The sequence below is a fragment of the Anomalospiza imberbis genome, chromosome 3 (genome assembly GCF_031753505.1).
Source record: "Anomalospiza imberbis isolate Cuckoo-Finch-1a 21T00152 chromosome 3, ASM3175350v1, whole genome shotgun sequence".
Lineage (NCBI taxonomy): Eukaryota > Metazoa > Chordata > Aves > Passeriformes > Viduidae > Anomalospiza > Anomalospiza imberbis.
Window position 1 is genome coordinate 80404736 of NC_089683.1, and position 124535 is coordinate 80529270.

General features: G+C 38.1%; 1 long non-coding RNA gene across 1 annotated transcript; it reads right to left on the reverse strand.

Annotated features, from left to right (window-relative positions):
- Positions 1-8013: 8013 nt before the first annotated feature.
- Positions 8014-82181, reverse strand: LOC137471215 (uncharacterized). The gene is made up of 3 exons (XR_010997468.1): positions 82102-82181; positions 19993-20042; positions 8014-8128 (listed from the first exon to the last, which is right to left on the reverse strand). It is a non-coding gene; the product is annotated as an uncharacterized lncRNA (long non-coding RNA).
- Positions 82182-124535: the final 42354 nt, after the last annotated feature.

The following is a 124535-nucleotide window of genomic DNA, read 5'->3' on the forward strand; positions in this document are numbered from 1 at the left end:
ATTTCAAAATAAAGGTTTCCAAGGCAGAAATCATCACAGCTAGCCTGTCTGCCATCACAGTTCCAAGGAATAGCAGCTAAAATCTGACCTCAAGCTATGGTTCACATGTATTTTCAATCCAAATATGCAACTGTTTTCAAATCTGCAAAATCACAATGTACCCCAGCTCTATACAGGCCAATGCTCAGGCTTCCAAACCTGTGCTCCATCTCCCACAAGTTTCATACTTTTAGCAATAACTCTTAAAAATTACTCTGATTTGAAATCTAGTATCTTACACTACTCATAGTTTTTGTAGTCACCTCAAGCTCAAATTCTACTTTATGTCTGCATGGATTGCATAATTTCAGCTGCTAGCAAGAGGGTCCATGTTATAGAAGATAATTGTAGTTGAAACTATTTACAAGTCCTGATGGGAGCTCAGCCCTTGAGGATGAAGCCAGACAAGTAAACTTCAGGTGTCTGAAGACACCGCACCCCAACATCCATGCTAATATTCTTTAGTGTTGCAATATTTCCACCTTGTGTTGCTTTAAAATATATATATATGTATTTAAAAAGGTGTTTCTAAAAACAGCAATGACTTTTCATGCAAAAAAATACAGAAAAAAAAAAATTTACCTGGAAAACTATTTGTTCATGGAGAGAAACAATTTGGATAAAAATACTGAGCAGCCTTGCCTCGTGTCCTGCTGCAGGAGAACCCAAGGGACCAAGAAAATGGCCAACTATTACACAAGAGTGAATCAGCTTTGTGTGTCTCTCTGACCACAGCTTTCGCTCTTCTCCCTGCTCAGTCCTCTTTCCTGCACTCACTCATCTGCAGGAAGGGAGCATTGACTTTCAGGATGGAGCCAGCTGGGCACCACAGAAAAGGGAAAACAGCACAGGGATATTTAGGCTGCCCTGAGCAGGATATCTCCTTTGTTTTGCACCAGGCAAGGCAGCCTTTAGTGCTGTTTATACCACAAGTGGTGGCACAGAGCCCAGATACTCATTTCCACTGCAGTTGCTCCTTAAGAGATTTCCTTGCTTCAAAAATAGGTTTATACAATTCATTCAATAATTTCTGCTATCAAATACTCATTTATTAGGAAATCCTAAGCTAAATAAACAAGAAAGTCATCCCATGTGCTGAAAAATAAGCTCTTTCACAAAACTGACACCTCTTAATACTGCTCTTCAGCATTAACCTTTTTCCCTATCCCATTTTTGTGTTAGGGCTTCAGTCCATTCTCGTATGCCACTGAGGCTTCATGCACTCCACTGGAGGTAAATGAGGTCCATGAAGGCTTATCACACTGTGAAACATGGCCTTGAACTGCGTGGCTGTGATGTTGGGAAAGAGCACTGGGGATGTATTTTAGTGTCTTCTGTGTTCTGCGCCACCTGTGACAGAGCTGGAAACCAAGCAGAGATACTCTCCATGGAACATTATAGTACTTAAGGTAAATACACCAAGGCAGATAGCTGAATCCTGACCTCCTTTTGTACCAGGTTCTCCACTCTTCATTTTAACTCATTAAGATATTTTTACAATTACATGTCTTGATAAAGGGAAAACTTTTCACACAATATTATTCTGAAAACTCACCTTTTTCCTATTACTATATAGTTGCCATAACAACTTGATGCAACAACTTAATAATCATTCTCTGCATCCTTTTTAGCATTGTAGTTGTCATGACAACAACATGGATTTTATTTCAGACCTACCTCCCAACATTCTCAGATGTGTTTTTGTTGCTTTGAATGAAATTAGACTCAATCTCCACTAAACAGACCAAAAGAAAATCTGATGAAGTGCCTATGAAAGAAAGCATCTTTATGGAAAAATGTTCTAAAGTTGTTGTATAAAACACTTAACTATATATTTTCCTGACACAGTTTCATGTTTACTTTGACAAATAGCTCAATGCAAATACTACGTTTGAGAATTGAATGCACTGAATAGAGCTTATAAATGTCCAACATTCTGTCTAGAAATAAGCAATAGTTATTGATTTTTTTAAAAGACATTAGAATTTTTTTAAACTAATGTAGGCATAAATAGCTAACTAATCTAGAACAATTCTAAGTTTCAGTGGGAAAAAAAAAAAGAAAACCAAACCAAACAATGTTGTGGCAATCTGATATTGCTCTATATTTTATGCAGTAGTGGAGACTGACACTATTTTTTTTTTGTTATGAGATAGTTGTCATGAAATAGGGAGCTAATGTAAGAAAAGCTTCCCAGTCAGCACCCCATTTGTTGCTGAATGTCAGAAGAGAATTTAAAATTATAAACTGAGATTTGTAATTTACAGTATCACGAGTAGTAAATTCTGAATGTCAGAAGAGAATTTAAAATTATAAACTGAGATTTGTAATTTACAGTATCACGAGTAGTAAATTCACATTGCTGATATAGAATAGACAAACCATGAAGCAGATCTTCAACAGAGATGTCAGGCCAAAGACTGAACAAGTTCTTCTCTCTTTTCCATTGACAGCAATACAATCTCGGTTGCCTGCAACCTACCCTCCTCCTGGAAGGAGTGTTACTACCTTGTCCCTTGAAGTGTTCAACTTGCTGTAGCTGTCTGAATTGTTAAATTCAGAGCAATATTTATGTAATAATTACAAGCTGTGAAAATTTAAGATCAGCCCAAGAAGATTTCCAAGCACTTCCATTTACCCATCAGAATATGCTTTATGCATTTGCAGCCCATACAAATGTTTTCTTAGCCATAGGTAATGTTTTAGCTTTTCCTTAATATTTCAAGCTTCTTTTCCCACAATGTGAAATTCAGAGTCATCCAAAGTGCTACATGTGTTTTCTAGGCTGCAGTAGCTATAATGGTGGTAACGGTGGAGCACATGATTAGGGAGATAGAGATTAGGAATTTTGGAGATATTAATATTAATTTCCATTTTATTGTGTCTGTGAATTGGTATCTTGTGTGCTGTATGCACATTCAGCTTGAGTTTTTCTATTACCTTCAGTTCTAATAAATCCTATTATCTGGGCACCCTACTCTGGAACTGCTGCTTCTCCCTAAACATCCAGCTTCAAAAGTACACAGCAGAAGCAAAAACATGGGAAAAAAAGTGGATTGTCTGATTTTTAGAAATATGAAGAAATAATTTATTTGCAAAAAAATGCAGAAAAGACTAAAACACAGAGTAAAAGAAGAAGGCGTGAAAAGTAATGAACAGACCAAATATCTTAATGTTTTTCTTAGCACAAGAGCTAAGCAAAAGCCACCAAAAATTAAAACACAGAATGTTTTCACACTTATTATTGGTGACCTTCATAGACTAAAATTTATCAATTAGGACAAAGAAACAGCAACATTTACCTAAACAAGAGGCAATAAAAATTATAAGCCCTCCTTCTCAATTGTTAACTACAAAACACGCGAGATTGGAAATTTCCAGCTGATAGAAATTCCCATAGATATTTACCAGCTTATAGACAGAGAGGCACATAAAAAGCATGGCAATAGACAACTATGGAAAACGTTGTGCTCTGTACAACTGCACAGCAGGCATTTGAGAGACAATCTAAAGAGAAACTAAGTTAACACTTAATTGCTTGGAATGCAGCGAGGTAAAGGGAATATGAAAGTGAGTTAATTAGAAATCTCTCTTTCTACAGAAGAGAAATCTGGCTTTTTACATCTTGCTGCTTGCAATTATAAAGCTACTACATGCTAAATCTGTGCTGATTTATTTATCTCCAACTTACTCTTGACTCTAAAAATGTTCTTAACTTTTACCATTTGTGTCAAAACACTAAAAAACAGCTTGTTTTTATGTATTTTGTGTGAATTAAGAATTTACTTAGGAAAGAGATCAACATGAATGCTTCTTACTAAGAAATACAGTTTCTCTAATTTTCTCTTACAGGAAACATAAATGTTCAAATTCTTCTGAGCCTTATGTTGGGTTAAAAGGCAAGTGATAAGAACCCATACCAATAAAAATACACTGCAATTCTACTCTAACACATTTTTCTGATCTTATTCTTCATATATCAGGACTTTTACCAATGAAATTCCAGTTTCTATGTGTTACCATTTTTGTGAGATTATAATGTTTCCTAAAGTCAGTTTGTATTCAAATAATCTGTATCTGCTCAGACTTCCATTTAGTATTTCAAATGGGAATTACTACCTTTTCAATTTATAAAGGTACAGATCTTCTTCAATCACGTCTGCAAATGAATTCAAGTCATAGAATAATGGAGAACATATCTCTCACATTTTGTATATTTAAATTTCAAATATGAGATTTTTGCATGAATAATTTTTATCCATTGCCATACTAAATCAGGTTAACTGTTTAAATCAGTCAAAAAACACCACCACCAAAAAAAAAGGAGAAAAAAAACAGAAGAAAGAAAAGCCTTTCCTAGTTTGTAAGTGCTAGCCTTTCTTCACACAACTTCCTTATGAAATAAAGCTGAAATACAAGTTGCAGCTGCCAATCTTAAATACTTTGGGAGCATTTAGAAATTAGAATAAAATCTGGAATATCTCCTACTATTTTCCACACAGAGTTATTAGAAACTTATTTCAAACAGGTTTGCAGAACCTAGCCTCTTAGAGTAGCCAGCTCTGGAAATGACTTTTGAAAGTACCTGCCAATAGCTGACTCTAAGCTCAAGACTTTATACTCTTCCATACCACTCTAGAATCTTCCTCTCAAATTTCCATCTTTGGACATAAAGAACAGCACAGATTAGGTAGGAAGGGGAGAAGAAAAAAGGGAAGTAAAAAAAAAAAAAGGCAAGAAAAGAGGCTCTATAAGGAGAGGCACTAACTAGAAGTTACCTGCTTAGACAATCTCAATGGCAGCTTTTTGCTGCTGTAGCAGCATACAATGAATCCAGGAGGTGACAGAGACTCACTTAAGGTAGTTCCTAGGTAACCCTGCTTGATAAATGCTCAGCAAAACTGCTGGAGATGTGAAAGCACATAGTTCTATTTCCTCCCACTCAACCAGAACAAAACCAAACCAGTGATCTCAAAGGCCCCTAGGTTCCAGTGATGGCTTTTGATAAATGGAGGAAGGCATTAGTATGTGCTGAGGATAAGGGAAAGAAGAGGGCCACTTTATGCCTGAGGAATACCTCTGAAGAAAAGGTGGCACATGTGGGACAGAGCTCATGTTGTTAGTCCCTGTAAATGACTCCCAAAAATGAGAACAGAAACTAGAAATACAGAAAAGGGGTAATAAAGGACCATTTTTCTGAGTCCTGACACGGCAGTCCTGAGTAATGGAGTCTAGGGAGCCCTGCTTGAGCAGGAAGCTTGGACTACCCAACCTCCCAAAGTCCCTTCCAACCTCAGCCATTCTGTGATCTGCTTCTGTGTGTTATGCAGCAAAGCCCTGTCATTTCCAGGCAATGTCCACAGCAGTGTTTCTGTCAATCATAATGAATCTGGAAACACAGCTCCTGGTCACATCTTTTCCCAGACAGCTGGGAAGATAAATAGCTTTCTTAGATTGACAGAAGTCTTTCTGGGGCAATTTGCTTGCATTATTTGTAATACTGCAGAACACCACTGCATCCCGTTACCCCTATTTCCATTGAAAACAATGGCTTTTGCTCACAGTGAGCAGAGCCAACTTTATTATTATCATTCAGAATCACATTCTGTGTCATGGAAACTGGGAACTTAATACCACAGTGCCGCTTTTTTTTTCCCCAATGAACCAATTGACTGCTTTGATAGCAGCGTTAATTATATCATTGGCAGAACTACAATTAAATTAACATGATCGCAATTTACCATTGACCAATATCAAGCAATTTACTACAGACAACTGCCAATTAGTTACTTATCAAAAAAATGCCCTCCAGAGACATCATTTGCAAGTTCAGCTGTTAATCTAATTGAAGAGCAAACAGTACTGCGATTATTTATCAAAACATATGGTCCAGCAGGCTACTGATGCCCTTTTGGGTACCTTGGAGCCTTCTCTGTCTACCTCTGAGCAGATAAGAGGGGAAAGGCTAGAGAGTAACATCAGTAACATCTCCTTTGGAGAAGCAAAACCTTCCCCAGTTATACAAGCCCCTGGCATGTTTTACTGTAAAATATTGCCTGAGTTATGAGGAAATGAATATAACCTAGCTGATCAAAGGCCATAGAGCAATTCACAGGAAGCATTTTGTTCAGTATTTATTTTAACCATAAGTCAAATTGAAAGGATGCTGAAATTTTATCCAACTTACATACTTATTGGTGTACAGAATTTTTTCAAAAGGTGGGGGGGAAATCTATCTCAGAATAATGTGTTTTACTGATTTCTCCTGGGAATTTAGTTCTTTGGGTCTTATTTTTTTATTTTTTGGAATTTTGTTCATTATAAGATCTTTGGGGAAATTCCAGCTCTATCCTTTTTGTACCTAGAAGCAATCAATATGTGGATGTACACTTTCTGTTTAGAAAGGGGTTTTTTCCATACTTACCTAAGCCCTTTATATTTCAACCTGTATAAACAATCATTACTGTTTTCTTTTTATAAACCCAAAACAAATAAACTTGAAGTACAAAACCAGAAAAATATTTGTTCCTTACAGTGAACTGACATGATCTTAGCAGCAGCAAAAGTTTGCCAAGTGAGAGAGCACCTCAGTGTCCTGGGTCAGGCAGATAGATCCCTGTAAGAACATGTCCATACCACAGACAAAAACTGTCTTGCATTTACTTGAACATACAAGGCAACACTGCAAGCAGAGTAAAATACTTGTACCTAACCCATAAGGACTGGAAGAATTAAGACCTGATTTGTGATCTCTGTGGAAAAGAGGACGTTAAGAAATGGAAGAATTTTTTTCCCCAAAAAATATTTGCAGGTAAGTAAGCTGGTTCAGAGCTAGTGAACACAAAGACCTAATCCACAGCCCAGCCCTTTAATATTTTTTTCTGTGCAATTTTCAAATATTTACCAAACTCCTCCAATCTCTTTCTCCTATTGATTAATACCACAGCACAGTAAGGCACATTGTAGAAATAAATACAGAATCATATCTGTGGTAGATGGTCACATTATACAAGTATTAGTCTAAAATTTAGCACAGAGAGTAGAACTGGTTCTAATACAGGGTAAGAATTGTTTGGAGAACCTAGTTATAGTCCTGTTTTCATTCTTCTTTGAAAGTTTGTGGAACAAAACAAAAACCACCTACAATAACAAAAAAAAACAAGTAGAAGACAGAGTGGCAAGATGCCTTGCATGTTTACTAAATACATTGCTACTCTTTAATTTAAAAAATCTATTTTGAATGGTACATTTTAGATGTGAAGCAAATAATATGACACTGCTAGGTTGACCTAGGCAACAAAAGGAAGCATAAGCATCAAGGTCTAATTATTCATCCCAAGGGATTTCTGTTTACAAGACCAGTTGAGCTTTTGCTCACCTAGAAGAAGGTGACTCACTCTAGAAGAAAGACAAGCCAAATGTGTTCAATAATGTTCTTCATCTATTTATTATTGTCAGTCTGAGAGCACAGACTCTTCTGCCTCAGGTGAACAATTTAAAGACTCCAGTATAAGCTCTGGAGAAATAATGGACAGTCCATAAACTGCTCATTTCTTGCTTACTATCTTTTACTATCAAATATTAATGACAGAATAAAAACATTATTATACCAGTTCACAGGAATTGTCAAGCTTCATTGAGAAGAGGAGGACAAAACATTTTACTATTTGAATGTGATGGATACTATTCAGTCATGGCTAGTAAGTGATGCTGTTACTTGACATTAGTACTGACAGCACTTAGGTAGTAAAAATTAATTTCAAAAGAAGTTGGCTATTTTTCCATCACCAAAAATTTTGTTTAGGACATTGTACAAAAGTTGCATCCACAGTGAAAGCCTTGGGACTATGGTCAGACTAACCATAAAGACAGGTACAACAAAACCCCTACTCCATGATCCACAGGAATCTATTTAGTATCTCCAGCATTCATAATGCTATCAAAGTACTGACTGCACTTTGAGCAACTTTACAGCTGACCTTTGGATGAAAAAGACCAAAAGGAATTACTCACTTGAAAACTGGATGCTCAAGCAGCTGATACATCAAAGTATAACTTGGTGGGAAGTCCTCTTCAGGCCCTGTGTCTGCTGAAACAAAGAGAACAGACCAATTTAGTCTTGGGTACTGGCAGACATGAACTGAGAGCTTGTTCCGCTAAGTAGTGCCACTGAAGTGAACTCTGAAAAGTAAAAGGTTGATAAAAAACCTTTTGGGTCTTCCCTGGAATTCTTTCCACTGGTAATAAGAGACATCAGTTCAGGCTGCAGATCCATGCTATTACATGAATATGGATACAATGGCTCAGGGCCAAACTAGGATCCAAAACATGTCAGTACAGGCAGAAACAACTGTTGCCGCAACAATATTTAGTTGTCATTTTTATTTTCTTTCAGCATTAACCAGTGTGCCACTTATCTTTCCTTGAGCACATTGGCATGAAAAATAAATAAACACATGTCCAAGGCTCCAAAAAAAAATCTTAATTTTCCTTTTAAACAGATTCCTGCTTACAAGTGTTTATTTTCGTCACTGCCACCTAAGCTAGGACTGGTAAAATTATTGTCCCAAATAAATCAGCACTCTGTGATGGATAATAGGGGGTTTGTTGGGTTTTTTTTTTCCTGTTTGCCTTCTTCAGCTCTCATAACCTGTTTATTCGTTGCATCTGTTCTTCGGCTATGTGTGACTGTCAAGTTACTTGTTAGCAAAATATGTTGCACTCTTCCTTGGCTTTGTCTGGTCACACAGGGGTAACATAGTATCTTTTTGCTCTATCATATAGATACTTTTATGACAAGGAAAACCTGCAGTGGCTAACAAATGACACGTGTTTGTAATTCCCCAATTACCACTGTAAAGACAAAGCAGTTTCCAAAAACATTCATGAATAGCCTGGCTACTTGATCAGCTCTTTAGAAAATGAGTGTTCAAAAACACTTCTTATAGCTATCTATGATCTTGGACTTCAAAAAGCACAGGAAAAAAAAAGGCAGAGGCCTCAGCTGAAAACACAGGTGTACTGTAACAGAGACTTATAATGACCTCTTCTGCTCTGTACATGTTATACTGCAAAATGCTTAGAAGTACAGAAAAAAGGGAGTAAGTAATCTGAAAGCTCATTAAGGTTCTATCAAAGGATGCTGACTCACAGTCTCATCCATTCTTTTGATCGCCACAAAGGATAATAGTGTAAGAAAAGAAAGAATCAGGAGGAAGAGGGGGGGTCTGTATTTTTCTGTCCATAATTATCATCTCCTCCAGCTCTTCACTCTGCCCAGCACAGATTTGCATGTTCCCCAAGGAGCTTGTCGTTTATCTAATAAAAGGTGAGATTCTTGCAATGGCAATGGAGCTGACTGGGGCAGTGCTCCATAAGTAGGCTCCCTGAACTCTGTTTGTACAGAAGGCTGTTTGTACAGCAAGAAAGTGCCCACCAAGAGTTGAGGCAGATAATATTGAGGCATTGCCTTTGGTCCAAAACTTCCTCAGTCAACTCAGCTCACTGATGTGAGTGTGTTCTTGGTCTGAAAGTTTTCTTCCAAAGAACTGGGAGTTGGCAGGTTGCTGTGGGTTGGGTTTTTTTGGTTGTTTTTAAATCCCTTGAAATGGGCAAGTTTTCTAAGATTTGGTGGGTTTAGCTGAAGTGCATACAATCATTCAAGTATGCATTCTGCTCAAAGGTGAAATCACCCACAGTGATTTCACTGTGGTATATGATGACTAGGGGGCTCATTTGACAATAGTAATGCATTATGTTGGTCAGTAAAATCCATCTTTTCAATTAACATTTTATCTACTGGAGGTTTATTTAAGTTACAATAAACAATTTAAAAATCTAAAGCTCAGTTATGTGTCAGATATTAAACACTGTTATTTGCAAACTAGCAATTAAAAATCACTGGTTCCCTTCCATTTTTGCCATAAATGCGAAGCAAAGTCACTGCAGCCAGGGGAATCAGGCCCCTTCTGCAGTGCTGAAATTGGGATGAGGATTCCACTCATTTTTTGACATTAGCAAAGAGGTACAGGAGGACCCATGCTTCTTCAAAATAATAAACAGTGATGAGCATGGTGTTTCATAACACATCTATTTTTATTTTAAATGGTTTAGCCACAGCTGAAGAGCTTGAAGGAAATTAAGCTAGATCAAAAATCCTATTCGTGCTTTCCAAAGTGGAATGGATAGTCTGTCATTTTACTTATGCAGCTCTTTCAATTCCGCGCTTATGGAACAGTGGTTTTGTAATTTGTTTCTTCCACTGTGGGCTACTCATTGTGCACAGTACTTAAAAAAACCTCTTCAATTTGAAGAAAATTTATTACTAATACATTGTGGGATGCCAGAGCTACTGTTGAGTGCCCAGTAACTTTAGAAGTTCATTAGACTGAAACTAGGAACACGCAGCGGGTGGGACATCTGCATGGAAAACTACAATAGCATCAAAGACATGCACACAAATTATACTAGTGACTCATTATAAACTCTTTGTGCCTCTAGAACACACATATCACAGCTTCCCATCTTGTTATCATTAGGAATGTGAAAATGCTGCTTGAAAGTGGGTGCAACATATATTCATGTAAATATCCATATTTATAGGAAAGGAAGAAAGGGATAGTTAAACTATATCAAAGTAAAGCACAACACTGATGAAAGCAAAAAACCTCTTTTAACTGTCCACACAGATCTTTGAAAAAAGAAAAAAAAATCCAAAAGTAGCTCTATTTTTAAAGCAAATATGTGAACATATAAATTCATTTATTATTAAGGGATATTAGTTAGACAATATTTGGGGTCTGTAGGAAAACTAAGTAGTTTTTTAGACTATACACATTTTCTTTTTATATTATTAGAATTGTGGATCCCTGGAAGAGTTTGAGGCTAGAATGGATATGGCTCCAAGCAACCTGGTCAAGTGTAAGATGTCCTTGCCCAAGGCTGGAGGGTTGGAACTTGGTGACATTTAAGGTCCCTTCCCAAACCATTCTCTGATTCTTTGATTTTTGCTTTCTCTAGATCATCATGTCTGTTGTTCAGGATCCTCCTAATGTTATATTAAGGTATAGATTTAGGTCCATGTAACCTGTTTACATTCACAGGGGTTTTGTCTTTGCCACATTTGGAAGTACATTATACCATGGTGTAAGGGTGTGCAAAAGTGAGGTGAGCCCGAGCCCACAACTACCAGCACAGGATTTAGGTCAAGTGTATTAGAGAATGGATTAATGGTGAAATAACAATTGTGAGTAACATTTAAATGGTAGGAGGTTTAATACCTAATAAAAAGTGGTAAGGAGGTCAGAGATAAAATTCTGCCTTACACATCCCTAGTATTCTACTCCCACACTGAAATAAATCCCAAAATACAAGACAATGGAGTAAAAAACATTTCAGAAAGAATTGGCAAATATGTACCCCATCTTTTGCCAAGTCCTTCCACTCTAAAGATGGAGTTAAATTCTGTGAGAACACTTTCTAGAGGTTTATCCAATATGTATACTTTGCTGAGGACTGCAGCTTTTCAAGGGATTGATTTCTCAAACATACTGAACAAAATAAAATGCTGAAAGCAAAAAAAAATTATTAAACTAAAATTTTCTTCTTTGAAGAAGCTTATACAAAGCACCCAGGTTTGGAAGTGAATTCCTAGCCTTCAAGGCACCATTTACAAAACAAAGTTCTAGCAGCAGTCTATCATCTCTGACTGTCCCACATCCATCAAAGTGTCTCCATGTCTGCTGCTGCTGGTATTGTGTTAGCAGCTGACACATTTACAGGAGTAGAGCAGCATCACCAACTGGTAGTGAAGACAACCCACTCTCAAAGTAATCCTTGCACAACATGTTGTGGTACTTCCTTGAAAAAGAGCCAAAACATCCAGTTACAAATTTAAACAGATGAATAGTGACATGAGCCAGGATCTCCCAAAAGCCACATCAAGTTCTCCAGAACAGAGTGAACATGAAGATGTTGAAATTGCTGCCAGCTGCACTGGTGTGTATGAATGCCCTGGGACAGAGGTAGTCACAGGATATTACAGGAGTGAAATAGCATAAATGCCTTTTTTTTTTTTTTTAATAGATGGAGGCTAGTGACTACTGGGCTTGCCCACAGCTAGCATCATGGAAACATTATTCCACATCTTAGTTGAGGCTGTATGCCAGCGTTCAATATGAACCACTGCTTATCACTTCCACAGCTACTTTGTGCTGGTCAAGTGCCTCTCCCCAGTTGTCGTCATGCTATCATGAACACGGCACAGCAAAATCACAGTGCACTCAATGGTGAGCCCACCATCACCTCAAGGGCAACTTTTGGCAAACATTCCCTTTTATATCAATCCAACTTTTCCTTCAAAGACAGTTGTGATCTGTTTGTTCACTGTCTTTTCCCATCTAAATTCCTCTGAATAAACTGTGCACCTAATAAGAACTGACAACGAGCAGACATCAAAAGGGATTTAGGTCTCTAGACCACTTAACTTCTGAGGGACAGGCACAGAAAAGGACATGCATGGATTCCCTGTACAGAAAGGTTTGAGGTTTATAAGAAAGTGTCTCATGCCAGTGAACTTCACAAAATTTTAAAAGATTTTTTAAAAGAGAGAGGCAGAGAGAAGGGCAAAGGGCAAGCCCTGGTGCTTTCTTAGGAGGGGAAGAGAGCATACAGAAAGAGCAGGAATGAATACTTTAATACCACACAACAAAGAGGTACCAAAAAATGAAACCAAACAAAAAAATAAAGGCATAAATCTGGAGATGGCTGGACCCTGAAAAGAAAGCATGCAAACCAGAAGAAGAGTAAGCAGTAAACGATTTACCAGGTATATTTCTTCATCAAATTGGTGAAGGAGGCTAACAGCTCCAAGGACCACCTACCGACCACCAGTCTCCAGACACCACTGAGACCTCCTCTTCTCATTCTGGAGTGGCACTACGGAGCCTGCTATCTCCCCAGGGCCACAGTGCTACAAGATAGGACTTGCCTTCACTCTACCAGCAAAAAGTGGGACAACCAGGGAGCACCAGGGCACCCCCAGGACCAGACATCAGGCAGGTCATCTCGCATGACCTGGTAGCTTCACCTGGGTCCACCTTGCAGTGCCCCGAGGCCATGTTCTGCCTTCAGAGCTGCGTGATAAACCTCTCCTACCACGTATCCTGGTCAGGCTCCAGGATCCCCTGGGGCCCACATGCCAACTGGTGCCCACAGGAACTGTCCTGGCACACAGCTTAAAGCCAAGCTGCCTGCAGAGGCACCCCACGTGTTCAGTGCCTGCCAACGTGAGCGCAACACCAAGGCAGCACAAGCAGGGCTGTTAGGAGGCTCACTGCTCTCAATCCACACTCAGATATAGCTACAGCCCGCAAAAGCAACATGATTCGAGCTTGCAGAATTCACTAGAAACTGTGGGCACCAAGGAGCATTGAATCCAGGCCTTGGACAGGAGGCATATAAAACTCCTTTCAGGCATTACCCCATCACAGTGACATCCACCCCTTCTCCGTAACTCTGAGGTAGTTGAAAATCTTGTCTCCTTTCTGTTCATTTCTTTCTCTGGAAGTCAGAGTAAAACCCAGGCACACAGAAGAAAATTATATTTTTATTTATGGAAACTCTTTTCTCTCTTCCAAAAAGCACCTGGCATTTTAACCCAGAACTCCAGTATATCCACACATATGGAGGATCTAATTCAGACAGAATAAATTGATTTTTCACCTTAATCTCACTGCACTTAAAAGAAGAAGATAGTGGGGGTTCTTATTGGCAGCTTGACTGAACACTGCTGCAAGCAAGACTGACCAATGGGATCCTGAGGTTACAAAACTAGCAGTAACTCATCACAGGCTGCTTATAACCTGAGCTGCGGTATTTTTCTTATCAATCTTGCTGCTATCAGGGGGCCTAATGCTCTGCTACAGGGAATAATTACTGTTACTCAAAGTAATACTGTTTCTTGGGGGAAATACAAACTGAACTGAAACCTAAACAATATGCTTTATTATTAAGCAAAGAAGTCTGTTAAAAAGATAAGGAAAGGGAACAAAAATAATGGTAAAAAATTGGCAAAATTACAACAGTTTGAGATGTTCTCCATGACACATCTGTTGTTCTTTAAATGTGATAATCTGTTCATTGCAGGAGCTGCTTCCTGAAATCCAAGATTTCTAATACCAAGCACTTTCAGCATTACTAAAACCTCATTTGTTTCCTTTTTTCTGGCCCTTCTTGTTCTGTTTTACAGGCATTTTTATAGCCTAGAACAAAAAAAGCACTTAAAGTTTGAAAAGTTCAGTGTCAGTTTCTATAAAGTATTAAAATAAACTTCTGTGGTATCAGTAATAGTCAGTGTAGTAACAATCAAAATGATATTCAGTAAAGAGTATAATTTCACAGCTCTGTAAAACCAGATACAAATGTGAACTCCCCTCAAGTGAGACTTATTCTTCACATTCTTTTTTCTTACCTTTTATTGTGTTTCCAGCTATCATACTTCCTGTTGGCCTCCAGCAGCTCTCAACAATAATGTAAAATTACTGTGATGTTGCCATGCATTAATAAAGCCAGTCCAAGTCACCTTATCCTGAGAAGCTGAGCACAGAAGTATTCCCCTGTGTGACAGTAAAGTCTTCATTGTTACTGTCCCAAAGAGTCAGTTAACCAGGCTCCTTATGGATAGAAAAGAACGTCTAGAGAAAAGGCAAACAGTTTTATGGGGACATCACCTGCATACTTTCATATAACCTACACAGGCTATTCCTGAATTCTCATAATTTTATTTCCTTGTGGGAACATTTTATTTTTTCCAATAGAAAATTATGCGTTTTCATATCTTTACTTTTTGTCATTAGCAGGAGAACAGTTCTAGTTTGAGGATGTTTTCAAAAATGCAGTCTTTAAATAATAATGAGGAAAAAAATTTAAATGGATCAAGATATTAGAAATACATGTCTTGGGCTAGGTAATCCTTTTCTCTCTTATTAGTTCAGTCTCATCATTCAAGTTTCTTTCAATTAACAGTGTTATTACAGGGATTCCTCTCACCTCTAAAGTCAATATGAGAAGTTCAGGGGAGTAGTAATACATTTCATTAACCTAACAGTTTTTACAATTAAATAAATATGTATCATCTTTTTTTACTTAATTTCCAAGTAGAATTTTCAAGCATTTATTTCATTCATTATCTTCTGTAGCAAAATTTAGACTCTCTTCTAGGAACAAAAAGCTCAGCCTTCCAGAAGAGCAGAAATATCTCAGATGCATATGCAATACCTCCTCCTCTTAGAGGAGGAACTTGGATGTACAGCACACTGCACAAACAGGAACCCTACCTGGAGCAGAGAGTTGCTCTATTCCCCATTTTTCATTAAGTATATTACACAGTGCTAAGCAGCTCCCAACAGTAAATCCTCAAGATAAATCCATTCTGTTTGTATCAGGCAGACTTGAAAGACAAGAGAATTCATATAAATTATTATCTAACTGCTATTGCTCTCATTTTAATTTTAGTACTTCATACTTGAGAGTCACAGAGAGTGGGCAGTAAGAATGGCTGTTTCTTTATGGTTAGGACATTTGCATAATAGGAAAGCACATCAGCATGCAAATTTTCAGCAAATACTTGTCTAAACAAAGCAGAAAACTCAATAGGAGAAACAAGAAAACAGATCACCCCAAAACATACTCTGACATTCTTCTTAATATGGTCTTTTTGAAGACAAGTTTAGGTGCAATCCAGAACAGAAAATATTTTGTCTTGACATTGACATCCTGAATGCTTTCATGTATAATTACTGGATCTTCTAGCAGCCTTCCAGGTCACAGGGTGTACCTAGTTTCATTAAAAAGTGGTTTTGAAGGAGATCTTCCAAGTATATCCCTACTGTGCTGTGCTTCACATTTTACAGGGATTTCAGCACACATAAGCAGGAAAGCTCTGGGGGAAAAGAAATGAAACACCAAGCCACTCAAAGACATTCTCCAGGACCTCACCTGATGCCTTCTAGTGACCATTCAATCCATGTATCAGCCTGGGACTAGACCAAAGAAAAACCTGCTGAAACATCCAGTGCAGATGTCAAGTCCTCACGATCAGTCTACTTTTCAGTTCTGCTTCTACTGTATCACTTTTTTTTCTAGTATAGATGTAAGATGAATTTATTCTTCTGGGCAAATTTAAACCAATTTCCAATGTTATAAATAACTTTGGAAGAATAAAGCCTGCACATTTGCATTAATCTTCATTGCTTGCCTAAGAAGGTTCAATTTTCTAGACCAACTCAGTGGAATTACCAGAGCTAACTGCACAAATAAATACCAACACAAAACCAGCACCCAGTAAACTTGCAGTAGTCACATAAGATTTACAGTGACCTAAAATAGCTAGATCAGTTTGGAGCAGCTTTGTAAAAGTTTTAAGAGCCCAGCAACTTAACAGGCTTGGTAGCTTAGCTAACATGAAGAGAGATGGAAAAAGGCAAGTTAGTCTAAAACAAAAATTTGTTGATCATGGTACATACCAGTTGGCAAACACATCACTAAATACAACTAGAGGAAGCAAGATTTAGTGCTGCAAGGAAAACAGAACACCATATCTACTGAATTTTACTCCTACACAGTTTTCCTGTTTAGTGAGTAAAAAGACCTTCCAGCTGTAAATCTACTGTCCCAGCAGAGCTGCTTATGTCTCAAGCAGTAATAGTGAAAAGCAGTTGAAAGTGCGGTAGAGAACGTCGTTGCTTCAGGTGGTAACCAAGGAATCAAAAATACATGTTTTTCTCAGTGGATTTCGGGACAGCACAAAGATTGCAAGGTCTTTCTTTGTGTTTGCTTAACCCATGCGTGTTACAATCTGACTAGTGAGAGCCGCTTCTGCCCAAATTTGATGCAAACAATACCATATGCCAAAGGTAATAATACAGAAAATGTGAGGTAGAGAGATAGATGGAAACAGAAAAGCAGGGGAAAGGGGAAGAGAGAGAAAGGTTATGCAGAAGGTAGTCACCACCCATGGATCCAGTGACATCCCACTGGTCCTTCTTCAACTGACCCTCAAAGGCTTAAGTGAAGTGGCACATCCATTTTCTAGTGAAGATCTTCATTATATCATGTACAGCTTCAAATAACTGTATTTAACTATCACCTTTTCCCTCCTTCAAAACATGCAAGTTGTCTAGGATTTGGGAAAAAAACATCCCATAATCATGTATCACTTATGCAAAAATGTTGGGGTTTCTTTTTTATCATTATTTTCCACAGCCAAATACAGAGCATGTTCTGTTTAATATTACCGGTAAAAATACTTGCTAGTTTGTTGCATCCCAGGTTTAGGTTCACATGGGTTTTTCCTTTGTTAGTTTTCCAGTTCTCTGCACCCTCGTGCATCCCCCGGGTTTTCCCCTACTCCTGCGATTTCCGTGCCTGTGTTCCCGGTCTCGTGGTGCCACTCACCCCAAAGTCTCGTGTCCGCCCCTGCCGTGTTCCCATCGGTCGCTGTAGTACACGTCATCACCGCGATGTCTGTACCCATTGGGCGGGAGGGCTCCCCGTCCGCCCTGTCCCTTCCCTATTTGATCCCACTCCTCGGCATGCTCGAGGCCATTTGCGTCTGTGCGAAGCTGGGGTCGGCTACAGCCTTTCCATCGCAGCTCTCGCAGCCAATAAAGCATCCAGCCGCCACGCGGACGGATTTGGACGAATTCCCTGCCTCTTTGTTTCTTCCCTCGCGCCGACGGCAAAGCGCGGCCAACAGCCCACCCGGAGTGCGACAGCAAAAGCGCCCGGGAACTGCGGCGAGCCCCGGCCCCGACGAAAAGCTGAGAAGCCCAAGCCGGGCATTCGGGAGCTGACCGGGGCAGACAAAGTAAAGAGCAGCCGCGCTAGTTAATATTATACCATATTCTTTTAAAATAATTGTCTTGAGAATAAGAGCTTCTGAGTCATTTTTAATGGTTGGTTTTACATTATTCTCATATAATTTTGTCTCTCTCACAGAATATATTCTTCCCCATTTTGCATGGTGTTCTTTTCATTTAAGTCTAGTAGTTAGATGCAAGTAGATGCCTAAAAGTCAGCCTTCCTTTATAGGCTTTGGGGAAAAAAATACAAAAGACCCCTAAGATTGATTCACCATATCTGGAGCACCCACTTAATGCAGAGGGTGATTCATGTCTTCTATACCTCTGCTCCTGACTAGCAGAGCTACTTTCAAGAAGCTGGTCAGACAAGATGAGACCTATTGCTAATGCCTTACAGATATATCTGCATCACCAACTAGCACCGTGCAGCAGAAGTGCATCTGTAGAGCACTCCTTGGTGCTGAGCACACTTCCATACTAGGTACACTTCAGGGAGAGAGGGAAAGCACTGTTTCAAGCTTGCTGTAGTCTGTCCCCACTGGCTGAAAGCCCACCAGCAGCTGGAGCACACTTAGGAGTGCTCCTGCACACAGGAGCTTAGGCCTAACAGTTTAGTTTTATCACCAGCCTCCACAGCCCAGGACTGTCCCACAGTGCAAACCCAAAGCAGTAAGTGGGAAAACTCAGGAGGTTCAAGTTAAAAGCATGTCCTTTGTCCAACCTAAACTGCTAATATAGTTGTATCACAAGTCACTATTTGTGCCCTTTGAAATGCACTTTGGGCTTTTTTTTGGCACGTTCAGTCAGTGCCCTGCATCCAGGCAATTACAATCCCATTTGAAAACTGCCCACTCTCAGTATCAATGCTGCATTTTGACCTTCATTACTTATACTGGTGTGCCTTTCATTAACAGAAACATTTTGAATTAATACCCAGTACTAGCTACACCACCAGCTCTGCTACCCCTGTTGATAATATCTTAGCAGGCACCTCTGTGGTTGCATCTGAAACCTTAATGGTTTTATATAGAAATACGTCTAACCTCCCTCTCTTGTGCCACAGATGATTGATTTAAGAGAAGAACAGCAAAGGGAGAACAATATTGTTGACAGTGAAATGGAAAGCTGTTAGCAGGAGCTGAAGAGTGAAAAATTCCAATGCTTCCATTTTTTCAAAAACTTTCTTTTTGCCTTTGACCTTAATGAGGTTTTTTTCCTCACTATTCTGGTTTTAAAAGCCTCTGATGAATCTAAGGGCAAGATATTTTCGTTTTCAATAAGAAATCAAGCTAAACACAGTACGAGGCAAACTAAATTGAAAAGTACTCCCTGGGAAGGAAGTAAAGGCTAATAATGGACACAATGAATCACCTGATGGTGAGTCTCACTACAAATGTCACTGCTAAATCAGGCATCCCTTGTTACCATAGGGAAGTGATTGCATGGAAAATTTAAATCTCACAAAGGGAATCATTGATTTTAGAAGATAAAGATCTACTAATAATGAACCCAGCAACAATATAACTTCACAGATATTTAGTAGTATAAGCTGCATGTCTTGTATGCTTTGGGAATCCACAGCCAGCCAAAGGTCATTCTGTTTTGTTATTCATATCAGCATATTTCACTTAAGAGGCTCTTCTACCACTCTCCAGAAATAAATGTATTTGTAGAAATCAGTATTTTGCACACAAAGCTCAGTCACCAATGTGTGCCTTCATTTCAGGAATGCTATACATTTAAAATTTCCAACCCAATTTCAGTTGGAAGCAGTTGAGTGATTCAGGAGAGATAAAGCAGTAATTCACAATATCTTCTATCAGGAGCTAAGACAGAATTGGTATTTATCTCTCTACCTGTTCCCATATCACAAAAGTCTAATCTTCTCATCTCCAGCAATAAAGGTTTATCTGTTCCCATAACCCAAGCCTGCACTGTCACTTCCTTTATGGCTCTTTCAGAGCCTCCCTCTGACCACCTCCACAGATTAGGAGAGCATAGTTAGAAAACATTCCTGGCCCCTGAACTATCTGAAGTGAATTCACCATGCCCAGAAAGCACATGGAGAAGGCCAGCCACTGAGTGTCCTTACCTACAAATCCCAGCAGGTCCCTCCTCCTCTTTCTAGATCATCCCTTGCATCTGCAAGTCAGAAGGGATAAAGAAGTCTAAGGTAGAACTATCCTCCTCTTTACATAAAAATACGTGTGTTTCCCTGACAGCTCTTTGCCTTGTAGGGGCTCCTCAGTATGGGTTACATCAGCCCTCAGAAGCAGCAGATCAGACACAGAGATAACAAAATACCAGGTAAATTATATGCTTGCATCTATGTGATGCTCAAACAACCTCTGCAGTACAGTCAATGCCGTGAACTTAGGTCAGGTTAGACTGAGCTAACTCCAGGAGCAAGCCCAGCCCAAGGCTGAAACACCTTTCCTGAAAGCTTAGGAAATTCTTGGTGAGTACCTCACACTCCTGCGCTCTTGTCCAAGTCAGCTAATTTAAAGTTAACTTTGGGTACACCCCAAAGCACAGTCACAGCAGCAGCTGTGCAAGAGTAGAAAAACTTGATATAATTTGTCTTTTCTAGTCCAATACCCTACTGCTTTGTATTTTGTTACTACAGAATTGATGAAAAATTATTACAAAATATTCCGGTACTACCTGAAAGTATTTAATATATAATACACATCTACACACAATTCATGTGAAACAAAGCTTTAAGTACCTATTATAAAGATTGAAAGGAGGCAGGAATTAAATGCAAAAGTTCCAATACAGATCTCTGAGAGGCTTTATACCAGTTTTCCATTGCTATAATGTATTACTCCCAATTTACATCAGTGTAAGGAAGAACACACTCAAAGACTATAAAAACACCAAGCCCACAAAGCAGGAAAAGAAAGAGCAAATTATAATAACAGAGGAATCCATTAAGCTGCATATATAATTCCTGAATTTGCAGCATCCCACATCATAAAATGCTGCACCTATTTTTATTACAAAACACTTCTTAACCAACAAAAATTTGCCTTATTAAACTAAACTAGAAGTTTGAAGACTTAAATCTGTCAGACTACTCCTGTGAGAAAGTTCTTCAGAGTTCACATTTCACAAGTGATTTGAGATTTGCCCTTCATAATCTTTAGTATTGAGGCTTTTACTGAAATGTACCCTAAACTCTAAACTCAGCACTTTATAAATTTTACAGAACGTGTTTAGTCTAGTGTTGTTGTCAGCTCTGTTGGACTATAACAGTCCTGACTTCACATCCAAAACAGAAAAGCTAGCAGTTGTCTCACATACAATGAAATGCAATGAATTACTACAGAAAAAAAGTATATTGAAAAAAGAACAGCATGATTCATTTCAATTTTGTCTGAAATTGCACAATAAGACATTTTCCATCAGCATTAGAACATCATTCTAAAGTTTTTGGATCCTTAGTGCTCTTTCTACTGACTATCATAATGTGTCCCACAACCCTTTTTTGCCTCATACCAAAGCATAAATGAAACAGAGAAAGTGACATGTTCAATGCTGTCATCCCATTCCATGCTTTCCACAAACACACAAAATTGGCTTCACTGAGTGGTAGAAGTTTCAGTCAATAACTCAACTGGGCATTCTAATTTATCTGGACTAAAAGTAAAAAGATATTATGCCTTTGTACTTGGTGAATTTTTAATCAATTTCCTGCAGCTGTTATTTCCAGCATCTTTGGTTTTGCTTACTAAGAACACTAATTGAGGTTCTATACAACAAATGTTTTCACAGAGTAAACATTTGTCTCAACATTTTAAATATGGTGAACTAGTTTCAAATAACAAATATGTATATGACAAGAACAAAAACTGTTCACAAGCATTCTTCCAATTGTAGGCAAGAGCAGTTGTCTCACACTATGTACTATGAATTATTTTCATGTAATGCATATAGAGATATTGCTGAAAGTTTGTCCCAGCTGGCAGCCCAGGCCTGAATTTGCAGTGCAAGCTTCATCTCTCAACAGACTGAAGCTGAATAGCAAATATAGATCTTAAACTCAAAGAAAAAAAATATATCTCCAGGCTCTAGTCTGGAACACACATCTTATTACAGAAACACAAAAAATATGCTGAAACCAAGATTTTAATTTGAAATTCAATATGGCCTGAGAAGACATACTTCACATTTGGGGGCTCAAATTAAATTTTAGATAAGAGAAAACCTTTAACAGATACCCTCCTACAATCAAAGGGCTGAATCATCTACCTGTGAACCATGTCAAGTGGCAGTAACAACAGGATATATTCTGTGAGCTTTGTTTCTGGTTGCTATACGTTCATACTTTGCATCCAAATCAGACATTGCTTGAAGAAGTATTTTGATACTGAAACTTGATGCCAATGCACACTAGTTAGTAATGCTTCACCTCTTCTCAAAAGCTTCCAGCCTTTTGTCAATTTTGATATATGTAATGAATAATTAGATTTATACAATCTCAGCATTTCACTGTGTATATGATGTGTGTCATCCTAGTTATCCTACCCGATAGCTTCATTTTGTAGGTATTCCTTGTATTGTCAGATACTTCTGAAAGTAATAATGCTGCCAAAACATATGGGATTACTTACCTAAGAAATGCAGTGCTTGAAAGCAGAGTAGTGAGATACATTAGGCTCAGAGGGATGAACACTGCATACATAAAACATACTAAAATAATGTGAACAGGCTTTGCAAAGGTGAAGTAAAGAACAGATGCAGCACACTGTGCCAGGAGACACAGCTCCTACACTCACAGAAGGGGGAAGGGGGGGCACCTTGGCCTCTGTATCACCCTCTATTCCCAAACTCTCCCCAGCCTCCTGAGCTGACACCATGCAGTGCAACATGTTCCTCTGCACTCCCACAGAGGGATTAGCAATATCATCCCCTAGACTAGAAATTGTTCAGCTAAATACCTAGCACACAAGGTAAACAAAATATTTGCTTTCACATTTGCTTCCATATAACAGCTTCCACTTTTCCAAGCTGTTAAATATCTCCCAGGGGACATTCACATCACAAAACCTTGAGAGCAAAACAGAAGGTATGCTTAGCTCTAAAGCTCGGTCTATCTGTGCAGCAGATCATTACCACCCCATGCAGTTTCTCTTATAGAGCATTTGCTCTTAGGAAAAAAAAAATGACCCTGTAGTCCTTGTTCTCACCTTGCAGTAATCTTGTTAACAGTCTTATGCCCTGCATTTCTGGATCACAAAGAGCCATCTGGACTTGCGTCTTCCTCTGAGCTCAGTCCCTGTCCTGGGCCACCTCACAGTTGTTAATTAGTGGCACTGTCTACATGCAAAGTACTCTGCCCATCATCATTTGTATTATAAATGCCTTTTCCCCCCTGACTCTCTGCTATGTTCCTGCTGCTAAATGTCCTTCATTTCAAATTCTTTATGATAGGCTTTGCCTTTAATAATACTTGAATGAAAATCCATGTTAAAGCAATCCATACTGCCAGTGGTCCCCTCAAGCAAATGTGATTTCTCTTAGCTTTGCTTTCATGTCTAGGTTAAGAAGTTTAAGTAATTAAAAAAAATAAAAAAGAAAAAGGAAAAAAAAAAAAAAAAAGAAAGAAAAACAATATATGTTTAAGGTCAATCGTGGAACAACCCACAGTTTTTAAACATTTCCCCAATAGTTGCCCATATGCTTGTGAGTTCTTGCAGACCATCACCTTTCACTCCAGCCTATGTCAATTATTACAACCTTTAACTTGTAAGAAAAACTAATGTAACATTACAAAGGGGAAGTTTTAGCAATGGGAAACCAACTGAAGTGAGTTAACAATGAAAGCAACAGCTGACTGTCAACACCTACTGCTCTGAGAATATTATATCAGCCTGGTGGCATCAAGGTAAACCAGTCTTTTTGAACTGAGGCAACCTTGAGAAATCAGCCAAATAAATCAAAAGTTCTTGCAGACATAATCAAGAAAAATATTGAGATGCATATTCTTACAGACAAGATCCAAGACTTGGATCCAGAAAAGCAAGTGTTGGCATTTCTGAAGTTTTTAAGTATCTATGGTATACTCCTCAACTCAGTTTCTTTGGTAATGACAGGTTCTTCTGATCCATATTATCATCACCTCTTTCCTGTTTAATGGTGGATCAATTTTAAAGGGCCTTCTGGATTCCAGTGGTTCTGTAAAGCTCACTGGCTGGGCTGGCACTACAACGTGCAGAACACAGAGGGTTCCTGGTGTCTCCAGAAGGATGCCAACTTCTCCTCCTGAAATTTTTGGAAGTACTACTGGTTGCCACTGGAAGGCATATGGGGACAGTAGCAGCTCCTGTGCAGAGGATGAGGAACAGCCTTTCCTAAAGCAAAGTTCACTTATTCCCTCATATCCCTGACGCAAAGAAGTGAGTTCAACAACTCTCATTCTAGAGGCCTTTCATTTTTAGTGCCCACACAAACAGTGGCCTTTCCCACTACCTCTTTCCCTCCTATAGCATGTGCAGCCTGGGTACCTCCCGCTGGGGCTAACAAGTTCAGTGCCAGCACCAACAGAGAGAAAACTGGAATGTGTTTCACAACATGTCCCAGCCCTGCCTCCAGACCTAGGAATTTGCTCCACAGATGGTGCTCCTCAGGCAGAAGCAGGATGTGCTCCTATGTTCTTGAGCTTAGTGTTGCATGTGTCAGAGCCCTGGAGTAGTATCTCTGCCGCCACAGCTGGGACCTGACCTCACCTTCCTGTCAGACACGAGACTGCTTTCCTGGGGAAGATTAGAAATCCTGGAGTTTTTTTGAAAGAAATTTTGGCTTCCCTCTGGAGACATAAGAAACATCCATATTCTCTGCATGGTGTAATGACAGCCCAATAGGTAAGCATTACAGAAACACTGGAAACCAAAATGCCCTTTGATATTGGTCCACCATTAACCAGGAAAGAGATGATAATAAGGATAGGAAAGGCTAAGTTCTGAATGCTTTCAGAAGAAATTTATAATTTTATTTCTCATGGGGTCACAAGGCAAAAAAGCCAAGCATCGCCACCACACTACCCCCCAGGGAAGTCCCCCACATATCCTGAGTCAGGGGAAAAAAGTGTGGCCACATTAACTCTTACAGCAAAATAATTCATGAAGATATGCAAGAAAAGAGCTCTGCTGAAGTTTAAATTCCTTTATCTTGGGCACAGACAAGTGTAATGATACAGCACTGCAAATTAAATATTCTAATGCAAATCAGGCCCATTTCTGAATGTCACAGTGACCTGAGAAGCCACTCAGAATAAAATATTGCCAAAGTTCTCTAAACCAAAGGAGAAGTCTAATGGCGCTCACAGCACATAGAACTGTAGAAATATATTTCTCCATCTCATATACAAATGCACAACTCTTGAAATTAATTCCTCTGAAGGAAATGAGATGGTTAGCAGTTATACAAGAAAGTAATGGGAATTTAACAAGTTACCAAAAAAACTTGCGATGGACACAGGTATTTGATATCTCTTAGACATCATTCTGAGTTTTAAGTAATTATTTTTTAAAAACCAAACAAACAATAATTGGGTTTTAATAATTGAGAGAACACCAGATAAGGAAACAATATCCAATAAAGAGAAAAGGAAATTAAGAAGTAATGGAAATAATCTTAGAAGATCCAGATAACTTGAAATCATAGTTCAATGTATTTCTTTTTTTTTTTTTTTTCTCCTGGGACTTCCTACACCCTCATGTTCTTGCTTAGTTTCTTTTTATGTAGGGCTTCAAGATTTTTGTGTACTGCAGCAATACTATAGCAAGTTCCATGATTTTCAGTAATTAACACTGCAATAGGATGAGTTTGTACTTATTAAGAAGCAGCTCTGCAAGATGTACAGGGAAATTCAAAAACACACTCCTGCAGATTGTACCTATGACAGCTCTTTAAACAGCAAGTCGCTTACCACTGCCAACTAAGCTTTTAATGGGAAGAAGAGAGTACCTGTATAACAAGCAGGTATAGGCAAGTGGCTTGTCAGCATTGCTTCTCTGTTATACAACTGCACTTGACATGCATGGACACTGATCAGTGCAATGATCACTGATGTACAAGAATTAGCTTGCCTTTGTCTTGCAAGCTATTTAAGGATTTATGTTGCTTTATATGTAAGAACCACAAGATAAAAGTCAGTCTGTCAGCTTTTTCATCACATCTGAGGTCTGAAAGGGTCTGAGGTCTGTGAATTTTCAAAATTTGAAAGCTTGAGTATTTGTAAATACATAAATTTCACAAGAGCCTTGTATGGAGAACTCACAAAAGACCTCAAGCAATGTCTGGATTCTCTTAGAAAGAAAAAAGAAATACCTCATCTTATGCCAAAGTCTTTAAAAAAAACAATGCAGCATTTTTTTTTCTATCCCTCCCTGTCCTATACATTTGTTTATTTAGACAAGTCTAATGTGAGATTCTCAGCTATGTGGTATGTCTCTGATATGACTAAGCCAAGGGCAACTGATTTAACACAGAAATCCGTATGAGTGTATCTGAAGCTCCATCTGGGCTATAAGCCCATTGATGGAGCTGCTCCCTGGGAAGGATTCTTCTCCAGAAGGGTCCCAGGGATGACCAAAAGGGTGACACGGTTGAAAGTTTCCCAACTCTGTCTACAGCGCAATTCAAACTCTAAAAATTTACTCATGCTTAGCAAAGCTTTAAAAAATTACAGCCATATTTTGTTTCTGCTTTATTATAAAGCAAAGTTAACCAAGAGCACTCCTCTCAGTCATGGGCGAATGCATGGACTGCTGTGCTGAAAGCCAGCAGGATTATTGTGACTGTTGGACTAAGCCAAGAAGCACATACAGGGATTCCGGTGCCATAGAATGAACAGGAGCAGATATCCAGATATACCTTATCTCCTATAAACCACTGCATAATTTTTATTCTTAGAGTAGCTGTACCTCACAAAGTGGAGTACATCTTATCTCAAGATACAGCTACAGCTCTGAGCGTCAGTAGTTAAGAGACCTGTCAGGAGGCAAATGAGAGTCAAGTCAGTAATTAAACTGCTTAACCAGCTTCACCCGCTGACCCTTGTTCTTTTCTCATGCCAATGAAAATCAATTCACTGAGATTATTTCTGATTTTTTACTGCTGTATTTGAGAAAATAATCTGTGTTGTTCTTCTCAGGGGATGCCCTAAGCTAGATTCTAGCTTGCACAGCACATCTCCATAACCCAGAAAGAGTCCTCCACTGTGCACAGGGACTTAATTTCCTTTTCTCCTACCAAAAGAGGTGTGAATTCTACTATTTCCTACTACCATACACTGCAGTGAATAATCTAAAGTTGTGTAGTATTGAAAAAGCTAAAAAACTCAAACTCACTTATGTCTTCAACAGCCCATACCGTTGAATATTTACAAAGATCTTTCCCCTGTGATTTATCTCCTTAAATAAAATTTTCAGGTTGTTAGTATAATGCTTATCACTGGTCACCTAACACCTGGCTATCCCAGGCAGTGTTATCTAAGAAGTTAAGCAATGAAACTTTTAAGAAACTGAGTCTCAACTGTCTCAACTGTCCTGTGACCTTTGCTGAGACTCACTCTTCCCCTTTAATGAGTGCTATTTTTGAAAGATCAATCAAGAGAAAAAGTAAATGTCAGCCTACTCCTCTCCTACAAAGTTGGAGATACTGCTCCCCACTGCACTACAAGAGTAGCACAATCATCCAGCTGTCACAGAGAGAAGCCACTCAACCTCTGCAGGAGGCTGAAGGGCTGTTTCACTCTCCTACCTCATGTTCTGGTCAGAACAGAGTCAGCAAGCAGAGTTATTGACATCAGCATTGGCAGCTCTCCTTTTCTGCGTTTACTTGTGTGGGTCTCAGGCAGCCAGGGAGATCACCAAAAGCAGAAGCCATGAGACCTAAATACTTGGAAGACCTTTTCATGCATGCTTAGGAAGACCTGGCAGCCATCCTGCTTCCTTCACCACTGCTGCCAAGTCCATGCTGGCTGTCAGATTAACACCCTATTAAAACAAGATTGCAGGAGGAAAAACGTTACCCACAAGCACTTTGCAAGCTGTTTAGAGCCCTGCAGTGATGCGGGATCATCACCCTCGAAGAGGATCTCTACTGCTCTTCACTCTACACGGATGATGCTTCAAAACCCTCCCTGAACTGCCCTTTTCAAGTTCTTATCCTGCCAACACAGCCATCAGGAGCCCTAAGGAATACACTCACAACCCCAGCAAGGCCCAGGGTTTATTCTCATTTCTGAGCATGGGTCTCCTAGGTCCCTCTTGTTTTGCTTCAACCCTATTGGCATTTTCTACCCAGAAAACACATTATAAAGCACACAGATACAAAAAAGACAAGTTATAATTCTGCTTTCTTGACAAGATCTGCCTCTTAAAGTCTCTCCTGGTAATAAGCAGAAACAGCTACTGCTGGGAAGCGCTTAGAGAAATAACATCAGCAGCACAATGTAAATAATTAACAAAACCACTCTTTTAGATTGCATTATGCAAAGAAGAATAAATCATCACACAAGCATTAAATATTTCATGGAATTTATTGTAAAGTTGAAGAACCAAGTGTCCTTCTCTATCATTTTGGAGCATGGAAAAGTCATCAATACATTTAAGAACTGCCTCTTATCCCCTCTGCAGCATTGAAGGAAATGGATTCCCTTGAATTCTGTATGCACTGTTTTCTACATCCAGGTTTCTAGAAGGCTTCTAGTAAGATTTTCTTTGGTGGGGGAAGGAAAAAAAAACAATAAGCAAAAAAACACCATCACAAAAAACATTACAAACAAAGAAAACAAAACCACAAGCCACCCCCTACAGAGGCCTCTCAAATTGGGTAGTCAGAGATCGAGGCACACAAAATTGTTAGTAATTTCTGAAAACACTGATTCAGTGAGCTATTAATGAGTAGTTGCATTGCTGAGTGACTATTGAAACAAAAGACATAATTCACCTCCCTCAGTGATAGTTATTAGCAATAAATCTATCCTCTATAGAAAGAAACAAGGCAAAACAAAACCCAACTTCCTATTTATAGTCTTGCCAAATGAATATTTAATGTGGTATAATCAGAATTAATAAACAGAAACTCATGGAGCTCATCCAGACATATAACTTGCTCTCCAAATCAGTAGTTTTTCAGGAACAATGGATGTAGTATGTATCTTGTGATTTTTGCTATATTTTCCCTTAACGTGCTGATAAATTCTCAGTACTACCATTAACTTTCCAAAACAGAAAAGAATTCTTGCAAGAGAGATCATCTAGAACTCAAGAAGTATGAGAATTTCACTATCTATCCAGTTTACATTTATCTATTTTAAAATGCATCTTTTTCATGTTTCCTTTTGTCACTCATGCTCACTATCAATAGCAAGCCTGCTAGAGCTCCAGAATTTCCTTTGAAGTTTTTTTCTCCTTGTCAACCTTTAGCTGCTGCTTGTCATCCTACACTGAAATTCCTCAGGCCTGATGAAACTAAGGCAGTGCAGTGTCTGGAGAACACAGCAATATGGATTAGAGCACCATGACTGTCTGCTTTGCAGCAGTAGGTGTAGGAAGCCTAAAGTAACTACTAATTTGAATTGAGATCACTGTTTGCACAGGGCCTGGACAACTTCAGATCTAATATCTAGCCTGAACAAAGTCAGGGGAAAAAAGAGAGTTCTGAAAATAAAAGTTGTGGGGTTTTTTTTTGGGTTTGGTTTTTTGTTGTTGTTGTTGTTTTCTGGCAGAATATCCACACAAAAACAAGATGTGACCAGCACATTGTATTTCTAAGATTCTGGCATTGTTTTAACTGATATAACACATGTTAAAGCCATTATTACGGTATTTTTACTTCTTTAGTAGATCAAAATAAAGCAAGTTGTGAAAGTTCTCACAGGTTTAAAAATTATTTTAAAACAGCAAGAGAAAATTCTGACCCCAAAGTAAATGCTTTACCTTCACATATTTATAGAGAATTTTTGATGGCGGGAGAACTTGTGAAATTGTGCAATATGCAGAATAATAAACTCGACAAAAGTACATGTGTGAAGCAGAGATTGTTGAGGAAAATTAGTTTAAAATACAATGGCAGTATGTATGCTTTCATATAATAACCATAGAGATCCACAGTCTAAAGTCTAGCACACAGACAAAGCCTTATTGATGCAAGTCCTTCTTAAAATCATGAAAAGGGGATATGCCACAGTTTCTCAAAAACTTCTGCAGCTGCGTGGAATCAGAGCACTTCAGAGGTGGCATCAAACTATAGGCTCCAAGTCCAGAACCAAGAAGAAATAAATATACAGCAAATATTCCTTTAAGTCCAGGTGTCACAAAAAAAAAATGAAAATAATTGCAGTCTCCTCTTCCTAATAACTGAGTGAACACTTGAGCATAAACTCTGTTTATTCAGCAGTTACTACCCCAGAAGACATCTTCATGGCTGGATTGGGCAGATCATGGGTTCTGAGAGAGCAAGTGCTACTGATTCACCCTCATTCTAGAAAGATGTTTGACTGCACCATGTTTCCAGTTTTTCCTCAGATTCATCAATTTCCAAAGCAAGACACTGATACCAAGAATAGTTTTTACATACAAAATCACTCACAATAACATCATGATAAATGAGCAAAGCCTTACTCCAAAGTGCTTGGTTGTTTCTTCCCTTTCTCCCAACTCAATCAGCCCTATTGCTTTCTACCATCTGATCTTGCCCCCTGCTCTTGGACAGCCTTTGCAATCCTGAAATCAACAAAATATTACATCTGCAGTTCATTATAAAGTCTGGTTATGCCAGTTGTACTGGGAGGCAATAGGTCTGGTTTTCTTCCCTTCCCAATTTAGACACAAATAGGCAGCCAGCCACAGCCCAGGCCAGACTACACAACATCATATTTTACCTGAGCTAATGGGCTGCAGCTAGTGCCACATGTGTTTTGTAGTAGGGCCACATGCATTCAAATAAAACGCATTTTGGTCTCTGGTGCTTCTTGGCTTAATCAGAGTTGTTATTCTCACTTTTCCTAAAAGAAATTAGTCAAAACATTATTTTATCCAGTATCTAGTCAACCTCTGCTATGCCATAATCAAAATATACTAAATCAATAACTTGGAAATTTCCATTTTCTTCATTTAGCCTATAAGAGGCTCATCAAGCTCCCCATATCAAATCCAGTAGCCGGATTAACAAATTCATCATCATCATCACACAACATACAGCATAGCACAGCACTATTATCTTGCTTTCATTTAGTGAAGAAAACAGAAATTCACATGTTCACATAATGAAGCACTAGTGAGGTACAAAGCACAGAGGATGTTATTTCATATTATTCTCCAGAGAGCATGTGTGTTCAGTTGTCTTCCAACCAACGAAGTGGGGTTTTTGTGTCTGACTTGTTACTCTATAACACGGCATAATTCTAACAGGAAGCTTGAGATTAAAATAGGCAAGCAAGGAACTGGACCATTTCCCAGAATGTTCTCTGAAGGCAATCTATTCTTCTTAGTAACTAGTTAGCAACCAAGAGATGATTGCTGTGGACTAAAGAATTAGCTAATAAAGTAAAAGTCTAATCAGAAACACTACTGCCTGCATTTTACTGACACAAGATCCATTTGAATAATTTTTTTTAACCTCTAAAATTATTTTCATTTAGTCACAAAGTTAATAGAATAAGAAGGAATAGCAAAAGAAAAGCATGACAAAGATGGAAGAAATAGAAACTAAAAATCTTTCAAGGAACAAAAAGGAAAGATCAATATTTTTTACCAGATTATTGGCTTGGCTAAATTTAAACTAGTCAATGCCTTTTGCATTTGTGGGCACTGTAACAACTCATCCATATAGAAGAACTGGGATAAATTCAGGCCCAGCTCAAGCAAGCATAATTCTCCTTAAGTTAGAACATTCTTGTTCACTTCTTCCAAGGACAAATCCAGGCTGTTGGTCACACAAAAGCCAGAAAAGGTGAGTTATTGATTACATTTTGAACCCTAAGATGTTACATTCTACTCCAGCTTTTTAGATAAGTGGCAGTGCCATCACAGGGAAATGTTAGTTTAGCCATGTAATCCAGGGCAGAAGACCAAAGGAATCACCACAGGAATAAAATACATTTATGCAGATGCTATAACACTTCTACTAACCTCCATTATTGCACTCCATGCACTGAAGCAGCAAAGGCCAGGATATCAGTCCAGGAACTCCAACCCTGGGTTCAAGAGGGACAAATACTTGAGATTTCTAGGTAGACCAAATACTAGTCTCTGATACAAGGAAAATTTCAAAACAGTTTCAAATACCTGTGACAAAATTCAAGAAGTGCCTAATCAAATAGTCTTAAGTCTAAAAAATGTCAGGTAACCTCTAAATTATTTTTTTCTAGCATGCCAGCATCCCAAGAAGTACTAGAAACTATATTTGAAGATTTCCTTCACTGTTTCTTCTTCCCATGTGAAAAATAGAAAAATAATTACTGACAAATAAGGCGGCTATGTGATCATACCCAGAGAGTTCAGGCAACTCCAGATTTTAGGCTAACCAAATTTTCACATACACCTATATGTGTGTTTTCCCACAGTTCATAATGTACAGTGGCCACAAACTGACAGATCAATCTGCACTAGATTTCAGGGGGGTTATGCAAGCTTGGAGACTTTCAAGGAACTTTACTACATGTTTATTCAGTTTTAATAGGTGGTTGAATAACAGCCATTACAAACCCAACATTTCTTTTTTGGTCTTTCAAAGTATTGTTATTTTAACTACTTCCTCTCAGCTTCATCTTAAAAGAGATTATTAGTTTAGAGTGTTGCATACACAATCTGACATATCAGCTATTTGCATCCCTTTGGATACTAAATACTGTAATTAAAAAAGGCATAATTTATTCTGGCATAATTACTTCTGTCTTATTTCCACTAAAAACAAACATAAGGCTTCTAGTATGTTATTATTTCTTCTAGATTCACTGAGATATGAGCTAATGTTTATTAACAGTCCTAAATTACCAGGTAGGCTTTCAATAGCTACATATTTCATTCATCTTCCAAAAATCTTCAAAAAATTGTACATTGATTGACATAAACAGCTTAAAATTACAAAACACTACATCATTACTACAACAATGTAGAACATGAGTTTATTGGTCTGTTGACAGACTGTACTTAGTTCTGGCTAAGGTATCATGATATTAAGAAATATCACAAAGGAAAGATATTTTTCAGAAAGATGAATCCCTTTCCCAAGGTCAAGAGAGACTTAGTGAAGAGTTTATGGGATTCACTTAAAAAAAATAGAATTTTTTTTTTAATTAAAAAAAAATCAACAAAAAACTTTTAGCTTGAAAGTCTATCCAAAGCTGATGATTACAAGCCAAGGTCTTCACATTTTAAGTCTAATCTTAAGTCTACGAAACTTAACAACACTAAAATCTTTAAAGGATTTTCTCTCCAGGCAGAATTAACATGTTAAACCCTTGTCCTAAGCTACTACAGATTTGTAATCATTGTTAATGTTTTGAAACTAAAGCACCAATAAGTTTATGTTCTTCAGCAGCAAGGAAGCACCGTTAGCTCAGGAAGATAAGAACATATATCTGCATACGCAGGCCAATTATTTTTATCATATCAAAAAATTAAATTCCCAATTATTTTTGCAGCAAATATGTTATCTATACTAATTTTTTCAAAGTAAATCTGGAAAAATTGCTTGGTATATTGCTTCTTATCCATTTTTCAAAGTTCTGTTGGTACGTCAGCATCTTTCCCATATTAGCTCATGCATTTTCAAAGGCTTCTGCAATTAGCATCACCTACATATTTAACTAATACATTGTTTACTTGTCTTCTTATATCTTTAATAAATATGTTAAGGAAAATGCACTTAACATTTATTTCCAGAGGATTATTGGACATCTCTTCACAATCCACTGCTTCTTCATTTATTGATTTTAAAGGATCCCTTTTCTGTACAAACCAATTCGGATTTGGAATCCTTGTGAAAATCCAAATTTTCTGACTACAACCTGTTTTGTTTGAGTTACCATAATTAATCTGTAATAAGACTATATTGTAGAGACTAGATTAAATGTTGAATCAACTTCTCTTGGTGAAATTTACTCCCAATTACTTCCAGAACTGGCCAGGGCAATCAGTTTTTCAAGATGACTTTCATGAATTCAAAGTTGATTAAGATCTCTGAAGTTTAAAGTTTTGCAAGCTGGGAGAACAGGAAAGAAAACACCAGTATCACTCATTCACCTGTAAAATACATTTGAACAAGCACAGATTTGGCAAAAAAAGCATTTACATTTCCTCTAGGGTATGAAAACAATGAGAACATAAGAGTGAGTAAGCATGCAAGAGGTATTGTGAATGGCTTTTATTGCACAGAAAATAACTAGTATGGAAACACAAGCAGACCAGGTCAAGATATGCAGGTAAAATCTAAACTGATGTACTACAGGTTGGGTGCATTGCACATTAGGACACTTCTAGCCTGGTCAGAGGCGAATCCATCAGCCAGCAGGAAGACTGCTCTTGAAACCCAGAAAATCTCATATTCAGTGGTTATTTCCTATGGCCCTGATATATTACAGTACTGCATTTCCAATTCAAATAATGAAGACTAATGATTTACAGAGACACCTGACAGCTGAGAAAGAATAAATGATTTTAACACCTACACTATTACAGTCATGTGTCACATGCACACACACCAGCCTTACTGAAAACAATCTGACAACACAAAGAAAGGAATTCTACACCTAGGTGCCAGATGCTTTGTTGTAAAATTCTGGGAATTTTAATTAATAGGAAATATTTGCCAAGTTTCAGAAGGCTAAATAACCAGAATCACATTTAAATCACAGCCCTTAAAAACTGATCCATTATGGACTGACCTGGCTCTGAATGTTCTTTTCCATGTACTAATTAAAACAACTTGAGTGTTTATACTGAGCAAGGCACTGGAAAAGCACTAAAAACTGCTAATCTCTCAATCCCTACAAAAAGTTGGCAAATTATCTTAATTGACTGCAGCCCTAAAGCTATGCTGGTATTTAAAATGATAGCACAAACGTTATTCCAATAACACTGTTTAGCAGAGCCACATGCCACCAGCATCATCCCAAATAATTTGAGATCAATCACACTTGGGGATGATTCAGAGAAGTAGTAGAAGACGTAGGTCCTCAGGTCAAATCTCACACCTAAACACCATCCCAAGGCAAATAAAGACACGAATTATCCCTTTATGCACCCGCCTTTTCTCCCCACTACAACACTAATCTCACACAGAAAAAGAGATCCACAGCAACAACTGAAGGATAATCATGCCAAGATGATAAAAAACAATAGTTCATACTACAAGCAACCAAGCTATTTCAGCCAGCGGCCCCTCTATGGGGAGAAGCACTCAGCCATACAGCTTCCATGAAGCCAGTACGCCTCCAGCAGTAAAAGCATCCCAAAGCACCTATACAAGGCTTACACCAGGGAGATTACAGCACATACAATTGCACTCACATACACCTCACTCTACTGGCCAAAGGGGAAGAATAAGCAGCCTGTCAACTTGTCTTTCAAACAGGTTGCAATTAGGCATTACCCAGACCCTAGAGGGCCTTCATGCTTTTCACTGCCTCCTCTCCATTGTGTCAACAGAGAAAGAAGGATGAAGGTTCCCGTCTGCCCTGCTGAGCCAAGCCTAGCAAATACCCCAGAACTCTCTTCCCAGCAACCGTACAAGAGCAAGTGTACAAGAACAAAGGCTTTGTTGTGACAAATCTGTCACAGAACAGAACTGTTAATTCTTTTTTGTATCAAAAGTAGTAAATTTCAGAACATTCAGACAGGACACTCGCCAGAAAATTACTGCATTTAACAACATACAAGACAATGCGTTACAGCTTTCAACTGTTACCCAAGAGTCTCAAATAGCACAGTGCAATTGAGATGACAACGGAGGTATGACAATGACAAAGTCTCTGCCCTGAGGACTTCATTTCTCATGGCCATAGCTAAGCCAAAAGTTTAATCTTGCACATGCAGCAGGTAGGTTTCACACGTACCACTTCAACTGAGTAGAAATACTAAAACTTATTAGCCTCCTTCCTCTGCACACAGAGATAAATTAGTAGAATTTTCTGATATTGTAGGTGGATATATTTAGAACCAATATCCTTTTGAATTGCACAAACAGAAATCAGAACAAGAGTGATGGTTCCCTAGGGGCAGCCTCTTGCCCATCACATCAAAATGGGCTTTGCACAAAACAATCAACTCTGTCATAATGTAATGGCGCAGGACAAGGTCAGGGGCTTTTGTCACTATATGAGAGCCTTAAGCTGCATAAGAGATTCTCAGCAATAGAAAAATAGAGTAAAAATACACTTCCCTTGTTCAGCGGGGCTCTGCCACTGGAAATCATCTCAAGCAAAACAAGAAAGTAACTGCAGGATTGGAGTTGGCCTTACCTGATAGAACATCAGAAAAAATAACCCAGGTGACAATCAAGAAAGAGGTGTCGGGATTTGGTAATAACAAACCTTTAACTGGCACAAACTTTTTGAAGAAGAGAAAATTCTATATGCAACCTATCCATACTTAAGAAACACATCTGATATAGTGCCACACGAGATCAGCTAAAATATAGAGAAGAGGAATTAGTGTGGTGTAGCAGGCACTGACTGTGAGGAGTTGGGCTGAAAAGAAGAAGGCCTGGAAGTGGAGTAGCAATGGACTTTGACTCTTTAAGGTTGCCAGTGAATATAGTGAACAATATCAGTTCCAATACTGGGCCTGAGCAACCTTGCCACAACACACACACTATTGTTTCTCAAGCAAGTGCTTGAATAAAATCTTTCATGTCTGCCTCAAAACTCAGCAAAATTTCCCTCCAGAACACCGAAAAAGAGAGCAATACTAAAAATTATGTGTTCCTGTCGCTATCTAGAAATCTAGCACATATTTTATTTTGGAAAGCAGACTCTATACAGAGAAGTCATAAACTAACATGTAACATAGCTAAAAAGTTTATATAGGACAGGAGGAAATCACAAACTCTGAACTAACCAAAGTCTTCAAGATCATGCCTAACTGAATATGAATAGCTAAATAAAGCTAAAATATATTAGCTTTAGCTTTCAGAATTACAACTGAAAAGTTTTAAGTCTTTAAAGTTCAACACATTTCCACAAGTTTAAAAAAATATTTGTGATAACATTTGTCTAAATGAAGTGCAAGTATTACTGAAAACTTTGTTACCTGAAAACAAAGGTTTATCACAAAAATGTCAACAGAACTTTAACTGAATAATCCTAATTACTCCAATGATTTAAAAAATTCACCAACTCTTATGTCATTTCACAGGAAATAGTTTCCAAATACATATATGTTGATTCACACTTAGAAGCAAAGAGAAAAACAGATAAAAATTGAGATAGAATTGTATCTGATATCAAAGATGCCAAAACAAGCCATTTAAAGCTAGGAAAAGAGCAAAGTTGGAGAAGCTTGAAGTGTTCTGCAGCACAGGAGCTCTGCAAAGAAAAAAATTACAGGCTAAATTAAGTGATTTAATTCTCTTCTTATATGTCAAGCAAACAAAGGAAAGTGAGCTATTAATTCCCCAGTATATTCTTATTTTTCCTTATTGTTCCAAACCATACATGTCAACCTTACAGGTAATCCTGAATCATGACCAGTAAAAAAGTTGTTGCAAAGAACCATTACACCAGTTATACAAGCAAAATAAATTTATTCCCAGGACTCTGCAAGAAGAGTTCTTAGCTACATCACCTGATGGGTATACTCTGCTTAAGACCACGAGTTCTAGAAAAATTAATCCATACACTTGTATGATGACATTACAGATTTACACAGATGCTGATCCAGTAAGGACATGCAGTTGCTTTTTCGGTGAGCAAGTCGAAATTTTTTTACTTTACTCCAAGAGCTCAAAATACAGATTCAGTAAAGTTCAAGTGATGCACACAGACAACACCTAATCCAGAAGTCCTGGTAAATATTACAGACTTAACCCATTCAAATTTTTGAATAGTTGAACTTGCAGTTAATGACATAAATTAATGACATAAGTGTTTTTCATTATGCAGCTCCGCAGTTTTGATCCTTAGTAGGTACCCATAATCCAGACTTAGTGTATCTGGGAAAGACAGTCTTGGGACCATATCCCAAAGAATTTACAATGATCTTGGGTAAGTTCAATTTTAGATAAAAATCCTTCAACAACAATTCTCCCTTTCAAACATTAGATCCTTAGGAAGCCAGAATGGAATTTTCCATCAGTGCATGAAACATCAAAAGTTCTTCTTCAAGATCTCCTACACACTTGGCCAACAGCTCAAGTGTCTAGTTGTATAGATTCTGTTTGCCCAAAAACCTTCTACAAAAGCCATGGCTTTACAAATTTCACAACATATTTTAACAAAACTGGATCTTCAGGCTTTCTGACTTTTGTGCAAAATCTGTGTTTCAGAGTATCGCCCAGATTTGTGTCCCACCATGCTGCACATATAACAACCACCTAACACCATGTCCATCACCTTTGGGATGCAAGAGAACTGAAGTACTAGGAGCACAAAATAGAAACTGTTCAAAGCTGATCAATGAAGAATTCCCATTACTCTGAGAAGTCTCCCGCACTAGGCTGGGAAAGCCATTTTTGCCATTCTCCCCTACAGGACAAAAAAGCTGGAGCAGAAAAAAATTGAGAACTCTTTTACACATGTGTGCCAGTGGTACACCATCATGAGATGTCCAGGGATGTTTGTCTGACTTGAGCTGTACCAAAAGATTTTCCATTGAAAACTCAGTAACTTCTTTTTTATTTTCAAATTCAGAAATTTCCAGTGCAAAAAGAGTTCTCAAGGTTTCGTGATATTCCAGATTATGCATCTCAAATACCCTTATATATAATTAACTACTATTTTCTGCTATTTAAAAATAAATTGGCCATGTATTCCACTTAGAGTAGTTTAGTAGCGGTGCAATTTACATAATTTTAAATTATACAACCAATAATGTACTAATTATCGGACTTTTCTGTTATATTTTAATTTGAAATACAAAGGCCAAAGGCTTTAATTAGTATAAAGTCAAGTCTTTCAACTGCTGGTTTAGAACATGGTATAATTACGATAAAATCAAACTACATAGTACTTTCAAAAGGTGGTTAGGTTATATTAGAGTAGATCTTTCAAAGCTATGCTGATTTAATTGCAAGTGAACAAAACTTTATTAATATGGACATATTAAGAATCCATGTACTGTCTGGAGGGAGAAATATATTTTATCGTTTAATAGAAAATTTTGTCTACAGTACTTCAAACAGTATGTTTTTAAAATAAATTCATTTAGCACAGGAAAAGGTTTGCTATCTGAGAGTTTGATGTCACTTTTTTCAAATCCTGAATAATCCAGAGCAGAATCCAGGGCTGGTACAAGCAGCTGGTCTTCTTGTGTAATATATATTCTTGGCATCTCTTCTTAAAGCTGTCCCAGGGAGAGGCACAGCTTAGTAAATTATTTTCATAACAATTCTGTAGCCAGTACTCCCTCTCACTCCTAATTTCCATCTATGCTGATATAATTTTTTTTTAATAAAAATAATTTTTAAAAATAGTATACCAGTGTGTGCTCTGCAATAGTTGATGGCTCAATAGACCCATGAGAGAAGCACAGCCAAGGTCACTCTCTCAGGCAGCTGTATATGCCAGTCCATTTTAAGCAAGCAGAGAGCACAAATGAATGACACAGGACAGGACCCCCGGAGAAAAAGGCTCCCATGAGTTGGGGAAACACGGTTCTCTATGTTGAACAGAGAGTTTATTATGTTATTTCTGTTATTGTTATTATATTCTGATTTGTCATTTCTGGATTTATACAAGCTTAAGACCATGCCTCATTTCTTTGAAATTCTGTTTTATTTATGTGTCAAAACATGCATAATAGTTGTGCCTCTCTCTCTGTACATAAACTCCATTACATTTGACTGGTAAATCAAAGATGTCAGTCTCTACAAGAACAGCCAAAGTTGTTTTTCCTAAAAGTGTTGAAACTAACCACCCCCAACAGGTTTAAAAGCTCAAAGGAAGGAAGATTTTTTTACATAGCAACAATCTAACAGTTGAGTTCCTTTTAATTATTTATGTTTAAGTAAGTGGGGTTTATTAGTGCTGAGACAGGTACTTTTCGTCATTTCTAAGCCACTTCTCAGCAGCAGCATTTACATCTGTGAAGTACTGAAATGGTTTCTAAAAAAATTTTAACAAATTTTCCAAGCAAAATTTGGAACAGCCCTACCAAAACAAGCAGACAAATAGCAATCTTGTTCAGACAAGTCTTAAACATTTGTCACCTTGCTCTGAAATAGTCTTATAAGCCACTTGGCAACATTTATATTGTGGATATAAACAGAGATTGCAGTGCAGTTTACAGCTCTATAACCATAATGATGTAATTCCAATTTAGAAAAATATATTAATCTGCGAAGTTAATTGCTTTTCTTATTAGAAAGCCTTATTCTAGTCCAATGACTGTTATAAAATGGTAGTACATGCTGAAGTTAAGCCCCATCATCAACTGCAGACTCATTTACCTAGGGAAAATGCACAGCCAGGAATGAGGAATTTCCTCCTGCAGCACTGAAGGGAACACAGTGTTCATTCGCCATGCATGTAAGCCTCCCAATGGCCACGAACACATAACCTCCTAAGGAGAACTTGGCTCTCTGAATAAGACTAAAATTATTGCTATTATGAACGAGACTAAAAACAACCACACCATTAGTGTCCCTAGTCCAACTCCATGCAATAGAAACCAATTTATTAGGTGAATATCACAGCTGTTTCAAGTGTCATCAATACAGTCACCAAGCATCATCTTTTTTAAAAAAGATTCTGGGTACTGAAATTTGTTTTTCCACAAGTTGTAGACATACTACCCTAACTACCAAAGTAGGCATTTTCACTGGATATTTCCAAAAGCTGTGATGAGTACTTGTCCCATAATAATGCACAGAACACATTTGCTTGAGAAAGAGGGAAAACAGCAGTAATAAAGGTCACATGTGATTTTTTTTTTCAAAGCTGCCTAGTCTAAGGGATGGGTAGTACCACTGAAAACATCATAGTCTCTCAACTATTTGGCCAGAGAAGTGCAGAAGCATGAATCACAACCTCCATTAATTTTTAAAGGTCCTTTTGAGAGGAATACAGAAAATATTATCCTCACTTTTTTCCCACAGCTGGCTTTGGAGCTAAGTAAATCCTTTGCAAGAAGGCCTCTTCTCTGACCTGCACTAATGCATTCAAGGGCATTCTGGGAATTTAACATTAGTCCTTGGTCAGTAAGCACAGAAGATGCCCTACCCACAAAATCACAATGAGAAAGCAAGCTTTTGTGACAGAGCAGCAACCGGGGTCTCATTAAAACCAATGGGAATTTCTGTTTTATTAATTTGACACGCTGACTATTTAGGTGGTATGTGAAGATGGTATGAAGATACGTAGTAATCACTTCCTCTCTCTCTCTCCCCGCATCAACTTGTCACTCTGGCTTAATAGTTCAATATAACCAACACACTGCTTTCACAAGAGTTTCTAAATAAACGCTACTGGGTTTCACATAGCACTTCTTCCACTGACTTGTAACTTGCATGCCACGACAGTCCGGATTAAATTCTCGCCTGCCCTTTTCAACTCCAATTTTAGTCTCTATCATAGCTATCCATCTGTAACAGACATAAGAATTTCAGCTCAGCTCTACAAAATTATCGATACATATGAAAGAATTTAAAGGAGAAAAGCAGAACTAAGAACACAAGAACATTTGATGAAGAAAAATCAGTGAGAAGTCAGAACCCCAAAAAGCACACCATGTGCTCTCTGGTAACAAGAGTGTTCACACTGGTGCCATGCTGTCCAGAAGTAAATACTTCTGCCATTTAGTCATTTGGGCAGAAGCACACATTTTTAGTCTAAAAGCAAAATTACAATGCCCAGCAAAAATGTATTTTGTTTCTGTTAAGACCAGAAATACTTTCAGCCTCTCACACTTTACCTCCCTTACGGTTATCTGAGCTTTGGATTATATTTCCTCAAATCTTCACATACTTTTTTTACAAAGTGGAGTATGATGTTGCTAATTTATGTCTTTATTAATCCAATTTCTCCTTCTCTTCCTATTTTCAGTGATACATGTGATTCATTTCAATGAGATATTATTTCTTTATGGCATTACTGTGCACTCACACCCACTCTGAGGTAATTAGCAAAGATAACTTACTGAAAACATTAAGACATGAGGAACACAAAACATGCATATCAGTGATTGAGGGAGAAAGAGTCCAAGTCTGCTTCAAGGCCAGGTTCCATCACAATAATTATTATTGTGACCATTACATCATCTCTTCTTATCCTCATAGCAAAGTTATGTAAAACCAGAACTAACTTTATGCATTTTTAAAGGCTTAACTGTAGAGAAATCCACATTTACTTTTATTTCCAATCTCTGAGAAAATTTTTGGTCTGATATTCAAAGTCCGTAAAACACCCAACCCCCAAGTTAAATTACAGCAGCAAATATCACCTTATGAAACACTGTATCCAATGCTGCACTTAAAAGCCTCATACTGTAATAGCTACAATACTCCAATCTTTGCCTTCCCTTCAGTTTCTGTTATCACAGTTTTAACCAGGAGTATAGCCTAGCTTGCCTGCCAATATTAGTTCTTTTTATAAGGAGACACTGATTGTCACTAATAGCATTATTATCTTCTGTAAGACACTTGTTTATGAAATGGCCTGAAGTTAGAGAGAGATGGTGCATGTCACTGTCAGGGTATGCAGCACTAGGATGGGATTTGCACTTGGGTATAGAATCTGACCTCTGGAGGTCCAGCACCTCATTCAAATGGCCAGCGAGATAAAGTCACTCAGTGTTGACAATGAAAGTGTAAATATTTCTGAGACTGGAGGCCCCACAATTTCCTTGGGCCCTTGTTTCAGTGTTTTGACCACTCTACTGGTGATAAAAAAAAAAAAATCCTAACCCAACAAACACCTCTTACTATCCAAGTGGGCATTCCTGTGATGTAAGTCTGTTGCCTCTTGTCCTAAAGCTACATATCCATAAGCTTCTGGTTCTTTCTTCTCACTGTTTCTGCCTGTGAGCATGGACAAGGAAAGCAGTAAGGCCATTTATTAACCCATTACAGACTGCAGTTTCAAGAGATTAATAGAGTTAATTACTAGTAGGTCAGTCAGGGTAATTGCACACATATGATTCATTCATCTATTTGGTGTTTCAGAAGAATTACAAAGAATTAAACAGCTAGACTGAAAACAGTTTCTCTCTTACCCTGGAAAGGGTCTTCTTTTTAAGAAATATTTAGCATTAAAAAGAACTTTTGCTACAATTTTTCCTAATTGTAGTTGCTCAATGTATAGACTCCTATTCAATGTCTTCTACAACTCAAAAAAATTTACAATTTTTTACTTAAATTCATGTTTTTCTAAAGGCCTTCAAATCACAACCGAGACAGATAACCAGGCAACCTACCCACCATCACATCCTCCATGATCCTCTTTCTCACCTTGTTAACATTTCCCAAATTCCCACTGTTACTTACATCCATCCAAATTCTTACCCATTCTTCCCAACTCCGCTGCACTTCCACTATGGGAAAACTGTGCTAAGCAGCCACAACAGTTCCCAACTGAAAATAATACAGCTTTTCACACATTATATATATGTGTGTGTATGTGTGTGTGCGTGTGTGTGTATATATATATATATATATATATATGTATATATATATATATATATATATATACACACACACACACACAGAGTACTTGATGTATGATGTGGCAGAAAGCTTTTATGGTCCCTTGATGGTCCCTCGTCCCTCTCTACTTGCCCAAATTCCTTAGGCCTTTAACCACTTTTAAATACATAAGACAACTATTCCCAAAGTTATGCTGAACAAACCTTTCTCAAGCAACCTTTGGTATTCATGCGAATACAATCATGTAGGCAAATCACAAATTTCCCATTATACATTTGCACTGTATTAACCACTTTTTCTAGTATTTTTGCATTCAGCCATAATTCATGTGTTTTTAGGTTTTTAATCTCTGCTGTTTAATTAGTCCTAGTTTGTATATTTAGAGAGAAAGACAGCTGTCATGGTCAAACTAAGAAATGTATGGGTCCTACACGCAAGCCAGTGGTACTAACTACATTCTTTTTTAAAAATAGATTAAACTGCCCTTTTAAGAGGATATCTACATCAAAAATATTACTGTACAATGAAAGCGTCTTCTATTCCAAATTCTCACTTCAAGATTTCCATTATGGGAATAAAATCACTCCTTATTTGACATTGCTGTTACTAAGTTTCCATTTGTCTGATGGAATACTCCCACTTCAAGTGCAATGCACATTTAGTGCAGCTAATTGGACTCCGTTTGTTCTGTCTCACATAACAGCAGTAAAAATTTCTATTGTATTTGCCTTTATATTTTTTTTTACTCCTCAATAAGGTTACCAATATTTATAAATATGTGCCGGAAAGTAGTATCAACTTACTTCCAATTCAGTTTGTTGTTTTTTTGTTTTGTTTTGTTTTGTTTTTCACATCCCTAATTTTTTGCATTAAGTACACATGTTCTTCTGTTCTTTAGGTCAGGCAAATTATGCTTACTGGCTTCTGTTCAGCATTTACCACAGATTTCTGCCACATGTCTATTACACTAAAACAAATTTCCTACCAGAAGATCCATACCTCTATTTATGTAGTTAAAATTTAATTTTCCAAATTATTTTAGTTATAAGCACTTTTCAAAAATTATATCCTATGCCAGTATATTAAAAGGCCATTTTGTGCAATACAACACATATAACAAATGGTGGGCAGTGAAAAAGAAGTAAAAATATCTCATTTTCTCTTGAAATTACAATAAACTCAACTCAAATATTGTGCTTTCCTACCTATCAGTGCACCCAATTTAAAAAAATTCATCTCAATACCCAAACTCTCTTTATAACTCCTGTTATACAAAGAAGCTTCTTAATCACATTTAGCCTACATTCCAACCTCTATCCATTTCTTTTTGCGAAAGGAAAGCAGCCATTTCTCAGTCCTTTTTAATTTAAAACACAGTTGAAATTCATTGGGTGATCTTTCTAGACAGACCAAAGACAGAAATGCTTCAAAAGCAGGCAGACCCTGCCATCCTTCACATCCTGCAGTGCCCCTGAAGCCTTTAGAGCAAGAGCCCCCACCACGCTGAGCAGGCAGGCTACAGGAAACGTGCAGGTGCCGCACCCTGCATAGAGCACCAAGCAATTTCTATAGGTCACAGAAGTAAAAAACACAGAAGCAAAAACACAGAAGGAAAAACTGAGCAATACACAAAAACAGCTAATGGTATTTTAACAAGAGTGGCAGGTTTTGGCAAAGGTCTCCAGTTCTACTACACCACTGATTTTTATTTTTGTTTTCTGATTTGAGCAGGCCCCTCAATAGCCAATAGTTTGACTTCCATCAAACTTCTTTTTTTCTACAGCTTCTTCTTCTAACACCTTTACCAATGCCCTTTGTAGCTTTCAGATGGACTGTTTTTTCACTCCCTTTAAAAATGTTGATGCTCAACTTCAAGAATGCAAAAGAGCCAATTTTTGCTCCATTTGCTTTATTGAAAGATTATTCTTCAAATCAAGTGGGCATTTTGTTTTAATCAGCACAGACACTTCAAGAGCAAGTGTCAAGCTGATGGAATTGCCTGTAGCAGTAGGTGAGTTATGGGAGGAAGGCACCACTCCAGATTACAGTTCCACTATAAATCCCTACCTGGGCTGGCATTCTCTCTAAAATAGTATTAGAGGACAGAGACAGCAAAGGTTGTAACTTCAGCTCCTTCCATCTTCATTACAATGGTCTCTCATAATACATTTTTTTGACATTGTGATAAGCTTCACTCTGCTCCCCTGGATGTTTCACACTTCATTATATTTTAGGTGTAACACCTTCTGATCACAGTCCAGTTATTTGAAGGATTGTGTTGCTCTTTTTGATCCTGGAAGGTAAACTTGAGCTTATCATGCACTGCCCCTCCAATTAGCAAAAGCATCAGATGAAGACATTTGTCAGCATAAATCTTATACATTGCATTATATAGCGGACAGAAAAGATCATTCCGTCTTTTATTCACTTAAACCTAAAAATTTTGTGCCTTTTTTTTTTTTCTCTTCACACCATTAACTGGAAAATTCAAAGGGCAAACTTGCAATAAGTCAGACCATGAGCTTCAAAACGTTAGCATGCTCTTTTTCATCACAGGATTTCTTGTCGTTTTGCAGGTGAAAGATTACAACACTCAATAAGAAATGAGGGGATGAATAAGAAGATTAAAGACAAACAGTGCTGCAGCCTCCTGGTCTTCCTTGATCTGCTTTAACATGAATCTTAGAACCACACACCTCATGACTCAGCTAAGGAACTGGGTAGCAAACAAAATATAATCTCAAGCAACCTCCCTCAAGCAGAAATCTTATTCCAAGGGTAGATTACATGAAGTAGAAAATTACTGGAAAGACTAATACCAGCTCTCAGCACCAGTGTTAGGAAAAGCCCAGTGAAACAGAATATAGCTTAAAAAGGCAATTACTAGGCAACTTTCAGCATCACTGGGTTTCTGTGAGTGTTTTCCCTACTGGCCAACATTTAAAAGTAGGCACCTTAAGCAGAAGCCCTAGACCAAGATTAGGCCTCCTAACTTTTCTGCAGACTCACCTAACAGTCTGGAAACTAGCAGTGAAATGCTGGAGCTGCATAAGCTTGCTGCTGGATATATATTTTTATATATTACGTTTGAGAGCAAAGTGTAAGGTGCAAGCTAAGAAGGAGATGCAAACCTGGACCTAAATGCAAATCTTCATTGGCTACAGCTGTATTACTGAGAAATTCAGCACAACAGAAACAAAGTAAGAGATGGAGGCAGTCAGTGCTACAACTCCTCTTCAGTGCTTGCTTGAGGGCCCCATGGCCAATCTAGCCCAGGCAATGGGGACAGGGGATCATATAGGGTACTCTCAGAGGGAACACCAGCGTGACTGCCTTAACCAGCAAGCACCAAAACCACTCGTCAAATCAAACTGACAGGCAGGGAACACAGAGAAAAACAGATTAGTTTAAGAAACAAACAAAAATCTGAAGAATTTGTGAAAGCTTGAGTTAGAGCATACCTAGTGTCAACAGCTTCAAAGTTCAGCCGTTCCCACTGGCACCTAAGAAGTATGAATTCTGAAATTACTGCTATTTTTTAAAAAGCAATAGAGTATTTTAACTTCATTTCCTTAAAGGTTTCCTCTTTTGCAGATGAATTCTCATGAGAAAGACTGCTCTTTCCAGAATAGTTGTCAGATGCAGGACACAAGTTCATGCATTAAAATTTTATGTGCAGCTGACACAAGCCCCTCCTGTGTCCTCCCCATAACTTATTCGATAACGTTGAAGCAAAGACCCAGTCAGACGCAACTGAAATTAATTGCATGAAATCATTTGGATTTCTTTTCCTTTGGCGCTTTAGAGTAATGCAAAAAATATCATTGCAATAGATAGCTGAGAGATATCTTTTAATTTTGAAACTGAAACCATACAGAAATGTTTGAACTCATTTTACAATATCTGTACTATGTGAGGATAATGTCTCAGTGTAACACTTTTTATGGCAGACAGCTGCCTATCACCACAGACTTTAAATGAGACCTGAATATTTAAGTTCCTTTGAAGCTTTTAAAAAACCTACTTTTGAAAGCCATATGGTTAAACTTCCTAGAAGTTATTCGCTTCTATCAGAATCCTATTATCCACACCTAAGTTGCTTAGTAGTGCACAAATCTAATGTTAAAAAGTCAGATTTGGTTTAAAGACAAGTCTGGACAGAGATCTGTAGGAATTAATAGACCTTATGTTCACCAGACTTTTCTTGGTCCTTAAGCTCACTTTCCAATTCCTCTATCCAATAATCATTCGGTGGTTTTAGACCAGCCTCCACAGATTGGTGTGGAGGAGCATGAAAATGTCTATGTCTGATTTCAGGCAACTGAAGTCTGATGATCAAGTATGGCAAATCTATGACCAAACCTTCCAGTGCCATGTGCAGTAGTCCCATCCAGGCATTAGGTGACATGTTATTGCTAACAATTCACTTCTTTCCTTTACCTCCACAGTAAGCTGGTAACCAGTTTCCCAAGCTGTCCCTTGACAATGGGGTAAGGACATAAACTACCTTTTAAATTCAAACCCTCAAAAAACACTACAGCTCTATTGGAAAAAGTGAGTTATGAACACACTATCACTCCGTACGGGCTCTGTCCTCAAATTCTGAAGCAGGAGGAATAAGGTGTCCCTGCTAATAAGAAATGAGCAAGTCCAGAGAAGGGCAAAAAAGCTGGTGAAGGGTCTGGAGCACAAGTCTGATGAGGCACAATTGAGGGAACTGGAGTTGTTTAACATGGAGAAAAGGAGGCTCAGAGGGGATCTTATTGTTCTTCACAACTTCCAGAAAGGAGCTTGTGGCCAGTCTTTTCTCCCAGGAAATGTGTGATAGGACCAGAGGAAATGGCCTCAAGTTATGTCAAAGGATGTTTAGCTTGGATGTTAGAAATAATTTCTTCACTGAAAGATCACCAGGCATTGGAACAGGTTCCCCAGTAAGTGGTAGAATCATCATCCCTGGAAGTGTTGAAAATGCTTCTGGATGTTGCATTTGGAAATATGGTTACTGGTGACCTTGGCGGTGGCTGTTAATTATGGTTCAACTCAAATCTTCGAGGTCTTTTCCAACCTTAATGATTCTATGACATTCATTGTATCTTTAGTCAGCTTTCTTTGCATAAAAGTGTGATTAGGACATAGGATTCCCTGGCTGCTGTTTGCTCTCTATGCCCACAAGGTACTGCATGACAGGTCAGGTTCCCTATAGTAGAGTAACTTGTCAGTGATCCAAAGAGGCTGGAGCTCAAGCACTGGATTCCAAAGCTCAGACAACATACAGTTTTAAGAAGGCTTAAACCACATCCTTTAGGGTAAGCATAGCAAGTAGCTAAAGCAGGCTGCAAGATCCACCAGGGACCAAGCCCAGAGCCCACTTTATGTTCAATCTTGGCTGTAAAGCTTTACTTTCATGACATTGCTTTGGATGGGTCAGCTCTGCCTACTCTTTAACTGTTCATTTTTACTCTCCAGTATTATTTGACTTTTTCAACAAGGCAAACACGCACACCATCTTATCTTCCAGCTGCCAATCTCCACCTCTTTTTGGTAGCTAATCTACATCAATGTATTTTCCAGCATCCAACTTACTTTATTTCATCGTTAGTGTGACTTGTCGTCTACTTGTCACAACTTTTCTCAGGACCCAGACAGATGACCACATCCATCACATCACATGGGGATCATTAAATCCCCATGGCATTCAGCTTCCCTTTTGGAAGTTACACATTGATTTTAATCACTGTAAAATCATGCAGCTACAAAATTTGACATCATAAATATTAACTGCATACTAAAACAATGGCAAAGCAATGAAAACAATCAACCACTGCTGCAATGTATTTATATACTAGGGAATCCATTTAACTGACAGCTTGGAAAACAGCATGCTAGTTTTACTTGGTTCTTTCCTTCAGAAACAACTCAGTGTTACATATTCAGGTACCCTACAGATGGGGTTACTGATGTGCAACTGCTTTTGGCTGCTACTACGTGTCAAATTACTCACAGAGGTTACAAGATGGAAATTTTTATCAGCATAAGTTTCCCACTGGTGCACAATTCCACACTTTCCATGCTGCTTTCCCACTCTGTTTTGGAAATAAATAGGCAACATTTATTTTTTAGTTTCTGTAGGTGTTCTAAAACTACAGTTAAGTGGCTAAGCTCCTGGGAGGATGAACTCACAGCAGACTTACATGGTTCTAACAAGGTGGCAATTGAGACAGTGTTTTTGTAATAACATTTCGAAAAGGTTAGTCTTGCTACCTTATGCACAAAATTCCCACAAATAAAACATTCTGGACTCTTCATTTATCTGTGAGAAGTAAAAAAATGGAATGGCATAAAACTTGGCTTATAGTCTTGTCATATGAAGACAGTGTTGAGTTCACCAATCCTATAAGATTTTCAAGTTTAGAAAGTAACCTTTTTTGCAGACCACACTATTATATTTTCATAGTCATATTCAAACTTCAGCTGTGAGGCATTTATAAATACTTTTTTTTTTAATTTTATGCACACAACTGATGAAACAGAAACTTAGAACGATCTAGACATGGCTAGCTGCAATGAAGTCTAGATCAGTTTCTTAATAAAACCAGACTTTAGCACATACAGAAAATCTTTATTGACTAGAATATATATTTGCATTTATGCACTAAAGCTGAAGGAATTTCTTTTTCTGATCATAAAAGCTTCAAAAAAAAGTTGCCTTTCAAATTTATATATATATATAAAACTGTATATCCTGGGACCATTTGGCTAACAACAGCTTTTTAAATATCTTTTTGCATGTTGTATTCATCTTTTCTTAACATCAGAAAGCCTCTTGTAGCCCTATTAAGGTGTATTAAGAGAAGAGCTAATAGAAAACTTGTAGAGAAAGGGGGGGAAAGCTAATACAGTGTCTGAAATTAAGGGGGAAAAACACAAAAAACATCCCCACCACCATCTACAAACTCCTAGCCAATAATCTCAGCTATGAACAAAGAAGTAAAAAAAAAAAAAAAAAAAATATTCAGCTGTCTGCACTGTTTAAGCATAAGTCTGAGGGTAGGTGTGATGTGGACAAGCCATAGTCCCACAATCAGGGCAGGACAGAAGATACAGTACCTCAGGGACAGCCTTGAGAATCACAATTCCAGTTTCTTTTCTTGTCCCACCAGGCTATGTAGCAATGTAAGCAGTGTACAGCTCATGCTCTCTGGTATCCCTATGCTCCAATCCAAGTAGTGGCATAATGAGAGCCCAGAGGAAGACCTTTATTTTTACTTGACTCATTCTTGCTCACAATCCATCTCTTTCTGTTACCACGCAGCTTTGAAAAAATTCAGAAGATTCTTTAATACTAGAGATGTTTAGTTGTATTTTTCCCATTAATAGTTCGGTTCTGACAAGACTTTGATGCATTTGATATTTGCCAACCACCAATACAAATAATACAGAACCATTGCCTTCTTGAGTAGATATTGCACTGTATGTTCAGATACATTTTATTGCTGTATATTCAGATACATTTTATTGCTTTGAATATGCAACCTCAGTTACAGAGCCAATCTTTGCCTTTGTCCAAATGAAAAGTAGAGTCTCTAAGTATTTGTGGGTTCTAAGGCTTCTGAATTAGAGTATGAATGAATGCTAACAGAGAAAGATGGTGACGGAAGCAATGAGGCAGCAAAGCAGCTGCCTTTGCCAGATTTTTGTTAATATGTATTTATTCCAGCACACTTATTATAGCATCCACGCCTAAGCATTCAAAGCAATTCTTCTGAATGATTAAATCAAGTGAACATACCCTCACAATTACTAAGCCAAAAGGTGACTTGACGTTAGGCTTCCCCTTATGTCTCTCTAATGCTGGTTGAAAGAGATGGTAATGTTTTCATGAGTTGTCCAAATAAGACAAGCCCAGAATCGTCAGCTACTCCACTTAAACAATGCTTAGAGGCCTTTCACAGACTTTGTTGCCCTCTTCTGGACATATGGATGAAAGTCCATGGGATTGGCATGTAGAAAGATGGTGATCTCAAACACACCCACATACCCTTTAACAATTTTTCTTAATTTGACAAAGCTCTGGAATGGAGCAACTGCCAGCTTCTAGATTCTTGCCCTTGAAAGCATAAATCAAAAACTTACTCTGGAATTACAATATCAATCTAGGTTACATTGAATTTATCAGAACTGCACAATTAGAACAGTACAGTTTACTGTTCTGTCCTCTAAGAGCTCTGGTTCTACTAAAAGCTTATTTTGTATTCAGCTTGAGAGGTTTTGTTTTGTTTTATATCTCTCCTCTGGCTATACTAAATCTTCCTTTCAAGGTCAATTTGCTTTCCCAATAATAACTAATTTTGCATCACAATGCCATAGTGAGCTATGCAAAAATTATCTTCTCTATACTTCAGATTAGGATTCAGAATCACAAAGAAACTTTCCCATGTTTACACAGGGAGTCATCAGGGAATAAAACCTGTGCATCTTCAGCCCCATTAACTGAAAGACCATGCCATCAATTTTAGAGTCAAGAATACTGTTGCATTTATTTCACTCATGAAACACATCAAATTATTATGTTATTTTTAATAAAATGATTCTCCTTCTTGATCTCTATCACTTAATTTCTAATCTTATTACTGTCAGGTAGAATTATTTCTAATTAAGCATGTTCCATAATCATGGTATTTTTATTGATTTGATACTCATTGTCTATAACGGCCCAAGTACCTCTTCAGACTTATTTTCATATTTGGACACTGCAATATTTTTTTCCCTATTCTTTACATCCAGTAGTATAATGAATGCTGTGACCTTTCTTCCAAGAGATAGACTAATAAAACCAATGTATTTATCTGCTTTTTGTGAAGCTCATGGCAGCTTTGTGTTTTATGTCTCAAAATTTGAGAGGGCTCAAGGGTTCAAAAGTTCCTAGGTGGGGTTCATATCTATATTCCTACAAAGAGCACAATCATAAACTCCTTTGCTCTATGAAGTCAGGGGGGGAAAAAACGTGTTTTCAATGAAGTTACTCCTCTCCTCACAACAGAATCTTCTCTGGTACTGAGACCAGCACTCATTTTTGTAAATACACAAAGTTCCCAAATGCCCTTTTCACTCTTCTTAAAGTAAGGCAATGTCTCTTCTTCTGCAATTTTTTATTTTAACTATCCTAAATAGACCTTTATCCTTACAAAGAGTTTGTTTAATTCTCTTAAGAAACAGTTGATCATTTCTTGTTTAGGCTTTCCATACCTAATACTAGGAGGTCATAGAAACATAATCACTGTTTCATTTATTATTTGAAAGTACTTAAATGGGGAGAGAACTACACAACATAATCCACCCCACAAGGGAAAAAAAAAACAAAAAAGTTATTCCCTTAAAATTACACCAACTCAGTGCCCACTTCTCTGGAAATACATTAAGATGGATAATGACTCATATGTGTGACTATTATTAATTGAAACTTGCTGCCAAAAAGGAAGAATAATTAGCCCAAATAAATCAGTTTTTTGTACCATTAGTTCCTTTTTCCACATCACAAAAAGCTACAGTTCCATCTTCCTGGGGACTGTAGGAGAAAAAATAGCGATGGAGAAGCTACTGATTTGCGCAATGCCCTTGTGGTTTTGACATTGTGAGTGTAAATGTTTTCTCAAAATAGAATTTAACAGTGACGGGGGGAAGAGGAGGAGAATATCCAAGCGACCATAAGATGAAGAGAGGCAAGAAGAGAAAAACATACAGGAAAAAAATGGTGACTTAGAAGGACAAACAGGTATAAAAATTGAACTGTTCAAGAAGAATGCTGGCTTGTCACCTACAAATTACCCAATGTCACATGCAGAGCAGGCTTTTGTGTATTAGGCAAGGAGCACTAACTTGCACTATTCCAACAAGACTGCACAAGGCTGTCCGAGCCCACTGTCACGATGGCAAATGTTGTTTATAGTCTCTTCATGGTAAAACTCCACAAAAGTTATATTTAAATATTTTATTAAAATAATAATTTGACATGAATATTATCTATTGCCATCCATTTCCTTTTTTTCTAATTTATGGAACCAGTATATTCTCTCCTCCATTTAACCATTCCTTTAGCAAAGCTATTCCACATTAATCTGAGCATCTATAATGAGCTGCATATCCGTTTATGGAAAAAGCCAATGCCTGTGAGACCTGTGCATCCCTGCTTTGTTGCAGGACAGTTTCCATTTTCTCCTGGTCATGTTTGAACTTGGGGCAGGAATCTGAAAAGGAATAGGTCATCTTGCACAAGGCATCTCTGTGTTTCAGGGCTGATGGGTTAATGCTAGCCTCAACTTCCATTGCTTTAGCAGTGACGCCCCAACACCTACAAACATGCTGAAAGCAGTTTCTCAGAGGACAGATAGGGTAAAACGTTGGTCACTTCCTTCCAGTAAACTGTGGCCCATGTAAGCAAATTAAACTTTGCTTTTATTCCCTACCCAGGAAATATCTGATGGCATGTTATGGCCCAACAAAGGGAACTGAAAGAAAAATACTTAGCACACTATTAAAACTGCCCCACAAAAGTGTCAACACATTAGACTTCCTTTTTTTACCTAAGGAATTTGCCTAATTTGTAAAGAGCAAACATTCATTTGCTTTCATTTTTTACACTCATTTATATGTTCTGGGGATAGCTTGTGAACAGGTACAATAATTCTCATTGGTTCAGATCATATTTCCAAGTACACATTTGCTATATATTTTCAAAGCCATTTTGGTCCATCAATGTCCAAATGTATTTCATAAGTGAGAAAACTCACACCTCCAAAATGTACTTGCCTATTTCCTGAACTGCTGAGAGATACCCCACTCTATTGAGAACACATATGTGTGAATTGAGTCTGCCAGGATGAAAAATCTGCTATTTCAGTGAATTCCATTAATTGAGTCAAAGCACACTAGAAATTTCAATTTTTCTGAATCCTTTTGGAATAAATTGTTTCTATAAGAAACCACTCAAGGACTTAAAGCTGCCTCCCACAGAGAAGGGCAGAAGCCAGTAGTATAATTCAGCAAGGCTGATCATGCACAGATTGTTAGCCTTTCCTCTGCTCTAAGAGAACTCAGCCAAGGACAGAAGGAAAGGATACAACTAGACAAAAATCAAATTTTGCCCCACGTAAAATCTTGAAATCTTTTAATCCCATTTAAACAAGATTCAAACTGTGAATGTCCTCCAAGAAGATTCAAAACTTTCTGTGCAAAGATGCAGAATTAGTGTTTCAATTAAGTAGGGACAAGGGTACATAAATGAGTTCTGAGGAATGCTTCACGCAGTGGGAGAATCTTATCCATACATAGAAATAACTGATGGGGGGAAATGAAGAAGAATGAGGCAGAATCTTATCAGTGATGTTTTCTGAGAAAGGAGACAGCAGGAACAGATTGAGTTTAATAGAATCTGAATAAATTCTGAATAGAACAAAGCCCTTTTTGGACCATTTGAGTGGTCAAAACAAGTGTCCCATAGAGATTGAGAGGTCCCCATCTGCAGAGGTCTCTTACAAAATCTCAACCATTCTGTGCTTCTGTAGCGAAGAGCCAGGAGGACAAAGATACCTCTGCTGTCAAAGCCATAGTTAAGCTGCATGGGCAGCATGTAGCCAAGATCTCAGTGGTGGAACTGACCCAGTACTCAACTTTGATTTGATAATCCTTGTGGCCAAGCAGAACCATTCTAAGCAGGGCTCAGTGCCACATCAGCATGGGCACTCGGCTTAAAGTTAGCACAGGCTTGTTGAGGACACCTGCATCTGTCTATAGAAAAATAATGGCAATAGCTCTCAAAAGAAAGTAAGCAATGAGAAAAAAAAAAAAAATCCCCTCCACTTTGGGTTTGTTTGGTTTGGTTTTTGGTGGTTTTTTTTTTTTTTGTTGGTTTTGTTTGTTTGTTTTTGTTGTTGGTTTTTTTGCAGTGGGAGGGATTGTTTAAATTGTTTTGTTTTAATTTTTCTGTCAGTAGAACCAAGAAGTTCACAGCATTCCCCTGGGAGTTTCACTGGGAAGGTGCTCCTGGTTCAGGACTTCTCAGTCCTAAAGCTATCTTGTCCAGCTAGCATGTAGCCTCCTCAGCAGCTTCTGCCACTGCAGAGCTTTATTGCTTTTTTTCTGTTCTTCTGCAATTTGCTGAAGAGAGTCAGCAACACAATCAATGATTTAAAATAAGAATGAGCTAGAGCTAATATGTTTCATTCCTTCCCAAAGAGACATGAAATGGAGAAAAGCAGCATATAATACCATATAATTTCTTAATATCTCAGACAGAAAAGGAGATTGTTTTTATGGTCTGAAAATGTATTCCTTCCAAATCAAAAGGAGTAACTTGAAATACAAGTATTCAGTTGATCTTTTTGATGCAATTATTTCAAACATACACCTTTATCTATTTAGATATATTATTGTTCTTCTGTACTTGAGGGTTCATCCTCTGTTACTCAGGAATCGGCCTCCAAAAGTTTTTGACCTAAAATAAAGCTCCAAGTCCCTCACTGGTCCTCTTTTAATATGTACAGCAAGTATAGTCCCCACTCACAGAAAATCTCCGATATAAACATTTTAGGTGCACATGTAGTTGTGCCATTGTACTTGTAATGTATTGCAACACAAATATATTTCCAAGCAAATATAAAATAAAATTTGCATGGGATTATTAGAAGAAAGCAAACAAAACAAAAAAAAAAAAAAAAAAATCAGCAGTATGCACACAAAGAATGCAAATGCTCTACTTTCTGGGTGACTTCAGAGTAGTAGTGTTTTTGGTTTGTTCCTTCAGAAATCTATATTTAATCACCTAGATTAACAAACTATCACAGCACAACTAAGTCAGTTTGCATAATACAGATTACATAGAGATCCCACACCTGGCCCTACAGACACTGACCCCTGTTTTAAGCCTGCAATGCCTCAGAAGATTCTGTTATCTGGTCTCTCTACAAAGGAGAGAGAAAAAAAGTCCTCACAAGTTTCCATCCTAAGCTGCCATCCACCCAGTCTTATTTAACTGTTACGGTTATTTTGATGCCCAGATTGCAAAAGCAACACTAGTTTTAAATTGCCTAAAACTTGGTCTCTGATAAATGATGTCACCCCTTAAAAACTTTGAAGAGATTTTGATCTATTTCCTTAAAATTTCCCTTAATGTTCTGCTGCTCCCCAAAACATAAGAGATGATTGTCCTTTTGAGCTGTTTACATTTGTCTGCATCACATTTATTATTGCCCATGCTAAATGCATACCCTAAGGACACTGACACACTCAACCACATCAAACACACACTGATAAAATTTGGCAACCAGAGGGGTAAACAGGGTTAACCCTCCTCTGAAACACTGGTAACTGGCCAAGATTAAAAATATGAGAGGTGAGGTGTGGCAATCCTGTCAGAGGCATTGAAGCCTCTGAAGTCAAGTATTAAACTAATCGTCAGCTTTTGGATCAAGAATGGGAGAGTTTGAGGCAAAGCAACTAAATCACTGAGCTCCCGGTAAAAGCAATAGCCAAAAAGCTTGTTGAGCAGTTGAAGGTGGAGGAGACACAAGGAACAGAGGAGTATGTAGCTCCTGTAAACCTAGCAGAAGACCAGAGAAGCTACTGGGAGATGAGGAATGCTTTCAATTAATAAATGGTAAGGCAAAGACCATTCTAGAGCTCACGCTGCCTGCCTGCAAGTCAGTTCCCTTGACCGTGTTAAAGCTCTGGCTTTATAAGCTCAGTTTTTCCACTTTCGGGCATGCTACTTTACCACAAATGATCCCTGGACTTGAAAGGCAACAAACCTTCCTCCAAGCTGTCCTACAACTGACCAAAAGTGAAGAGGCTGAGTGCTTGTGCCATTCAAGGTAGAATTGGCTTAGTTGCACCTATTATAGAAACCAAGTTGCAAGTCCCTATGTACACTAAATATGTAACCTGCATAAACACAGTGCCTTGAGATGTTTGGCTGTTTTCTTTGACGCAAAGACCTTAATTACAATAAAGAGGGTGTTTTAGTAGGGAAGGGGCAGGCACAGGGTGATACACCTTCTAGAATCAAGACTGCATCATAAATTCAATTTTCATACAAAAAAAAGCAAATCTGGACAGGTACCCCTTATTTTGTAGATATTTTATGTCTTAATCAATCAATCTAAAAAGAGTTCAGAAGGATCCCTCCTAATTTTCCACATGCTGGGTGCCAGCACTCTGTCTAATAATTTACACTGTTCTAAAGCATCATGCCACAAGTGAGCTTTGTATGTAATTTTAAACAGTCACCTACTAAAACCTTTATATTATATGTATTGCCACAAGGGTCTGTGGAGGTGCTTTTCTGTATTCAGGTGCACAGATACTTAAACATACCTATACATACTGGTTCAGAACATTTGTATGCTTTTTATTCTGTATGCTTCTCCTTGGATGGCTGAGTCAAGCATGATGGATTAGAGTTGCTGGTAAAACAAAGTCATTCAATGACAGCCTGACAGAGGACATTTGCCTAAAAAGCTACTCCGTGAGCTGGCATTTTGGGCCAGATAAATCAGCTAAAGTATTTCCTCCAGTTTTACTCAATGATATTTTGTTAAAACTTCTACATACCATCTTAAAAGTTACCTTGATTAAATGCTGTACCTGAAGCCTGAAACGGAGCAGGAGTTAAGTAGCAGAGTGCTATGTCTATCATGGCCAAACTATTAAATGTTATTTCTCCTAGTTAGTTATAAGCCCAGCACAACCACTGCCTTTTTTACATGCTTCACTAATAGAAGTAGCACACGAAAAGCACTGACCAAGACAGCAGTTAGCACTATCAAACTCCGTTCTTTAAACTACCAAGATAAAGGCTTGTGGAGGCAAGCTGAGCTGCCAGCCAGAAATTACACCTCTATCTGATATGGCTGCTGGTGATTATCTGTCTGCATTGCTTTCAGCTGTTTCCAAGAATATAGAAGTGCTCTTTCATTTGCATAGATGTTCTTTTCCATTCTATTTCAGACAAATAGCTACTAACAGTTACTCACTGCTTTTGGAATCAGGTCCTCAGATGTGAAGCAGCCCTTCAGCAAGGCTGACTCTGACAAGAGCTACTCAAAATATTTTTTGTCCAAAACACAATGTACCTTCTGCAATCCACAATGGTATGCCAACATGCGCCCTAATTATTGTCATTTACAGAAAGCCAGAGTTTGTCTGGTTTTCAAGAGTATTGTGGAGAGGAGGAAAATAATCCCACAATGCAGTTGTAGCACAACGTATAAAGATAAAAGAATAGCACAGGATTCCAGAGTCTCTGTTTCAGAAGCCTACTGTCTTACCATTATTCATTCTGAATTTTAATGGGTTTCCTAAAAGTATGCATTTTTAAATCACTGCTCCTCCTAAAACCAGTATGGCCCATGCTTATGAAATCATGGCAATCTCCTTAAGAGTCTAACCTTTCACTTTTTACTAGACCTATCAATTACAGTTGGGCTACACAAAGAGGACATCACTACAGTCAAACTATTCAATAAGGTTTTGAGTTCAGAAAATTTAATTCAAATATCAGGAATATCTACATTATTAAAAAAGATAATATCTACCTAGGGCAAAAGCAGCTGTTCTCTTGATCACTCAAAGATAGCCACATTTAAGTTGTAGTGGGGGTAGAGTTAAATAAAAGGGATAGTGAATCCTTTAGTCTAGGGTTCCCTCCTACACCCAAAAAAAAAAAAAAAAAAAAAAAAAAAAACACCACCCAACACCAATTTGGAGAAGCAAACACATATTCCTAAAGCAATCCTGCATTGCCAAATCTTTTGTGGTTAAACAAAGGCTCTCAATAAATAAAATCCATTCAGCCCCAAATATTTTGATTTGAAACTACGTTTCTTGCAAATATACTAGCCTTACTAGTATACTTGAAAATGTGCTTTAAGGGTAAATATATTAGAATCAGAAAGGCTCTAGGAATATCGGATTTGCAGTGACCCATTTGTTTTCATGGCATCTCATCTCCCAGGGAAAAAAAATAAAAGAAAAAGCCACAAACAAATGCTCAACAAACAGTCTCAGGAATCTAACAACAGTTCTCATCATGGTCCTCTTTACCCACCCCAAGTCAAATGCTTCCCTTTCTTGAAAAGGATGTGGGCAACTGCTAACCACTGAGGTAATGAAGAGTAGCTTGAAGATGCATAAGCAAATTCAGTAATTTGAGGTGAGATTAATGCCATCATTTAAAATATGCTTTATTAAACACATTTTAAAAACATCTTGGGCCAATTTTGAGGTCACCAAGGTAAAGACTGCAATTCAGTGCTGCACAGATAGAGCTTCTGATTTGATTTCCAGGAAGCCCAAGTGCCAGGCTTCATATGGTTTAATAGCCTTCACTGACAGCAGCTTAGTCACCGAGATGCTTGTGGCAACAGTGAGTTTAAGTACCTCTTGCAGAGAATTCAGCTCCACATATTCAGTGCATGAAATACAAATATCCACTGTGATGAAGAAACACTTGGAGCAATTCAAGGAAAATGTTCTTTCACTTTAATGCCATCAATTGCCTAAACAGGGAACCTTCCTTCCTCCATGAACAATTGCTGGCCATCTGACAAAGCCTCCAAGATCAATAAAATTACCTACAATTAGCTTTAAAAAATTACCTTGATATTCTTACAGAATAAAAGGTGGGAATGTGAGGAGTAGCCAGGTCAGTGGATCTTAAACCTCTGCTAGGAAGACAAGATCACCACGTGGTTAGCAGTGCTACAAGAATCACCAGCATTCATCACAAATCCCAACTACCCCTTGGATGTTGAAAAAACACAGAAAACAACTGCATTATTGATCATAATTGCCCTGATATCTTGAATGAAATAAACAATGAACAATTATCTATTGAATCTGACACCTGAAGAAGCCATGTGAGACCAATGTCTCCTCCAATTTCAAATATATGTGTGAATATAGATCATATTCTGGCCATGCTTATTTGGGCAGATATTAAAGGTTTCATTCTGCCATTAGAGATCACATTCTGGCCACACTTATTTGGACAGAGGTTACAGCAGCTCTTAAACCTTTAGCAAAGATATTATTAGAGTACTGAGCAATGCTACATCATCTCTTCAACAAGGGCAATCTATAAATGCTTCCTACTTTTTCCCTGAGAATAGGAGGAATACACCCTTACTACTCTTCACTGATTTATTGTTTTAATATGAAAGATTTTTAGGTCTAACCATCCTTAAAGGCCTAGAAATCAGGTTTTCAGGGCAGGTGAGCAGAACTTACAGTAACAGAAGAGGCAAAATTCTGATGTTCTTTGCTCAGCCAATGCCTGAAGATTTGGCTTTGACTCTCCCAGGGCTCACATTAAAGATTTTTTTTCTGTCTTCTTTGCCTCAGCTTAGCCACAAGGTAATAGACAAACTTCTGAAATCAGATTTCTTACTGGCATCATGCAAGCCTTCCATTTTCCCCTCTCTGGGAAATGAGAATACAGCATCTATCTGTCGGTCAGTCTTTGGGTGGCCACAGACAAGCCAGCCCTGTGGGACTTCAAGAGGTGGCAAATGGCCATGAGTTGAAATAAATCAATGCCTGATAGTTTCCATTTGGAGCAAGGCTGCCAACACAAATGGGAATTGTCACATTATCTCTCAGGTTTGACCAGGGATCACTAAATACATTTCAGCTACTAAAAGGCAGGAGTCCAGTCAGCACTACATAACAAGGTGCCAGTGTCATGGAAGCACTCTGTATTTAATCAGCTGTCAGCAATTTGGAGTTTTCCAGAGAAAACCAGCCCTCATTTCCAAATTACCTTCCATACTGCACTCAGGGAAGATGTCCAGATCAAATGTTGTACTTTGTGTCTCATAATGATGTGTAAGAGATTGAAGCAGGATGTAATTTAGGGATTGTATTTCTTTTTCCTCTAATTAAAAAATATTTTAGTTTCCATTTTATACTAATGCAAATGTCATTACTACAGGCCCAGGAAATTTTACTGTTGAGTATGGGCAAATGTAATGGACTGAAACACAGTATCATGGAAAAACTATGCAAATCACCATGTACCATAAATCAAGCTAATAGGCAGTCTTCATCTTTCTTCCACAAAGGTCAAACATAGCTTGCAGTCAGGAAGGAAAGAAAGAAAAAAAAATTAAAGGAAGAAAAAAAAGACTATTTCCCAGCAAGGAAATTTAATGGTACTCCATTCATAGAATGTAAGGACAAATACAGTAAATAATGGTGGCAAATTTGTCTTTGCAGATGGCATAAGTAAGAATCTTACAAAAAATTCCCTTTGACACTATTATATGCACCTTGTCTCCCCATTTCTGGTGTCCCCACTTGGGCATTGTGACAAAAATCAGAATTTAAAGAAGAGAAAGAATTATGCAGAACAGACAACAAAGTTCAATGCAATGTACTAAAAAGCAGATCAAAAGGTGCCTCAATCAAGATCTGTCAGCACCTACACCATGAACTAACTTCTGAAAAGAGATGGCCCTTTACCATAGACAAGAAAAATACAGCAAAACAAAATGTCTGGGAGCTGAAGTTAGACTGATTCAGACTAGAAATACATTTTCTCTGAAGAAGACAAAAAATATGTTGTGCCCTTTGAATTGCTTTAACTCAAACCTCCCCCCAAAAATACAAAAAAAAAAAAAACTTTGCCAAGAAGGCATGTTGTATCTGGTTTAAACACCAAAGACTATCTTTTTAGATTGCCAAATGAAATTCAAGACAGGTATCCACAGTTGGTAATACTAAGCTGTTATATAATATCTTATAGTTCTAGAATAAAATACTCCTCATTTTCCATGCTTTGCACAAGTTAAACATCACTCCTAAACTACACAGGAGAATATTTTTCTTAGAGTATGATTCTTTTCACATTTGCCTAGACTAAAGCGGTGACCTTTTTTTGCCTCCAGTACTAGAAATCCCCAACCAGAGTCCAGCTTTCTCTATAGCTGCACAGTCCAAATTTGTAGTTGTCCTGTTCCTTGAGCCCCACCAAGCAAACATTCACACACAGACTTGCACAGAGGATAATCAGACTGTATATAATCATAATCTCTGGATATTAGTCCTGGAACCAATTGCTCTGATCCTATTTTGCCATGGGCATCATTCCTTTTATGAACTTTACAGAAAAATACTCGTTTGTTTAGGTCAGGCTTCTCTCCTTCTTTAGTCATGGCCCATCAGCTGCCATCAAGGGTGGGAATCCTCCACATGCTCACAACTCCAAATCTCAATGGCTACTTGAAAAAAGTGAAACATCTACAGTAGATTATAATCTACCTGGACAGAGTGTGTAGGTTCAGTTTTCTAATAACTTGGCTATCTGCCCTGCTGCACTCACATCTGGTTAGCCTACAGTCAAATATTACTTCAGTATTTAGGTTAAAGTAATTGTATATCCTTCTTTTATTTTAAAATACAGACTTCATCTACTGAAATACCAAAGAAGCTGGGATGTCATTGGGTGCACAAAAAATTTTAGATTTCATACTAACAGTTTCAGTCATTCATAAAGACTAAATGGTAGAAATATTCTATAACTTTTTATTCCAAAAGAATCACAGCAATATGGGTGTCATTAGGTAATAGGTTGAGCTAATTAAAGACAGTTTTGAAGGGCAGGAATTTCCTTCAGTTTTCACTGAAGCCAGTGGGAGCCGGGGAGAAAAAGCCACACATCAGGACCAGATTATACATGAATTCTCCTCTTACCTCTGTTAGTGTTGTCTGAAAAAAAAAAAAAGTGATTAAATGCTACTGTTTAGTGATCAATTTTCAAATTAAGGTATTACAGAAATCTATCCCTTCTATTTCTAAGCACCAGCTGTAACTATGCTACATCAAATACATCTGCTTCTGCATAATTCTTTTTAAAGCTGGCATTGCTTAGGCTTTTCCTTCTCAGACAGAAGGTTTTCACCTTGAGTAATACCACCCTTCAGTTATCTTGTGCTTCCTTTCAGCACTGTGTGATTCTTTTTCTAGTCTCTTCATCCCTTGGATGAAGAGCTTTCAAGCAAGGGCTAATCTTTGCTCTGTGTGGCACAGTTCACAAATTAGCATGGTCCAACCTTTCCTCCAAAAATCAATGTAATTTTTCAGACATGCTTTTCCTACTTTTTTCCCCTCTGAATACTTGCAACAGGGCAGAAGGAATGCACTGTCCATAGTGGAATGAAAAGAAAAATGCTATTCCCTGTTGTCTCAGTTTTGGAGTCCATACATAATGAAAATCTAAAATAAATGATATTTTATAGACACTTTTATGAGCCATTAAACCCTGAGAAATAATTTAATTTAAATCCTAATAACAGGAAATAACACATCTCATTATAGAACACTTTCACTAACTCTAGTATTCTAAAAGCTGTACAAAGGATAAGATTCCAATCACTGTTTCCCACGGAAATTTAGAAAGGCTATAGATGTGTTTCTTATCTTCATAATGGGGAAGCAGACACAGAAGATTAGTAGAAGATGAGAAGTAAGTCTAAGTACATCTGTGGCTCAGAAGGAAAGTGTGTTTTAGTAAGCTTACCAAGGAACAGGTGTTTAACAACATTCAATATTGATTTTATTTTCATGGTCCTATGGAAGTCAGTAGAATTTGTTGGGTTGTTTTTTGGGGTTTTTTTTCCCCACACTAAAACTTACCACTAAATGCTTCTAAAATTGTCTAAATATGCATGAAGCATTTCAAAAGGTTTTTGGTAGAGTCTGATTCATTTGGGTGAAGAATATAGCAGTACTGAAGTCTCATTCTGCAAAACATTTTCAGATTCTGTATGGAATATTGTGTCATACTTTTGTTCATTTTTTTTTCTTTAAAAATAAAGTTTTCTAGGCTGAATGACTGGGCAAGCATCACGCTGCCCTCTATCATCTCTCTTGCCTGGTGTTCCTTTTACCCAAATTAAATTATATTCTTAATTCTCTGAGCTGCCATAAAGTGTCCTAGGGGCAGTTACACCAGAGTGTAAACACACCAGTGTTTGGAGACATGACAGTGTCACATCACATCTTGTCTTCATGGACAAAGCCTCAAAGAGTTTAACAGGAGATAGGCTGCAATACATCCCATCCACAGCCAAAAACTTAAAGCTGTCTGTAAATACCTATCATACCGACTCGTAACAAGATACATGTGCATCAGTGCTGCTCTTCCTGCTCAAATATGTTTAAGTATAGGTGGAGCCCTTAATTTAATAACATACCAGGTTGCAAAAGCATGCTTAACTGAACCTATCCTTACAGGTTTGCAATCATAGGTAGGTCAGTGGGGGGCACATACCACAGGCTAGATATTGAAAATCTAATCTATTCTAAAAAGCCAAGGCTTTTGCTTTACCTATTAAACTGTCTTTATCTCAATCCATGGGTTCTCACTATTAACCTTCTGATTCTCTTCCCATCCCACCAGGGGGGAAGGAATGAACAGCTGTGCTTAGTTGCTGGCCAGGGTTAAACTATGATACTGAGGAATTATAAATACCTAAATAAATATCACTATATTCTCTACATTGAAGACACACTGAGGAAGATTAAGAGCTTGGTTCCAGGGTATTGCAAAGCACAAGCTATGAAGCAGCACTGAAAAATTACTTTATTTACCAAGAATCAATCTTAAGCTAAAATATAATTCCCACTTGGAACCACAAGGTCAGTAGTATATATTTATAGAATTGTGAGCTAATTAACTATTGGTAATTAAATCTATAAATAAATGGAAAAAAGAATAGATCACATTTTGTTTAATTGCCTTAATTAAAAGCTGGAAGCTAGCAAGTCAGACATATTGCCTGCTTTCCATCAGTTATCATTGATAAAGCTTGCTATGAAGTTAATATTCTTGATTCTGGCACATTACCACACTATTGTTATTCATGAGGAAGAGCCGCCTTCCAGCCAGCTATCATGACATTATTCATAACACATTAATCATCTTCTAGGTGCTTAACAGAAATTGCCAATTCAGCAGTTTGTTTAGGTAATCTGGAACAGAGCTGGGAGGAAATTATAGCACTTTAGTTTCAGAGATTTTAATGCTGCAACTTTTGCCTTTAATATGCTCCCTTCAGCTAAATTCCAAATGTTTAGAGGTGGAACAGCAACAATTTGAAGACACGCACTTGCATTCTTGACCAGTAACCCCAAAACTAAATTATGTCCAAGCCAATTTCTAATGTCTTGGACAATCAGCATTCAGTCAGTCTTAAAGAAAAACAAAGAAACTTCCAATTAACCTGAGGTTTCTGGTGTTACAATTTGAAGTCAGTTTTTTGTTTGTTTTAAATGGAAAATCTGTGCTGGGTAAGGTTGGATCTTACAGCAGAGCTACTGCACATCACAGCCTTTTCAGATATGCACAAAAGTATTGTTTTTATGACTTAATGTTCGAGCTGCAATAAGGCCCCAGAGATACCCAGCTGTCATGAAAACTCCGCATTTCATTATGAGAAGAGTGAAAAGCATATGAACCAGTCATTTGAAGGGTAGATACAGTGGGAAATGACTGAACACCTGTTAAACAAAGGAAGAGAAAGGATCTAATGAGACTTTGGTAGTAATGGCCACTGCAGAAGTTCAGAAGAGTGAGGAGAGGAAACAACAGGTCAAGAAAAAACAGGAGGGCAATTTATTCAGCTGGCAAGCTCTGAGGTGCAACAGCTGCAAGATAGTAGCTAGAGAGGCTAAGTTTGTTTTTATTTTCTTTGAAAAATGAAAACATCTGAATAAGGATACAGATTAAAATAAAAGCAACCAACCTGTCGATCGTAAAGCACAGCTAATAATTGTGCGTGTCACGCGCATAGTCAGGAGTCAAAGGAATACGCTGTTTTCCATGACTCATCAGCAGTGGGCACAGAGACTCTTGTAAACATCATCCAGCAGAATTTTACTCATTCTGAACTATACTTTAGGGAGTTTAGTGGACGCTGTTAAAATTCTTCAAGCAGCAGTGTGTAAAATCATGCTAACAAATAACCTACCCCTGTAATAATCATCTGTGCATTGAATGCAACAATAAGTCACAACAGGCTGTGCATCAATAGGCTATTGGCACACACTTTTGAAGGCATTCTGAGGACCAAAACAGAAGGCTGAGTGCCTCCATCCATCGACGAGCAGCACCAGCAGCCTACTAATGCACACACTGGCCTAGCTAATTGTTATAGGAACAAATCTCAAATTTTTGGTTCTCAAGAATATTTCTCAAACCACCTAGAGGTACCATTCATCTCTCTCTGAACACAGTAGGTGAAAGAGAAAAATAGGTGCCTTTTAAAGATATGATTTCTCTTGAGGGATGATTTTCAAAAGGTAGTATTAGTTCAGGTACTGTTATTAGAGGAAATGCTTCAGAGCATATGCACTTACAGCCTGAGACTGAAAAGGGCCACGACTGAGGCAGGAGTTTTATTTGGTGGGTTATTTTCACCTCTGATAGGGAACAAAACTCAAAGAGCTGAGCCAACTTACCCAAGGTCACAGAGTAACCTAGCAACAGGACAGAGATGAACCTGATTCTCCACATAACCAGTGAAAAATATAAAGGAGGTAGGTCAGCATGGGTTTCCTAAATCTTTTATAACTCTTGTGTCTTCCCCATAAAACTAATTTCCTACTGAAACCAAACACTGAGAAAACACAAAAAAAATTCTGGTGACAAAATAGAGACGTCTTAGTAAGCAGGGGGTACTGCTGGCAGAGACAACAACTACATTCACTGCAGAAACTATTAATTTTCATAATCCTTAAATTCTGATTAAAACATTATATTCCACTAGGAGCATACAGAGCTCCTTCTTTCTTCATCTAAGCAATACAAAGCAAGAACAAGATTAAAGGCAGAGGACTACCAAAAATGCAAGAGATCAAGCTATTTGCTTCAAAGGGATTCATATGCAAGCAAGAAAAAAACAGCATCCAGTTATCATTGTAACAGAGAGAGTTAGTGCACATATAGACTGATGAGGTACATTTGAAACTGGAAATTTTTTGAACCCTTGGTAATTCTCCATTTTCCTACAACAGGCTGCAACAATCACAAAACTCTGTCACATACAAGCTTGGTCCAGAACTGATAGCTTTTAACCCATCTCACCTTCTAACTGACGACCTGAATCTGCTGGGTATCCTTTCTTTGGAGAAAAGGTGTTCCACAGAAAATAATCTCTAGAAGCAAATTTACTTAGAGAAGCTGGGTGATTTCAAGAAAGGGATGCATCTCAGAGGCCTTTATGTTCCAGGAGGAGTTTTAATGGGAAAGCTTATGCTAACAACTGACCTGGCATTTGTTTAATAAAATCAGCTATAGTAATAAGATGGTATTCTTTCCTGGACTTGTTAGCTCTTGGAAGAGTGCTAGTTTTACTTCAAGATATTGTATCTAAAAGAAATGAGGGAAATGTTACTGGATAAAAAATATAGTTAGCCAAAGAAAATCTTAATAACAAACAGAAACAAGTGCATATTGGATGATGTTTAAAGAATAATAAAGCAACTTCGGCCACAAGATTTGAAAAAGAAACAGAGACCTTAAAAGCACTAGGAAAAGTTGAGTTTAAGTAGTGGGAACTTCTCACCACCACCACAAACAGACAATAAGACAAGCTGTTAAGGAAAATTTTGGAATTAGTTATGAGCAACAGACTGGACATTTGTTCTTAAACAGCTTTAGAATAAATATTTCTGCTTTGCCACAACCACAGAGCAAACCACATATCCTCTATCTCAACAATACTACACACAATTGTCTTTCCCAGAGCTCATCTACTGAATTAAGTATTTTATAAAATACTGGGCTCCTCTGTACTTAAGTAAAAAAAAAAAAAAAAAAAAAAAGAGCAACCCCAAAAAAAAACTAACACACAAAAAATAAGTTGCACAGTGCCGCCACCTGCACACCACCCTTCAAGCCAAAACACCAAGCACTATAATTATGCTGCTTGCTTTGAATTACACTAAGAAACTCTTCTCCTGTGTCAAGGAACACTTTGAAAGACACAAGTGAAAAGCAGTCACCACTAGGCAACAGTGTCATGTTATCACCCTTCTGTGTTTCAGGCAATCTCTCCTACGACACAAGAGTACTCCTATACACGAAGCAGCCCAGTGGTACAATTACAGCTGATTATATTCATTCAGCTCTCATTCTGAGAGCACCACAATACTGCTGGTGACTCTCTGCTGCCCACAGGAGTTCTCATGCAGCTGAATAACATGGAGGTGGTGGGATGGACTGAAGAGATGCCAAATATTCACCAGATGATAAAACTGTGTTTCTGCATCACAGCCTAATGTCTTCCAGATTTCCTTCTAACAACACTCCACCAGTCTGCTGTTTGCTCATCCAACCATGCACATTCTTCATTTAGTTTTCTGGCTGGCTACTTTTTAGGGCTTTGCCCTCACTTGACTCCATGACAGACTACATAATGTCTTTAAGCAGTGTATCAAGTAAGATCTGTGAAAAACTGTCCACAAAACCAGTTGCAGAAATAAAATTCCTTCTGTTCCTCTCACTGGACTAATTGGACCATTACTGTAATTCACAGAACCTGATCAGATGTTCCACTCCATTGCCAATTGCGTATTTCATTGCTAGCACAATGCCCTACATCAAGTAAACTGGTGAGGTGGCAAACTCCTCCTGACCTTGTTCAGTTTACCAAAGAGTCACTCCAGGGGGTGAGCCAGCTGACCACATGTACTAAAAAAAGAAAACCACAAAGATAGATGGGAACTAATTCCATTGCTCAGTATCACTCACAAACTTTACATAGGTAACAGAAAAAGAATAAGAAGACAATTAAGACCTCTCATCTACTCTATTTTCCTCATCATGTCTTCATCTTTCTTATTTCCGATTTTCTTTTTTGCATAAACAGCAAACTAAGGCTGCACTGAAAGTTTTAGATGCATCTATCTATATATTATGTTGTTGAACCTGAAAAAATACCCAAAACAAAACAAAACCCCCTGAAAAGACCTTGGTTTCTTTTACTTGCAGTAAAAGGTTTCTCCAGCATAAAAAAAAATCCACTTCTGGCAGAGGATAAGAGGAATGCTTTTCTCCTATGAGTCACCAGATTCACAGGCAGGGTGGAGAGGGATAGAAAATGGGTCAACTACAAGCAGTCTTATTAAGAATAGATATTGCCTCTAATTCTGCTACAAGCTTCATTCAGTATGACATGAAGGAGGAGGCATTTGGTGGGAGAGAGATCTGCCCTCCCCCAGGCATAAAGCCACTCAGACCCTTGCTGGAAGAAAGCAAGATGTAGGAGTTGATAATCATTGTTTCACAACATGCAGAGAATTAGGATTCAGGTACCAATAGCATCTTGGATCTTGGAGTGCACCTACTGGAGATTACCATCCTTCATAGTTTTGCTTATACATCTGATAATTCTCTTTTGGATAAAAAGAAAAGAAAAAAAAAAAAAAAAAAAAACTTATGAAAACACTCCCAGTCAAATGCCCCAAATTAGCCGCTTTTGAGAATGAACATAGCAGGAACATCTTCCAGGAAAAAACTTTCCCTAATGTACAGTGCAAATTTTCCTCCCCAGTGTAAAAGGATTCATGATGGGAGGAAAAAAAAAAAAATCAGTCCTGTGGTGAAGAGATTATGATTATTTAATCCCAGGCAGCTGCTGCAACTCTGAAATTATAGAAGCACACTTCTGGAATGATTACCTCACTTCTTTGTCTGGCAGCACATGGAAGTTTCACTCAAACCTGTTAAATGACTCCAAGCCTACCAGTACTTTCTAATTCTGCTTTAAGGCAACATCACTCTATTCTTTGTCAGGGAACACCAGCATTCATTATTCATTCACCCACTACATATGAAAGGACATGGAATTACTGCCTGTGAACCTTAAGGGCATCGGGGAGCAATACAAATTTAGCTCTCATTAAGCTATAAGTACCTAAAGAAGTTCTGACTTTTTCCACCGACTCACCTTCTCTCCTCAAAGCCTGCACACAAATTTGCACACCTTATTTTGACTGTGTCATGGAAAGGAGGAAAGATCTGGTTTGAAAGACCTGATGCTCCTGAATTGAGAGCAGAAGGTCTCCATACAATATGTCTGCTCATTCTACTGACCTACCTGCCTTCAGAAAAATGGCAAGCATGCTGACTTCTAGGCTTAATGACAGTATTTAAAATCTTCATTTGCTGTAAGTTGATCTGTCTGAGCTCTCTTGCTGCAATTGTCCTACTCATCAGGAATCCATTGTTTCATGAAATAGAAACAGCTCTTGACCATTCCTCCCTACTTATGCTGTATTTGATAAAAATCAAGTTGAGGCCCATACTGATGAGTCATGTATATAAATAAGTTCTGCAGTCACACATCACAGGAGACAACAAGCAGGCAGAGAAGCACAAGTGACAGGGAAAGCACCCAGAATCAGCCTGTGCTACTACCAAGCAGAGTCATGCACAAGCTGTAGCATGTACAGTTCTCACAGCAGCAGTCCCCCGTGGGTAAATGGTGTGAAGCACACAAGAAACATTCTCAGACAAGCCTGCATAACTCCACTGCCCCCTTGTTACCATTTTAAATGCTTCCTTATGATTCTCCCAGCACAAACTCTTTATTCACAGAAGATGAGCATCTTTATGGATGCAGAGCTATGGAGCACTGCAAAAGTGACTTTACAGACTGAGTGTGTGGTGAAGGCAAGTTACAGCACACAGATAAGTCACAAACATTGACAAGAACAGCATTTCACAAAGCTACCCAGTTCCATCCCAGTTACTAAAACATGAATTGACAAGGATTACACCTATGTAATACTGACACATCACTAGCAAGGAAGCACATTCCTGCTATTTTGCTGGCACCTCACTTAAGGAAAGAGGGAACAGGAAACTTTTTATCAAGTTAAACAACTGCCAGGTCATTTCCTACACAAGCCTTTTCTTTGAGCTCCAGGTGGCACTTCAATAGGTTTGTTCTTATACAATCTATTTTTCTGACCATAAACATCATCCTGACAGGCTTGGATCTTGCATACAACCAAAATGCCACGTTGGCAACTTCTGAGACCACTTCAGTAGCTCCTGAGGAAATGGATACCAGCCTTTTGTCTCTCTTTTCCCCTATCCTCTACTGCAACCCCCTCATTTTTGTCAGAGCATTCAGACATACTCAGAGATACCCTTTCCAAGTAAACTTCTAAATGGGCAATGCTCTAATCTGCAGTTTAATCCCAGAAAGGAAGGTTATTATTCTCAGCAACTCAACTTTAAAAGTATTGCCCTTGCCAAAGAACTGAATGGCAGCTTCCTTCTTTCATGCCAAAGGCCAATTACAGCAAAGTTTTACTTATACAATATAAGCCTCCGTGCCCCCTTTATGTTTTCCATGCTGGGAATATCATTTGTTTTGATAGTTTTGTATTATGCAGTTTTTCACGGCTGGAGATTTCAAACACTGTGATTGTCCTGCCAGGAATCACACTGGGGGCTTTCCTTTAGAAATTCAGCCTCCATGATTGCCCTGCCAGGACTCATATAGCTCTATCCTGATGAGGAATGCCCTGTAACTTTACTGTGCTAAGAATTTAACTCATATGTTTACCTTGAGAGGAATATGGGAACACCAGCAGCCAACTATTTCACTCCGCCTTGTCCAAGTTCCAGGATGTGATTTCACCTCACTTTGTAGGGTTGGTACCAATTAGCAGGTATTGAGGGACCTCCTTCTGAGTAGGAATAGAACAGCTCAGAGGCATTCATTTTGGTTTTTATGTAAAATTCTAAGTCAGCTTTTATGTGAAATTCTCATACAGTCCCTCAAGCTTTAGCTCCTTTCTCAGAGCAGCCTGAGTGAAGATCCTGTGTATATGATTAAAACACACTTCCTCTGTTCCTCTGACAATGGGTGCCACCCCATCCTGGGATGTAAGGAGCACATCCCAAACAAGCCAGGTTGCAGAAAAGAGTACCTGTATTGAGGGCCCTCTTGCAGCAGCAGCAGCATATCAACAGGCTCGACCCTACTCTTTCCTTCCAATGCAGAGCAGCATTTCACTGAAAAGCTGCAATTTGTAGAGCTGGATAAAGCGCCTTTGCCATGGGGGATGAAGAGAAGTAGAAACCAGGGGAACAGCAGTCATTGTGGCAATGTACACCAGCTTCTGATTACCAGGGGAATGGAAACATTTTCCTGAATACGAGTAGACAGACTGTTAGGAGACTCACTTTTCAATCCCTTGCATTTTGGGAGCAAGACAAATATCTCATGTGGACAGCTCCTGCCACCAAAATGCAATTCAAATATATTATTTAATTGGTTTTATATATTCTTTCATTCTAGAAACTCTTACATTGTAAAAAGAGACTGCAATTTCTCTGCCTGTATTCACACCACGGGATGCCTCTCTACCATCTGCTCTTTGAAGATAGAGTGCTGATTTGAACCAGCTAGAGGGAATTCCCACCTAGAAAAAAAGACATCTGCCCAACAGTTCAGACCTTTTCACGGTCTGTTTCACACAGACTGGACACATCTGCTTTTTTCTGATGCAATGCATCCACAGGAGCAGAAAACCCTGAGAGTTTCCATTTCAAATGAACTCACTAAGTCTGCATAACAAAAAGCATACCTGGTAGCAAAACAGCAAACATTTATTCTGCAAGACAAAAATTACACTTGCTGCTTCAAGTTGCAGTTAAACAAAAGATCACATGGAAAACAAATTTAAACACAACCTAAATTAGACTTATCAGTAGGAATTCTTCTCACCTTTGGGTGCCCTTCCTCTCATTCTTCTTGAACAAAAGCTCAAACCACCACATCCCACCACACTGGGCACTCAGCTTCCCTATAAGACCATCGGGAAGACTGAAGGGTTAGATTTCACATTTAAATTCAAATTTCAAAGGCAACCTTCTGAAATCAAACACCAGAGATACCTCAGGTTGACTTCTTAGGCCCACCCCAGCCACTGGGTACCAGAAGGGTCAGCCATTGATGGCTCTTTTGGAAATCAGTCAAGTGACAGTTTAGGAGGATTTTTTTCCTGCTCCTCATTATCCCACCAGTAGCTGCCTCTGTTACCCACAGAAATACTCACAGGGAGTTGGGGCTACCCATAAATTTATAAAAAATTTGTATGAAACACATACAAGTATATTGCTGAGCTCATGATTTCTGAGGGGCTGGTTGATTTTTAGGCATAGTACATACAACATCTCAACTGGCACAGCGACTCAAGCTACTTTGCCAGAAGCAGTTTCCCACTTCCTTATCTTCCCATAAAATTCAAAATTGTGAGCTTGGCTACCAGTTTTACTATTAGCATATCAACCTTATACTTCATCTTCTGCATCTCCTTGCTTTTTAACATAGTCAACCTGACAGACAGCTGCTTGCTCTGCCTGAAGGCCTCCAAGTGCTGCATGGCACAGTCAGCTGGGAGTGCAGAACCTCAGGAGGAGTTTGTGTGTGTGAGATAAAGCTTAGACTTAAACCATGAAAATTTTTACAATCATTAAAGACGCCATGATTTTCATACTTTTTACAGTATTTTTTAACTCCGTTTTTCTTTATCCCAAAGATTTCTTCTTCCCTTCTCAAAAAAGGTCATAAATTAAGAAACAGACTTAAACCCAAATCTCTGTCTACTTTCTTAGCTAGTTAAAAGTAGCAACAAATTTTCTGACATGCAACCAGCAGCTCAGCATACATTTTCATTATTGACTACAGGTGTTTAGAAACCTTTACTGTTATGGCAGTATCATCAATTTATTGATAGCATAAATGCACAACAGGACATTTCAGTATGAGATAAGATAATTAAAGATATTATTTATAGTCCTTTTAAATGCAGTGTGAATTTGTTTCCCTTCCAACATACATGAACAAGTGATAACACTCTGTTTAAACAGCAGTATTTCAAAATTCTTTCGGTAGTAGTCTCTTATGCAGGCTTTCTTATCCACCAGGCTCATGCAGATCCTGCCATCCTCAAGAGTTTTCCCGTTCTGAGTGAGGTAATGTATTTTTTTATGCTGGTCTATATCAAGAAAGACTTTTGCTTTCAAGACACACTTCAGTGTTTCCAGCACAGAAAATTTAAGGTTTCCTGTAGAAATCTTTAAACATGGAACCTCAGAGAAAAACATTTTGGCTAAGAAGTTTTAAATCTCTCATCTACATAATTTCATTTGCATTTTACTCAAAAAAAATCCAATTAAATGCCATCCAGGTTACTTTGAGATATCGTACAATCCATTAGAAACTGGAAGCGGGTAATGTAATCTTCTTTAGCAGAGGTACGTATTTCATAAAATGCCTCCTAGCTTCTCTTCAACCCAGGTCATTTTATTCAGCAATGAAACACTATCTGATGGACATCTAGAAATGCCACTTCAGTCCCAATTAATCAAACCTTTCTATAAAGCACTCTATGTCATTCAGAGGGGCATAGCCCCCAGAATGCCAGGAGGTGGAGAGGAAGAATCCTTCAGGGCAGCAAAAAGGTGCTCCTGTGAGGTAACATCAGGGTGACAACATCCTTCATGTTTGTAGCTGGTGCCACTGCACTGCCTCAACCCCTGGGCCCATGGCAACCTTCACAAGCACACAGCCCATGGTGCTGCTGTTTGTGCACACATTACAAGGTTATGGAACTCAGGAAATGCTGTTCAAAGACCTTCAGTTTCAAGATTATACATCAGCAGATCCAGGATGTGGCTGCTATTATCTGTGATAGGAACACGTGTGCTTGCCTGCGGCACTGAACATTCACCTCTTTCAATTATTTGTCAAATTACAAGAACATAGGTCATCACTAAGCTTAATGATTGAAAGGGGTAATTTGTGCTTCTTTTCATGTAGTAAATTTCCCAGCATTATGCTGTCCAGCTTCTTCTATACAGACCCGAGTGGTAACCTCTCCTACTTCACGGATGTGTGCTGCATTGCATATTCATTTCTGATCCCAGAGGGACTCTATAGGTAGAATATATGAGCACAGGTTTATTTAGACACCAAATAAAATTAAGCTGTTTTGAAAACTTTACTGAAGTTCACACCATTCTTCATTGAAAACTTACATTTGAACTCCGCAGCTTTCAACTTCCTCTCATCTGTGCTGTGTCTTTTATATTCTATGGAAAACACAGCCTTCAAGAGTTTTTGCACCTAAATCACCTTGTTCAACACTGTCGCCCCACACCTCCCAACATCTCTGAGCTATCACTAAACTACAGCAGGGAAGCAATGAAGCAGCAGATAAACATTCCCACTGTTCCAAATCTTACTTTGCAACAGTCCCAAGCAACAGGGTACATGGTCTGCCCTTAGGCCAAGAAGAACAATTGGAAAAAAGATACATAATTATTTCTAAGTTTATAGTCAATAAGATAGCATAACAGCCAAGCAACCCCATGAGGTATATACCCAGCCAGAATTATCAGCAAGTATTAAGTTTTTCAGATAAGGCTATTTATCTCAAAAGGTCTTTATATCAGGATTAGCTCATCTCATGGAAAACACTGTAGATACACTTTAGAAATTATAACTTGTGTATATTGCTGGCACCTAATAATAAACAGAAGTACTGCAGTAATATTGTAAATGCATAAATGCCAGCACTTTTGAGAAAGTGGATTAAAAAAACACAATCTTCTGTCTGAGTCAGCTCTCTCATTTTCAGAGTGAGTTTTCTTAACATTAGTCCTATGAGAAGTCAAATTCACTGCCTTCATAACACAGACAGAGCAAAGCTCCTCTTTTTATCTGCCTAAAGGCACAAGAACTTTCCTAGGGGCATAAATTACAGGACAGCTGGGTTCTTTCATCACAATACCATCAGTTGAAAACTTCACCATTAGCCTTTTATGCTCCAACTCTTCTTCAGTTCCCATCTTTTCACAAGGCAAAGTGCATGACTTTTTTTAAATCTCATAATGGTTAAAGACTTTTTTTCTGCTGCTATAATTGCAACCTCTTGCATATCTTCCAATCTGTTCTTTATCTGTAAGTATGTTTTACATGCTCACTTGCTGAAGATCAACATTGTTTCTTCAATCTCAGACCTGTCAGTCTTTTCTAAGACATTGTTTTATTTCATGCTGTGTTGGGGGGAAAATTCCTTGCTCATTTTCCTATCTGTTTCAGTGCCTAGGGCTCTTCCCTCAGTGCTGACATCACTATTTCTAGCACAGGGAGTTGTGCCTCAATTAAAAGGAATTAACATAGGTCCAGATTAATTGCATTCAGGCTGGCAGTTTGTTCATCACCTTTATCAGAGCAACAGATGAGAGTGCAGAAATGCTCTGGCACTGAGAACATCTCCTTTGTCCTTGCTATGCACTCTGGCCTAGTGCTCAGAAACTATGACAATGTGATAGCATTTAATGGGGTTTTCACTCCTGCTGTCTTACCTGGTCTTATTTGCCGTAACACACACTATTGAGGTTTCTGCTGTTTCCCTTTTCTGCCTTTAGACCCTTACCCTGGAGTACTTGTAATTCTCTGCAATTCACATTTTATGAAAAATCTGTCTATGCTAATTTACTCTTCTGTTTAGATAATAACAATGGTAACTGTTAGTTCTTGGTCTTGCCACTGCTGATTTGAGTAGGTGGTCCCAAAACGCTGGCAGGATCTAATTTTTTTCCATGGCTTAGGTAATCAAGCTATTTTTCAGTACACACAGATTTGGTTCAATTTGTATAATCAGCCAACTAAAACAACCTCCATAATTTGAAAAGGCTTGTAATATGATATTAATGCTATTTATTCACAGCAAGTAGCATCTGGCCCAGGGGACTGAAGGCTCCCCTATATGACTTCAGAGATAGGGAGGAAAAATGATTTTTACTGAAAAATTCAAATGTCAGTAGAAGCTTCCAGCAAGCCTCTAAATGTAGAATTTCTCTGTCTTAAACCTAAAGTTTTACATCTCTCTACAACTATTTTCTTCCCTCCAGATACCAGCAAAACTTGTGTCCCTGTTTAGTAGATTTTCTAGAACAATTAAGGTCTTGTAATTAAACTCACTGGGCCATGATTCTCATGTCCCCTTTTTCTTTCCTGCAAGTATATTTGTCCTTTTGAAACCTTACCTGTCCTCTATGAGTTCTCCAAATTAACTGAAAATGGATCCAATTAACCAGTTCACTGAGCACACCATGTTAAATTCATCTGTCTGCTGATTTGAATATGTTCAGATTCTCCAGAAATTCTTTAACAAGCATTTTCCTCATCTGTGACTTTCCCTTTTTTCCTGTCAGCTTTATCAAACCTCCTGCTGTGTTCATTGCTAAAGTGAACATTGAGGCAAAAATAACAGTTACGCTCTGCGACCCTCAGAAGCTTCTCCCAAAGGACAAACTGGACATGCCCTTTCATCAGCCCTAAAATTAATGCATTCATTCTGCACTATCCTCCACAAACAGCAGATGAGGAATATACATGGCTGTTCTGTACAACCCAACAGTTTTGGTTTACTTGAATTACCAGCTTTCAAAGCCTGGTTTGCCATTATAGTGACCCTTCAATGAAATAGGAAGTACCTCATAAGGCTGCTACTGGTGAGCTGACACATAGGCCTGTTCATTGTATGAAATCCTCAGATGGTTTCTTGGAGCTATTAACGTGATTAATTCTGGACCAGCGCTTAAACATAGCTGAGATCTTTATCTTTTTCAGTTTCCTTTTTATGTACTATTTCCCAGTTTATACCATTCTTTGTCGAAAGGACTGACAGACCATGATTATGCCTAAATGTAAAAAAACCCATCAGTTTACTAAAATGCTTCACTCTTGGGATCTTATCAGCATTTTCTCACATAAGAATGTCTTACAAACTTATTTCAAAGATAAATATATCAGAATACAAGCACAGCCATAATCTCAGTAAAGCGTTGTAGATCAAAAGAGTAGCACTATCCTGTCAAACAAGCAATCTCATCAAAATTCTGTCAAACCATTTTGATAAAGGAGAAAAAAGTACATGAAGTATATCAAAGTGTGAGTACATTTGTATTTCAAATGACAGCATGTGTCCAGAACAGTATAAGCAGGAGTACTGCAGTAAGCAATATGTCTGTTATGCTTACAAAAAACCTACTCCTACTGCTTACTAAAAGCTGGACATTACAGAAACCAAGAGCCCTGCGTCTGAAATCCCTTCTCCTTCAACAGGAAAATTTTGCCAATAGCTTCTTGAGAATTCAAATACATTTACAGTCATGCGATCACAAATTAGATAGTCCAAAACTGATGGTTAAATGAACAAGATACTGCTGCAGTAAATGGAGGAACAACTAAATGTCATAAGCACCAGCAAAGTATTTGAGCCATACAACCCTTACTCTGAAAAGCTTAATCCTTGCAGACAAGTGAACAGGAATAGAAATGCTAACGAAAAAAGTCAGCATGAAATACTGACAAACTTTTGGCTTGAGTAGTTTTAGAAATGTCTGGGAAACTATATAAATTGTACTTCTCTAACTTTTTTTTCCCCTCTCAGAATTGCACTACCTTTTTTTTTCCTCTATTTTCACTAGTCACAGCTACACAGAAAGCAACAGCTAAAGATTCCCAAACTAACCAAAAGAAAACTCTCGTATTTGAACTTAGAAACTAAGAAGACAACGTTTCTCTACGTTGTTCCTCTAGAGCACATGCTTCAGCACAAACTACTGGTTTTGTAGCTGTTCACCTCATTACACAATGTATGTATTGCGTCACAATATAGATCTACTCAATTTGCATTTCAGTACTACAATGTTGAGATTGGTCTCCTTGGAGAAAATCCTAGCAAAAAGAAACCCTTATCAACTGCAGCAGAGTTTATTTCTTGTTGTACAGAAGTGTCAACTTCCCTATAACACCATATTCCATTTTCATGCAACACATTTTTCCAGCTTTGCAATTTATTAACAACTAAACACTCAAATTCCCATTTCTCCAACCAACAGCCAAGTTACAGAACTGAGTTACATTTCATTAATATGGCACAATATTTAACAAAAAATATTTTCACATCAATATTTATTCTTACTCTGAATGTGTGTGCTTATATCTTTTCTAGCACAGGATTATATCAAATTTGGAGGGGCAGAGGGAGGAAGGAGGTATGTAATGGTGTTCAGTGAAAAATAATAAATATCTATTAAATGAATCCCCTACTTTATATGCATATTTAGAAAGAACTGTTTAAAACACTAGCTAGATTGTCATTACTCTTAATGGCTTTTGCTTATGCTTATTATTTCTTGCATATTAGCCCCCACAGTTTGTCATTATCAATACACCATTTTACTATATTAATAAGGGACGTGAAATTCCCCTTCCTCATAACACAGAGCTCTATTTTCCCCCTCATGTATTAGTTAACTAAACACTCTGTTAACCAGCTGCTAATCTCCTGTGACAGCGTGGCAGTCTCCCACAAGCTGGATAGGCGTGCATACAGTATGACTAATTACACTACAGTGCTAATGTGATGGAGGGAGAGTGAACAGACTTCAGAGGCTGAGCACCCTCTGAAGCTGATATGCTGCGATTCCTAGAGCCCTGCTGTACAAAACACTAAGTACACAGGGCATCAGGCAGACATCAGGTAATCTCTTTGGCCATACTAACACTTATATGAATTTATGATTGGGAAAATGTGATTGCTGCAGTCAGAGCTGCAGCAGAAAGAATAGAAATTGCAGAAAGCTACAGTGACTTGCATATTGTCAGAGATAATCTTTCTAAACTCTCTGGATAGCTTTCCTAGGTCAAGAGGTTCATTACAAAGGACAACTGTGCCAGCCCTAACTGGCACTGCCTCTGAATGAGCATAGATAAATGCTCTCTGGAAAAGGCCGAGTTGCTTATAATCTCCCATTATTCATGGGTGCTTTACCAGCTGGCAGCAATGCATTAACATGGATGCACTTGAAACCCAGATCTTTAGTATTCACTGAGGTGAAAACAAGGGAATCAGCCATGGATTTCTGACTCCCTGCATCTAAAAGTTAAATATATTTAATAATAGCTGTGCTAACATACTGAGAGCAGCCACAGCTTCCCACACTGCACTTGATCATGATCAGTCCTTCAGATGCAGTAACTGAGAGGTTTAATCATTAAGAGCAATGGCTAACAAAGGGCTTTAGATTGTGGCTTGGTTTATCACTATAACAGATAAAGCACGTGGGAAAAGCGTAACAAGTAGATCTCTGTATTTTTATACTAAAAACTTTTGTAAGAAATGACAGACACCCTCTACCAACCCAGACACAGACCCTGAAACACTGGAAGAAGAGCTACATTTCTTCTTACACTCTGCTTTGGGTTCAGCGGAGGGGGGGAAAAAATCCATCACGCACATCTAAACATGCCATTACAGAACATCAATATCAAATCCCCATAGGCCAGATTCAGAATCAACACACTTCAGTCCCATCTCGGGTGAGAACTCTAATTACTGGGGAAAAAAAACTAACCAAAAAAGACAGCAATTTGATAAGGCAGATCTTTTTGTACCACTTGACAGAAAAACACTTAAAGCAAAGGAAGCAATCTTTATATGGTACATAAATTAGCCAGTTTTCCAGAAAGAATACAGTAAGCTTTATTCTTCAATTATGCTCTTTGACAAGGCCAATCTCCAAGGAACACTTAGACAAGGATCTCTGGTAGAAAGGCATCATACTGTAGGGGCAGTAAATTAATTAGGATTTTCATTGCTAAATTGCTAATTGACACAGGATAAGAATGGGAATTGTAATATACTTGACCATATAGTAGTCTTGCAAAACAACCACAGAATGTTTTTAATTACTAGTTAATTAAGAATAAAGTTTTAAAAAAATACAATAAAACAAACTGCTACTTTAAGTTATTCACATATGAGAGCCTGACCATTAACCCATAGAAAATGGACTACACCAAAAATTTCAGTATAAACAAAGATAGTGTCAGGCACTAACAAAATTATAAGTAGACCCCAAAATAAAAACTACATTAGCTTCAAATTCCTGAGACATTTCAACCTGCATAACTTGGCATATTTTTCATGGTGTGATAACACAGAAGGACTTAGAGGTTGAGTTTTTAGTTTTCCACTATGAGAAATACTGTTGATTAATCAAGTCTCAGATTCCCTGGCTGACCCCATGAGTTTTTTGCATTGTCCTTGTGGGACAAGACTCAGGCCTTGCAGTTACATTAGAACTCCTGTAAGTATGATCAAATTTGCATCCCCAGTGGCAATTTCATTGGCTTCTATTTTGATACTCCTAAAGAGCTGACCAGGCATATGACTACCAAGCGCCATTTACCCTGCTGAGCTTCATCAGCAGTCACACAACACTGTGAGCACTTACCCAGTACAACCCCAGGCGTTGCTCCTGCAGCTGGTCAGAGTTCTGCCACGAGCTACAGTGACAGCAGAGTCCTGCTCCCCACCTCCAATCTTCTCAGCAGAATCCCTCTTTCCATTGGCAAAATGCAGACATTCATGCTCAGCAGCCTTTATCCCTATCTCTCCAGAGGCACCTCAGCAAGACCAAAGCCTCAGCTCCCAAGTCCATGGATCTGCTGAGGAGCACAATCTATAGCCTCCAAGAGCCTCCACTCCAGCACTAGCAAAGTTCACTTCAATCCTTTTTCAAAGGCAGTCTTTTTAAGCTGAAGGAAGGGAAATGAGGAACAATAGGGCACTAATTATCACTCACCAGGCAGTGCACACACACCTGTTTTACCTAATGCTCAACTGGGTTCAGCTGATACAAACACCTGGAGAAGGCAGGTTGACTTGCCACTGAGCCCCTTTCGTAACAGCTCTTCAACATAAATGCAATAAAACAAGACAATGAATGCACAAAATTCATAAAAAGCTAAATAGATCATCTATTTGTCCTCATTTACTATATATTGTCATCATCTACGGAAAAATAAGCATTGAGTCTCAACTGTAAGTGCATAGAAGTTTGAAGCACAACAGGGAGCACTGAGTAGCAGAGGGAATGAAAACGTTTTCATTTCATCTCATGTCAAAGAATTTTTTAACAAAACAGAATATGAAGATCAGTATTCCACAGTTCATAAGAGTCCCCTTAGCAAAATCTTCATAAATAATAGCATTAACATAATTGCAGACTACTGACAAGAAGAAATTAAGGATTGATCTGGTATGGATAAGGAAGTGCTTCCAATCTTGCAGTCTGTAATTCCATCAGGCCACACTCCCTAAAATATTAATTGGAACATATGATATGAAGGACAAAAGAAATTTTCTCCTCCCCTCTACTGTCCATGCAAAATTACTTCTTACATCATATTCTCAGTGGTTTTAAATTAATCTGGCAATGGGGCCCAGAGCTTCACAGCCCTCACTGATATAAAAGAAAAATAAAGGAAGTGGATTAAATTTGCCTTTGCTCAATTTCATGTCCTAGTATCAGCCTTTCCATATCTATGAGTTATCAAGAAGACAGAGCCAAAACTCCTTCCAGAGATCTATTGCAGGAGGATGGCAGGCAAAGGACATATAGTGAAAGAAAAAAGGGCCAAAGTACAGATAAGGCTGTATAGTCTGCATCCTTGGAGAACAGCCTGGTCTGACTCTGCCTTGAGTGTAGTGAAGGGGACTGGAGTCCTTCCTCAGGTTCCTCCCAGCCTAAATTATCCTATGGTCTCATGACATCTTGTTGCATTTATGGACAGTCCGAAATAATTCTGTCTACATTCTTGTTTCTTGCATTTGTTAAGTATCCTGTAGGCGGTGGCAGGGTCAGTGACAGGGAGAGAGTTCTGCATAGATTTGCAAAATTCAGATGGGAAAACCCACCTGAATGACCCATTCCATTTTATCCACCAGCCTGGTTTCTAACTTCCCTACAGACAGCTTTGCAGCAAGGCTGACTGTTCATCTTGGTCGTCCTCTGTGGCTGAAATGAGTCCTTGTCAGGAATGAATAAGACATATTCAGTGTTCCCAACTCTCACAGCATATTTGAAGCCTGAGCCCCTAAAGGCACTTGAAATTCTTAATGTCTATTCTTTTTTTCTCCAGAGCACATAGGTAAGTCCACAAAGCCCTAACTTGTTCCAGATATAAAATATCAGCTCAGATCGCTCAAGACATATCCAGCATGCACTGATTTCATTTGGCATCTTAGGACTTTAGTCCCTGACTCATAAATACCTAGAGTTTGCAGTGGTGACATTTGCCATACATTTTGGGAGGAGACCCACCTAGCATAATATATGCAGGTAGAAATGTAAAGGGGAACAAACAGAATGGAAAGAAACCCAGGCAATAAGAACTATGCATAACTGCAGATAGACAGGGGAGGTATAATTCACATGCAAAATGTAACATTATAGCAACTTAATTTGGCTTTGAGTTTATAAGGCAATAAACAAGCCCTAAAAAACTCTTCTGAGAAGCATCACCACTCCCTTGGGTTGAGGTCCTGCCATTTATTTGCCACAGGACTTTATTGTGTCATAAAGCAAAAGCCTAGTGAAGCACGAGCAAAGTATTTCTTGCTCTGTAAAGCTGTAATATCACACACAGTTATTTACTTCATGGTAGCCCCACTATTTTTTTTTGTCCTCCCTGTGTTACATGTTGGCATTTGAGGAAAAGAGCATTGCTGACCCAGTTAAAGAGAAACTGCCTCTTTTCCTTTACAAAACAGAATTGTCTATTAGGAGCTTCTTATTGCTACACAATTTTAACATTCTGGCCACTCCATTTAGGTGCTTCCTGAGTGGGGAATAGAGAAGACAACATTATCTGTTTTCAAACTTTGATATTACTTGAAAACAAGTGCATTTAATACAATAGAATAATTCAACAGCATGATCAAGTTAAGCAGCTGAAGTGCTCTGTCTGGGTAGAGACACCATTCATTAAGTCAAAATTACAGTCTCAGGCAAAGATACTAAGTTAAGAAAATTGCATAATCAGAAGAAAATTTAATTGACTGACTCTAGGGCAGGACATGCTTGGCACACAAGCTTGTATAAGGATTTGGGGTTTTTTTCCAAGAGCAGCATTGGGTTCATATTTTTATTAGTGTATTAGTACTGATATATTAATAAATGCTTTTTATATTCTAGAACCCATAACATGGGCTCCATCAGCATAGGCAGATAAGAGGGCTCTTTTAGCTTTAATAATGAACATTTTTCCAAGTAAGGAATTGTGATTTTACTTCCATCTTCCTCTCATGCTGTGCTTGTGTGTATGCACACCGTAGGGAAGGGGACAGATAACTGTTCTATCAACATGTAGCACAAGTTTTCATTTCAAGAAAATCTCAGATTTTGGAGTCTACACTATGGAAAGAAAAGACAGGAATCTATGTGAAATTATAGCAGAGACAAAGGAAATAAGGGAAATCTGAAGAAGGAATGACTGAAAGAACACAGATGATAAAGAGGGTGTCAAAGGAACAAACACCAGGGAAGCCGTGTTCCAGGCAACAGGCCTTGCTGGAGCCAGTCTGGTTTCCCATATGTGCAGAATCCATGACAGACATTTCTGTTCCAAAATAGTTCAACTGAAACAGTCTGCTGGACCTTTGTTCCCATAGCAACAGCAATTCCCTTCTCTAAATTCTATGAGTTTGGCACTGTGATGAGAAATATTCTATTCTTTCATTAAAATACTGGGTGAAGCACAGTAAGATACTAAAAACCATCTGATCAATTTACTGTACTTCAGAAATAGTCACTTTCATTTTTCTTTGAGAAATAAAGAGTGTGTCTTGATCGATACCAGTGAATTCTCCTTGGCGCTATTATAAATTCACACAAACAAATCTATGTAACATGGACTATATAAGTTCATTCTTACTAATAGTCTCTGGCCAGAAGATACTAACAAATAAAGGAAAGAAGGACAATGTTGTTATCTCCATTTCACAGACAGAAAGCCTCTCCTGAGAGAAGAGTTTCCAGTTTTCAGTTGTGAGGCCTGAGTTTTTATCTCCCCTGAAAAGCTTGCATTTTGCTTGAGCCTTTCAGCTTCCATAGCCATCCTAAATACAGAATATTAATTTTGGAACTCCAGCTTAACATCTGGTCCTAGCTATACGTATTTTTCCCTTGCAGTATCCCTGTGCCAGTAGTCTCTTAATAATTTATTCCTTTAGCTCATATCCCATCAACAAAGCCTCTGGCATATTAACAGAGAAACTGTACACCTTTTTTCAATAGGTACATAAATAACTCTTTCATGTGCAGCCATAGCAAAAAGTACATACCCTGAACTTTATGAGCACAGAACAACTGCAAAATAAAATGGATAAAATTTTAGCCTTATTGATGCCAGTGCCAAAACTTCTTACTGATTTCAATATGGCCAGGATTTTATTCAGGTTCTCAAATTTTCACGGGAGAATGCTTGCAGATGAAGGCTTCCAGGCTGTGTTCCCTAACCCACAGAGCCGGGTCTGTGGAGAGGACATGAAGGGGACATTCTCCCTTTTATTTTTGCATGAAAAACTGCTGAAATACTGACAATTTCCTTTTGTCTTCTTCTTCCAGAAAAAGAGTGAATGACCTTCCTGTCTATACAATGCCATTTACTTTCCTGGGCAGCCAATGCCAGCAACAATCTAAAGGAGTAACTTGTCTCAGGAAAGTACAGATTTTATGACTCCTCAGAAATGAGATTTTAGCTCTGCAAGTTTTGAGAAGAAATAGATCTGCATCTATGTTTCTGTATTTTTTCCCCAAAACCTCCCCAGGTTATCAGATTAACCTTTACCTGTGTCAGCAATAGGCAGTTTTAGGAGTCAGGGTGCTCTGTGTTTTTGAGCTTTGGTATTCAGGACTAGAGAGGGAAAGAGAGAAAGGGATAGAATTAAAAATAAAATAATCCTAGATTTTAACAAGACCTAAAAATGTAAGTGAAAATAACTTTTATCTGCAAACATGGATTTTAAAATAACATCACATTATATTAAGTCAAATCAGTTTGAGTAATTGTAATGGCAAGTAAATGGGGCTAGATCAGATTCCTCCCTCTCCTTTCCTTCCTCTTTCTCTCCAAGCATTTGCTTATGAATGTGAGCAAAATATTAGGCAAATAGACCTTCCTGTATGAAGCTGAGGAAAGCATTAAGAAATTTTAATCTCAGAAGGAGAAAATGCAGAGTAATCTGCTTCTTGAGGTGGCAAATATGGAATGATTCACACAGAAGAGGATTAAGTTCTCACAGAAATACAACACTCAAAAGGACCTCCAGAGTTTCTGAGTTTCATTTCCTGCCGTTGTATATCTTCTACCAGTAAATTTATTAAGATCCATCACAAAGTGTTTTCCATTTTTGCTCCACCACACAGTAGGAAACTCACTACTTGGAAGGTTTGAAATCATTCTCTCTTTCTTCTAGCACCAACAGGGTCTTTGAGGTTAAACTGGGGGAGAGAGAACTGTAACATCTGCTAACGCAGTAATGAATTATTACCACACAACCTCACAGCTTGCATTTTCTGGGCAAGCCAAGATTTTGCCACCCCTGTTTATAAAGCTGTACTCCATTCCTCCACCCCTTTTAAGATCTGTTCATACAGCTGTATATGGGTGGCCAACTCCCCAGGAATGGGAAAATGTCACTGGTGCCTGAAATCTATTACAAATCTGGTGCAAACCTATTGCAGCTACCTCCTGAGCTGAGTATACCAGAAATGTGTCCTGACCTCCCTATTAAGATGAGACTGTCTCAGAAAACAAAAAGATGAGTGAGAAGACAGAAAATCCAGCCCTGAATTTGAACTCTGTAAAGTAGCTGAATACATTACAGGCTCACAATACTTGATAGCATCTTTTAACATTTGCATCATGAAAGATTCAAGTGATGCCTCCCAATGTCACTGCACTTTTACTAAGAGCTGGTCATAGAAATCTTCAGCAAAATAAATGCATTTACTAGTGTCCACGCAGATAGACACTGAGCTAGATCATGCACAAAAAACCAAATTCAACATCACAGTTTTCACTAACAAGGAAGAAAAAAGTCATTTGGAGTTTTGATAATGGTGCATAGATAAGTAGGACACACTACAAGAGTAAAGCAGATTTGCACTACTAAAATCTCCTGCAAGACTGATTTGTGTAGCCATGGCAGTAGAAGTATATAAGCAAGGCTAATGAGCAGAGGTTGCATCTTCTTTAGACAACTAATACAGTGGAAATGAATAAACCATCAGGCACCCTTTTGGGGGTCTGAAAACATAATTTACTAAGTAAATAAAAGCCATATAACCTTTATAAGTGGGAAAAAATATGTAAAGACAATCAGATCTACCAATCTTGGTAGTACCTCTTCAAATGTGCAAGCAGCATCAGAAAGCAAATTCCAAACCAGCATCTGTTTGCTATGCAATCTTCTGTAAGGGTTTTCCTCAACAGATCCATGGTGACCATGGAATTCAAAAAGAAATATAGGGACCTGCCAGGCAGCCAAATTTATTTTGTTTCTGGGACAAGGGAAAAAAAATAATATAAAACAAACATCCTTAGATGTGGACAAGATATCAGAAAGAAGTTTTTACAATGATAGTGGTGAAACACTGCAACAAGTCACTCAGGGAAGTCATGGATGCCCCATCCTTGCAAGTTTTCAGGGGCTGGATGGGACTATGAGCCACCTCGTCCACTTGAAAATGTCCCTGCTCATTGCAGGGGGAATTAGAATTTGTGACTTTAAAGATCCCTTCCAACCCAAAATATTCTATTAACTTTTCTCTTTTTTTCATCTCAACACCAGTAGGGAAAGGCTCTGGGCTTGATTTCGATTGTACCTGACCGTGCAGGAGGCCAAGTACAAAGTCTTTTGTCCCACTATTGCATGAGCTCTGCAGCAGTAAGAGGGAGAAGGCATCTTGCAGGAGACAGTTCATATCTTAAGGTTACTTGAACCACACTGTACTGCTTTCAAATCCTGGAAGGCTTTTCCCACTACTGGAAGACAAGTTTTACCATCTCTAGCTAAGGATTCAACTTCAAGTGACAGATTATATTTATGCCATATTTAAGCATATATGTAAACTTTGTCTGTGCATTTCTCCCTTCCTTACGTGAATGTTGTATGCCTTAACAAACTGCACTTTCTTAAAGAAAAGTACTACATATTAAGTCCTAACTTCATAGCTCTATTACAGATACATTTAGTGAGATCAAGTTTCCTATATTCTTGTACATTCCTCTCTGTATTCAGAACAATCATTATCATTCGAACAATGTCCATAGACACACTTTTTTACCTTTCAGTGTATTGAAATTTGGGATCTGATTGTGACACCTGAGATTTGCTCAAAGCTTTGGTATTATTTTAACCTGAATAATCAGCTACCTTAATAGTGCTGGCATCAAAAGCATATTCATTCCGTTATTCTACACACAGACATAACACAAGCATGTCACAAACTGCCCTGTGAGAGAAGAGAACAAAGGAGAATAAAACATGGATGGATGGATTTTGGACCAGAGTGTGTATCAGTGATAAGAATTATGATTTTACTGCTGTATAAATATTGCAATATGCACTATCAATTAACAATTTCTAATATTTTCTCAGAGAGCTGATAAAAATTATTAAGCTTCAGGCTCATTTCAGCAATGTTTAAATGAAGGTGGAAACCTACAGCATTAATCAATCTACTGGCATAGTCACCTAGGATTTAGGAATATAACTCAAGCAATTTTTTTCTTATCTTACAGAGTGCACTGTAGAAGGTATTTCAATTTATTGTGGATAACAATCTATCAAAATAAACCTGCTCAGGACATACCCTGAATACAAATGAAGCAGCAAGAAAATATAAGGGAAACATGAATTTTTAATTAACCCTGTGATGTCTCACAGATTCTGAAGCTGTTAGTCTGAAAACAAAGATCTTCTAAAGCTCTTACTCAATTTATGTGCTTCTATAACATAAAACGTAAGACTTACTAAAACACACCATAGGCTATTTGTAGATTAGGAAAGCACAGAGATTAAACTCTACTGGTACTGTGTAGAGCAACAAATTCCTGGATCAATAACACCAGTTTGAACCAGGTATTGCATCCTAGTCCCTCAAGTCACCAACCAAGGTACAACTCCAGCTGCCTCTCTAGCACATCAAGTTTAAATATCCCACTCTGACCTAATATCCTGCTGTGAAGTAGCTTGGTTTGTGGCCACAGGCTACTTAGTGGTTTACTTTCAGATCCGCAATTCATCAGCTAAAGTGAGACCACCAGCTCTCATAACCTAGGGTGGCAGAGACAGACAGTATTTCCATCTTGCAGCCATCAGTTTTCACATGCAAAAGGCTGAAACTTATGACCAGAGGTCAAGGAAATCAAGACTTTCTCAGTGTCTGTGCTCTGATGAAAGATTTCCATGAGTCAACCAAAAGGATTTGTAAAAGCAGCACAGCAAGACAGGGGCTTAAGGTGCAAGCAGAAGACACAAAAAAGGTTGCCAGAAACTCCCTGCAGAGGGATACCCTATAGAGCCTTAGAACTACTGATACAGCCATCATGAATACACTGCCTTTGTTCTTTATTTCCAAACAGAAACACCTTGGGAAGGGCCCTGAGATCATTCCCCTTCTGGAGGTTTGGCTGCCTGTGTTCAGGGCCAACCTGGAGACAGGACTGCCCCTTCCTCCTGCTGCCTCTGGAGGGGCTCCAGAGAGTGCTGCAGGAAGATGTCAGTCCCTCAGGAGCTGGTTTAATTGTGCCTGCCATGGGCACCATGGGGCCAGACAGGGATCCCCACCTGTGAGCTCACATCCATGCTCAGCCTGAGCCCAGCACCACTGCCAGGCAGATGCCCAGAGTCCCTGACTGCCCTGCTCCTGGCTGGGACCACGGTACAGTGATGACTTGGCTGCCCAGCCTGGCCCTGACACAGCCCCCAGAGCATCTGGTGCCCCAGGACCCAATCCAGGGAGACACCAAACCTGCAGGATCCTGACACTTAGTATTTTGCAAAGAGTGGCAGAGAAACCTCTTCAGAAAACACCGGTATTTTGCCTCTTCCTCTGTACATTAGCAACAGTAATCCCCTGAAGAATTAAAGACTTTTAAACAGTAAATTAATTAGCTGATAAATAGGTGGTTACAAACTATTATTTCTGGCTGAAATTAATGTAGCAGTAGTATTTTGATAAATTCTAATAGGAAAAAGATGGAAGCTTCTTTATAGTATTAAATATAAGGAAAATTAAAGTGCTGTCATTTTGTCATTTTTATGGTGTTCTAACTAATGAGAATCTAGAGTGGAATTCTCATACAAATACAGTACGTATAGTGTGACAACCCTATTAATAACAGAGAAGCTAATTATGATTAGTGCTATTACTTGAGTACTAAATGAATTAACAATAATGAGGCTCTCCTAAGACTATCATCACATTTGTGCATACATTTTAATGGACAGGTTTCACCCTGATTAGAGCAGATAAGTTATTAGCAGCAAACAAAATTATCTCTTCCATTTATCACTTTTTCTTTGCCCAGTATTCAGAAATCAAAGCTCATTTCTGAGAAAGAAGTGTTACTCATGAATATCAGTGGTTTTCCAGCCTTTATCAAACTGTTCTCACAATGGTTCATCAAAAGAAACTTCAATCATATGGCACTGTTTCTAGTCCTAAACATTTTAACCAGGGAATATCAACTACTTTGAGCTTCTTTACTAGGGTGCCAGGTATCTGAAGCCCTCCTGTAAGTCACTGGGCAAAGGATAACCATGCTGCCATCACTTAGGATGGCACCTAATTCACCTGAATTGCAAAAACCAAATCCAAAGAAGAGAACTTACTGGAAAACTTGAAAGACGAAAGGGTCAGCTTCAGACACAGTGATGAGCAAGTAAGTCCCAAATAAAGAAGTCACCACAGCAGTCAGAATAGACCCTGGTTGGACTTGAACACTTCAGTCTCTAGTCCCTAGCCAGAAGTGGGTATGCACATACTGCAGGCTCTGAGCGCAGCAAACCCAACAGTGCCAGGGCGTTTCTACTACAGAGCATGTCCTGTATTGTGCAGTAAATCCAATGTGTAAGGAGAAGGGAAAGGGGATGTGAACAGATAAATCCAATGTGTAAGGAGAAGGGAAAGGGGATGTGAACAGAAGCAGGATTTCCTGTGAAGGTGTGAACACCTGGCAGCAAGTACATGGCAAGTGCAGCGCTTCCTGCACATCCTCAGCACACCATCGTGCACAATCCTGTGAGCTCTGAGTGGCTGCACTGAACAGCACACACGCTCTGGTCACTTCTGTAAGCTCAGCATGTGGGAGCAGTACCAGGCCAGGCTAGAAGACATTCTCAAAACTTATACCAGTATAAAATGTCCTCACAATCCAGTTGTGCACCACTTCAACTAGAAGATGAGATTCAGCCAGGAAAGCCCTGTCCATTGCTATCCTTAACCCTTGATGAAGGAGTTGACTGAAGCCATTTCTTACTTTGTCTCAGTTGATTCCTCTGTTGACTCCAACTGATGTAGTTTCCCCTTCTAAGAACTGATTCTGACGCAGACGCACACAAAAAAATAGCAAGGAAAAAAATTACTTTTAGACAAGTAGGAACAGCTGGTGGGGAAAAAAAATCAGGGAACTGGCAGAAGTCTGTATACAGAAGAAGAATAAATCTGCGCAAGAGTGGACTGTTTTTATAATGGTTGTTGGATGAAAAGTACTTCCTAGAGAGGACAGCTTTTGTGTGATTTATGTTACTTCCTGATGTTCATCTCTACTCACCTGTAATTATTTATATTATCCCTGCTTGCAGTATGTTGTTTCAAATGCTATCACAAAGTCAGCTAGTTTCATATGATCATGGGATATCCTTTGGATTCTCTGACTTCTGCACTACTCTCAGAAACTCAACTGCTGGAGTACAATTAAGTGCTTCCTTAAAATCAGTTCACAATCAATATAATCAAGGTTTTTGTGATAATTTAGTGCCTTGGTTTAAGGAAGAAAAAAAAAATTGTTTCTTGTGGTGAACATTTGAAATCTATCCACTAACACTCTGGAGCTATATAGCCTCTTTGGGAAGAAGTTCTCTGTCTTCAAAATGCTATTACAGCATGGCAGTTACAAAAGCAGTACTTGCATAGCAGTACCCAATACATAGAAGCATTCACAAAAATTCATGCAGAGTAGTTTTGTTGGATTTTGTTGTGGGTTTGGTTTTGGGTTTTATTTATTTAGAGGAGTCGGATAGTATTCTTTCACTGTTTATGTTTCTGATTTATATTGACAAAGGTTATCAGGACACAGAGTTTGCTGTTCACTATGAAATACTGCTCTTGCTGACTTCCAATTTCAGGCATATTCTTGCCTTACAAGATAGTGGAATACAATCTAATTAAAACTTGCAGTGCTTCCATTTGGGAAGGTGTTAACAGCAATAAATTTTAAAGGAATCAGGAAGTAGCAGAGCTGGTTTTCACCTCACTTATACTGGTAGCTCAGTGAAAATAATAGTGTTATGCTAGTGTAATAACAACCCTTGGAAGAAAATCTAATTTTTCAGAAGACTTGGTCCGAGGTCACAATCTTCAAATAGTGCCTTTCTTCTTGAATAAACTTGAGCAATTCAGTGGCCTTCCCAGTAAAAAAAAAAAAAAAGAAAAAAAAAACACAAATAAACAAAAACTCTTACAAACATGAATACAGCTATCATAGTCTTTAAAAGGTATGCTCTGCAGTTAACATGTACCAACCTATTTCACTATAATGCCCACTTTTAACAATAGCCAGTTCTGGTTTGAAACACAGGCAAATCATTAAAGAATGCAGTATTTGTTCAATAGCTCATCAGTACATGTTGCAGTTATGGTCACTAATCTAGGATGAAACCTAGCAGCATAGGTTCAGGTAAAACTTAGGGTGTTTCTTGCATTGGTAACGAGCCCTGTTGGCCTGTGTTCATGACATACTCAGCAATCAGACAGAGCTTGAGATTAATGCATGATTTTAAGGACAGTAGCCAACAGAAGAAATAAATGTAGTACGTCTTTTTGCAGCACACTTTCAGAGGGGAAGTAGAACTGTTACCCTAGAACAAATCTACAGATTTCTGTTTGTCTACAACAGCACCTAACATTAAATACTTGTGAAAACCCCTTCCCCAGCACACCCAGCTACTTAAGTGCCTCCTAGTGCACAATTCCTGTGAGGGATAGATCTGCTTCTCTGCAGGCTAATGTCTGAGTTTGAGCCTTTCTTAAACACTCCTGACACTGTTTCTAGTATTTTTTCTTCACCTTGTTTCCTGCTAAATTAAACAGCAATTTGCAAGTACCTCCTACAGTTATTCATTGCTCATTAATACTTCCTAAAAGGAATTACCTTTGATAAAGAAAGGCAGAAGCACAGGTAGCAAGAAGGTTGGGAGAAGCTAAGTAACTTAGGATAACTTTAAAAAAACGTTGATTTTTTTTTATTAAACACCAAAAAGATCTAATGTTTCTGCATGGAGAATTCCAGCAACAAAAGATATTATCAACATCGACTGATAACAAAGGCATGCAGACCACACTGAGAAAATCATGTGCAGTTCAGTCTCTTAAGATGTCTGATTCTTAAGCCTAACCATTTATTAAGTAAATTACAGCATTACTCTTGCTGGTTCAACTAAGCCCATGACGTTGAGACATTTTGTTCAGACTGGATTTCCAATTTTTAAGGGAGAGGTTGAAAAAGAGTTTTAGACACTGGCAAGACACAAAAGAACTATTCAAAGACTTGTAAATCTTATTTGAAAAGTGAACAACTGGCAGAAGCTTTGAATGTTTCATTTTTCTCTGAGAAATTTAGAAGCATGATGATATCAGAGTCTTGCATGAAGATACAGTATTTGCATAGAGAGGAGTTTAGAATAGAGCTGTTAAGAAGAGGGCTGTAAATACTTTCCCCCACAGCCCTCTGGAGTTACAAGGCTTGCCCATATCTGAGAGAGCTTTGGGGGAAAATTATTACAGGGTTAAGGCAAAAGATTCCAAAAGAGGCTCTAACCCTCGATGTGGTCCCAGTCGTTTATTCCATAGGACAAAGATTAAAGAGGGGGAAAGAGAGGGAAAAGAGAGGGAAAGAGAGCGAACAATGGAAGAGCATGGCCCTTTCTAACCTCCTGTTCAGGAAAGGACAATTGGCTCCCAGCCAATTGGGTCCAGATACAGAGGTCTCTGGGGGGGAAAAACCATTTCCCAGGGCGATGCTTGCTTGACCAGGCTTGCTTGAATCTTTTACAAAAAGGTATGGCAGAATGTACCCAGAGGTAACAAATTATTTTAACAGATTGTTAACAAAACAACCTATTTCATCAATACAGATGAAACGACATGCTCCGGAAGTACATTTTCCCAATGGTTCCTTCCAACCTTCAAAACTAATAGCAAAGTTAATGATTCAGTGGAAACAAGAAAAGCCTCCTTATAATGAAAAATATTATAAACTCCCAGTCAAGTACATCAAATAAATATGCACTTATAACAGCAGAGTTTCAATTGTCTCAGTCAAAATACTATAAAGATGCTCCTCCAGCAGCTCAGTATCTGCACACTGGACAATCATATTGCAAGAAAGCAACAATTTAGAATTTAAGGAGAGGGGGGGGAAAGCTAGAAAAAGCTTTGGAGAAATGAAGCATAAGCCTGTGTCACATATCAAGTGGCCGAGAGGGGCATGGAAGTCAGAGAGGGACCATGCAGGAAACTAATAATGAGCTGGTGGTGCTACAGCGCTCCTAAGGCATTCCTATTCCTATCACAGTCTCTTTTCCCATTGCACACCCAGTAAGTACTGGGGAGAATCCTTAGTGCACACACTGGCAGGGTGGTAATACCCTTAGAAGGAAGAGATTAGTTTAAGCACTATACTTCTCCAAGGATATTTTATATTCTGAACTTGATTAGAGAGAACATTATACAAGAGAGAAAAAAAATCTACTGGAGTCATCACAGGGAGTTCCTGTTTCTTATTCAAAATTAACTGATTGTAGTTTGTGCTGAAGACTAACAGTTAGAAGAGGTTTATTTCACCTAAAAAGAGAAGACAAATTAAAACATAACAATTTGCATGTGGAAGGTGATAGAGAGTCACCTTTCCTGAAGAACAGAGTGCACAGTATGCATCCAAATCTTTTAGACAAAACTGTCTAGCTAGTGCACTAAAGTTCTGAAGAATTACAGAGTATTTGAGCAGACAGCAATGCAATGTCAGCTTCTCCAGTCACATACACAGGATATAGTCTAACACACCCATATAGTCCTTACTAAGTCCTTTTTTCTGCAAGAGGTTCCTTTACATGTGCACCTGGTACCAGACACAATACATATCTTTAATTGCACATCACCCAAGCTTCAGCTCACATATGGATCACGCTAAGTTTTGTAACAACAGTCTGTTTCCTACAATGAGGATGTCTTAAACCACAGTAACAAGATTAATTTTCATCACAGAGTGAATCTAAGTCAGTATTGCCTTCCAGCTCTGCATTTATAAAAGTGTGATTCTCAAAAAGATGTTGAGGTACCTGTTAGACTACACCATTAAGCGGCAGCTGCTGGAAAAGTATATTTAGATTTATTTAGCCTACAGAAATTTTCAACACATCATAAGTTTAGTGCATATAAAATGTACATTAAGACATTAGGGCTCATAAAAAAAAACCTAATGGCTAGTCTTATGTAAATTGGTTCATCTGTAAAGACAGCACAAGTGCTTGCACTTAATTCAGTCCTTGTTCAGGTACTTCTAACAAATGCATTGACTTGCAGATTCCCTGCACACCGTTCCTTCCCAAGGAAAGCATGATGGTTGCACAGTTGTTGTCATGCCAAGTGCTATGCAGTTCAAGTTGTATGAACCTTTCATGTTTACTGAGATGATCAACAAAAGCACACAGACACCAAGAGTATACTGACTATTCATTACAGAACTTTCATTTTATGCACCCTTAGAGATGTAAATGTCCAAGAATATTCTTTTCTTAAGGATCAATAGACCATCGGTACTCTTCCCAAGTTTAAGGATGCTTTCCAAATCTGACAACCATGATGGGAGAACTTATCACTTTGTTCACCAACCTTAACTGACAGATACTGATTTATCTCTCACTCATATTCTGTCCAAGTTGCATATAAGACATTGTTCAGGAAGTATCATAACACTTCCCCAGCAGTTCCAGTGCCCTTAGTTTTAAGATACTTCTTATTCAGGAACTTTACTTGTGGCAATAAGGAGACACTGTGCAGCTGATTTTCCATCTGATGAGTTAAGTCCCCTCCTTCATTAAGAGCTAAACACTTCTAGTAGGTTTTAATGGTAGATCAGATTGCTATTCTAGTAAATTGCAGATTGCTGTTCACTGTGGATGAATCCCAGTGCTGAAATAAGTCCTGTAAGGCTTCTATCAATTATTTTTCTCCTAATATTCCTGAAGTATTGTATTTGAAAATATATCAAGACTTTGATAAAGTTTTTAATGTAAAAAAATAATTAAAACTTGCTAGAGACTATCAAAATTAATTATTTTTGTACATTAAAATGCATTATATTTTATAATTATTAATCTATATTTAAAGATATTTTATTTTTTTTCCCCATAACATGTCTTAATATCTTGTTCAAAGCATTTATTCATTGTTTTGCCTTTCTGGAATGAGTTTGAGTTTCTGCAGCATCACAGTATAATTTCATCCCCATGTTTAAAATCAAAGTTCAGGCAATTTTCATTTTAGCCTTTCAATAACTTATGATATCACATCTGTCTCTGTTGATAATGACACTCGTTTTACCATATGAAATGCAATATGTATGTATTTCATTGTTCTGCATTTAAAATCAAGCACATGAAGGTAATTCTGTCTTATTTCAACTTTTGACTTTTATAAGGAACTAGTTCTTTACAAAAACTCTTAAATTCATTAAAATTTTACAATTAGAAATACAATCCATTAGAAGAGTTCCTCATTTTATCCTAATACTATTCATCTGGATTTCTAATTTCATTTTAATAACTCCTCTTTTAAAGACTGTAAGAGCTATGTCATACATATCTATTACATTAACATTTTAAAAAGCCTGAAATGGAAGATGGTTAGGAGATTTTACTGTTCTATAAATACATTGGAAGGAAAATACTCTCCTTTTATTCTAATAAATTACTCCACGCTGAACAATGAATTTTTCTTCCAAACACTTGTTCATTCAGTCTTAGATTTAGATGACTAAAAAGAATAAAAATATTTTATTTGCCTGCACTGTATATACACTTTGAAAAGTATAATTTGGGAGATTAAAACTTCTTTCTTATTTTTACAGAAAATAAAAAAAAGGAAAGAACATTGTTACATATCTTTTTTGTAGGTATTTAATGAAAAAAAAGCTGTGACTTTGGAAACACCACTTCAGTGAGCCAACATACTTACAACTGACTATTTCACATGCTGTGCCCTTTAAACATATGTCAATTAAAAATTAAAGCCACCATTTCTCTTCACAAAAAAAAAAAAGCTATTTAACTCACTATCTATGATTTATTGTTTTTGTTCTATCACAATAAAGTCATCACAAGCACACAAAATCTTTGCAGATATAGTTAGAATTACCCTATACTGCAACACTTCTATGCCAATCCTGAAATCAAGCAATTCTTCCAAGTGTCTGGGAACACATCTCACTGAACAATGTCAAGCAGTGCCAGTTGTTAGAGAATTGTCTCTCGGAATGTACAAATTACACTAAACAACAAAATACTGAGCTGCTGTGGAAGATGCACCACTTCACGTAGCAAAATTTCCTTGCATAACACCACCCCGAGTGAGAAGTAAAGGACCAGTGAATAAAACTTCAGCTGCACCAGGATCTTGTGATCCTACTGAATTGTTCCAATGACAAAACAGGCTCAGCCCACAGACAGGTCCACACACACCATGACACACATATTTAAACTGCAGAAACAGTTTTCCTGTCAGAGACTCGGAATCAGTTTTTTTTAAATCAGGTTTGTTGCAATTTCTGGATTATGATGCATGACATGTTACATAAGAATTGAAGAAATTATACATGAATAAGGAATAATTTTAAACTGTAATATTAACAGACCAGCAGCATGCTTCTTGTTCCTATTACAACTTTATGGTTATAACACTACAGATTCCTATAAATCATTAATGAAAGCTATGATTATTATTTTTCATTTTCCAGTAGTACTATCATGTGTGCAATAATATTGCACATTCCTAGCTACATTTTCCACCTCAGAGTTGCTTGCTTGTTTTTAGTGGAATACAAAAAAGCAATGCACTCAGCTGTGTTTGAGTAAGTGTATTTGAAAAGAAAAAATGACTGGACCTTGCAAGTTAAAAAGCAAGCTAACTGACTCGATACATTAAAAACACAGAGCTCCACTATTTCTTATTTGCAGAGTGTTGAAGAAGTAGTTTTATTGTTGATTTTTTACTGCAGTTCAGCTTTAAGTATTTTTTATTTTATTTTATAGAACAGACATTTCTAGAATTGAGTTTGAAGCATAATATGGCCTCAATAGTAGAAGACTTTTTTTCAGTACTGCATTGTAAAATCACAGTAAAGAAATGGTAGGATAGCACACATACATGCATGAGAATTATATGGTAATGAATTAATAAGCTTCAGTACTGTTTAATGGTTTAGTTCTGCTGAAAGACAGAGTTAAATGAAGTAACTGGGGGAATAGATAGATGATATCTATCTTCTAATAGAAGATGGATGATTACTTGAGAAAAACGGTCTGTGACAATACAGTATCTCCTGTGAAAACATAAAAACTGGGAAAACATTACAAATTCACAGACCTCAAATATTCTGCAGCTGATGTTGAGTAACAGATTCAGATGGTCCCTCTGAACACTGTACACCCTCAAAGACCATCATCTGTAAAAGCACAAAATAAGCACCAAGCAGAGGGAGTAACATAATCTTTCTAAATTACTTGTCAATAAATACTCTGCAGATTGCTTCCATCCTTATATTTAATGGATACATTACTACAAAAATATGCTAAGAAAGAGTAAGCCCATAGTGAAATGTGCTCTAGGGTCCGCAGTCACAGAGGACCAGCACAGAAACCTTGGAGGCAGCAGATCTGAGTAAGAAAGTGTTTGTTGTCGTAATTTCCCAAATTCAACTCAGAGGAAGTTGCTCCTTAGAAAATCTTCCTTATCTCTCTGAGACCTTAACTACTGCTGAGCACATTTTTCAACCTCACTGACTTATTAAAAAAAATAGCTGTCTTTGGTTGGTGGTTTTTCCTCAACGACCTTAATAAACCATATCTTAGAGGGGTTTTGGTCATTATTTGTGTTCAGATTTAAACACTGCTGCAGTTCATTTTTTTAAGTTTTCCATTTCTTAATATTACAATATTGTTCTTCAAAGCAATGCAAAAATTCCCTGGAGATAATTTCCATCTGAAGTGGTGAGGAACGGTAATGTGGTAATGAAGAAGTAGTAAAAAATAAATCAAATCAATACTTACCATTTCATCTACTTCTAAACTTCAATCGTTTGCACTCTCTGATCAGAGTATTTTATCTTAAGGGTGAGTCCTTGCATAGCAATAAAAATGAAAATATCAGAAATGGTTCGAAGGAGAATCACTTGTCAGGTAATTCTAAATGGTCAATGTTTCATCAATTCTGTGACAATCAATACCAGTTTAACCATAAGTCTTTTGGATTAGGCACTCAGGTGACATAAACCAGGGTTAACTCCATCATTTTCCTGAGGCACTTTATACGAATCAAACTGTTGTTAATTGAGTAAGGGATGCTCCTCATTTGGATATTATCATTTAATTGGTTGCAGTAGAGCAAGCACTGTTATTTTCAAAGATACAAATAAGATCAGAACAAAACCTTACTGATTACATGTCTTCCCTACCTTATTTTATTAAGGAGTTCCAAATTAATTGCTAGTTAATGAGATTCTAAAATAATCTATTAATGGTAATTGTTTTCAATTTTCTCAAACACTTTTCCAGATTAACCACATTTAGCATTTATATGCTTCTTCTTTTTTACAACACACTCATCTACTTTTCACAATTTTTTGGCAGAACTCTGATGTCAATTAAGATGAATACTAAACTTTTTCAGTGTTGACTTGACAAATTAGTGAATGAGAGAGAGAGAGAAATTCTGTTTTCAATGAGGTCACTACAAAAAGCTTCATAGATTTCAACTGGAGTAGGAACAGTTCCTCCAAAGATGAGATCTTCCAGCTTGAAATTGTTGGGTAGGTATTGAGCTAGTTGACAAAGGGAGGCTTGAGCTCTTCACTACAAATTCTGCACAGGTCTCAATAAGCAGTTCTGACTGATTTTTTTCTAGTCCTGGTATTCCAAAGCATTGCCCTGCTGTAGAAGAGCTTTCTGATTTGATAAGGCTTATTTATGAAAAGGAAACCAATTTCACCAAGGTCAGATATCCTGATGTATGCACTGAGAGCATCCAGAGTCTGACAAAGAACTCAGTAACCATTGCTCTGGCATTTTCAACTGGAAAGAAGCCTGTCCACAATGGCATTCAGGACACTGCACCTTAGTGTTGTGTCTTCAGCCCTTTACCTGCTTCTGAACAAGAGTCTTCATGGAGGAAGTGTTGATTTCATTCGTGCACTGTATACTACAGGCAGAAAAGTCGAAATGGTAGATTCCCCCCCTCAATTGTTATTAGGAACTTTTCCGCTTGCACTGAAAAATGGATTATGGGCAGTAGGATCCATGACATAGTTACTTTTGACTGAGAATGCATGATCCCAGTCTGTATTACTGGAAAACAGGAACTGACTTTGTATTAGCTGAGGTAGAAAATATAAAGCCATGATCACCAGACTTATAGGCAGAATAATTGTGCAGAGTTATGAGAGTTTTATTTCTTCTTTACCTGAGGTTAAATAGTAATGGTAACAAGGTAACCATGATAAAGCAGTTACTGCAGAAGCGACATAAACGTGAGTCAAAGTTTATTCCACAGGATAGCCTACCCAATGCAATATGGAACAAACCACTAGGTATGGTTTATAGAAATAAGTAAACTGTATGGCTTACTTTAAAAATGGTATAGTCCTTGGAGCTGCTTTTTTGTTTTTTCTATGTGCCAGGTATAAAAAGGAGGTTGAGTTTGTGAAAGATACCAAATTGCTGGCAGACTTTGCTTGTTTAAGGTGTTTATTTTGATATTGGGAACAAGAAGTGTACACTAGTGTTTTGTTTGACTTCTGGTCAGAATCCCCAAACACACAGGCACTGGAACAAGGCTGACCCATCTCTACCTTTCTAGGATTACAGGTCTTACAGCCAGTTTGGAATTGTCAGGTTTAAACACTGTGGGAAAAATATTTCAGCCAGATCAAAAGTATCATGGTGTGGTGGCTTGACCCAGGCTGAACACCAGGTACCCACTGAAGCAGCTCCATCACTCCCCTCCTCAGCAGGTCAGGGGAGAGAAAATATAACAAAAAGCTCATGAGTTGAGATAAGGGCAGGGAGAGATCACTCACCAATTTCCCTCACAAGTAAAACATACTTGACTTAAGAGAAATTAGTTGAATTTGTTACCAATCAAAATCAGAGCAGACTAATGAGCCATAAAACAAGTCTTTAAAACTCATTCCCCACAGCCTTTTCTTCTACAGAGTAAAAGCATAAAGAACTGTGCTCAATACAGTTCTTCAACCTAGAAAATTCATTTTACTTCAGAATGGATTTATAGTATTCTTTTGTCTTCAAATCTTTGTAAATTAACAATGATTATAAGAAGGCACATTCAGGTGAAACATACATAAGAATCTCCCTTGGCATATACTCTGTAGGATGAAGGTATTCATCTCCATGAAATGAAAGGCTGCTCACAAAATTGCACTAGATCTATGAATGCATTTGTGAAACATTTTAGATACAAGTTGAAAAGTATCTTTGATAAACTAACTTTGGAAGTCTTTTTTCCAAAACTAAAAGCCCATTATTCAAGTAGAAATCATATTAATTTTCATACAAACATATCTCTTTGCATTAGTTTGTTCTGTCCCACTCACTCTGATTTTAGAGATCAGTGTAAAATGTTGTCAATGTGGTTTATTTCCAACAGTCAGCTCTCAGTTTGTCTTGAAGCAGGGACAAGGAATCTCAGAACAGTACTATAGGTAATTCCAGTTATTATGGGATACTTCAGACCTCGTGGAGCATTAAGTGATAGTGTCCAGATGTGAGAAGCGATTCAGAAATGGAGTTTTGTAGGCTATCTCTTTGTGTGGGGTTCTGGACTACCTGGCTTTTCTCTGTCCATCCACTTCTCTAGATCATTACTGCAAATTCAGAGAATCTGCAATTTCTCTCTACTCTCAGAGCTGGAATCTTGGAAAGCGATGTAATTGAAATTAATGGCTGTCATCTTTCTGAGGAAGTAAAACATGCTCTAACATGCTTTAAACTCTTGAACTATTGAAGCCAAAGCTCAGTATGTGCTGTATGTATTTCCTCTTGCTGATGATATGTACACACAGCATGCATGCACATGATACCTACATGTACATTTAAGAACATTTCATTTGCAGGGCAAATATTATACCTGGGTACAATGAGTCACATCAGCATAAGAATAAAGTGAGTAAATTAGCAAAACTAGGTTGCTGCATTGCTAATACCACTGTCATATACAAGCTTGAAAGCATGGAAGATTAAATGCTTCAAAATTACAATTTGTGTTGAAAACTGCTTAGTCACAGCAGTCTCAAATCATTTGTGCTCAGATTGAGTCAGCAATAGCAAAAGTGTGATAAGTTCTGGGATGTGAAGCATTGCTCAAACTAGGTAGTCAGACAGAAGATGGGGTAAAGAACTCTATGGAAAATTACAGCAGAGCAAAAACCAAACCACGGGTCCTGCAAACTGCAACATTGTGAGGACAATCAGTTTGTTGCCCTTGTCTGCACAACATATTGGATATCACCCTGGAGATAATGCAAAGAAATTTGGGTAAAAACACTGCAGAAAAATTGAACATTTTGCTGAGTATGGTGTGCTGCTTCCTGTAAAAACAGGTAAGTAAAGTTACTGCTACAGGCATGCCTCTTAAGTTTATACATAAATATTCCAATGTACATTATGCAGGAACTCATATTTCTGCTACATCAGAAGGACAGACACGGGTGATTCATTAATGTCAAACAGCAGTTCAATGGTCTCTCAATTACCTGAATTCATTTACTTGCAATGCTTTCGAGGTTTGTTACTTGCTGACCCTCAACTATATGCAGTGAGTGATCTGGGGAACCAATTTCTATGCTTGGTTGGTACAAGCATATGATTTTTTCCCGGATAGTACACTTGTTGTATTTAATATTGTGTATAGTTATGAGAAATAGGGAAATACCCACTTGCTGTAATATTCTAGCAGCACTTTATGCTACTGTAACAGACTAATGTCAGTGACTGTACTGGAAAAAACATTGCCATGTAAAGGGTTTGTTCACAGAAACAAAATGCAGTTTTCTGATTCATACAATAGAAATAGTTACATTTTAAAAAATCAGAAGTCATACTTGCAAACTGCACAAAGACATCATTTACCCTGGTAGACTGTGTACTGCTACATACTGTTGTGCAAGAACAGACAGATCTACACAGCAGTTAGCTCACTCGGTAGATTTCTCCACTTCAAATGGGTATGCTACAGATTTAATTCCATGTCCAAAGCTCTTTAAAGAATGACAACTATGTTTCCCAATAATCAGTCAAAAGTCTGACATCAAAATAATAGTCTTTAATTGGGAAAGGTTTCTTAAGCCCTGTAGAACAACGTTACCTTTGCCTTTGTGCTGTATTTATAGCACCTTCACAAGGTGAGGTGGAAACTGAGCTTTGTCAGTTGCCACCTTATGTTGGCAGAATTCTCTATTTTTGTGCTTATTGTCTCCAATAAGAGTAAAATTCAGAATGAACAAATACAAGTACATAGGTTTCATCCCTACCACAATCACAAATATATTCTGGCTTAAATTGTACAACATGGTATATTTTTCCTCACCTGTGCATCTGCTGCACAATTGTTTAGAGCAAAACTTTGTGGAATTGAAAAGACTCGAGGTAGTGAAATGCGGATTTGCAAACAGCCAGGTATTTATATTACTGCACAATATTGTGACTGCCGCTGCCTCCATCTATGAATGTGGGCTCCTGCAAAACTTGCAAACATCTACAGGACACTGAAAATACCATTGCATTTGAACCCAGACCACTTGAAGAAACTGAGAAGAGCATTCCATTTTAGACAGAGAAAAGCACATACTTTAGGGTTACAGACTTATGGCCTAGTGTTGTAATTTATAGAGCCGCTAAGTATTCCTAGTTTAATAAGGCCAGTCCTACAAGATCTTGCCCACATGATCTGCTGGTTCCAAACTTCCTTATCCACCTCTACCTAGCTGCTGTTCCAACTATTCTGTAACCTTTCCCCATCAGAAAGTTATGGTTCAAGTTGGTCGGTGATTTGTTATTCTAGAGAATGTACAAATATACAGTGATAATTTCTCCATCTGGATCACAATTCATGTCAAAGGATTGTCAGAACAAAAGAGCAACTATAGAACCCCTATCATCAGTCTCCTGGCAGAGCAGCAGAGCCCTGGCACCACCACTGCAGCCTGTCCCTTTATGTGATTCATTGTGGGGAAGGTTTGCTACTGATATCAAAGACCTATTTGTTCATGCACCATTGACTTCTGCTTTGCCATCTTGCTGAGAGATTGCTTCAATAAATGGCCAGAAACAGCATTTACGTCACAAGTAACACTTGCTACTGTAATTACTTTCCTGTCCACCCTTCCCCGCAGAGTGGAGCCCAGAAGAATTAGTATCCAATAACGGATCACAATTCACACTTGTAGAGTCTGAAACTTTTTTGCAGAGGCAAAGCTTCATACACAGAAGATCAAATACTTTAATTAAGCTTTGGAAGAAAGGTGTACTGATTGCTGGGCAGAAGACTTCCTTCAAACTTACACAGCATGTACTTTCAAAAGTCTAAGGTGCTTCCCAAATGACTATATATGGAAGAGAAGTGAAAAGCTAAATGTTACTGTATTATAGATAAGCTACTCTGAAACAGAAGCATAACTGGATATAAAACAAAACAGCCCAATAGTGAAGTAAAATCACAAAACAGACTGAAATTATCCTCATGGTGCTAAGAATCTGCAAGCATCTTGCTTGTGAGAATATAAAATCTTTGATTATTTTAAGTAGGAGAATCAAAGTCCATGTTGCTTCTCAAGACTATCAGAAAAGGAACAAGAAAAAAAGAAAAAAAAAAACTTATGCCTGCAAACTACCCAACAAGACAGCTCAAAATGCCTCCCCGACTAACACAGGAAACACAGCTTATCTGCTGACAATAGGACATACAAAACAATTTCCAAACAAAAAGCACAGAAGGAAATGAAAATTATTGAACATTCTGCCAAATCCTGATTAACCACCTCCAGGCACTGTAGACCATTAGCTAAATAAGCATAAAAGCTTAGCTTTTAATTTTGATAATTTTGTCACAAATCAGTTTGCCTATTTGGTCCCTGATCACATGACTCCCTAGTAAATGGCTATGTAGCTGCTGAGACAGTAGATAATAAAGGTACTATTTCATCATTACGTGTATGCAACATCTTTCACTACAGGCATACACAGTCTTGCAGTAGATACTTGAAAGGTGCTGTTTACAAGTTTGGCAGGCTGCCCTCCCTCTGCAGATGCCCAAAACAGGAAACTTTCTGGCTTGATGCTGCCACTGCTGTGACCCATCATAATACACATCCTTTTACTGAGGAGAAAACAAAAAACCCACAAAAAAAAAAAAAAAAAAAACTCAGATAAACATTTACATTTTTCCCTGTGAAAGAGAAGATACAGAAACCAGAGAGACATGGGGTGAGACATTACAAGAATGCAGTCTTGTATGTCTGGTTTCCAAGAATTTTAGACATTTGTTAGATTTTTGCCTAGTGTCTTCCCCATTATATTTTTCAAGTATATTTGAGATCAACAAAGACATATCAAAGACTCATAAATTCTTGCAAATCTATGAAAACTGGTAAGTGGATACACAATGGACTGATAGATGTTCAGATGGAAATGAGTAATTAGGTAGTATTTTTTAATTATACTCCAACAAATCAACACATGAGAAATCCCATACCTGACCCTTCAAACAGAGCTTATAATCAATTGAAAGATTCAAATCCAGAGAAATTCCAGTTTCAGCTTCTTATAACACATTATTACTGAAAAGAAGATAATTATTGCAAAGAGTACATTGCACAGTTCTCAGGTATAACAGTCATCTTTGAAAAGTCAGTGTTCCAAAAGGACTTGAAAACCTGCCTTTGTCCCTTTAAAAAAAGAAGAGGCGATGCCTTGACTGCCTTACCACCATGGAGCTGTGAACAAATACTGATATTAATGGCCTGGGCACAGCTGTTAATATTGGTATCAGAAAACCACAGCCACTCTGCTGGCTGCAATGCATTGCCTTCTGCCATTCCTCATTATCTGTCATTGAAAGTGGCATTAAAACATCAAAAAGCAGAGGTGAGTAATGCTATAATATCCTGGCTAGCAACAATCATTTTTGTTATGGTATTCAGTTTATTTTGTCAAACTATGTTAGCAATCACTGATTTGAAATATCCATTAGGCTTAGAGGGGACACACATCTACAACGAGATAAAGATAACAATTTTGTGCCAGGCATTGATAAGCTATGTACTGCACCACAAATCAAAGGAAATATTTTCACTGTAGAACAGATACACCATTACAGCAATCACCAAACATCTGCCTCATCCAGATCATAGAGGCATGCAAGCGCTCAAATGACTTGAATGATCGAGTGTCCAAGCACAAAATACAAGTTATAAGAAAAATAAAAAACCTATTCTGTCAACTACTGTGTTCTTCTGGGATAAGAACTTTCAAATCATAGATCACCATACTTTCAGTGGCTCATCTGAAATTAAACAGAAATTGTAGCCTGTTCAGTTCATATAGATCTCAGCTCCCACCTCTTTTGGTTGGAAATCATATTTATAAATACAGAGGGGGTAGGGGGAAGAAGGAGGAGGAGAGGAGTTGTGTTGGAAATTAGGATTTGGTCATCTTTTATTTTAACCCAAATCATAGCTTGTCTGACTTTTCATCCTCTTAGGACTTGATTGCCCATCCATTTTTGAGGGTTGCAGCCCTAAAGCATTAATTCCATTCTTTGCATTGACAAGACATACCACAGCACAGTGAACAAATACCAAAGTGAACACTCATCAATATAAATTACACTTCGGTCATATTTACAAGGTCAAATCTCTTTCACAAGTTTTCATTTTGAGTCTTTGCTGGTTTATCTACTTGAGCAAAATGACTCTTTACTTGAATCAAGCAAAATATTCAGTAGTAATTCAGTTTCCCTAAATCTGAGATCTCTGCAGAAGGGATGTAATTAATAAAAAAGCACTCCTGGGAGGAACTGTCTCAGCTAAGGATATCTTCTGATGGTGATGTGGCTCTAAGGAGATGCGCTTTTACCCCCTCCTCTCCCTACAGAGGCACACCACTGAGGAGAGCCACAAAAAATTCCATCTATTTAGATTATTGTGTCCTGTCCTTTATTTGAGCATGGTTACTGTTTGCCAGAAATGTCAAATCTCTTCCAGCAATGCAATAAATTCTATCTTGTGAGAACAGGTGCTTCTTAGTGTCAAGGAGAATCTTTCCCCACAGTTTTTAACCTTTCAGCCTGTGCAACAGAAGCTGTGCTAACATTCTGAAGGTTAAGGTTACATACTGTGAGATTCAGACATCTTTTCTTAAAATATATTACAGCAGCTTTAATATCACCTCTTTCTCTTGCACAGCGTGACAAGGACTTGCTTAACTATCAGCTTAATTAACTGTTAATTAAAACTAAAAAGCTAGATTTTGAAGTACAATTCTTCCGTGCTTTCAGGTTTTACGACTTAAGTTTTGATTTAAGCCTGCCCATTTATTGAATCCTGTCAATGTTCCCTTCATTTCCATGTTGGCAGAAATTGCCTTTATCTTAATTATATGGAAAAAGGGAAAAAATATTAACCCTGGCTTTCTTCCCTTTGCTTTTGTACTGGGCAATTTTGAAAGCTTTCTTTAAAAATAAAATTGCAGTTTTTTAAATGTTGGTTGAGATACAGCTTTATGCCATTAAAAAAACAGGCCTGCTCCCTCACTAGGAGATTAGTATTTTACCAGCCAGTCAGATGAGTCTACCTTCCTTTTTTTTTTTTTTTTTTTTTTTCCTTTTTATGTTGTGATATATAGGGCTGTAAAGCACAGAATACAAATTTCCCTGTCCTTGGCCATGCACACTCTGACTTCCCTCTCAATAACAGAATCTTCTGAGAGTGATTCTAGTCTGGGCTTTCTTGCAATACATCTGTGATCTAGTTGTAAGTTAGAAAGAGAATTAACTGTGGTAGCTCCAAGCTACAGCCTTTCTTCTCTGGCAGACTGGCAGCTGGTTCTTTTATAGAGTATCTCATAGGTGCCATTGAGAGGGGAGGTCCAGAAGTCCCTTATGCATGTTTCTGGTTTTACTGCAGTAGCAAAGTTCAGACATCTGTCAGGTATTACCAGTGGTGTTCAGTGATCTGTTCAACACAAGTAGATCAGGGATACACAGTCCTTAAATGCACTAAGCAGTAAAATGTGAAGAACCATTCATCTGGAGAACAGCCTGGACACAGCCCTCAGTCATGTATCAGGGACAGACTACAGGAGATTTCTTTCCTGCAAGGTCTCTCCCATTCAACAGGGCCCACGTTCCTGTAAGGGTCCACCAGCTTTGTGGTCTGCTAGGCTACCCACACCTCAGCTCACTTTGAGAAACAAGCTAGAAAATTTCTGCCCTCCCAGAATAGTTGCACTACATCTCAATCTTTCATCATTCTTGCAAATGCCCCATCAAAAAGAAAGATCTCGAGCAAGGAAAAAAAATGCTCCCTTCATTTTATGCATCATAAGATGAATGAGGAGAAATGCCCCCAACCAATATGTTCAGTCAATAATCACATAAATCTAGTGAGGCTGAAGCATTTCTCAGAGCTGTAAGAAGCAGAGGCTCTAACCAGAGTCTTTGTGGTTATGATGCAAAAATCAGCACTGCAGCTCTTCCCTCTCTCTGCCTCTCAGAAGGAGAGGGAAATGGTGATAAATTGGATCTAAACACACCCTCACTGGGCAATTTTGTTACTGCTTGTTGCCTGTTCAGCTTCAAGTTCTTTATCCCTCCAAGCTGGCCTGACTCTCAGTTACTCTCAGTTCAAGTTTTCTCTCCTCAGCCAGTTCTCAGTCCTCTACACAAACTCTCATAGGGTTCTAAAACTTTCTCTTTGGTTGTACTCATCCCTGTTCTCAAGAGATCCAGGAGCATTGACTGTATTTGCCAAAATTACTGTAGCAAGCCTTTTTTCTATCATTTCATATAAGCCATGAAGGTTTAATCATCAAGTTCAAGTTCCTTAAATTATCTATAGCATCTACAGTTTGGTTCATATTTTCTTCAGCATACTCTGAAATGAACCACCAAAAATTAGAAAATGGTGAAAATTAGTGTGACACTAAGACAGGAGCATAAGGGAGGAAAAAAAATATGGTACCAGAGCTCAAAAAGAGCAGTGAGCTTAATTGCCATCAAATCAGACTAATGTGATCTAACAGAAACACTTTAGAACTAGGAATCTTAATATGTGCTGAAAGATAACTGAGCAAAATTCCCTTTGACAGGACTGGAAATAATTAGGGTTTCAGTCCTGGGAAAGGAAACCTCACTGGTTCCTGATGAAGGTTTTTTTTTTTTTTTCTGTCCCATTTTTTTTTTCTTTATTACCCCTATAGACAGTAAAAAACACCACAAGACCATTGTTAGCTACAAAATGGGAAGCTCAACCCTTTAAAATTGAAATTACAGATTTATCACCTAAGCATGGAAAAATAGATATTTTAAGCTAACAAGTAAAGTTAAGAACAGTTCCTAAGAGGCATCCTCTGGCTTTTACAGGCATTAGTTCAGATGGTTTGCTATACACCACTAGTAAACTTCAGTATTGTACCAATGGGAACTGATTGCTTGACAGTGTGATCACAGTCACTCCAGTGAGCCTCCACAAGTACCAATACCGAGCACATAGGAAAAGGTTCTTGCCCCATATTTATGCAGAAGCAAGAGGAGAAAATTTTGCCCTTCTGTTTAATGATATAAGTTTTTCCACTTTCCATCAAGGGAAAAATAATTGTTCAGATTTCAGAAAAACCCTACCATAAATTCAAGAAATCCCATTCTTTCAATACCACTGAAAGAAAATTAAAAAAAAAAAAAAAAAAAAAAAAAAAAAAGGGGGGGGTTTACCCAAGCAATCATGTTTACATTTCCATTAAATTTTTATCTTCTGACTTTCCACTCAGGTACCTCTCAATATAATGTCCTTAAACTAGTCCTTATGTAACAAATAATTCCTTGACGCCAGTGGTACAGATGGATTATAAACAATTTGTACTTCAAACAGAGGCATTAATACCATCAATGAAACCATTTGGGTTTTTTTGCCTTTCCACTACTTCTGCAAAGCACTTACAGCAAAATACCTTGTTGTCTGTCCTGACCTCTGAGAAATGCAGTGATGAAGTGCTGGGATCATTTAATTGAAAAAGCAGCATCAATATATCTAAAAACGCAGTGACTCTTATAAGGAAGCAAGGTACCAAGCTACTTAGCAGAAAATAACAATGCAAAACAAACCAGCCTCTTTCTTAAGAGGATGTTTTAATGGTGTCTGTGTTACTAGGCTTGTTCTAAAAGACCTTCTGATTTTTTCCAGAGGAAAGAAAAATACTGTGGCTTGGAATATCAGCAGATAGTAGTACTAATTACCATACTGTTCATACAATTTTGTTTATCTGAGACTGCAAAATCAGGACAGATTGACCTGTAAAACCCAAGTTCTGATCCCAGTATGATCTGTATGAGTGGATTCATCTCTCCTAACCTGCTTATTTAACAAAAAAAAAAAAAAAAAAAAGCTCTAAGTCTCATAGGTGTTAAAAATTAGCAATTATGATGAGACTGCCAATAAAATGCAATATAATTCTTTAATATCTAATATGTAATGAACACTAGTTGCTTTCTGGTTTGGAATCTGAAATGCAACAGTCTATCCCAAGCACAACTCCAAAGCTTCATATTTCATCAGTACCTTTTACCAGAAGAACACAACTCTGGATTTAAAAGTTGGGATTTCAATGCCTCACCACAATCTCAGGATTGACATCCAAATATTTGTGTACTGCTAGTACCACTCCAGTAATAAAAGGCATGCTAATACATTGGCACTGCTCAGTTTTTTTTTTACTGTGCATCAGTTCTATCAGTGAATTATCTCATTTATTTTCGCAGCCAACAAATCCCTCATTCTCTATATCCAAAGAATAATTAATGCCTGTAGTCATTCTTTACTTATAAAATATAAAGGAATCACGATTTTGTTTCTGACAACTTTAAGGTTATTAACCAGGTGACTTCTAAGTGGTTTCTCTGTGCCATTCAGTCTCCCTCTCTTGTTTTTCACTTCTGCTCCTGTCTGACAGTTTTACAGAACAGCAATTATCAGCAGATGCACAGTAGCAGCATTCTGACTATTAAAAATGCTACAGTTCAGAGCAACATTTTTACTCACCAGAGCAATGCTTAAACTAGACGTACCACTCAGGTATTTTTACCAACCTTTCATTTCAAATGTTTAATTAGACCTTCTAGTCACAGTTCTTACATATTTTGCATTTTGAAATAAAAGGCATTTTTCTCCTACATCCTCTATGTGCTGATTAGTTATTCAAATCTAAATAGTCCTAATCTGTATTCTCTGTTTATAATACTCAGTAGTATCTGCAGTTGTTTCTTGCGTTCATCAGAGCATAGTACATGAAATTTATGCCTTAATGGCTGCTAAAATCTTTCTGGAGGGGTTGCACCACTGTCTAATGTGATTCTCTACAAAGTAGCTCATTCCCATATATTCATGACTACAGACCATCTTGGGCTTGGCCAAAAATAATTAAACATTAAACACTAGGACTGTGTTGTCCATTTGGAAACTTTGACTGAACTCCCACTAATCTCAAGCTAAAGCATGGCAATTTAAAAATTTGTAATTAACACTAAATCACTGAGCAGCGTTGGGCATGTTCTCAAATCTAGGGTCAATGACTAACATCTAAAACCTGCAAAGCTCTAAACCTTTTTTATGTACCTTTCTCTATCTGAAGTGGAAGTCCAGCTCTACTTGGAGACAAAGTTTGGGCTAGTTAAAAGTTGGAGTACAATACTAACTGGATCTAATAAGAAACTTTTTGGTTTAGCTAATCTTAGCAGTGAGCTAAAGATCTATCTTTCCTCATTTTTGTAGCTGTGTCTCTTTGGCACTTTGATCATGCATTTCAAATGTTCCAGTGGTGAGGGTGGATGCACAGGAATGATGGATGGTGGACTATCTGATAGATAATGCTGCTCTTTTCCATCTCAAAAACTGAATCTAGCATAATTAAAGTTTCTTTTCAATATTCTTTTTTTTTCCTCTCTGATGCTCACTGCCTTCCATTTCCCCCATCTCTCAAGATTTTTCCTAGTATACAATGGGCACTATTTATCAAAAATGACATTCTTAGATAAAAGCAGCTCCAGAAGGTAAGTGCATAGGTAACAGCCTGTAGAGATCACTTCTACTACCTTGGCCAGGATTTCTTTGTAAAAAGTGATTCCCAGTCACTTTGTGAGTCTTTTCCACTGCTGTGTTTCTGTTGCTGAAAATTTATTATCATGAAATATTAAACAAATGCAGCCTTGCCCTGAAAGTTTGTGAAGCATTTAATTGAAAGGGAATAGGACAGAAATTTTCAGCTCCACATTTGGTTACTTTTATTCTCTGTTTTCTTTACTTTATCTTATCCATGTGTCTATATAAAATATATCACTCAAATGTATGAGGGCTTTTTCCCCAGAGTTCTGGAGGCAATAATCCCATAGAGGCATTTTACCTATGGGATTATTATTTCAGAATAGAATAGAATTGACTGAGAAGCAAATAAAATTATCATGAGCAATGCTCCCACTAAATGAAGTGTTTTCCTTGCAGTCAACTCAGATTTTTATATTTCTTACCCTCACTGAGTATAAGAGAACTGAATACTTGATGGTTCACTAAGGGGAAGGGGTAAGCATCATGTGTCTCACACATAAACACATTATATTTATGAAAGATTTAATAGATATTCCCTTAAAATACGTGTGATCCCCTGGCACCACAAATAGCTCTAAATCTAGCAATCGTCTCCCAGATGCCTTCCCACATTCTCCAAATAACTTAAAACATTGATGCTCTCAAGCATATTAAGGGTAGTTCTGACGAATAAATATGCATCAATCACAATCCTTAGCAGTGATGCCCGTAAATAACTTCAGGATTTTAAAAGCAGACAGCATTTCCAAATGTTATGCAGTGGTCTTAATTTTCTGAATGTGATTCTTCAAAATTCCTGAAATCTAGAATTCTTAAAGGGGAATGCAGGTGATTCAATGTCCATTTTATGCATCCAGTATCCAATCCTGTAAAATCTTGATAACACTGAGATGACCTCACAATTTCCAACTCTCAAAGCCACTTCAACACCTTGAGATTAGGCCTTTGGAAAATAAACATCCTGATAAAATGGTGGCAGTGTGAAAACCTAAAAGAAAATGTTGGCTCTAAACAAAACCTTTCTGGAGTATAGGGAGGAAACAGCCTTCTCAAGAGTCATCTTAGAAACTCCTAATGGGTCATTCATTATCCTCCTTACAGACTTACTTTGCCATCTTGTTCAAAAATTAAGACAAATTACTTTGCATGACTGTTGTCTGTCATTTGAGTTCATCTCAATGTAGGTCAGCTGAGATGACAATTGCACATTCACAAAATAGAGAATCCTCCGTTGCTAAGTGTAGGTGGTGAGTTATTATCACTGCCTTAGACTGTTCCCTGTTTGATTAAATATACAAGATCTGCAGTTTTCTAGCCAGAAGGTGAGTTCTTTTTATAACTCTGCAATTGGGATAAAGCACAAACTTCAACAAGTAGGAACTGCTATGAGCAAACATAATGAGGAGCCATAGGAAAAGTTCAGACACAAGAAAAAGAGGAAACTTTGAGTTAAAAAACAAAAAGGCCTAGAATTGTCTGGTCTTTTCCAACCTAGATGATTCTAGGTTTTCCATCAATATATTTGTTTTGGTTAGACAAGTACTAGGCTGAATCTACAAGAATTTGCACCTGATGAGAGCTGGGCCAAAGACCTATAAGACTGCAGAAAACAGGAGCACATCATCATCAGCCAAAGCTCTCACTCCTATGAAGGAAATGGAGGCTGATGTAAGTGCTCAGCTTCAACAGACAGAAACTTTGCCCAGAAAATGCTTTTCATCATTGAAACTTCAACAACAAAGTGGGCAGAAACATTATTTCCAGTAAACTCCTCCACGCAGAAGCTCAACTTACCATCAAAAATCAAAACTACTTATTTTTCCAGCAAAAATTTGTGAAACCTAATCACTTTGCCTCAGGCCACCTGTGAGGGTGAATGAGAAATCAATCTCAAAATTAAAACAGTGAGGATTTTGTTACTTCTGATGGAAAGCACTTCAGACAGAACTATCCTTTAAATGTATATGAGACCACTGGATATAAACCCAAACTTCTTTTTGTTTTAAGAAGGTATTTAGTTCCTTAATCAGCCAAGCTAGTGCTTTAGCAGATACAAGTGTCATACTGCGGGCAGGAAGATTAATTCCTGCCTTGCTAGTTATAAAGCAGCCTTTAGATGCACAGCATGAAAGCATCTTCATTAGATTGTTTATCTAGAGAAGATATACAAGCCTATTCACCTGAATTTTCTGCAGACCTCCCTTCACTTTCAGAAATTTCAGGGCTTTTAAATCCACGCCTACCAGTGACACTTATTTGCTTGTTCTCTTGTCTAAAATATAAAAATTAATAAAATGTAGAGATCAGACCTTTCTGGCATAGCATCCCAGAGTTTTCTACCTGAGACTATACAGACTCTTGGTGGCTAGAGGACGAGTAATTCTTAAAATGTTCCTAAACATCCCTGAAACATACCTCAAACATAAGTCAAACAGTGACAGTCCAGCAATCAGGAAAGCAGAGCAGACAGCTAAGAGGATGAAGATCTGCTCCTCAGACAATTAGATATCATGTAAGAAGCAGCCAGTAGCCACAGCCCAAAAATATATTTTAAAAAAAGCCAATTATGATGCCTCCACATTCAACAACCTGTTTATTCACATACAAATGGAGGCAGGAAGGGGAGGTGGAGGGGTTGCATTAAAATTTCTTTTTTCCCGCTTTTCTTGTGCAGCATAGGTTGTTAATTCTAACTGTAAATTCTAAGGATAAGTATCCTGGCTGAACTACAGCCTCAGTCCCTGCACGCTTTTCTGTTCTCATAACCTCTTTTTAATCATGTTTTTGTATGTTTGGAATACTTTCCATTCCTTCTCTATCAGTCCTCATTCCTCTTTTCTATCCAAGTCCTTACATTTCTGCCTGTTTTGTGTGGAGCCTTCTGCAACTTTTTCTTAACAGTCTGTTTCAGCCATCCATTCTTACACAGTCGATTTCTCCAGGGATTATTGCATGTTCAGACCAAAGAAAACTGAATATGATTGTAGGATTGGCTGCACAAACAGGTTCTGAAAACTTGCAGTTTCTACTAGATTCAATAAGAAGTAAGCCTGTTCAATGACACAGGATTTCAGTTCATCATTACTTTAAAAAATTATCCTTAGCAGCAGAATCCTTAATGCATACCTAGCAGAGTGTAATCTCTCAAACTCTGAGTATTTTCAGATTAGATATAATTCTTAATATGAAAACATCATCAACAAAAAGATAGTTCTTTTTTTAAAAGCCTGTAATCTGAGAATGATGTGTTAAAATTCAACACCTACACTGGTTTCTTTTTTGTGATTCTTAAGGCATGCACATCTCCAGATGCTGTTTCTATTTACTGTGTCTCACTTCATTCATTGTTTATCAAGAGCTTACACCTTAGATCCCTCCTGGTGAATTTGTTGCAACCTTATGCTGTTGACTATCTAAGCTGTGCTTTTTGCTTCCACAGATTTTCAAGTATTTTGTTCTTCAAATATACAAATTTTGATCATAAAAAAAAAAATTTCTTGGTGTCTCAATAGCATGCTTCTAAGAGGAAATGTTCACTTTTCTATTAATTAAGCAAGGGCACACTGGCAGCTGCTTGAAAGAAATGGAAACCACAAACTGGACCTTTCTAAATGGGAAATCCTTCCTTCTGCAAAATAGAAATAACCAGAAAAAAACTGGAGGGCAGCTTCTCTGAGGGAAAAGCACATAAGCATTTACTTAAGTGTGAGACAGTCCCACAGTTTTCAAAGGTCAAAAATTACTGCACTCCTCCATGATTTTTGCTATATGTAGAGAGAGACTGAAAATGTTTTAATAATACCAGCAGTGGGGTCAGTGTCCTGGCTTTGGTAATGGTCTGTTTAAGTCCTCTTGCCCCTGTTTCTTGCCTACTCTTTCAAGTTTATCTTGCCACAGTATCCAAGTGCCTTCCACAAAAGGGGAGGTGAAGCATATTTTCATTTCGCGGGAAAACATCCTGCAAGGTCCTGAGGTTTTAAGCTAATTTATCATGCTTATCATTCATCCATCTTCTATCCACTGTGTTTGCTAGAAAATTAAAAATCATTACAGCAGAACCCAGCTGCTTTTTGTGTTCATAAAAAGAAAGTTTCACTGTTTGGTAATGAGACTGAAAAGCCAATGAGGACAGAAGGGTAGAATGCATATGTACAAAATATATTTCAGTATGTCTGACCACCCTTTAAACTCTCTTTTTCTATCCTAAAATTATATGTTTACACTCTATTTCAATCAGCCCTGGACTTGCAAAATATTCATAAATGAAAATTATTTTTAAGCACTGTGAGTAGCTTCAGGGTTACTGAAATAAGTCAGTTTGCAGTTTTATAAACAAGTAAAACTTTGCAGGGCTTAAACCTTGAATAATAAATTTTTTCCTTCTTTAATGCTTTTATTCTCCCAAATTGTTCTTTAATTCCTCTGTTTTTCATCTCTCATCAGTATCCTCAGATGGCCAATACAGGACTGATTAGCACATGAAGAAACATCATTAAAGTCTAGTTTTATGTTCTGCATCTAATTTAATCTAAGAAGAGTCTTATAAACCTATGTTTAACTTTTCATCAGATCAGTTTTTCTCATTTTAGAGTTCAGCGGTTTTATCCCTCCAGAACTAGTAAGAGGAAATATTATCTCTACAAAGTAAATAATAGATGTATACAGGGTCACTATTGTACCTCTTGGCACTTTTAGGGAATTTAACAGTTCTGCTGTGTGTAGACATATACTTTGCACTTAAATTCCTTCTCTGGTGTGAAGTAGGTATTAGACATTGCATCCATGTATACTACTGCTTTGTGCAGGGTAGTTGTAGGCTGTTTAATAGCCACAGTGTTTCAGATTGGACGTGGCTGCACTTTGGGTATGCCACAGTGCATGTCTGTATGTTGTGCTTTGCTGTTTTGCAGGAGTAAAGAGATTACAAATGTTATACAGCAATGTATTTGAAGGGAGCTATAAATACAATCTAACCATTTTTATCTCAAATGGATTTACAAGATTAAAAGCTAGTTAGAGAGATAAGATCATAAGCTAAGATATGATCATAGGCTAAGACGGGAAGAAAGGAGGTGAGAGAGAAAAGATAATAGAGATGAGGTGGAAACAGATGAGCTAGGGTCATGGAAAGGCAGCACTCAGTAGATGAAGCTCCAAATAAGAGACAAATTCTTCTTCCTGCACTACTGAGATCATGTGATAATAACATAGTCAGTGTGTTAAAGTGCAGAGGGATCCAGAGTAATTTTTACTGAGAACGTGTGCAACAAAAGGAAAACAGACAAACATAACCAACCAAAATCTTTGAAGGTGAAATCAGGAGTACAGAAAGTATCATCAATAAAAAAACAAATATGTAGAACACCAGATAGGAATCAGAAAAACTACAGAATCTCCAGAACATAAACAGGAGATAATATGAGTCAAGACACTCAGGAATTTAGAACAAAAATTTAAAAGTGAAAAGCAGGACTATTGGAAGCTTTTTCTAAAGCAGACCAGGGGGAAAATCAAAATCCTTTCCAGAGAGACTGGAAAGGAACCTGAAAGAATTCAGAGGAAAGAGATGAATAGCTCAGAGATGAATGGCACATAGACAGCAACTAACACTTCACTTTATGTATATGTGAGTATGTAACATATTTCTGAGTAGGTAATGTTGCCCTCCTAGTGCACTCAGAGGATGGTCCAGCAGGCAAGCAGATCACAATGATACAGACAACGAGGAAGACTTTGCAGGTAAAAGAAATGAGTCTGTAGAGAAATCAATTAGAGCATTATGACAGTGGTAAGAAAAGTCACAGTTAAAGGGCTTTTTCTGATGCAATAAACCAACACTTATCCAAGGGGAATATGGGGAACAGAGATTTGGGGATGCTGAGAAATTTAGATTTTTATCAAAAGAAGAGGCAAGGCATTATTCTCTATTCATATTTACATGAATAAAAGGGATCTTGGAAATAAGCGTCCTAAGAAAAAATTATGTTCATGTCTCACACTCTACAAAGTAAATGAATAATAGAACATACATAAAAGAAAACCAGACAATGAGGCAGAGCTGGGACAGGAAACATGCAGCAACTAAACCCAGTAGTTAAGTGAAAGCACATGAATGCTTCTCTAAACGTCAGTCAGGAAGAATATTCATACAGATAAATGACTCTAATGTGTTGACAGAAAATCTCATCTGTAATTACAGAAGTTACACCAAGCAGGAATACATGCTGGGAGGAAACTATGCCAGCAAGAGAACTGTTTACAGTATAGCTGGTTAAATGTTTCTGTGCCTGAGAGAAGCCAGTCGTGATTCTGCTTTAATCAGCATCTGCGCTATCCGATCAATCTTCTGAGTTTTAGAAGGTATCTATTGCTTTTGAACCTCATAAAAATGATGTATTCTTTTATTCACCCATAATATTTTTTGTCTGGGCACTAGGTAGCCCCATATCCAATCTTTACCAATGGTTTGTGCTCTCCAGTGGCAGCTGGAGCAACCATCTCTGAAGCTTAATTCTTTTTCTGTACGTTATCTGGAGTTTGGCTGAAAATACATTTCCTCCTGTTACACATTCCTGATTCCTGTTTATAGAAATTGGGGGAGTTTTTTCTCTGCAATACTTTATGGTAATGTTCCACATCACTGAACACTAGCTAGGCTTCTGTCTTATTCTCACGAACCATTTTTTCTGGGTTTTAATGAGTTACCACTGTTAGATTGCTGTAATTTCCCATACTACCAACCAGAAAGTTAGTGAAAGTAAAACGTCCCAAAAACATGACAACAGTTTTTCCATGCCAACATGCCTTCAGCTGAGAGGTCAAGCTCAGACACATAATTTATATGTTTGGAGAGATATTTCTTCTCACTTTCAGGTGCAAGCTTCAAACTGTCCTGTCTTTCAGGGAGAAAACTAGCAGGCAGAGCATCTCAGGAGTGCTAGGAAGGTGTATCCTGCCAACAAAGGGCTGATCCAGGGAATGACAGAGTGGTTATGCTGACACTTTGTGACAGTAACCACACAGGCATGTACATCAAAAGGAAAGTACCCCAATCTGCCCAGCCTGGTTTCTCACTCTGCGTGATGTGTCATATTCACTGCAGATTCAGCACAGTGTTGATGTCATCTCCTGTCTCCTCACCCATATCCTCCTCAATATGGGGCAAAAACCCAGGCTTGACTTCTCCTTTGTACTTTCCTCTTCTCCTAAATCAATTCCTTCACTTCACACTGTGCTTTTCCATTTTTTACTGTAGTGCCATCTCTTTTCCTCCAAGTGCCAAAAGGAGACTCAGTTACCATTTTTATGGAATCACAGAATGGCTTGGGTTGGAAGAGAGCTTAAAGATCATCTTGTTCCAGCTGCCCTGACACAGGCAGGGTCATCTTCCACTAGATCAGGTTGCACAGAGCCCCATCCTGCCTGAGCTTGAACACTTTCAGGGATGGGGCATCCACAGCTTCTCTGGGCATCCTGCTCTAGTGCCTCACAGAGAAAAATTTCTTCCTAAAACTTTTCTCCTCCCTTCTCATAAAAGAAGCCTTGATTTAAACTTTGTAGAGAACCTAATTGTCAGGTTGTGTGTTTTGAAGGCTCATCTCCACAAACAAACAGGAACAGGAGTACCATGACAAGTATGGGAACACCAATGACTTGATAAGAGAAAAGGGGGCCCCGTGCCCTGACTCCTCTCAAGAGGAGTGATCACTGCTTCTGTCCAGGTGTTAAAACCATCACCTTGAGTCAACAGGTGTAGTTCCTCAGCTTAAAAACTGACAGGGTGGCAGTTACCACCTAAAGGAGTATGAGATTCCTTATGGGACACAGGGGAATAATACAGGAGGGACAAACCAGTCCAAGCAAATTACCGACGAGAAAAAGAGGATTGGACTCAACTGAGAGACTCATTTGCAGGATGCATGCTAATCCATATAAAAAGCCTACTGTTTTGATATCAAGCATATAAGATGTTTTAGGTTCTCCCTGGTATTGTTTGTCTCTTGTATTTACTGAAGAACTTGTAAGGTCAAAAATCAAATGTGTATCCCAGATATGTGCTTTCTGGTCATTTTTTCCAGCAGGTTTAAGAGGTGATTTGAAGACTTGTCATGCAAACTGAGATTGTTTCAGCGTTTCTAGTGAAAATGGTTTAGCCACATCTTCATTCTATTTCCCATTTTCCAGCTTCAGCAAAATTCCTTCACTCCAAATCTCTCTATATATCAAAAATTTAGAAAATTTGCTGGCTATTATTATCCTTTACACTTCCATATGCCCACATTGTGATCTGAACCAGAAAATAAAAGAGGTACTTTTTTCAAAAGGGCCATTGCAGAAGAGCTCACAATTGCGTGTAATATTGTTTGAAGTTGCCTACTGAACTCACACATTTCCAGCGCTTCAGTCACAGGGGTTAGATAGGCTTTAAAAAAACAAAGAAACACTTCTGTTCAGAAGCTTTTTTTGGCTATGATGACAACTCCTCAGAAATTGCTTATTTTTCAGATCAGTGAAGAGTGATAGAGAAGGTCTTGGATCATTACAGAACATGAAGATCTTTACACATCTGAGCATATTGCAAGTGACAGCAGAACATAGAGTGAGCCCCCAACAACACCGTCAGCAGCCAGAGTTAAGAAAATAACATTCACCGAAATTTTCCTTACTTAGAGATGTTTTCTGACTTTTTTATTGACCCGACATTGTTGTTATGTTTAAAGCAGTCAGGGATATGCCACATCAGCCCAAGTGCCTGATGCAGAAACACAGGGAAAAGATCATCCAAGGAACCTCACTGATCAGGTTAGCAAATCAAACTGCATACAAATGTATATGCCACCCATCTTAACAGCAGCAGCTTTCCAAACCCTCCATCCAGGAGAAGGCTTCTGAAGGTGTTTGTAGACAAGGAAAACATGGGAAACAAAAAAGTGTACATTGCAGTCCTCCCACAGAAATAGGAATGGTTCAAGCTCAAGGCTGCAAGCAGAACCACACTGTAAGGAGAAAGCTGGCCATTCTGGAGCCAGCTCAGAGGCAGTGCTCCCATACTCCACAGGTCAGCTGAGCAGCAGTAAATTCATCTACTCAAGATCCACCACAGCAAGCACAATGAACCTCATGCTATTTATCTCTCCTTTTAAAACCCATGTTCTGACATTCACAGGCTCATATGTGAATTATTTTATATTCACATAATATTATAAATATTATATATTTATATCATATTATATTAAATATTTATATTATTTAAAGAAAGTTTTTGAAAATTACTACCTAAGAGTCTGAAATTTAAGCTATCAAAGGGATAAGAAATTTTAATTTTTTTCTCTTAGAGGCAGTGCTTTAAATATAATCTCTTCATTTTCGTGACAGTTAGCACGTGATTTCTGGTTGCAGAATTCACGTGTCACTGAAGTTTCCACACTAAGCACTTTACTTGTAGAGTACCTGCCCAAAGTGCTTTTCTTGTGTGAGAAGGTGAACTGCCTCACTGGCAGTCAGTGACCTCAGGATACCAATTAGCAGAGGAGCTGCTCAGCTGTCACTAATGCTGACCCACTTCACACCCAAGCAAGTGAAGGCAAGTTGCTGTAGTCATATAATCTGCTACAGAGTGCAAGTCCACTTACTGTACCTTCCCAAATCTTTAAGCAGAAGTTTGCTGTTTCACCCTTGAAACATCAAGTTGACAAGCTTACCATAGGCTACATCTAAAATAAGGCCACCCATAGCACAGCATGTGGGCTTTCTCCTCTGTGTCCCCACACTGTTTCTCCTCCAGTGTGTCCCCTGAGCAGAGCACAGAGCACACAGCCTGCAAAAGGGTAGATAGGTGTCACATCCACAGTTCTCTAATTTGTGCAAGCACTTTGGAAGCTCTGACCCTCAGCAGACAGTTGTGAACTGTGAGGGGATGGGGACCACATTACCTGAATGATATGAAACTGCAGTAAGGGTTTAATAGAAAGAACCAGAGGATAAAAAGCATGGCGTTACACATAAGTAAGGTATCCCAAGTATCAACAGAGCCATTCCTGGAAGTATGAACACAGCTGGGTGCTATAAAAAATTTCATTTAATTATTATTAAGATCATCATCTGACCTGATCTCAAGGTATCATCTTAAATTTTGGTTTAACAGCGCCCTTCTATTTTGCTTCTTTCCCTATAATGACTTTGTTTCAACTTGAGTTAAACTTGCAGGTTACAGAATGAGCCATATACACACCATTATCCTTCCCATATACACACCATTATCCTTCCCATTTATTCAAATAACTGGGAAGATTTTAGTAAAGTCTAGACCACACTTTAGCCTCTGGTTTCTCTTTTCCAGAAAAAAAAAAAAATATGGTTGCTGACCCATTTAATCCGCCTTTAACAAAGAGGAGGGAGATTTGGGTTTGTTCTCTTTATACTTGTAATCTTTCCCTCCTCAAACTGCATTCTGGAGATGATCAACAGAGAAGAGAACTGTGTCACCTTGTGATTGATTACTTTTCTCCAAGTCACTCTCCTCATCTATTTCACATGACATTTACAAAAGCTAGCATGATGTTATATTCATCAGTTTCTAGAGAAAGAAAATGTCTAGCAATAAGAGATCCATTTGTTTCATCACAAATAATTCTATTTCTTCTCAGTCTATCTTGGGAAACATAATGAATACTTTACAACACTTTCCAAAACATTTCTCAGACATATTTCTTATGTTACATCACATAAGAAATATTTAGTTATCAGCTGGTACTGTTACTGAGCTTTTATAAGTCTGTTTTTTCCAAAATCTCTCTTTAACTGACTCCACAGACACCTGCATAGTGCACACACACATTTCCAGTTACTGCACAAAGCCACAGAAAAGCTGACCAAAACAACAGTTTGTATTTAGGGCTGTGTTGCATCCTTAACAAAAGGGAGTGCAGTTCTGAGCTGC